This window comes from Daphnia pulex, chromosome 5, assembly GCF_021134715.1.
Source record: "Daphnia pulex isolate KAP4 chromosome 5, ASM2113471v1".
Classification (NCBI taxonomy): domain Eukaryota; kingdom Metazoa; phylum Arthropoda; class Branchiopoda; order Diplostraca; family Daphniidae; genus Daphnia; species Daphnia pulex.
Window position 1 is genome coordinate 3,497,603 of NC_060021.1, and position 138,855 is coordinate 3,636,457.

The following is a 138,855-nucleotide window of genomic DNA, read 5'->3' on the forward strand; positions in this document are numbered from 1 at the left end:
GCAAGAAAATAAGAAAACAAATAGTTGTACCAATATTCGAATTTGTTTGTGTTGTACCCACTTGATCAGGCTCGATAGAGTTAGCCATTGGCAGGTTTGGAATGGAGACGGCATCGATAGCAACTGCGTCTAGTTCCACAGAATCAATATCATCACAGGACGAATCTATTGTTAAGAAAAAAAAGTATAATTATACTGTAAAATAGTATGAATACTGACTGTTTTTATTTACCAGTAGTGGTACCCACTGGATCAGGCTCGATAGAGTTACCCATTGGCAGGTTTGGAATGGAGACGGCATCGATAGAAACTTCTTCTAGTTCCACAGAATCAAAATCATCACACGACGAATCTATTTTTAAGAAAAAATGGTACAATTATACTGTTCAATAGTATAAATATTGCTTGTTTTTACTTACCAGTAGGGGCACTTGTAGTTGACTGAATGTGAATTCCTGCATTATAAGCATCGACTCTAGCCACAAGTTGGCCACTGGAATTTGATCCATGCTCATCTACTCCTTTAGAACAAGTTCAGTTTTAAGATTAAACTTTTCTGCATCTGAGCGATTAAGAATTACCAGTTGTAAACATGTAGTTTGGGACAGGTGGGTTGGCACTGTTTTGAGATACTGAAGATCTTGCTGAAGTACCTGAAATGACTAAACTTAGTAAGAGGCCAATTATTTAACTGTTTATGACAACTACCATCACAAGTTGCTGAATGTTTTATCGTTTTTTCAATGGAAGCAATTGTTGGTATGTGTGGACTAGGACATAACAAAAAGCTGAATGAATACAGAGAAACATGGGCATACCAAAAACATGAAATATTAACTTAAATACCATGTCTTTTTATAATTGAATTTAAAGTTTGAAGTGCTTGTTCTTCAGCCACTGCAGCACCTAGTGAACAGCAGGTTGGAAATGAAAGTTATTGCGAAACAAAAAGCATTTGCTTACCAAGATGTAGACTGGGTTTCGCATTTGGAAGTAAACGCCAACCATTTTGGAAGGCACAGAAAACACTTTGAATTACTTTTCCTTTGATGATACACGAATCTTCAAAATGCTGATGACATATCTTGGATTTCACACTAAGGCCTGTCTTTGGGATGACCACTTGCCATTCATTTAAACAAAGTTTTGCAACAGAGAAAATATTGAAAATTTCGTTTTCTTTGCCATAATTCGAAGTGCATTTACTAATAAAGCACCTTTTATTAACCATTCTATTGCTTGTTTCGTTTACATTCCTAAAAAAATTAAAATAACTACGAGCTGCAAACGAACGACCGACAATAAACAAGGACAGACGTTGGTAAAACAGGCGAATGAATGGCGATTGAAAACTAACTAATTCTTGAGACCCAAGTAAACAACTGCAATGGCCGGATGTAAACACTGACCAGGAATTAATTTTAGTAAATAAGTAAATAAAGTAAAGGTTATTGTGAGATAATCATTATGCATTGTATTATCAAAACTCATATTTCCAGAAGATTTCCCTGGTAGCACACTCACATCCATCGTCTATCATATAGATGTCTTAATGTCTAAATCAATTTTATCTAGCTACAACCTAAATTGGATATCACATGGATACTCAATTTATTACGGCCTTATGCTATCTTCGTATAGATGTACTATAGATGTACGTTTCTCATAAGATCACGGACATCCATGTGTGACTAGAAATCAGACGCTTAACAGACAGACGTAAATGTCCAAATTATCTGTTCACAGGATAGATGAGGACGACAAGGACTTTAAGTTTCATCAAGTATTTTGAAGACGGCTGTAACCGTACCCATTTGGATGTCCTACAGCGCGACATTAGTATAGACATATGCAATCCTATTGACGTCGGGTTAAGATATCTCACTCGGCTGATAAGATGGGTGACGTACATCCTATAGATAGAGGCGTGCTACCAGGGTTCTTGTTAAAATAAAGTATTAGTATTTTTATTGTTTAAAATTTAGGTTTGCTGCATAAGGCCCGAGTGGAAAAATATCAGTCAGGTATTGAAAGTGCACATGCAACTCAGCATCCGATCCACGGCGTCTATTGTTATATTGTTACATGTAACACTAAATATTGCAATGTTTATCTTTGAAATAAAACATGTTCAAAATCTACAACTAAATACATTTAACATTTTTATTTGGATAGGTAAGACTTAAGGCATAAAATAATTTAATCAAAAAAGATAAATTATGACAAATGGTTATATCAGCATATCAATTTTGGTCTAGGATGCCAATATAATTTATATATTGGTCTATGTTTATCGAACAGGAAGAAATCGTACTAAAGTGTAGTCGAATCTCAACAAGCAATAAATCAATAAAAAAAAAGAAATGAAACAATGATCCCAGATATCAAAAGAATAAACGTGCTTGTCAGATTTTTTGTGCTAATTTGTCGAAGTTTTCTATGTGTACTTAAGTTTTTCTTCAATGAACATTCTGTCGACTTTGGATTGCATTTTGTTTCCCACTTTTCCAACAACCCATCAATTTCCTGAATCTTTAAGATGCTGATAATACAATAGAAATCCAAGTGTATTAGTTTGTTGTTGTTTAACTATTGCACATAGAGAAAGCTTTTGTTATACACCCGATTAATAGTTTCAACGTAGGGATTTTTCTTTGGCAGCAAGAAATAAAGATGGGTCAACCAAAGCGTATCTGAAGCTACAGTAAAATGGCATGAACCTGTAAGCTCTCGCTCCACAGAAATAGTTTTTTTATAATTAATTCTCCATTTTTAGCATGATAAAATAAAGGTTTTGTAATGTAGAGCAGAATTAAAATTTCTTCACCAACTTACATGAATGTAAACATGATTTCCAGAACGAACTTTGTTAACGCAAAGTTAAGTTTTATTGCAACGAAGACTTGGGTCTTTTCTTAATAAATCGTCAAGTTTTTTGAAAATACCGAAAATACTTTACTGAAAAAGATTTAGTTTTATGTACTTAAAATTAGGATTCAACTTCATGAAGAGACTTACCTGAAACAATAGATCTGCTCAAGGTTTCTATTGACTGTTATTTTGAGATCAGGAACATTGAGAATATTGGTTATTGAATTAATTATGTGCTTATCATTGGGCGACGTGATGAAAGAAATCAGAGATAAACTGTACCTACGCTTGAACAAGAACGAAGCAGGCCAAACACCATGCAGCCGCTGCTTAACGAATTGATAGTTGTTTATTCATGAAATATACACCTTATTACAATAAGTTGCTTGTAAATATTGCCTTGGTATTTCCAATTTGTTATGTGTCTGAATCATAAGATAATTGATTTACCTTGGGAAATAAGTACGCAGATAACGTAGCTGATTATTTGAAAATGGCGCTTGAAATTAATTTCAGATGTTTTTGATCCCGATCGTTTGTTCAGTGCGACAATACATTTACTTAAACCAAACAGACTTCTTATTGCAGTCGGAACAGACATACCTATGCAGATCCATACCTATAAAAAAATAGAACGGGCAATAGCCAAACTCATGTAGAGGAGAGCAGGGTTGGATGGGACAAAAAAATAACACCGAGTGTAACTTTCTACAGTACCTAACTAAAGTTTGGGAACGTGCGAGAGAACCTTATGTGAAAAAGCGTTTTTCTCGGCGTTCCCAAAAATCCAATTTTCGTCGGATTGCGACGAATTTTTTTTTGGCCGCCTTTTTCTCTTTTTATTTCGTAGGTAAAGGAACAGAAAAATATCAAGAAAAAGAGAAAAGGGCGGAATATACCGGAGGTACGGTAGGCACCGTCAACGTATCCCTTCCGTCAAATTAAACTTAAAACATAGAGAGCCATTTGCCTGTTCAAGAAACTTTCACGGATGACTGTATATTCGTATTGATAAATGTCAAAGTCATGGCTGCTAGTTTTTCAATGTTTTCACTTGTTGGCTGTAATATCAGGTAAACAATTGTTTTAAGTACACTTTTAATCAGACGATTATTCTTGTCTGCTTGTTAGCTCTTGTCTGTTTAGTAATCGATAGTTAATTGATAGTTAATCGATAGTTAATCGAACCTTTCCAATAGTTGTCCTAACCAACCCTGTTCTTGCTGTCCCACCCAACCCCGCTCAAGGTACCTAAACGTTTTCGTTTAATGCGAACGAACAAAGGGACCAACTTACATTTTGCAAACAGCAAAATGGAAGATGAAGAAATTTCCTTTAAAATTGTGCAATTACATTTCGATGAAACGATGTTATATAAACACCTTTTTTACCTTGAATAAAAAGGTGAAAGCTAAAACAAAAACGGTAAAACACATTTTAGCCTCTTCCCATAGAAGTAATGGTTGGAAATTAAAAAAAATGTGAGCATATGCATCACACACTTATTAATGCGGGGTTAAAAGGAATTTTTCCTGTCATTACAGGAACTTACGTAAAACCCTTCTGTCCCATCCAACCCCTGTCCCATCCAACCCCGCTCTCCCCTATCATTGAAATATGCGAACAAATTCTAAGTTAATACTTCAGTTCCCATTGGGTCAATCAAAGCGGCAATGCTCATAGAAGAATTGGGTACAGGTATTAGAATGCCGATAGGTCTGGACATCCACGGGGTTGAAAAATCAGCAACTTTGAATCGGTTTTGGGTTCCAATAATGGCACCGATAAGTATTGCAGCCTCCTGCAATATACGTGGCAAATTACATAATGCATTCGCAACAAAACATGCTGGTTCATGATGCATTTAAAATATGAGTGAACCCCTTGACGTAAAAAGCTCAGTCCCCCACGCTGTTTAGGCAAGTCTTCTACGAATAAAAGTCCGACTATAGGAATGTGTGAATATCTAGCGATCCCACCCGAATTGCATTTGATTCGAATCGATTCGAATTGATTCGAATCGATTCAACTTGAATTGCGTTTTTTGAGATTTTTCGAATATTCAGTTCAACTCGAATTGGAAAAATCAAAATTCATATTCATTTGAATTGTGATATTTTTGGGTAGATATTCATGAAAATTTACCTGAATATTCATTTCCCGATTCATGAATATTCATTGTGAATATTCACGAATATTTGGGTCAATTCGTGTCAAATTTGACAAAATTTTCGCAAAGTTGGAATATTTTTAGTTTCAATTTCGACCGCTAGATGTGCCACCTCTTCGTTTCGATAAACGAAGGTGATGGATATTGTTTGGGTACTTTCGAATGGACAAATATTCTATTATTATTGAATTATCACTAAATCCAGTCGATTTAAGTGATATTCTACTGCAATTATTTAAAACCGTTAAAATTATGGATATTTTAATGTAATATTTCTTGCCTAATAAAAGAAAAATTTTTTTTTATTTTTTCTTTATTTCATTCGAATCGATTCGAATTCCATTCGAATTGATTCGAATTGAGTTTTTGTCAATTCAAATCAATTCAAATTCAACTCGAATTGTATTTTGAAAAAAATTATTCAACTCAGATTGCGTGGAATACCTCGAATTGATTCGAGTGGGATCGCTATGAATATCTAAAGACAAGAGAAGCTTATTTCTTGTAGACTGCAATCGTACTGTTTTATTCTGCGCAAAGCTGTAGCGGCGGGAAAGCCACTGCAATGCTAAAGAAACAGGTTCTCCAGACTCTACTACATGACCAGTCCAATTTCTCTTTAAGTAAAAAATTCCCTCCAGTTTTTGTTTCCCGGAAAAAATGGTAAATATTAATTCAGTAAAACAACGTTAATCTTGATTACTTAAAAAATGAGTTACCGGACTTCCAATCAAGCGAAGATGTTTTTCTTAAAGGGGTGTTGTATGTGACAGTTGTTCAACGCAATCACATGACCGTCCGTCGACGGTTTCTTCTACAGGTTTGGTATTACAAAGAACCATAAGTAGGATGGACAACACCAGTTTCATTGCGCTTCCTACAATATGGCTGTTGTACTGTTCAGCAATAGTAAAAACCGCTTGTTAATTTAAAGCTTATTAATAGTCAATAAAGCTTTACAAATACGAAGATTAAAATGTATTGCAATATTCTGAAAAATCGCCTTGTCAACTAGCCACTTTTCTTTCACTTTTTCTCGTTTACTCCAGATCAAAAGAACACTCGTCGGCTTTGGACTAAAGCTATACGTATATATTATTTAAATTATCGAAGTATATTTATATATTTCCAACTGATAATTCCCTTGATAAGTTTTTAATATCCATAAGTTTTTGAGCTAATTCAAAAATTCAGTTATTCTCAGCAATGGCCATTAATCCAACTAGCCCTACGGTGAAAGCCAAAAATAACCCCAACAAGGTCGTCTACACAAAAATATATTTAAAGCACTTTAATTTATTTTTCTGTTTACGCCTTTACATATAGTCAATAGAGAATAAAATTCTCTATTTCACAAGTATTTTTAAATATTTTCATCATTATTCCAAAAGAAATTATTTGAAAAAGCTTTTCGAAAAATCTTACATTTGAAGAGTCAAAAAGTGTTTTTATTTTTTATCTTCAGAACGGCTTGTCATTTATTCTTGAAATTTCACATTTATTCTTGAAATCTCCAATATTAGTGCGCATGATAATGATGCACACATGGTAAAAAGTTCAAATTTTTAAATTAAATACAGAGCTAAATAACTAGAAAAGAGCGACCTGCCCCAGGCCTTTCAGCCCCACTCTCCCCTAACAAAAGTTTAATTTTAGTTTATGAAAATTCTCGTTTTTAACCCTAATAACGCTTTGATAATTATGAGAAAACTTCGGAATTTCGTGGCAAATTGCTCTCGTAATTAGGGTATGAGGAGTGGACTCGTGTTATTCTCATGGCTAAACAAAAAATCTGGTGGTGGTGTCATGAACTAGATGTTCTTTACTCCTTCTATAATCCTGCACGTTAGTTTTCCCCTTAAAAAAGTGTCTTTGTTAAGATTATGTTAATAACAAATATAATTTCATAAAAAATAAATAAAATTGTTTTCTGAAAAAAAAAGATTTTCGTTTTATAAACATATTTTTATAAAATTTTTAGTAAAGTCCACAGAAGATCAAATCAAGCAGAATGGAACGATTCAATTTCAAGGTCAGAAAACTTTTTTAAATTCCTTAACGACTAGAACTATCTCAATATACAGTCATCCGTGAAAGTTTCTTGAACAGGCAAATGGCTCTCTATGTTTTAAGTTTGATTTGACGGAAGGGATACTACGGTGCCTACCGTACCCCCAGTATTTTGCGCCTTTTTCTCTTTTTCTTTCGTAGGTAAAGGAAGAGAAGAATATAAAGAAAAAGAGAAAAGGGCGTAAAATATCGGGGGTACGGTAGGCACCGTAGTATCCCTTCCGTCAAATTAAACTTAAAACATAGAGAGCCATTTGCCTGTTCAAGAAACTTTCACGGATGACTGTATATTTTCTTAGTTAACAAATTTTAATGAGCATAACTGGAAATTTTTTTTAAATTATGTTTCCCCTATCGAAAGGGTGTCAACCAATTTTGGCACTTTTTCGCCCCGGTGATTTTGTGAATTTTGTCACTCTATGTAAAAAAAAAAATCCCTTGAATATTAAAAAAACTTTCGTAACTATTATTAAAACAACCTCAAATTTCCGTTTTTTTAAGGCTTATGAATTAATAACTTTATTATTAATATCAATCAATCAATGAATTGACTGTGACGAACTATAATGCATTAGTCATTTATTTTCAGAATTGAACTTTTATTTGTTATTTTTACATCCTAATAGGGTGTAGGAGAGTGGGTGCGTTTGCCATGCGAGGAGAACAGAGTTCAAATATGGGGGTATTTAAAATTTCAATTTAAAAACAATTGCTTAATCCACCCCTTCTGTCTATAGTTCAAGGATATTCTTTGTGTATGAGTTTAATGAGCCAAATAGCTCAGTTAAATATCGATAGATAAAGTCGTGGAAAACTTGAAGAGCAACATCGAGTTTTGAGCTCTTCTGCCTTTCCTCTTCTCTTTTCCCGTTACACCAGCGTGGGTCTGACACGTACACACCTTCATTTAGTAGGCGCGTGTAAGCAATCCCGCCTACGATCAAGTATAAATACTCGTGGATTTGATGTTAAAAAACAAAGTTGTTTCAGCTCTCCTTCAAGCTCAAGCTCCAGAATAGCTCACCTTTTGCACTTCTCTTTAATCTACTTTTTAATGTAGTATACTGCAAGAACATAAGGTTTAGCAATTGAGCCCCCTTCATGAGCATCAAACCGAGTACAAGTGCCTCTTTATGATAGACAAGCAATGTAGGATAAACAAAAATAAAATCCATGAAAATAGGTCCAAAATCTGGACACCGTAGCATTCAAGTATACAGGCTTGGTAAAAATTGCTGTGATAATCGACGAAATCATTATCGATCATCGCAGATATTATTCATTTTTAAATGATTAAGTTTCTTTAATTCCAAGAGTGTTTGCTAATTTTTCGCAAATTTAATTACTAATACAAATTTTGGCAACAAGTAAAAAAGTATGAGCTTTAGATACATGCCAAATTAGATGGCAAATATCTAAATAACATTCTTGATGTTGAATGAGCTTTAGATACATGCCAAATTAGATGGCATGTATCTAAATAACATACTAAAAATGTTTTGAATTTTATTAAAATCTACTATTTTCCCCCCTACTGTCCCTCTTGACCCGGTGTCCCGGCATACTCCAGTCTCCCCTACAACTATCGGTATCGCAAATAGTTTTTGAAAACTATCGCTAACAAGCTTGCAAAATATGATTGCATTGAAAACGCCTTTATCAGATATTCTCGGAATCTTAATTTTACATGGCGCCTAATGCTAACCCAAAATAGTCGCATACACTACTTGACGCGTTAAAAAATATCTAGATAAGAAAAAGAATAAAAATTGTTGTTTGTTATATTAAAAAGAAACCCACTCGATCGTAAAAATTTTGCTCGATTTACTCCGGGCCATATCCCGGATATGAGTGGTGGTGACAAACAGTAAAAACAGAAAAAAAAACAACAGTGAAAAAAAAACATGGCAACACGACAGCTTTCAATGCGGCGTTACCGAAATAGAAAATTATGTTGCCGCAACGGACAAAAGTGGTCTCGAAATTGACGAAATCACTGGAAAATACGAATAAAAGAATAAAATCACGAATAAAAGTGCCAAAACTGGTGGCAACCATTGCAGGTTACGAATAACAGCAGGTTACACAGATAAAGAAAAATTAGTTTTGCCAACTTGTCCCAGTCTTCCCTTGATAATGCCTCAGTGAAAGCAGAGAAGAAATTGGTAAGGAAACAGGGGACAATGGTATCAGCTATAATCTCAATCTCAACTAATCGAATGTGTGTTTCCGTATTTTGCTTGACAGTTTGTTTCGGATCTATGGCAACCGATTTTCAATTACCATATTTCCACTGCTAGAGTTTGAAGTTAGTCAATTATTCAATAGTTCGATCATATAAGTCTATTTTGCCCTTTATTGCAAATGGAAACTCCCACCAGGGAAACGTTGAAAGTTTGGCAAATGTCATCGTCGGATGGTCAAATCTTCCTAACCTTTGATTTGAATTTTGGGCGTAAACACGAATGGCTCAATGTTCATATCTGGGTCCCTGTCGATTGAATTGCATATTACTGAGTTGGAATATATCTAAATATATGCAGACGAGTCTTATGCTGTGTAGAATCTCGATTTGCGAATCAGCGTATTGGATTTCAGATGCAAATCAAATCATTGGTGGATTTTAAATTTGAAAATTTTAAATATATGATTTGGATTTTATTTGGATTACCTAAAATCAAATCCAAATCATCGCTTAAAAATAGGTAGCATTGAAGATGGCGCACTTCGATGAGTGATTATTGCCAATCATCACCGACATCTGCTTTATGGTTACATTTTTGGCCCCTTTAGTAGATTCGTAGCATCATAAGCCTCAAAAACCAGTAAGTAACAACTATTTCATGTAGCTTCTCGTCACCATTTTCCAGTGAAGTGATTAACTGATCAGACTTAAGATCAAGTCAGAACTCTCATTCTTAATCTGGAACCTTTTAAAGTCACAACAGATGTTTTTCAAAATCGTGATTCCTTTTTTGTGTACTTCGTAAACAATTGTTCGTTGAATCCAAGAAGCAACATTTCTTACTTCGTGCAAAATCATGACGAAAGAATCGAGCAAGTCCCGGAAGAAAAGATTGGGCTGTGTTATAAAAGACATTTGGTGCTAAATGAATTTGATTTTCACTTAAAGCGCCGCCGATTTTTAACGAAAATGGCCAATTTGATCTTAATTTTAGTCCATGTAAATACTGGAAACTTAACAAACACAGATTCCGCCTTCGCCCAATTAAAAGAGATATCATAGAAATTCCGTGTTCTTTGGATAATATTGAGCGTGCATTTAGCAAACAGTTTACATATTGCCAGCAAAAAGAAACAACGCAAAACAAAAATATTTTTATTTGCGTTTGTTTATTAAACGTATCGTTTAATGTTTTACGTATGGTCTCCTACTCTAATTAGGGATTAACAAACAACTTATAATGTTTGCATTTTAAAGGCATCTAGCTGCCGATTTTGAAAACCCTCTGGCTCCGGCTTTGTGTTGGAAAACTCCAATTAGCCAGGGACTTCTCATTAATGATCCCAGGTATCCCAAATCGTATTTTTTTAACATCTAGAACATGTAGATAAAATATGTAATAGCGTACGAGAAAGTGCGAAGAAGTTTCCAGAGTTGATGCAAGACGAAATCATGCTAGGCAAAGATGTGGCCGCTTACTGAATCATACAGAATTCGTCACGGAGGCAACAAACACCTTCAGTTAGCCGCTAAAGGAATTCCGTTCTACCAACGCCATCTCCTCGATGTCGCTTTTTTATTTTTTGTGATTGCAATAGTTTTTCTCATTTTTACTTACAAATTTACTTGCGTTTTATGCCACCCCTATTTCAGAACTAAATCAGACAAAATAAAAACAAACTAATCCAGGTCCAGGTCGGCATGGTTTAGTTGTTTTACAATAAGTTAAAAGTTAAAGCGACATGTTAATGCCGCATGACTTGGCTTTAACTGTCCTGCCTTGCCTTTTTTACAGTATAATGTACCATAACGAGATTTGAGACAGAAATATTTTATCCAGAGGCATCAACACCACTACAGCTACCGGAATCTCCAATATCTGTTGTGAGTAATTAGTATCACACAGCTGCTTTAAGTGCGGGTAGAAAGTAGTTTATGTATTACTTGATGGACACAAAAAAAAGAAGACTTTGCCCACCCCCTATGATGGGTAGTTTGGGTAGAAGGTGTCTTCTGCTTTCGTCGTTAGTGTCGTGTTTTTGTTCAATTTTTAAGCAGACGACACACCGACACACATACACAAAAAAGGCAAAACACCAAGAAGTACCTGCCACCACAGCGGAACCTCCTGGTTACCAAGTGTGGCTGGACGAAGAATGAGCAGCCTTGACAACATTCTCAACTCCATTTGGCAGTTATCAATAGGGGAGAGTTGTACTAGTTGTCGTTTTTTTTTGTTTTTGAGCCCCCACTTCTTTATTTCTAAATATTTTTTATCCCCGCTAGGCTTAAAAAAAAGGAAAAAATTAGCTATAAAAAAAGTACTTTTAGTTTCTGACAATTTGCTTTGTTTGAAACCAAAAGCGCTTTGAAAATGAAGGAGGGTGGGTCGAGTCGGGGGGGGCAACAAGCTCATGTACGCGGGGTAGGACTGCCCATGTTATTCTTACGGGCTAAAAGAACACCTGGTGATGGCGTCATCAACAAAATTTTCCGAAAAATGTTCCCTCCTATCTCTAACCCAGCAACACAAGTTGCCCCGAGAAAAGGTTTCTTAGTTATTATTGCGTTTTCAAGCTATAATTTTGTTAATAAAAATAAATAAAAATAGATTTCTGAAAGTAGACAGAATTTCCTTACAGAAACTTATTTTTCATAAATTTTAAGTTAACTAGGGAATTCCACAAAAGAAAAAACAAAACGAAATAGACGACACAATTTAAGGGCCAAAAAAATTATTTTAGTTGTTGTTTCCATACTACATGGACTATTTCCGTAATTTTTTTTTAAAGATGCGCATTATTAACAACTACAACTGGTAATTTTTTAAATGCAATCCCTCGGTGGCAAGAGGACAAAAAACGCTGGGTGCCAAGTTACCCACTACCTCAATTGCCCCGTTCCTCCCTATCAGCACCATCATCATCAACCATATCATCAAACCTTCCGTTCGGCATCACGCACGCAGGAGACGACTATAGCCATCGTGCCTCTGAAGTCTTTTTCGATATCTAAAACAACCAACTGATTGACGAAACATGATTGTTTTTTTTCTTCAACGTACAAGGAACAAATTCAACTGGTGTGCCGTCTTTTTAATAAGTGGCTGACCACAATATCGCAATCAATGTTAACATAATCTTATTTTCGCAATCAGGTATATTTGGGGCTACATCGTGAGCTCCCAGGGTTTCTTGTACAACCTGGATGTAACTAAAGCAATCCTACAGAAAAAAAATGAGTTACTGAAGCCGCTGTCACTCCTTCTGAAAAAATACGTCAAGGTGGAGTTGATGACAACGCTCGACACTTTCCTTAAATCTAGAAAAGCTCTGTTGCTGACAGTTCTACAAGTCAACGCATCTCGAATTGTTGGGCTTGGATTCCTTTTTTTTGTTTCGGGAGCTATGAAAAGAGCTTAACAGAGATGATACTGACAACTGATGTTGGTATTTGACAAGAGAGACTGATACTGATCTGCCACTTCAGTAATCAGCTCTGCGACTGACAATTAGTATGGGAATGATAGATAACAATAACGATGCCTAGAGGGCAAAGAAAAAGGGGTTATGTGGGAATATTCACACGTGAAATTTATACAGATTACTATCTGTGGAAGGGCTGTTGACCATTAGGCATGAATGTGCAACGAACAACATGACAGACATGCACAACCCACTTCTATAATGCATTTATAAAAAACTAAAAAAATCTTCTCCTCCAACCAAGATAAAAAAGTACCCTAAGGGAGGTGAATCATATAACCAAACTTAATATCAGCAACTTCTCCTTGTTGAAGATCGAAAGAGGGAGGGTGTTCTGTGAAAGACGTCGTCGAAGACAACATATCAACGCCGAACAGACGGCAGATTGGATATGCTGAGGTTTATTCTAATTTGATGATGAAAAAGATCATCTTGCCTTATTTCTAGTCAATCGTCATGTCCATGTTCACTTTCAGTATGTAGGGTAAGTAGTATGTAATATAAACAGAGGTCAAACCTCTATATTTAAATCAAGGAACATGGACATGACGATTGACTAGAAATAAAGTTCTTACATTTTGTTATAGTTTTCTCCCCTCCCTTTCTCCTATCGGTTCATGGCCTCATTCGAGGCCATTGCCCTCTCGGATCCTCCCGGAAGGGTCGTAAGAGGGCCATTCCATATAGATGCTATGAGCTCCATAGATGTTAAGAGTTTATGATATATATATATATTTAGATGTTAAGAGTAATTAGTATATCTCTAGATGCTAAGAGTAAAAGAAGGTCAACCAAAAAAACCAACACAAAGAAAGAGCTTTATCCCTTCTCAACCGTCACGTTGACCTTCCTATTTAGGTCACCTTGAAGGGTCGTTGAACTGAGTACCCTCCAGAACACAAATCTTTGCAAGGTCGCGGTCAGGTCCTATAAAACGGACATGTCCGTTTCTCTTTCAGTCCCTTTTTCAGCCCTGAGTAGTGAACACCTCTATATTCCGTGGTAAGATGAAAGTTACTAATAAGAATTCTTCTTTGCGACACGGTTGTTTTACTTACGGCTTAAGCCTTGACAATTACTATCCTAAGTTAGAAACTGTTGCTGCTTACAATGCAAAATCAGCATTTATTCAACGTACTGCAATCGACCTCGTCTCAGTCGTACGGCGAGCCCCATTCTCAGAAGTTATCTGCATTGCCTCACATATATACGAATACGAAGACAGGCTCAGAGATGGACTTGAACGACAGCCTCATATCCACATTCTCTGGTATTCAAGAGACTACAAAGTCGGAACAACAGGATTGCTCCAAAATTTCTTTAGTACTAGGAAGTTTTCAGGTAAGCAATATAAGCATTTTTTTGTTAAAATTTAATTAGCCTAAATGCTTGTGTTGTTTGCAGGTCACTGGACTTCCAGCGGATGTACCGACCCGTATGGGTGCTGGGAATATTTACATCAGGGAAGGGGACGTGGGATTCATCAAGAAAACTTGGTCCTATTGTCAAGACTCGAGCCCGATAACAGCAAATGTGAGAGTACGGACAAAAGATCATATTGTCCTCGATTTACACCTACCGCTGGCGCAGGAGTCTCTACTGATGCGAGAAATACAATCCCAAGTTCAACAACTTCTGAATCAGCAGTTGCAGGATCAGCAGGTGGTTCGGCAAAAATATCCGCAGGCAGAAGAATTGCAAACCTCTTCATTGAATCAGGCAAAGCCGACGTCTCAGGGCTTCGACAGTGGATTACAGCGAAACCGGAGCTACGTCAGGAATTCGAAGCGTTATTATATTCAAAGAAGTTCAAGGAAGTAGTGGAAGAAGCTATTGGTTTAGTAAGTGAAGATTTTAGATTGTCTAATTGGGAAACATTGTTAGAAAGTAATAAAGAACATTGTCATTATGACGATACATGCTACGATGTGGATACATCTGTAATATGGTTACATAAAATATTGGCGTATAATGGAATTGATAAAAGTAGAGTCTTTGAAGACGTAAAAGCAGTAATGGATAAATCTGTTATTAAAATTAATAGTTTGTGGTTCTATGGACCGTCTAATGCTGGAAAGAGTTTAGTCGCCAATAGCATTGTAGAGTCTGCAAGATTCTATTGTAATATTATGGATTTTGACGAACGAACTTCTTTTCCGTTAAATGACGCTCCTGGTAAACGGGTTATTCTTATTAATGAACCAGATATTGGTGATAGAAGAATTGAATTAGTAAAAAATATCATGGAAGGACAAGACATAGCAATTAACGTTAAAAATCAAAGGGGAGTCACTTTGCCAAGAACTCCTCTTATATTCTGCTCTAACAAAGCACTTTATCATTTTTGCATGCAAGAATCAACTGCAATCATGAATAGATGTTACATGTATACATTTTCGACATTTGATGAATTAATTGATTGCAAAAAGAAATTGCATCCATTACTTTGGCTTAAATTTTTTGATAACGCTACTCCTGATTTGTCTAAACAGTTATTGAATTCAGTAATATTTCACCGAAATTGAAAAAGCGAAATGTTTTCAATGAACGTTTTTCAATAAACGTTTTCAACCCTCGTCACCCAGAGAAAAGGGGAGATCCCCCCCCACTTTAAAACGGATCCCACGCCATTTTTGGTGGGCGGTCCTTTAAATGTGATGAATTTTGTTCTTTTTATCCCCTTTTTACCCTATTCGTCTTTTGCCTTTAGGCTCTAAGGGCAAAAGAGGGGGTATGGGCAGCACGAAAAAGGGTGAAAAGGGGGGAAAAAGAGCAATGTGTGCAACACTTTACTTGTGTGCTGTACTATATTATGGTTCTATTTATTTTTGACGTTTTGCGTTTGCTTTTAACGTTTGCCACCGTGTTACTTGTGGAAATACGTCATTCCATCACGCACCCAACTTATAGTTATAGTGTTAGCGATACATCAATTGTAAAATTGCTAAAGCGAGCAGAGCTCACAAGGAACAATTTAGATTGTTTGTAAAAATAAATGTGAAACACTAACTGTATGATCTTGTAATCGAGCACTTTTATAGTAAGCAAATGATTTGATAGCTGACAATGTCAAATGAAGGGGGAAGGTAAAAAAGAGGGGGGCGTATAGCGTCTATAACGCATGTCTAGTAGAACAACAAAAACAAACTGGTGGGCTAGTGCGTTGATCATTAAAGACCCTGCGTTTTGAGGTTACGCCTGACAGTAACGCCAATAGGTGGCTCTCTCCCAGTTGTGAGATCAAATGGTTCGGTAATTGATGAAGTAGGCGGAGGATGTAGATCGTGAGGTCCATCGCCGTTGGGAACCAGGGTTGTCTGAGCCAGTACGGAGTGATGAGGGTCACCTCTGCATCTTCCACTAACAGTTTTGATAAGCAAAATGGAATAAGATTGGACGGCGGGAAACAGTACCCGTCGAGCCCTTCCCAGTTGAGGTTGAATGCGTCCACTTTCCAAGCGCATGATTGGAGAAACCAGCTCACAAACTGAGTTGTTTGTTCCAATCGCAATAGATCTATGTGGATCTTCCAGATATATTGTGAAAACGATCCTGAAAATCCGCAGGGAAAGTTTTACATCTCCTGTAGATGGGGGGCCGGCTTCATTGTTGGTCAACGTGTTAAGTTTGCCAGAAATAAAAATAGCGTTCAGATAAATATTTTTCTTTTCACGCCAGCTAGCGATCTGTAGGGTGATGTTGCAAAGAATTTTAGATTTTCAACCTCCTAGCATGAGGCAAGAGGTTGAGAGGTGTCTACTGGGTTCTTCCCCGATGGCCGTGATTTGAGGACGTATGGTGGTGGAAGTTGCAAGAGTAGCCCAGTTTTGCATGGGGGGTATAGGGACTTTGATCGTGTTGTTGTCAATACGTAGAAAAAAGCGTTTACAATCATTTTTTTTATACTGTCAGAAATAGTTTTAGCAACATATTTCACTTGTAAATGCAACGATATGTTGGATAAAAATGAATATGTTTCGCTTTGTGGTTTTTTAGCAACAGCTGGTTTGCTAGAGTTTGTGGGAGGTATAAAAGGAGAAAAATTTTGAACGAGCAAAAACCATAGCAACCATAAGCAAAGGAACTTTTATTCTGTCATATGTACTCATTTAACGTTTGTTTTATTTTGTGAAAACCAACTACGACGAAATATTGGTAATCATTATCAAATAACTAGGTTTTAAATGTTAACACATTTTAAACAAGTTTTATTGCAAGAATTGTTTAATTACAACTGTAGATTAGTCAGTAAATACGAGAGTAATAAGGTAAAACTTAAAAAAGAAAAAAAAGACTAGAAATTACTTCTGCCTTTACCGAACCATTTGATCTCACAACTGGGAGAGAGCCACCTATTGGCGTTACTGTCAGGCGTAACCTCAAAACGCAGGGTCTTTAATGATCAACGCACTAGCCCACCAGTTTGTTTTTGTTGTTCTACTAGACATGCGTTATAGACGCTATACGCCCCCCTCTTTTTTGCCTTCCCCCTTCATTTGACGTTGTCAGCTATCAAATCATTTGCTTACTATAAAAGTGCTCGATTACAAGATCATACAGTTAGTGTTTCACATTTATTTTTACAAACAATCTAAATTGTTCCTCGTGAGCTCTGCTCGCTTTAGCAATTTTACAATTGATGTATCGCTAACACTATAACTATAAGTTGGGTGCGTGATGGAATGACGTATTTCCACAAGTAACACGGTGGCAAACGTTAAAAGCAAACGCAAAACGTCAAAAATAAATAGAACCATAATATAGTACAGCACACAAGTAAAGTGTAGCACACATTGCTCTTTTTCCCCCCTTTTCACCCTTTTTCGTGCTGCCTATACCCCCTCTTTTGCCCTTAGAGCCTAAAGGCAAAAGACGAATAGGGTGAAAAGGGGATAAAAAGAGCAAAATTCATCACATTTAAAGGACCGCCCACCAAAAATGGCGTGGGATCCGTTTTAAAGTGGGGGGGGATCTCCCCTTTTCTCTGGGTGACGAGGGTTGGATCTGCGCATGAGCAGATACCCGCAGGCTTGGTCACGTGGTCTGAAGTTCAGACCAAAAGAAACTCTTGCATTGGTCGACTAAGACCAAGTGACCAAGTCTGCCCATGCGCAGATCTGACCCTTGTAGAGAATAGGGGAGAAAAGAGTGCGAACCTGGTGGCAGGCGACGGCGGTTGTGTGGGCGTCGGTCTACGGCGTCTGCAATGGCCATTAACTCCTCCTCCCGCCCATTCCAACCGGGCCCTTCAATGATCCTTTCAAAAAAGAAAGAATCAATTTTTAAAATTTAATTAAGATTTAAATTTTTTAAAATTTACCAATTGAAATACCCACGGGTGGTGGGCAACGATTTGGTTGAATTGCCTTTCTTGCCCCAACACCAGTTTTGGAAAGATTATTTGGAGGTACTTCTAGAGCTTCGGATGGTGCAAACACTGCACTTCAACGACCTTAGTTTTTTTACTAGCTGTATTTTAGCTTCCTCAACCGCGTCTCGCTTCCTCTTCTTGGCTGTGCGAACCTCGTTTTGTGCCTCTTTATCCCGTCGAATATAGGTTGGCGACGGCGGTTGTGTCGGCGTCGGTCTACGGCGTCTGCAATGGCCATTAACTCCTCCTCCCGCCCATTCCAACCGGGCCCTTGAATGTTCCTTCCCCCCCCCCAAAAAAAACAATTATAAAATTTAATTAATAGTTAAATTTTTTTTACTTACCAATTGAAATACCCACGGGTGGTGGGCAACGATGTGGTTGAATTGCATTTTTTGCCCCACCACCAGTTTTGGAAAGATTATTTGGAGGTATTTCTGGAGCTCCCGATGGTGAAAACACTGCACCGCGAAATTTGTTACCCGAGGAAGGAAGTGGAGGACATTCTAAACCTGCCTTTCCTCGGGAGTGACACCGGTCATCGAGAGGGCAACCGTCATTTGGTCGGCAGTGACAACCATCTGAAAAAACGTTGAAAGTGCAAATTAAAATTAAGAAAATTCGCGGCACCACGACCGGGAACATCTTTTTGTACATACATACATAAACTTAACTATACACATTGCACACACTTTTGTCAAAAGGTTCGATGAAATGAGCACCACCCCAGACAGAGTCTGGGTGCTCATACCAATACAACGAAAAATAATTCATCGACCGGCTAGTGACTTGCTTTCACTGCAAAAGAGAAACATGTAAATGTTTATCATGTTGAAAAGGTTGTAAGTTTTACAAAAATCCAACAGCATTTGCCACTAAGCTCGTAAAACATCCCTCTGAAAACTATCAATAACTTTACGATAGTAAATAAGGTGAAAGTAAAGGCTTTCAGAGGAAAAGAAAAAGAAACAAATCCACTGTGACAATGCTAAAATCCTGTGAAGTTTCAAATTTGGTTATGTCAAGTCATTCTTCGTTCTTTAATGAACGGATTAGTTTTTGCATCCGAGACGGTTCGAGTGATAACAAAAAAACGATTAGCAAGCACACAGAACTTTCCTGACGCCACCAGAAAGTGTTGGAACACTCTTTACGGGAAAGTGTGTGTTATAGGGTGTAGAATATTCTTGGTCAACAACATTTTTGTTTGCTTTGGCTTTTAACAAATGTTCGTTAACATCAAAATCGCTCGATTTGCCACCATAATCCTTTTATCCCCTTAGCAACAGGCTTTCTCCTTAGTTCGCTCGAATCATTTCATAATTGAAAGTAAAATGAACTTCAATCTCATGCCCCAACAAACTTCACTGAATCTCTGATATCGGTATTAAAACCAAAAATTTAATTAGCCGAAATATCAGCCGTGAGATGTCTTCCTTCTTCTTGGCTGCACCATGTTGATTGAGATCATACAATTTCCACAAGTGTTTTCCAGCGAATTCAAGGCAGTGAAACAAATGGTAAAATGTTAATTCATACTGAAGTTGGCTCGTTAACTCAATTTCAATCCATTTCAAATATACGGAATATCCGTTATCCGGAAATATCCAGAAGCTTTCTAACAGTCATTTGTCTAGCGTCACTTCAGGTGTAGAACATGATTCCGCACAGTAAGGTTTCTTACCAATTGTTTGAAATTGGTGGTTTCGAAGGGATGTGCATACGCGAAGGCGCAAGAGCCATGCACTCGGATGATGTTCCAGTATTTAAGAGTAAACTTTATAGCCAAAGTTATCCAAGACGTAGACACTCGGAAAGCAACCGAATAAAACATTTTGAATTTTGGATCATATTTCGGTTATAAATCTGTTTTGATATAACAGCTTTTTACTCAGGGCTTCAAGTTTACTGTATAATTACTCTACGTTTTCTCTTTTTATAAAATCCGAAACGGAGGTAAGGTTTGTAAATGATTAGAATGAGAGAGACAACTTGGTGAGTTTGTTTTAAATGGAGTTTATTGGAGAACACCAAGAAAAAGCTACATTGGATTTCTTCTACTCTTGTTGTTTCTTCGGTTGCCTCTGTCCAAGTGTTTACTGGACATTCTTATATACCTGGTTATGTATCTTACAACGGCGAGGCGTTGGGATTCAAATTCTTTCCAAGGCTTTTGTAGCAACAACCATATCAATTTTTCCCTCCTTCATGCTCCGGTATGTGGTCACTTTGTCTGAATTCAAAGTAAAATTTTCGATATAACACGTAGATTTCAAGTTTAGTTCCAACAGGGTTGAAGCGAGCTGGTTACATTCCTTTGTGTAGGCACAGTTGACTGTCGTTTTCTCTCCAGCAACTATGCCAAGATTAAGAACAGTAGAAGACGAAAACGTCGAAAAAGAAGAGAGCTGAGACTAATATCCAACATTTTTTGTAACATATATAGATGCATAAGAGAAAGCAGATGAAGATGTAGAAAAGAAGAAAAAAAGAGAGAAAGAGAAAGCTGAAGCGGCCTTAAAAACACATCGTAGACTGCGTACCATCCTTGTAAGTCCTTTATACCTTATTGTCATTTCTAAATATCACATTCAATCTTAAATATTAGATGACTACAACGAAGAAAAGGACGGCGAGACCAACAGCGAAGACGACATAAACATAAAAAATGTTGGGTAGCGTAATTATTGGACGTAATTTTATTTTCTATGGCTCGTTTCCCCTTGACTCCTAAGCTTGTTGTTGGTAAACTAAAATTTGTTTACAAAATGTCCTCATTCATTGTGTATTTGCTTTTTTTAAAGTTTTTCGAACAATTTTTCATTTTATTTGTGGACAGAAATGAAACCAATTTTCAATTTAAAAATATTTGAAAAAACTCTTAGTAAAAGTAATGCTGGAAGTAGTTTTTCTCCGGCGCAAATGATACGATCTTCACAACTCCTACAAAGCCAGTGGCTGAAAAAAAATGTTGCAAAAACTGGAAAAGAAACGATAAGGAATATAATAATGAAGGTTTTTCCTGGCAGCCTCCTGGTTATATATCTGTGTAGCGTAAGATGAAACCGGAAGCAGCGGAGAATATGTAACGCGAAAAGAAAATGATCAAACAGGTACTCCATACTGATTGGAGGGAGCCAGTGGCAAAGCGACAATTGGAAATTGCAACCAGTGGGTTTTCATTCCTTTAAAATGCTTAAGCACAAGGTCACTGCGGCCTTCAATCAGTCATGGGGCATGGCAAGGCCATCGTGGTGCACAGATGTCTGTAATCAAGGAAGAAGGTAAGAACCACACACTGTCGCACCCTGCTATGCAATGTCTTATGCAACATGTCATTGTTATATTTTCTTGCTAGTATACTTTCCATTATTAACCTTTCCTTGACCTTTTTTCCGTTTTCACCTAAAAATGTCCGGTGAGCAATCGATTCCTCTTCGTATACGGTAATTAAATTCCTCTAGGTATTTTTGTATGTGTGTTTATTTCGCATACCTTCGTATCTTTATTTCCTTCTAGGAATAGCTGCAATTAAAGCATTGGAAAGAACACTACTAACAGGCGGAAACGAGCAAATAAACCACTTCCCTATCCCGGGTGAAGGAAATCACCCACCGCTTAGACCAGTCCTTGCCAACGGTCTCTCCGTCTCAATGGCGTTCGAAGCATGGTTTCTTCAATCTGTCCACGCTCTATCACAAAATGCGGCCCAAGACATCATCATGAACCACTCACGAAAACTTCATTTCAGATTTTGGGAAAAGTCAAAGCACCCCAGTACAAAAACCCTAATTTTTGTGTTTTGATTACTAACATAAACACACAGTTTATCATGGGAAAAAGTTTTTGAAACAACAGATTTCAGCGTACGATTTCCTGACATATCCATCACATGGCCACGCACCATGACCGTCCACCCCTACAGCCTTCCACGTAGACAAAGTTAGGTCAACATGCCCTAGATGCGGGTCAATTGGACACGTCCCGTCGTTATACGCGGAGGCTCGTCATTAAAAGGAAAGGGGAGGGGCACAGAGTAACCTCCCCCCTCTCACCTGGATTCCTTATTCTAATTTTCATAATGCGCCAAGTATGCCTAATTCACTATCTTGACTGCTTTTATGTTATTTTTTGTTTGGTCCCCACTTTCAGTTCGTCCTATACCTTATCTTAGTTCATCCTTTTCGTCTCGAAATCCCCTTTGTCAGTTTTTTTTTTCGTCTTTCAATCCCAAGTGCTGTCCTTTTAATTTTTTTGTGTTGATTAATCTCCAATGTTCTTTTTTATCATGTATTATAGAAGACACCTACTCCGTGAGTCACCTTCAAAGGAGACGGCTATTAGCTCCGACCCTCCAGCGATGGCACCAACACCATCACCATCTCCAGCCACCAATACCATCTCAGTTCCTTTTATCCCTTTGTCGACGCGAGCCAATAAAAGTTTTTAACCTCTAGACAAGAATTGATAGGGGATTCCTCGCCTGGATTTGTCCCGACAGGCATTAGAAGTTTCCAAGCCGATGTTTCCAGGATGTCCCGACGGTATATATAGGGTTATACCGGGCACGGTGAGTGATCTGGTAACTTCCGTTCTTGTATCTTTGCTTACTCAAAAGACAAGCCAGCCCTTGCCATCGGCCTCGAAGAGCCAGGCACTAACAACGGCGGCTTCAAATCAACCGGTAGGTAGTAAGAGAAAGGCATCTGCTTTGAAAGAGGTTCAGGCCCCAATCCTGAACGTACTGGTTTTGCTGAGTCCGATCTCGCCCAAGCCTACAAAAGGCAAGGAGCGAGTCAGGCCGAAAACCACGACAAAAACTGAAACGTCGGAGCTCATTCTCAAAAGGTTTGACGAGGAGAATCCTGGTGTCATGCTAGTGAAGATCCAAAAGACTAAAAAAAATCAACCCACATTTGAAAGAGTTTGTGGAAGTGGCGGGCAAATAGACGGCACGACGCAAAAACCTGAGATCCAAACCTGTAAACTTGGAGGGCCCGTTCGGGTTGACTCATCAGTTGTTCGATGATCCACAAGATCTATCGATTGGCGGAGAGGACGAGTTCCTCAAGAACCAACCCATTCCCAATCTTACCCGGGTTAGAAAAACTTCATTTTGCAATTGCGAAAGAATTTGTAATGTTGCAATGTAATATGTTAAGCTTTGTTAGAAAGGGTTTTTTGAGCATCTGTTGAAGTTTCAAAGAATCTGTTTAACAAGCAATCCACCACTCAACCGCACCAAATCCATGGACCCCACTTTTTTTTCCCATTCCGCTATAGGACCTAAAAATCTGAAATAATTCAGGCATATATAGTTTTCTACTCCGGATTCATCTGTTTTTGCAGACATTAAATATTCCCTGCCGTTTGGGAGATATTTAATGTTAAAGTTTAGGTTTTTTCAAATTTTAATAATTTTGGTGGGTCTTTGGTATCGCTTTTTGGGAAAATGCTAACCTTGAAAAAAAAACAAATTCTCCCAAAAGTTAGCTCGGCTATCCCTCAATACCAATCCAAAAGGAATTTACATTCCGGATTAGATTGGCCGAGTTATTCCCAATCTAGTAAAGTGTAATTTTGACCAGTTTCCCACCCAGCCTAGTCGCCATTTTTTATTACTCTCTCTCGCGTTCCTGGCGGATGACACCCGAAACATACGAGTTCTCTGCACCTCGGGCTTCATATTGCTGGCCACTAGACTATATGAAAGGGCCTAGAGTAAGTCCCCCATTCTAAAGTGAAGGCCAGGAAAGCGTAGCTTCGGCTGTCATCCACCAGGAACGCGAGAGAGAGTAATAAAAAATGGCGACTAGGCTGGGTGGGAAACTGGTCAAAATTACACTTTACTAGATTGGAAATAACTCGGCCAATCTAATCCGGAATGTAAATTCCTTTTGGATTGGTATTAAGGGATGGCCGAGCAAACTTTTGGTTCAATTAGTTTTTTTTTAAAGGTTAGCATTTACCCAAAAAGCGATGCCAAAGACCCCCTAAAATTGTTAAAATTTGAAAAAACTCAAACTTTAACATTGAATATCTCCCGAACGGCAGGGGATATTTGAATTCTGCAAACACAGGTGAATCCGGAGTAAAAAACTGGATATGCCTGAATTATTTCAGATTTTTAGGTCCTATAGCGGAATGGGAAAAAAAAGTGGGGTCCATGGATTTGGTGCGGTTGAGTGGTGGATTGCTTGTTAAAAAACATATACTCGTAGATCACAATTAAATTGTGAATTATTTACGTTTATGTCTTGCACTGGCATAACACTATGAGGGCTCGAGTTTAAGTGTTAATTCCAAGTAAAAAATCAATTAATGGATTTAATCCTTGAAATATGCGAATTGCAGCGGAAATAGAAGAAAAAAGAAAAGAAAAGTAAAAAATCCTTTACTCCAGCATTCCGGCATACCAACGCAATTTAGCGTCCAGATCCGATAGGTTGGTCGGAATAGGTTGGCATCAGATATAGGCGAAGTCAAGATTCCACCGTTGGTGGAAATTGTGCAGTCAGTGTGTTAGTTAGGAAAATTTTTATTTAGACTTGACTTGGCTGCAGATGTAAGTTTATCAAAGTTTGGTTTCTTAATTGTAATTGTGATTTGTTAATCGTTATCAGTAAAATCAACGATATTTTTATATCAATGCCACTGAGAAATTGGTTTGACCTAAATCCACACCAGACACCCTCAATTTTTCATAGATTTTCAATATTGGATCTTCCTAAAATATGTCGCATGGCCTGTCCCTACCCACGGCATGACTTTAGGATATGGGGGACAAATGGTAGTATTCTTGAACAAAGGATTTCCCGTTTCGCCACCCCTATATCGGAATATTGCTTTGCGCCAGTCTTCATAAATTTCTTGCGTGCAGTCTGTTACGTTACGGTGTTATCCTGAAATATTCCTGGTGTTGCCACATGACACGTACTGACTCTATTCCATTTGCAATTTCTGTGCGCCGTACAATACGAGTTTTTGTGCGGTGACCATCGCAACGATTTGATTTTTCTACTGAAAAAGAAATTTTATTACAAAATGTCGTTGTTTATTTAAATGCATTTCAAAAGATAAAAAAATAAATAAATAAATGTAAGGCACAAACACAAAGCACACATATATTGGAGGGAAAAGGGTACACATTGTTGCATCCTCCGTCCTGCCACTGATGATTCAAAATCTGGGAGAGGAATAAGAAAATAAAATAAAATAATAGTTTACTCTTTGGATGTCTTTGTGCAAACTGTACTCTAAAAAAACCGATAAAAACTCTAATTCTTTCGGCGTGATAAGAGTTTACCCTGTATATTAATTGCCGCGTCCAGCTCCTTGGTTTTTTTAACCGTTTTAATTAAAATTTTAAGAAATATCGTCGCCATACCGATGGCTTAGAAATTTATCACAGAGATAACCATAAGACCGAGCAATTTTTTTAAATCTGTAATTACACATAGCACAATTCTCTAGCAGTGCGTCCGTGACGTGGAGACACATTTCCCCATCGTCAAAAACGAATTCTAACCCATTGTTGGATTTTAAGACTCCATTCATTTATCCTTGTTCTACAGCAATATAAGTTATGAACTAGCTGAAGATTTATGAAATATAAAATAATAATGAAATTAACAACGAGATTAAAAATGAATTACTTGGCAAATGATGTGATGGCGTATTCTCGTGGTGGTCATCTGCTATAACAACAAATAGTTGTTAAAGATGACAACAGCCTCATTTAGACTTGATGACATCAGCATCAAGACTAGCCTGCCAACCATCCCAACCAGATCCATAAATCAGTCTTTCCTGTAAAAAGGTAAGAAAATGTATAATAAATCAGACAAAAGCAAGTACCTCGAAGAAATTTAAAAAATGTGAACGACAATACTGTTAATACGTTACTCATGGATGTTTCGGTGAGCAGGGGCTCAACCTTCGTTGAATCTTCCTGGGCAATCAGCATTCTTCCTCGAAAATAGAACCAGGGAACCAGATTCCGAGAAATGACCTAATTCTATCCGCGATGTTGGAGTAATCTTGGACATTGTTGGTCACATATAGCTTCTTGGATTTGATCCATCGCAAATACTAATTTAATTTTTTTTTATTTATCACAAGCCACTGTGGTTATACCAGTTACTAATGTGAAAATACGTTTATGTGACGTAAAGAGACACTGAGGAAAAACACGCGAGGACGAGTCACTGTTTATTTAATGGGTGCCAGTTGCGTGCTTAACATGTGTTTCCAAGGGGAAGGGTTAAGAAGTTTCCGCTTCATTCATTTATTAGTTTTATTAGTTATCATTTGTTTTTTAACGTTGCAAAGTATTCGCAGTAAAACCTCGTGTCACTTTTCGACTAGAGCGCACCGTGGTGGTGGTTAGCAAGATTTTACCATCAATTTTATTGATTCAGATTATGATTCTTTCGTTTTTGTGTGTTTTACTGAAGTCTGAGAGTTAATTAATTGGAAAGAAAATAAAAGGCTTTCTTAAATATATAATGTAGTTCTTTCATCAGTTGCCGAGGATCGTGACGTTTACTTCGTAAATCTGGAAGCTCTGAAGTGTCACCATGTCCTGGTTATCCCTCTAAGACCTTAAAATTATGATTACAGCGTGTCTCAACTGTTTAAGTTAAGGTACATGTTATTCAAGTTTTTCTTCGATGCCATGTAATACCATGCCTTTCATAGAAAGTTAATGGCATTCTGCTGCATTTATGAGGAACATTCATGAAGCATAAATAAAGCAGAACCCGCACCCCAGCTTTTCCCAGCTCAAATTTCCTTACAACTGAACGTCGCACCCCATACTCCTCCCTTATGTATTAATGGCAAAATAAAACTGACTACTAAATGTAAAAAAAAAAAAAAAAAAAAAAAAACGAAAACATATAAAGGAAGCAATTACAGTAATGTAAAATTAAATTTAAAATTTAGATTGATTTAGAAATGCCTCTGTCATGGTCGCATCGCCCAAGAAGAAGCTTTACCTTATGGGGAAAAGCCATGAAGATACGAAAAGACAAAAATCTACCACGTCAGTCTGAGTTTAAAGAACTTGCTTTCATGTACAATAATGAAGTCAACAGTCTGGAAGATCTGGATATCTTTTCTCTCTAGACATTAAATATCTCGGATGTGTATGCATTATGCAAACGTGCGTATGAATTTTCTCCTAACGTTGTATCAATTATCAAAGAAATGGATGTCAAATCGTTATTAGTTTGAACCACCTCTACACCTACAGGTTATTATTCAATCTATTTTTTAAATGTAACTAGGAAAAAAAGGCAATCCCCCAAAAAAGAATAAATTAATAATAGAGTAATATTGTTAGTCCTGCGTAGGTTTTTTTGTTAAAAAAAGTTTGGTTTGCTAATTAAACTAAACCACACAGACAATTGCCTTTGTCAAGTGTTATGTGTAACCTATCTTGTTTATTGTCTCATTTGTAATATAATTTACATATGAGATTTCAAAATAGAATTACCTGTCGGAGATAACATATTGTTTTCCAAATTAAAGCATTCCATATACACTTGCAGTGGATTGCAGGATTACAGCATTATTTTTTTACGTCACTGCTTCTCATCACTTACCTTGAATTTCTTCCTCTACTCAACCAGCAGATCCATGACAATCGCAATACGTTCGAGTGATCAAAGAGTACGTCTCTAATTTCAGCATCAACTGTCGATCAGGTTATTATTATGACTACCAATATTAACTTGATTTTCTCATACCTTTAACTACGTGTTATTGCGTCCAAACTTTTTTTTTTGTCTTGCTTGTCAGGTTAGTGAAAATTCAGGGGTCATCGTCTAATGAAATATTGATTATGATGAACATTCAAAACTAGAAAACTAACTCATCCTTAAAACACGGTATAAGAAGATCAAGAAGGAGAACAAGCTTTGCACCAATGTTAATCTTTAATTGGTTAAGCAACACCTGTTTGTGTTTGTTAATTGTTCAGTCGCCAATCCAATTTTCGAATCTCCATTCAAGGATAAGTTGACTACTGCATACTTTGATTATTCAAAATGCAGACCAACAAATTTTTACCTAGGTATGAAAACATGAATATGATTAAAGTTATTTCTACTAATTAAAAAATTTTATATTTCCTTTACAGCTCATCAAACTTCGGCGTAATTGAAAATATCATAAACTTTTCTTTTCTCTTGGTTCTTTGTCTCTTCTTAGTTTCTTCGTCGTTTCTTTAACGTTTGTTAAAAGCTAAAGCAAACACCAACGTTGTTGAAGAATCTTCTACACCCCATTACACATACTGTCCCGTAAAGAGTGTTCCGAAACTTTCTGGTGGTGTCAGGAGAGTTTTCGTGTGCTGCTCATCGTTTATTTATTATCACTCGAACAATTTCGGAAGCAAAACTAATCCCTTCATTAAAAAACGAAGGAATGACTTTGGGAAGACGGCGATGGGGCCATTCACAGATAATTTTGAAACTTTCAGTGGCTGCTAACACTGTTTTGGGGAAAAAAGATAACTACTTCATTGGGAAGTTTCTACCAGTCGTTACGAACCAACAATTCCTAGGTTGCTTGATAATCCCGATTGACATTGGTATTGAGCTCATTATTGGTAACCTAAAAAATGGCAGGCGTAGCATGCCTCTTTCGTGGTAACATTGCACGAAAAGACGGTATCACCCTAGGGCCATGAAATGCGTGAATATTAAATTGTAACACATTTGACTCATAATACCTTTTATTTCAGTTGGAAAAATATCGAAAAGAGAACTAGTACAGACAGTACAGACTTCAAACGAAACTTCCTGGGGCAAGAGAGTGACAGAGCATGGACTACTTAAGCTAGAGGACGGGACACTTCGACAAATCCTATGTCGGCTACCATTTTTTTTTTGTTACTTTAATGAATCAAGCTTCGAAAATGAGCTAGAGTCTATTAAAATATCCCTATGCGGTAAATATTTAATTTCGGTGATATTTTAATTAGAAATTGACGTAGGTGTTCGTTGGTTGTCGCCGCCTAGCGGTGATTGTTGGTTGGCCAATCTGTGATTCTCTGGTTTTGGTTTGGTTTGGTATGATTAGTTGCGTCTGCTATCTGTGATTCTCTGGTGATTCTATGGATTCTGTTTGTTTTCTTTCTAAAAACCATGGAAGAGTTTAGAATTCTTAGCGCTAGGTGGAGACAACCAACGAACACCTCTCCCGTCCTCTCAAAATTAAAACGCAAATATCTTTTAATTTAATATATTCACAAGAAATGTGCATTTGAGACTTATAATAGCTTTTTAAATCTCTATCGATTGACCCTTCTTTAAAAAATTTGATTAAAAATCCACCCGACAAGCTATAACACGGCGGGATAGGACGAGTGTCCCGTCCTCTAGCTTAAGTAGTCCATGGACAGAGGGGGAGAGGGGGAGTGAAGCTAAACAGCATCCTTTTTGGGCAGGATGGTTCAGCAACCATAGATTGCTGAACCGTTGCAATTTAGTCTCAACAGTGAAGAGCAATTGATTAAAAAAACAAAACCTCGTCAGTCTCACATTGAAGAACTTGCCTTCACGCCCAATAGTGAAGTTAACTGTAAAGAAAACTGGATATTTTTTCACTCAAGCCAGAAGAATTTTTGAATAATCAACCGTTATTCGTCTGTAAACGTATCTTAAGGAAGTATGGGGTTTTTCCGAAAAACTACGTCTTGAAGACCTTGTACAAAGTTACTATTGGTCGCGGATTGCTTGACTTCCGCGCCTTCAAATTCGCCATATACTTTTTTGAGCTATTTCGTTCTGCTGAGTCTTTAAAACAGTTAGTCATCAGTCAATTATTTGAGACGAACAACGTTTAATCTTATCTAATTTTAAAAGACAAACTTATCTCTAATCCTGGTAAATCAGAAAGTCATCATGGATTGAAGATCTGAATACAGTATTGGACGTTTCAACACTTATATCCCTGCCTGGAATTCGTCTGCAAGTACTTGTTGGAGATTCATAATCTCAAGCAGCATGATGCAGCCAGGAAGAAGGACGAAGAAATCCATCTGATCATTCATCTCCTTAAATTGTTGGTTCTGGTACCTAAAACAGGAAAACAAAGAAGCTGGTTGGGTCATGAGATAAGCATGCACCTTTATAATTATGAAGTACTGCGAACGGAAAACAAAGAATCCTGTCTTCTCAGAGATTGCAAGGAGAATGGAAAACCGTTTGATTTTTATATGATTAAGCTTTTGCTGAGGTTGGATTCCAACACCAACGAAGTTGATGCAAATTCTCTAAGCCCACTACATCTACTGGCCCAATATTAATGCGAAGACACATTTGATTGGCGTCAGATATCTTTTAAAGCCCGATCCGAACAGTTTTACGACATCACAAGAAAAAATCTTAGTACAAAAATCTTAGCTACAACGTCCGTCAGCAGTACTCCGTCAGTCAGGCTTCTATTCCAGAGATTCTTTCAAGAAATTCCCACATATTGCAGGCCACAACAAACACCTATCCATAAAATCTCCTCGTGATTCGTCTATGCAAGGGTCCCTGGATGCAAGTCTTTGTATGTAAAATGATTTTCTTTAATAAGTTATAACTGAAACGACTACAAATTTCTGCTACAATTTTGTGTATTTTGTAAATTAAATGTAAGATTATGAACTTGAAGTAGCTGAATTTGAACGTCGTTCTCCATTTTCTCCAAATTAAGGAACCCAAGACAACTGAAGGAACAAAGCAATGTAATCACTACATTGGATTGTGCTAAACAGTTGTCATACTAGCGACGTCAATCAATCAAATATAACCAAATTTTAAATTTCATAACTTAAGCATATTCACAGTGGATTGATTTCTTGTCTTTTCCTTTGTAGGACTTAACTTTCTTTTTATAATTTATTATAACTAACGTATGGCTTTTGAAGAAATTTAGAATTGTAAAGTTCATTTTGAACTAATAAGCTTGATTTCTTCAATCTTTTGAAGGTGTTTTTCACATAAAAATTTTTTATCTGTTTTTGTGGTAAAAATTTTCCGTTACAAACCAGTGAGAGGATACCACCAGAATCTGAGCTCAGAAGAGCACTAAGAGTGGATTTAAACACGAGCTGAACTTTAAGAAAAGCCACAATATATTTTGAGTGAATTCAATCATGATTAAAAAATTATGGTAATAAATATTTGTAATATTTCTTATAGGAATTAACATGGATTTGGATTCTTAAGCCGACAAAAGTCTTGTAACCAGAAAATTGAAAACCAAACTACTCAAGAAAACAAGACAAATGTGATTATTCGTGGCAAGAATAATTTTCACATTTGCAGTGAAAGCAAGTCACTAGCCGGTCGATGAATTATTTTTCGTTGTATTGGTATGAGCACCCAGACTCTGTCTGGGGTAGTGCTCATTTCATCGAACCTTTTGGCAAAAGTGTATGCAATGTGTATAGTTAAGTTTATGTATGTATGTACAAAAAGATGTTCCCGGTCGTGGTGCCGCGAATTTTCTTAATTTTAATATGCACTTTCAACGTTTTTTCAGATGGTTGTCACTGCCGACCAAATGGCGTCTGCCCTCTCGATGACCGATCTCACTCCCGAGGAAAGGTAGGTTCAGAATATCATCCACTCTCTTCCTCGGGTAACAAATTTTGCGGTGCAGTGTTTTCACCATCGGGAGCTCCAGAAGTACCTCCAAAAAATCTTTCCCGAACTGGTGGTGGGGCAAGAAAGGCAATTCAACCAAATCGTTGCCCACCACCCGTGGGTATTTAAATTGGTGAATTTTAAAAAATTTAAATCTTAATTAAATTTTAAAAATTGATTCTTTCTTTTTTGAAAGGATCATTGAAGGGCCCGGTTGGAATGGGCGGGAGGAGGAGTTAATGGCCATTGTAGACGCCGTAGACCGACGCCGACACAACCGCCGTCGCCAAACTTTATTCGATGTGATAAAGAGGCACAAAACGAGGTTCGCGCAGCCAAGAAGAGGAAGTGAGACGCGGTAGAGGAAGCCAAAATACAGCTAGTAAAAAAATTACGGTCGGTGCGGTGCAGTGTTTGCACCATCGAGAGGTCTAGAAGTACCTCCAAATAATTTTTCCAAAACTGGTGGTGGGGCAAGAAACGCAATTCAACCACGTCGTTGCCCACCACCCGTGGGTATTTCAATTGGTAAGTAAAAAGAAATTGAATATTAATTACATTTTAAAAATTGATTCTTTTTTTTAGGAAAAGATCATTGAAGGGACCGGTTGGAATGGGCCTGAGTAGGAGTTAATGGCCATTGCAGACGCCGTAGACTGACGCACACACAACCGCCGTCGCCAACCTATATTCGACGGGATAAAGAGGCACAAAACGAGGTTCGCACAGCCAAGAAGAGGAAGCGAGACGCGGTTGAGGAAGCTAAAATACAGCTAGTAAAAAAACTAAGGTCGTTGAAGTGCAGTGTTTGCACCATCCGAAGCTCTAGAAGTACCTCCAAATGATCTTTCCAAAACTGGTGTTGGGGCAAGAAAGGCAATTCAACCAAATCGTTGCCCACCACCCGTGGGTATTTCAATTGGTAAATTTAAAAAAATTTAAATCTTAATTAAATTTTAAAAATTGATTCTTTCTTTTTTGAAAGGATCATTGAAGGGCCCGGTTGGAATGGGCGGGAGGAGGAGTTAATGGCCATTGCAGACGCCGTAGACCGACGCCCACACAACCGCCGTCGCCTGCCACCAGGTTCGCACTCTTTTCTCCCCTATTCTCTACAAAGGTCAGATCTGCGCATGCGCAGACTTGGTCACGTGGTCTTAATCGACCAATGCAAGAGTTTCTTTTGGTCTGAACTTCAGACCACGTGACCAAGCCTGCGGGTATCTGCTCATGCGCAGATCCAACCCTCGTCACCCAGAAAAAAGGGGAGATCCCCCCCACTTTAAAACGGACCCCACGCCATTTTTGGTGGGCGGTCCTTTAAATGTGATGAATTTTGCTCTTTTCCCCCTTTTCACCCTTTTCGTCTTTTGCCTTTAGGCTCTAAGGGCAAAAGAGGGGGTATAGGCAGCACGAAAAAGGGTGAAAAGGGGGGGGGAAAGAGCAAAATTCATCACATTTTAAGGACCGCCCCCCAAATATGGGGTGGGGTCCGTTTAAAAGTAGGAGAGCTAATCTCAACTTTGAAGTGAGATTACGGGGGGGGGGGGGGGTGAATCATTATTTTAAAAATAAAAAATCAAATACCACGAGAATCAACGTGAAAAACTGATTCCAATGATATTTATTTAAAAGGAATCCCTTATTCATTCAAGAACCCTATTATAAATTGAAATAAACGGGCATCATGTGCCACTAGCGGTTGGTGACATAAGTTTAGAGGGCTAACCGTGGGAAATTTGAAACTTGGAAATGGCTCACCTTCCCTATATGACTCGGCGATGGTCATCATGAAGAGGGCGGGGCTTCTGCGGGGCATTACAAAGATAAAAGATTGATTTCTTTTCCGTTCCAACTTGTTTTTTTTTTTAATTTAAAGAGAGTTTGTAATTGATTATCAATTTCAAAAAATTAATCGATTTTCAGAAAAAAATTTCCGAAAAAGTATTCGTTTAATATCTCATAGAAATCCGTAGGTGGGGCTGCAATCTTTATGTGTACGTCCAAAGAACGCTCTTGTTATTGCATGAATTTTGAATTTAAAAAACAAAAACAAAAACAAAAACAAAAAAAACATTAGAATAGGGCCTATTAAATAAATTGTCTTCTTCAATTCAACAAACAGAATTTGCAATAGCCTGCAAATTCTACATACTTACATTTAAAAATTTTGTATATTATACAAAAAATGTTCTATATTATATACAAAAAATTTGAAATTTTATCAAAAAATTGTGTGTATTATATTAAAATTTTTGTATGTTATATCAGGGCCATTCCATGGTATTTCAATTTTTTTTTGTCGCGGTACCTCACCGATTTTGATGAAAAAGATACTGTGTGTTGTAAGTCATGGTTACATAACACTGAAATTTTCAATTTTTTGGATCAGTGGTTGAGCGTGATTTGTTGTTGTTGATTTCCCTATCTTTTAACACAGGCGCCATGCCGCCATCGCACCTTACACTTCTCCCAGAGGGGTGCGCGCGCATCGTTTACACCTCCCCTACGTATAGAGATAGGGAAAACGAACAATCCATATATAATAAAACAACAAGCTTTTTGGGGGAGGAGCCTGTGTCTGTGTCAACAATGTGTCAACACAGGCTCCTCCCCCAAAATGGAACATGCCCAAACAAATCACCACCAGATGCCGTCGCCGTGATGACGCAATCTTTGATGACGCAACAACCAGCATCACCACCAGATGTCAGCATCGCCGTTATGACGAAATCTTCAAGTAAGGTACTGGGCAGATTTCCGACGATAAAATCTATTACGGGCAGATGATTAAGCTACAGAAAAGCGAATTGCAAAAGAGTCCGACTTTACGCTAGACCAAAGTTCCCCGGATTTGAGCGGGGCTCAGGTTGCTCGTTTTAAATAATCCCTTGTCTATAAAACGAAAAGGGGGAGGAGTTTGTTTGTGAATATGTCTGTGTGTTTGTCAGTCCGGATGAGCACACGCTATGATTGGATGACGGGCGACTACCTGCGAAAGGGTCACCATCGCCCGGGGCTACGATTGACCTCGCTCGGCGGATTGACCAAAATGCCGCCTAAAAGCTCCAACAAAGGAGATTGCTCGCGGGCAAGGGATCCACGGGCAAGGGGAAACGGCACGGGCAAGGGAATTTGCATAACTGGCTTATTTACACTAGGCCATCTAACGACCGGCCCTGGACGGGCATAAAGTTACTAGTCCATATATAATAAAAGAACAAGCTTTTGGGGAAGGGGCTTATTCATGTCACGGATAATGTCACAATGCGCACGCGCTGTGATTGGTCAGTCGATTTTGGGGGAGGAGCTTATTCATGGGCAAATCACCACCAGATGTCTATAGCATCAACGTAATGACGCAATCTGTGATGACGCAACAACCAGATTTGCATCAGCACCAGATGTCGATAGCATCGCCGTGATGACGAAATCTTCAAGTAAGGTAGTCACTGGGCAGATTTCCCACGATAAAATCTATTATGGGCAGATGATTAAGCTACAGAAAAGCGAATAGCAAAAGAATCTGACTTTACGCTAGACAAAAGTTCCCCGGATTTGAACGGGGCTCAGGTTACTGGTTCATAACTAAAACACGAAGATTGGAAGGAGGGAAATTGTTATAGGATAAGTAAAAAGGAATACGGGCTATCGAATGGCGCAAGTCGCGACCAGCTTTGCCGTTCGAGAATGGAGATATTAGCCATTAAAGTTTTTTTCTTTAAATGAAGATTGCGTAGCCTTGCTAATGACTAATCAGACTCGGACAAAACCAAAAAATTGCATTTTTTTTTTCTTTTTTTTTTTTGGTTTTTGTCCGATCTCAATTGCTCAATCCGCCGCCGTTTTATTTACGTTTTAGTGAAAATTCCTCACTACGCTTCCGCAAAAAACCGGAAATTTGTAACAACAATTCACGCTCAACCACTGATCCAAAAAATTTGAAAATTTCACAGTGTTATGTAACCACAACACACAGTATTTTTTTCATCAAAATCGGTGAGGTACCGCGACAAAAAAAACTGAAATACCATGGAATGGCCCCTATTTGATAGGGTTTTCTTTCTATTTTAAGGTGGTATTTTTTTTAATAAAAAATGTGTTTCTAAGTATTTGATAATTTAGTTTATTTGATGTTGTTTGGGTCTGGGACTCTGGGTTAAATGGTACAGCCATCTGTTGCCAGGTAAACGACAAAAAAAGATCGAAAAAAGACATCTTTACTTTATTGATTGTATCTCCACTTTTACTCAATAGAATGAATAAAATGACAGTACATCTGAAAGAGATATGAATTTTCTTTTCACTAGTGCGTCTTTTAATTAATTTAATCCATCCGTTGCTGAGAAAAATGGTGTTCCGTTTTTCCCCTTGCTCTGTTCCGTTTAACCCTAAAAATTATTTTTTCTTCATTTTTTCCTCTTGACATTTAATCAAATAACATTTAGCTAGTTTTACGGGAAAAAATTACCCAATGCAAAGAAATGCATGGAAAACACTCATATATTTTTATTCTTATTTGTAATCTTTCTATTTAAAAAATTGGCAGCGTAAAAAAAAAGTGTCCCTCTTTACCCGGTCTACCAGACATTAAAGGAGTACAAAAGGTATACAAACACGAATTTGTACACCAGCTACAAAAATGTAGCCCAAATAATGACTAGAGTTTGGTGCTTGGTCTCACTAGAGAACGAAATCATATCAGCCTGAAACCTTGCAGCAGAATAACAGCATGAAACATTTCATGCCACGTCACTCCTTATCTTTCATCTAAAGTCAACAGAAGAAGCAACCTAAAGCAGGGCGGTGGGGCATATTACCTACAAATTTATTCAATATCACACATAGATCACTCTCCCTTCTTGATCAGTCAGCTCGTCTTTAAATATTTGTGCCCTCAACTCGAATTTAAGTTAATCTCACATTTATTGGTATGTTCCAGTTTAATCTAGATTGTAAGTGATGTGTTTATCTTTTTTTTTTAATTTCAGTTCAGCAATTTACCTGGTCACTTGATACAAAACATAATGAAATTCCAATCATTGAATACTCTGGTCTTGCTGCTATCCGCAATCGTCGTTGAAAATTGCATGGCAGCGAAAATCGTCGTGCTGTACCCCGTCGGTTCCAAAAGTCACTTTTATGCCGTGATGCCCGTCATCGAGGAACTTGGACAACGAGGGCATAACGTGACCGTCTTCTCGCCGTTTAAGGGCATCACAAAAAACGCCACGAACGTCCATGAAATCATTATGACTTCGGTAGCGAAAGAACTGGACACCATGGACATCGACTGGTTCGCCATGCAGAAAGAAGGGGCGACGCAAATTCTTACGATGATGCAAACCATGATCGCCCTTAGCACTCTCGGGTGTGAGGATTTGTTGTCGAATACGGAATTCCGACGGATTGTGGAAAAGCGCGACGTCGACTTGTTCATCGTCGACGCATTCGGAAACGAATTCACTTATCCCATCATCGACAAACTTGGCGTTCCGTTCGTGATCCATGGCTCCTCCTCCGCTTTTCCATCCACCCTGAATGCAATGGGAGCACCGGCAGACTACGCCTCCGTCCCTCTCATGCTGGCAGAATACGACGAACAGATGACTTTCACCCAGAGACTAATTAATACCTTCTCCGGGGAGTTTATGAAGTATTTTAGAAATTTTTACATTTTCACGAAACTGGACGCAATCGTTCAAAGAGAATTTCCTGGTGTTAAATCCATCGTCGAGCTCGAAGGAGATGCTAGTCTCTATATCACTAATACTCACCCAGTCACGAATTGGCCGCGTTCGTTACCCCCAACTATCTTATCAATTGGAGCCCTTCACGCCAGACCGACCAAACAACTGCCGCCAGTATTAAATTAAAGGCCAACGGTCTCGTTACATGAAGTATACAAAGTCTAAAATTCTTATCTATCGCTAGGCATTGAAAACGTTTGCTGATGAAGCAAAGGACGGTTTCATCGTGTTCACGCTAGGCTCGTTCGTTTCGGTTTCGACCATGCCCAAAGAAACGGTCGACACTTTCATCAGAGTTTTCTCCAAACTTCCGCAGCGAGTCGTCTGGAAGTGGGAGGCGGATATTCCGCAAGGTGTTCCATCCAATATTATGATGGTCGACTGGCTTCCGCAACAAGATCTCCTGGGTATTGCATGACAGTTTCTGGCAGACTGTTTTTGTGTTGTACACAGTTAGTCTAAAATGTTTTTGAACAATATTTGTATAGGACATCCTAATGCGCGATTATTCATCACTCACGGTGGAATGTTGGGAACACAGGAAACAATTTACCATGGCGTTCCTTTGCTCGGTTTGCCGTTCGGAAACGACCAGCGGGCGAATGTAGCGAAGGCCGTGAGAGGCGGATGGGGTCTGAAACTCGACTGGGACAAAATTGACGACAACAATTTGTATGAGGCTCTAACGTATCTCATTAATGATCCCAGGTATCATAAACTATATTTTTAAAACCATCTGGAGCATGTCCGTTAACTGGATTCCATTTTCGATACAGCGTCCGAAAAAGTGCGAAAAAGTTGTCGCAGTTGATGCAAGAAGAAATCATGCCCGGCAAGGATGTGGCCGCTTACTGGATCGAGTACGTAATTCGTCACGGAGGCACCAAACATCTTCAGTTGGCCTCCAAAGGGATGCCGTTCTACCAGCGCCATCTCCTCGATGTCGCACTTTTATCTTTCGTAATCGCGATCGTTTTTCTCTCTGTCTCTTACAAACTATCTTGCGCGCTATGTCGCTGCTGTTTTAAAGCCAAATCTGACAAAATAAAAACCAACTAATTGCTTATTTTAATCATAAATCGAGCGAAATCGAGTCGTTTATAAAGAATAGGGATCCAAGTAATTAAACTTCAAAGTGCTGAATCTTTGCTACACACATTGGTGTGACGGGGAAGTGGGACCGATTATTCGATTGGATGTTCGTTTTTACTTTAGCTAACCCCACGCAGGTTGCAGCTAGTATTCATCATCCCAATTAAGATTATGTGTTAGACCGTGTGGCCTAATGGATAAGGAGTCAGACTTCTACTAGGCCTACTTTGAAAGGAAAAAGAAAAAGAATCCGAAATTGTGTGTTCGAGTACGCATCAGTTATAAATTTAAATTCGCCGAACGTGACATTTAGAAGGTTACATTTATGCTCGGGATTGCGCAAATTGAGATGTATTTCTCCTTGCTGCTACCGCATAGATTATTCATAGTTTATATTACGTTTCATTTCTTCCAGTTTATTAATGTATTCATAACAGCTCCTGCAGATTAGTGGTTATCACACTTGTCTTTCACTCACAAGTACGACATTTCCATCCGTGATCGGTATATAGGCCTACAATTTTTCATTTTATTATTTTTAAAGGTTTTGCTTCGAATTCGAAATGCAGTAAAGAGACGTACTGCTGCTCCAAAGTAAATGGATAAGTTTAAGTTATCGCAGTGCGCAAACGATAGGAGACAATAACGCACGATAAGAATTTTGTGAAACGAATAATTTTGTGAACAATATTAGCAATGCATAGGGTGCTGATATGTTGATGATTTTAGGATCGAAATTACGGTTGAGCAGCAGTGAGATAAAAATTCCCAAATACTTTTTTGGTCCCACCCCAATTCGGATTAAGTTTTATTCTGTTAACATGGAGACGGACGAATTACTGGTCTAAATAAAATAGCAGGTTCGATCCTATAGACTCGGTAGGTGTCCACCAGGTAATTGAATCCGTCGTTGGGGTGTGTCCATGTCCACCGGTATGAACGCAAGGATCGATGACCGTCAACGAAACATGGGTGTGTTGCTACTTGAGCCAGACGTCTGGCGCATACGCCGATCCCTAGTAGACGCAACATTGGTCATAGATCGTCCCTGAACTCACCCTCCTAGACGCAAGATTACAGTAGCGCGCCACGCTACCGGCTGAATGGAAACAATATTTTTTTGTAAAGACTATTTTCATAGACTGCAGTTGTTCGTATACATCGTATATAAGGTGAGAGATAAGCTCCCTCAGTATTCGCCTGAAACAGTTCAGGATTAAGTTCACCGTGGAAGCTTTCTCACGAAGTATTGGCATGCAATATCATCATCTCTTCGTGCCCACCATACAACGTCATTCATAAGCAGCTTCATGTAAATCTTTAGTGAAGATGATCTATATCTTTTCTCCAAGTTTTTTTGTTTGTTTGTTTGTTTTACTATATGGACAACCTTTTATTCATTTTGGGAAATTGCAGGCGTGGTTTGAATAAAAATAAACACATGATTCCATTATATGGGAACTGGATTCTATAAGATTTTGATTAATACTTTTTCTTTAAAATATACCCAATACACAGGAACACCCGGGTTTGAACCGGACTACCTGATCTGCAGTCGGAAGGTCTACCACTGAGCTGTACCCGATGTATTAGATACGGATCAAACAATAACAAACAATAATAATGCATTCGAGAATGCAGCGCTATATAAGATTTTTTTTTTTCAATCCCCACTGTGGAATATAATGTCTACTTCAAATTCAAGTAAACAGCCCATCGTTTAACTATCTTCAGTGAAAATTTGATCGAAATCATCAATTAAACGTTAGGTAAAAGTTCAGGTCCGATCCTATAGACGCGCGAATTGCCTGCCGGATGTTGACATCCGTCATTAGCGTGTCACCATGTCATCCTACAGGTTTCCCAAAAGAACCTTTGTGAGGTATGAACGAATGGGTTGTAGAACGCCAACGAAACATCGAAGTGTTGCTGACAGAGAGCCGGACGTCGCGGAAGAGTTCCGAGTCCGAGCAGCGCAATATGGATCATAGATTGTCCCTGAAGTCAGCCTCCCTGACGCAGGATTACAGTAGCGCGCCACACTACCAGCTACATAATTTAAAATTTATTGCGAGAAAAATAGTTCTTTGTTCGAACAGCCAACGTTCGAATCATTTTTAAAGAATTTCAAATATTCTAATAGCTATATAGTTTGAATGGCAGATAATTTTCTTGTAATTTTATGATACATACAGTGGGTACCGAAAGTATCCGTACGGCTGAGAGAATCAGTAGGGAAAACGCGTTTTTCAAAACGCTCCCAAAAATAGAATTCTCGGTGGAATTCGATAAAAATTTTTTCAAAGGTTAATATTAGGGCGGGGTATCATGTGATTTTTTTTGGGAATTTTTCGACAACGCGATATGTGGTTTTTATCGCGTTGCGTAAGTATCCGTACGGCCGAGAGGCCTAGTAGGGAATGGGCTTACTTTGGAGGCCTGTCATTCGGTATCTACGTAATATTATAGGGTGGGAAAGTTCTTAAAAAAAAGAGCTGCATTAGCTCTATGTGTGGTTATAAGATCACATTTTTCAAATTTCATTTATAGTAATGAAATCGAAATTGAAAACACGAATTATAAGTTTTCCGTTTTCTTCTCCTCGATTCCCCATCACCAGTGTTGCCATATCTCAAAATCTCTTTCTTCCCTTGGACGGAAGAGGGAGAAAGAGAAAGCAGAGCAATAGATACCTGGTCGGTTCTCGGCCGTGTTGGCTTCCCTATCCCGGTTTCAGGGTAAACGTGGTCCGATTTGGAAAAATTGATGAGCGCCTCTAGTGAGTGTGTCAGGTACTACGTGAAGCCAGCCAATCAGGAAGGGTCTATGAAAAACTCATTGACCAATCACAGCTTACTTTTCTACAAGAAGTGAACAAAATAAAAAGGTAGAAGTATCCAACTGTCAAACCTCTAGGTCTTTTCTAAGTGTCCCAACATTCTTACATTTTACTGTTTGGTTGTGTAAATTGTTTATTGTTCCGTTGACATAATACACTACTTCTTGTTTTGAAAATGTACACTTTTCACATTATAATTTTCATTTGGTAGTTGATCCATCGAAATGCAAAAAATCGTTTGTTTAATTTGATCAAAATACCATGTCCAATTCTTTGGTACTATTGATGAAGTTACTAGTGACTGAAATGTCACAAAATTAGACTTGAAATTAGTAGAGCTTGCTTCCATAGAAGGTGATGTAACTGTCGAATCTTCAATGACAACAGCAACATTTTCGTTCATTACATCAGGAAGTGGATCAAAAATTGCTTCTTCAGCAGCCTGGTGAGTGTCCATTGATTCTTGAATAGTAGAGGTAGCTTCCATAGAAGGTGATGCAACTGTCGTATCTTCCATGACAACAGCAAGATTTTCCTTGATTGAATCTGGAAGTGGATCAAAAATTGCTTCTTCAGCAGCCTGGGGAATGTTGATTGATTCTTTAATAGTAGAGGTAATTTCCATGGAGGGTGCTATCAGATAAAATTTAAAGCAATTGCTCTTAAAAATAAAATGTAACGAGAACTATTATCAATACCTGTACTGTCAATTTTTTTTCTCTTAGACGTAGTAGGTATTTTGTCTACTTTTGGTCGTTTCCTTACTGATGCATTGCTAGCATTTGTTTCCACTACAATACATATTTAAGAATTGCATTATTTGATATTAAACAAAATAAACATATTTAAAAATACCATTGAGGTTATTTCTCCATTTGAAACCATCAACATTTTGCATTGCTTGTCGACTAGGTGTATCTAAAATGAAAAAGGTTCAGTTTCTGTGCTTTACAGATTATACAGGAAATGTAATATCAATACCATTTATCAGAAAATGTTTGGGAATTGCTCCAGCATTACGATTCCTACGTTTGAAAGGATGGAACACGTTCAAAATTTAAATCCCTGATTTGAAGTCACTTTCGTCAAAATGACGGGAGCAAATACGTGAGGTGCTCGTCAAATAACTACATGGAATTAGTTCTCGCCATTTAGATAATGAAGTTTTAGGAATTGCAAACAGGGTAACCTCGTTTTCTTTTTGATTTCCTTTGAAATATGTTGATTTACAACCAGGAACAGCACACCTGCAAACCATTTTTACAGAAATTATGGTTAGGCTTCATTCACGTATTCCCGATGATGGCCGCCGTATTCACATATTACACAAAAATGGCCGCCGAAAGTATTATTTGAAAGTCAACGTCTTATCACTAGATGGCGCTGTTTCATTTTTACCACTTCACAACTTCTGACAAGCTCCGCCCTAAAATGTCTGAAAATCGGGGATACGTTTACCCTAAAACCGGGATAGGGAAGCCAACACGGCCGAGAACCGACCAGGTATCTATTGCTCTGGAGAAAGGATAAATATTTTTTGATATGGCAACACTGGTGATGGGGAATCGAGGGGAAGAAAACGGAAAACTTATAATTCGTGTTTTCAATTTCGATTTCATTACTATAAATGAAATTTGAAAAATGTGATCTTATGACCACACATAGAGCTAATGCAGCTCTTTTTTTTAAGAACTTTCCCACCCTATAATATTACGTAGATACCGAATGACAGGCCTCCAAAGTAAGCCCATTCCCTACTAGGCCTCTCGGCCGTACGGATACTTACGCAACGCGATAAAAACCACATATCGCATTGTCGAAAAATTCCCAATAAAAATCACATGATACCCCGCCCTAATATTAACCTTTGAAAAAATTTTTATCGAATTCCACCGAGAATTCTATTTTTGGGAGCGTTTTGAAAAACGCGTTTTCCCTACTGATTCTCTCAGCCGTACGGATACTTTCGGTACCCACTGTAAAAAAACGTTTACTGTTAATTTTATTTTAAAAATTGGATTGAAGTGAAACATCGACCCGACATCGAACAGCACCGCTCACCTACAATGAAACTATAATCACTTATATGTTGGTGGGCAAAATAAAAAAAAGATAAAGCTAGATGTTATCAGCAGTTGATAAAGGCGGTATAGGGGCCTAAAGGTCTGAGGCGAGAAACACGAGAAACACCAGCCATTTTACCTGACAATGACTAATATACATGTTGCAAATGAGAAGCAAGAAACATCACCACTCGAAAGTAGGCCTAAATGAATATAGAATCCATTATATCCGAATGTGTTTTATTTGTTTTACTCGAATATTGCCAAACAGAATATTAGGTGTCCGTAAAATTTTTATGTTTACTTGATAGGATATGTTTTATTTTTTTTTTGCCCTTGACCAATGTAAACCAGCACCTGTAGTTTAGCGGTTATCATGGTTGCCTCACACGCAACAGGTCCTCTGTTCAATCCTAGGCAGGGAAAAATAAAGAATTAAATTTAGTCTACTTTACGGTCAGCACTATTGGTGGAAAAAATACCCGGAAATATCTAACGACAAGAAGTATATAGTCGAGGCCATTAGTATATTTATACGTACAGTATCCTTCAAAAAAATCCGAACGGCGATTTTTCTTTAAATAGCCACCTATCCATAATGCGGGAAACTGGGTTTGGTTAATAGGCTGAATTTTGGGGGTTAAGAACGAAGCGAAAGGTGGGAAGAAAGAAACCCTCCCCCTCCGAAATAAAAAGTGTGAAACAAAACCAGACAGGCTGGTTGGAATAGCCGCAGGCTCACTGTCATTTTTTCGACAAGTGACGAGAAAACCAGAAGCTACCAAATCTAGCATTAAAAAGCGGGAAAGTTCAAAGGAATCGCCTTAAGTCATTTGTTTAATAATCGGCAATGAGCTTAAGTCGGTTAAATAAACTTTTCGCGCCATGAAAATTCCAGACAGCCTGTCTGATTTCATTCGTATTTCTTTTTTGGGGGGGAGGGGGGGAGACATGGCCAATGGCTAATTACTCCTTTTTCTTTCTTCCCACCTTTCGCTTTTTTCCTTACCCCCCCCCCCCAAATTCGGCCTATAAACCAAACCCAGTTCCCCGCCATATGGATAGGTGGCTATTTGAAAAAAAAATCGCCGTTCGGATTTTTTTTGAAGGATACTGTACCTGTATGCATGATATGATTCCAATAAGGGAATATCGTGAGGAGTAATAAAAGAAGATGAATATTTATAGAAAATGTGAGAAAGTTTTTTATCTAACAAGCTCTTCAGCACGATGAAAGAGATGGTAGAATTGAAGAAAACACGAGAAAACATGCCGTTTCAATTTTTATTAGCCTATATAATACTGAATAGCCTTTCTCTTCAAACTAGAGTTACCATTGCTTTTTTTTTCGATTCGACCTTTATCCTTTTATTTAAAGACTAAGAAATTGATGAGACATTCACCGCCCCACTATATATAAGCTTCACTATTATAGTTAAATGCAAGGGAATTATAATTGAACAACATATCCCGATCCTTATATGGATGTACGGTTGTTTGATAGATTTATCAGCCGACCACTGATTTATTATGGTAAAATAAAAACTTGTCTACAATACCTTATATAAATAAGAGAACAAGATCCGTTGGTAAAATTTTGACGATTGGAGACAAGACAAGTAATAAATGATGGGGTGTGGTCGCTTGCATCAGCAAATGAAGTCAAAGTGAAACGCGCGTCCTATCCTACCGTTACTCAACTCATTGATTCAAGGCTATTTTTGGGCTGGAAGGATATAGGTGATGGCCATTCATTCCAAATCTCGATTGATATGATCGGGTGCGTACTGCGTAGCCTACGGGAATGTCGATCTGGTGCACACACTCTAGTCTCCACAACCGCAACAGAGTGATGAAAATAGTGAGTGGATTTATCATTTACCTATCGGACGAGCTTTCTGATTTACAGGGCAGATACTAGAACTATAAACAGGATTGGCAAAGAGAATGGCCAAGTAAAAAACGCGTACTCATACCTTCATACACTTGGCAGAAAAGAACGAATAAGTTGCGATGTACTCAATAACTGGGTCATTTCTAAAGCAGCTGATCTTTCCGTTCACCCGACTATATAAGCCCAGACGTTTGCAGTTTGAAAGTATCAGTTGTTTCACTCAACCGAATTCGACATGAAGCTGGTAAGGAACAACACAACAAAAGAAGATTCACTTTCGAAATGCTTTAATTAATTTAAAATTTAATGAGTGTTTCAATAAAGCATTTCAACGTAGTATTTAAAATAAATAATTTTTACAAATGTCAATTCATAAAATTCTTTTTGACTTTCAGTTTGTTATCGCCGCTGTTTTGGCCGTCGCTGCCGCTGCTCCTTCCAGCTACAAGCAGGAGTACAAGCCACCCACCTACTCCCCACCGGCCTACTCCAAACCAGCCTACTCTGCCCCAGCTTACCCCGCATCTGCCTACTCTGCCCCAGCGTACAAGGATAACAAATACGCCGACATCACCATCACCAGCCAATCTGATGAGCGCAACCTCGATGGCAGCAGCCAATGGAGGTACAAAAATAAACGAAAGAAAAAATGTATCGATTGAAATATGCTAAATTTCCTTTGATGACACTTACAGCTACGCCCAGTCCGACTACACCACCCGTGAGGAATCCCAGGTCCAGAAGAAGATGCAAGGCGTCGCATACGACTCGTACGGCAAAGCCACCTACGAGGATGTTATGGGAAACACCAACAAGGGATCTTCTTACTGGGTCTCCCCCGAAGGCGAGAAATTCACTTTGACCTGGGCCGCTGATGAGGAGGGATTCAGACCCCAGGGCGCCCACTTGCCCGTTGCCCCCGTCCACGTCTACGAGCTCCCAGTTGCTCCCGTCCACGAATACGAACTCCCAGTTGCCCCAGTCCACATTCCATTCAACGGAAAGGGCTACAAGATCTATTAAATTATTTGATACCTGATTGAAGTGAAGAGATAAGTTATTCTCATGTATTCTATGCAATGACATTATTCTTGTTGTTGACGTGAATATGTGTAAAATATAAACGACGAAGAACATCCCAAATTGTGTTTTACTGAATTTTACTGAGCAACATAAATTTTTGTTTTGGAAAGTCGGAATCGGAAAGACTCCGAGAGTTTTTCTCAACCAACATTATACCTGAAATAATAATAATTTTGAAATAATTAAGGTTGAACAGAAAATGGAATGAAAGTTGTTGGTCGTTTATGTTTGAAACATTTATAGAGTATGATCTGCGAATTTGCGATAATAAGGGATCGACCATTAGCGATTTAATTGCCAATATACTGTCATAGTACACTTTCGCATTGAAAGTCATATTACAACATTAATAGGCCCTATTCTCTTTCAGTGTAACAAAAAATAAGAGGGATAAACTGTTGTATAACACACGTATAACATTTTCAGGGCGTTTGCAAAATATTATTATCGAAAGTTTTGAGCTAAAACCAACATGAAAAACCGTTTTGCCTTTGGCTCTGTCGAAACATTTGTCTAGACGTAGTACATAGCTATGGCCTTATAGTGAAATGTAAACTTTTGAAATCCTTTTCAGCCATAGCTCATTTTTTACTAGCGAGTAGCATTTAAAATATTCATGCAATTCAAAAATGGCATGAAATTGAAAGTCCTTGCGCGTCAAATGCACGTAGATGGACATGCCAAATAGGAGAGGGGAGGGATGGTGGTGCAACAGATTTTCCCCTTGCATAGATAGATAACATGATGGGCCACTTCAATTCAATTAGAGAGGAGGAAAGAGAATGGTTCATTTGTACCACCTCGACCAAAATGCAGAGCAGCATAGTAATAATATTCTGAAGAATTTGTTCGTGACCCAATTGGCAAAGAAGGGATCGGCGCGTTTGAGTACACCCAAACGGAGCAGACGTACTGCTCGGCCCTTCACCCGCTCTCGTTTACTCGACTATATAAGCTCCAATATGGAAGATGAAAAGTATCAGTTGTTCCACAAATCAACCGAATTCAACATGAAGCTGGTAAGCGAACAACACAGCAAAGTGGCTGAATCAATTGGCCAGCAATCGTCGAAATCATTTGCGCCGGGCTCATCCGATTTAATTTACTAAGTGAGATGATATTTATTTTCTAGTTTGTTATCGCCGCTGTCTTGGCCGTCGCTGCCGCTGCTCCTTCCAGCTACAAGCCGGAATACAAAGCCCCAGCCTACGCTGCCCCAAGCTACTCTGCTCCCAGCTACTCTGCCCCAGCTTACGCTGCTCCAGCCTACGCCGCCCCAGCCTACAAGGATAACAAATACGCCGACATCGTCGTCACCAGCCAATCTGATGAGCGCAACCTCGATGGCAGCAGCCAATGGAGGTATAAAAATACTCTAGAATTAATCCTGACGCGATTTAGTTTTATTAATTATAATTTTTAATAAATCTGTGCAGCTACGCCCAGTCCGACTACACCACCCGTGAGGAATCCCAGGTCCAGAAGAAGATGCAAGGAGTCAAATACGATTCATACGGCAAAGCCACCTACGAGGACGTTATGGGCAACACCAACAAGGGATCTTCCTACTGGATCTCCCCCGAAGGCGAGAAATTCACTTTGACCTGGGCCGCCGATGAGGAGGGATTCAAGCCCAAGGGCGCCCATTTGCCCGTTGCCCCCGTCCACGTCTACGAGCTCCCCGTTGCTCCCGTCCATGAATACGAACTCCCAGTTGCCCCCGTCCACGAATACGAACTCCCCGTTGCCCCCGCTCTGCCCTACAAGCGCACCGGAGCCGGTTATTCCAGCAGCAGCTATTAATAAGTTAAATTAAATTATTTGAAGACCATTGGACGCCTGAATGATGCCATCGATCATATTTGATGTTTTCTTTGCGATAACGTTGAATATGATGGTGTAAATAAATCCAAATTATCTAAGATCAATCAAGCTAGTTTTCCTTTCACTTTTCATGAACTAAACAAAAAGGACGGACGAAAAGGTTTTCCCCAGTTTTCATCTATAGGTGACTTGAAGCTTTCCTATTTATAACAAAATTGGACAAAGCAAAACATGATTCAGCCTCTCTCATTTTTCAAATTAATTCCATTGGATATTTGATTTTTTCAAGTATATTAGCTTCGCGCTTGAGGCAAAATTTTGAAATGTCTTCGGCTACAATTTTATTTTTGATGATGGAATTTTTTTTAATGGAAATTAAGTGACATTGAATGAAGTACGTACTTCATAATGACATTCGGCCAAATGGTTTCGTTACCTCATTGAACTAACCTTTTTTGTGCTAATTTTTCATTAAACCGACGATTTGATTGTGACATGAAGAGTGGGAAACGTGAAACTCAAAAGATAATAAGTATATAAAATTTCTCGCCAGGGAATTTCGATTCTATCTCACTGATACGAAACGACAGTCGGCGACAAACGAATTTTTCGGAATTTTTATGATTTCGGAAACGGGGTGCGCGTGCGGTTGCGTGTTTTCAGGTAAGAACCGTGGGACCCATGATTAGTATTAATACTATATATATTACATACACCCTTCACGATTAGTGAAATCGCTGCATTTTTCAAAGAACGCTTGCGCTTAAGGGCGTTGTCTGACAAAAACTGGGGAGGGAATGCTTGCGGAAATAGGTGAGTTGGCTTTGCGTCTGCTGCTGAGAAAAATCTGACCACTGGACGAACATGAAAGTATGGGAACGCATCCGGAATGTTCACTCTCTCTTTCTGGCGCGAGTATATAAACCGGTTTTGTTCAGTCAACTAACCAGTCATTTTTCGGTTGTTGAAGTCATTCAAAAGACAACATGAACAAACTGGTAAACAAGAATCCGCTGGATATTGAATACGTCATCGCATTGGAATATTCCGCAATTTAACTTAATTTAATTTTTTATAGTTTATTATCGCCGCTGTTTTGGCCATCGGGGCTGCTGCTCCTTCCAGCTACGAGAAGGAATACAAAGCCCCCGAAATCACCATCACCAGCCAGTCTGATGTCCGAAATCTTGACGGCAGTAGCAACTGGAGGTAAAAACGAAAAAATAAAAATTTCCATTGCATTTTTTGTTGTAAATGAAATAAATAAATGGAATTCGTTTGGCTGGAACAGCTACGCTGGATCTGACGGCACCACTCGCGACGAGTCCCAGGTCCAGAAGAAGATGCAAGGAGTCACCTACGACTCTTACGGCAAAGAATCATACGGCGAAGTACTTGGCAACACCAACAAGGGATCATCTTACTGGATCTCCCCCGAAGGTCAGAAATTCACTTTGACTTGGGCCGCAGATGAGGCCGGATTCCAGCCCAAGGGCGACCACTTGCCCGTCGCTCCCGTTCACGTATACGAACTCCCCATCGCCCCGGTCCATGAATACGAACTCCCCGTTGCCCCTGCTCTCCCCTACAAACGCACTGGGCTCGGCTATTAAATCGGAATTAGCACGAATAAAAAAACACGGGAAATACTATACAATATTGTTCCTATTTCGGTTTGTAATTTATATTGGTGTACCAAATACGAATAAATTTACTGAAGTCCCTTTTTAACCCATTTGAGTCATTTATTATGTGATTATTTCGATTTCCCCCCCAACTGGCCAGTATGTTAAAATCCTTCGCTGACGCATAATACTTAATAAATATTTTTGAAAATTTTTTACTTTATACACTGGTAACCGTTCTGCTAAAAAATTAGCGCAACATTACGAAATGTTCAGAAGTAAGGGAATTCGGGTATGCCTTGTTCCACTACGCACTACGCAGCGATAGCAGAGTTGATTTCCGCATTGGCTTTGTACCCATATATGTATATTGCTGGATGTGGGTGTAAACTAACCAGTAATCAATCAAGCATTTATGAAAAAAAAGAAAAACTCAACAGGTTATTATTGCGTCCAGCAACTGATCAATACTGTGACCGTGAGACACGACAATTTTTTTTAATCACCTTGTTTCATACACGTCGTATATAATAGAAAGAATGGATACATTAAAATTGCAATGTTTATTTCATGTATATACAATTTAATCCTTACCGTTTTCCGTTGGATTGTTGGAATGTGATGGCGCGCAAAATGAATCGTAGAAAACAGGACGAAAATAGCGCTTTGCAAAATTAATAGGCTTGTTAATTTCATGTTACTTTAACCACAAGAAAATATCAGTCCGGCGCTGGTAAGGGACCTAATACAACGTGAATGACGTGAATGAATGACTGTTTTATGAGTGCGCCTTTCTTTATAGAGCTGTGCACCTATAGGCTACATACCAGAAAAGTTTCATTATTGTGTCCTTGGAAATACACGTTCCTTGGGCAAACCCAATCTATGGTTATTATGATACCCTAGCGCTTTACATCGGTAACATTCTGACGAAATATTGGAGCGACATGACCATGCTCTTCGGGTATGCCTTCATCCACTACACAGCGATAGCAGCAGAGTTGATTTCCGTATTGGCGTGTTATACCCAAATGGGAAATAAGTGTAGGACAAATCAATTAAAGTGTTTATGAAAAAAAAAAAGAAAAATCCAACTTGCGATTCGTAAGTAGTCTTGTAAGTAGTTATCGCAGTTGTAGTGCGAAGAACAGATTACCAGCACAAAAACATTCGATACAGTACATTTAGGGATTATCCTATGATTCTAAATTAGGTATGACCCGTGTTCATACAAGTGAAATCACCTATATTGTGTTCTTATTTACTAATGTGAGATACAGCAGCTGATTTGCATGCGAAAAAAAGAAAAATTTATTGCGTCCCAGCAGGTAGAATCTGTTGACCGTGAGACGTCGTATATGGTATAGTGCACAGTGTGGACAAGTTTAGAAAACTAAACTGCGGAACTGCGGGGCTCCCACCTCGATAATATAGAGTAGAGTATATATATGGGAGTCGAATGACGAATGCCAATCCCGTTTTATCGCTACCCCGCCGATAGATTTCTCTTTGCTGTCGCCGCCATTGGATATAGCTTTAACCACTCAAAGAGTGATGAATAAAGAAAAGGGTTTTTTTTAATAATACAAAATACAAGATTATTTTGTGAAAAGCATTGTGCAGTTTGATCCAAAAAAATTATTCTAAATCTTTTTTTTCTTCATTGGTGTCGAGACAATCACAAAATCCAATGTTATCTGATCCATCAATTAAGGTAAGCCTAGTTCCATTTTTCCTGACGATGGGCAGTGTTCTGTACTCTCAATAGGAAGACAGCACCACCCGTTGAAAAATATTTTATCCACAGACGTCCACAGACAGACAGAGTTATAGGCATACCTATCACTTTGTTCAAGGAAAGCGTAAGTGCGTTCTTTTCCTTTTATCTATTAAACAATCTGTGGTTTCATAAAATATTCATCCCAATTTTCGTCGTCACACTGCCCCCTCCCTCCAAATATTGCATAAATTGTTGCATAATAAACGTGCTGAATAGACGTGGATAACACATACGAATTACGATGCTGTGCAGCTTGAACAAATATAATTCTTCTGAAAATCTGTGTTTGAATTCGTCTAACACCATTCCCATCCTCAAATGCGAAATCTAAGGCGAAGGTGTTTGCGCAACAGAAATCGTTCTATGTGCGCTGTTATACGAGCACAATGCTGCTTACCTACTAAATAAATGAAAGGTCTATACAGTGCATAGAATATGCCTACACAGTATACTGATGTATATCATGTATTAAATGATCGTCAAAAAATTTCACCAGAAGGCCAGAAGGAGAAGTTGATGTGGATATGGATATGGATGTGGATATGGAGTTAAAGTAATTCCAACGGACATTCAAATTCAAAACAACAATAATTTCGTTTTTACCCAAAATACCCACGCACACAATTGCCGTCTCTGCTACTCAGCAAACCTTTACGACATGGCTTTTGAACAACTAAGGACTTTGGAATAAATCTATTAATACCAGTCCATCCAAACTGCCCGCTGTTGGATGTGGATTCATTATAAAATGAGCAAAATACATCAAAGTTTCTATCTTTATGTTGCTTCACCTCCACTACTGACATTTCATCAGGACATTTTTGTCCTATTTCCCAGCAACCTGCTTCTGTTGAAGGATCCGAGGTGAAATTGGCTTTGATATTTCCGTAGACGTGTCGACCATCATCTGGACATTCATTTGGAATCGATTCGCAAAGGGGAATGTCCTTCAGCACGAACCATTCTCCAACGTTGCAAGGACCCTGTTGGACAAATGCAAGGATTGACCGATACTGTGGCAGTCTAATATACGTCTATGTCTAAGTACCCGAGTATATTGTGAATAGCATTGACTAGTTTGATGCGAAAAAATTTGCTTTAAATTATTGTCTCCTGTGCGGTAGCAATCACAAAACCCTCTGTTATCTGGTCCGTCGACTAATTGTGCATGACCCATATTTCCACATAGTTCATCACTGTAAACACGAAGGCACTGTCCGTTGAAAAATGTTTCATCCGGAGACTCGCAGGGGCGTTCCCTTGAATTGCATCATTATTAATTTTAGCATTCGTTGAATAATAAATATGAAAGAATAAATTCACACGTATATACCGGGCAGTGAAAAGTATTCGAGCCATGTTCTTTTTCAGGTCTAACTGAGTGACGTCATCTAAAAGATCCAAAGCATCCGTTAAAACACTGCTGCCGCCCAGACGTTGCCACACGTCTTTTACTTGAGTTAGAAGGGTTTGGTTTACTAGTTGGTTCGACTCAACAGAATTTGTAAAATGAACTGTCAGATATTTGAACACTTGCACCAAATCCATAAGTTGTTTGAGGCGTAGCCTCCAGTCATATGAGCAAAATACATCCAAGTTTCCGTAGTCGTCTTGCTGCACCTGCACTACTGACACTTCATCAGGACATGTTCTTCCTATTTCCCAGCAACCTGCTTCTGAAGAAGAATCCGAAGTGAAATTAACTTTCATATTTCCGTAGACGTGTCGACCATCATCCGGGCATTCATTTGGAATCGATTCGCAGCGGGGAATCTCCTTCAGCACAAACCATTCGCCAGACTTGCAAGGACCCTGGATTGACCAATACAGTAATTAAAGAGGAATTAGTCTATATTGTAGCTATCAAGTGATAGGCTATTAATTAAGTAAAATTAGACCCGAATATTTTGTGAATAGCATCGGCCAGTTTGATCGGAAAAGATAATGTTTAAACCGTTCTCTCCTTTTATGTCTAAGCAGTCACAAAATCCATTATTATCTGGTCCGTCCACTAGTGACATATTTTCTGATGGGCAGTGTTCACTACTGTCAATAGGAAGACATTGTCCGTTGAAAAACGTTTCATCCGGAGACTCGCAGAGGCGTTCCCTTTAAATTGCATAAAAATTTGTTTGCATTCGGTAATTGGATAACTAAAAAAAATCCCACGTACTTGGCAACGAAAAGTATTCGAGCCATGCCCTTCCTTAATGCTTTCCAAATAATGTCGGAACCGTCGGAATCGAACGATATAATCGCACTTCTGCCAACCAGACTTTTCCATACGGCTTTTACTCGAATTAGAATGGTTTGGTTTAGTTGGGTCGCCTCAAGAGAATGTGCTGCGAAATGATCTCCCAGATATTTAAATTCTTGTAGTAATCCCCCCAAGGGAATTTCACTTAGGTCTTGTGTCGTCGTGCAAATGAAATTGCCAATATTAGAAACAGGATACTCTTTAGTTTCAACTGAAACCTGATGCTTTATCCTTTAATGGAAAGAGTAGGAACATTAAAGTGCGAAGCTTATTTTTCATGTTTACAATTTTATCCTTACCGTTTTCGGTTTGAATGTGATGGCGCGCAAAATGAATCGTAGAGAAACAGAACAAAAATAGCGCTTTGCAAAATAAATCGACTTGGTAATTTCATTTTACTTAACCGCAAGAAAATATCAGTCCGGCACTCTCCAAGGGAACTGCAACGTGAATGACGTGAATGAGTGCGCATTATCTTTATAGCGCTGGGCTGGCCAATAGGTGGCTACCAACACGGGAATAGGAAAGTTTTTTAAAATTGCGTCCTTGGGAGTACACGTTTTTTGGGAAAACCCATTCTATTATTACGGTATATATGCTACACTGGTAAAGGTATTCTAAGCAAAAATGAGTGCGGCATTACCATCCTCTGAAAGGAATTCGGGTAATAATGCTTTGAATGCCTTCTTCCATCCTGTTTGCCTTCACTCGATATAGCCGAGTTGATTTACGCATTGGCTTAGATGCACAGAGTCAAGTACGACTCTACAGCAAAGAATCGTGTGGCGAAGTCCTTGGCAACAACAACAAGGGATATCATCTAATCATCTTACTGGATCTCCCCCGAAGGGCAGAAATTCACTTTAACTTGAGCTGCAGGCTGCAGATGAGGCCGGATTCCAGCCCAAGGGCGATGACGCAACCACTTGCCCGTCGCCCTCGTCCACGAATATACGCGATCTTCCCGTTACCCTTGCTCTCTCCCTACAAACGTACTGGGCTCGACTATTAGGCCTAAATCAAAATCACGAAAAGTCACGTCAAATATCTTTCAATTTTGTTATTCCTATAACCAGTACTTAGCTATGCCAGTTTGCAATTTATTGGCTTAACCAACAGATACATTGTCCGACATTTTCTGAAGTCCCTTAGTTGATCATGATATATACTTGATACTGTATATATATAACCTACGTATCTCTGTAGGCCCCTACCTATTTCCAGTGAGCTGGCCGGTGTCGGCCATCACAGCTTCTGCCAATAGGAGTTTAGGACGCAGTTCACTTTCACTGCTGCTGTTACGAAGTCATGTTTTGTCTCGTATTACCCCTTTCTATCTATATTTCCTACTTCTATCGATATTTCCTTTCCCGGCCTGTTCGGCGATACTTATATTATCGACCCGTTCGACACAGTCAGATGGCAGCATATTGTATCGATCTTTTTTGTTTGACGTTAACTTGGTTGTAAAATGTTATGGTGTTATAAGGCTCCATTTTATTGAAGGGAAAGGAAATTGCATTTTAATTATATATATGTATATATATACAGTATCTGCAACATAACAACACACAAAATGCTGCGTGCGTGCTAATTTTCAAATTTTCGTCCTTGTGCTGATCTTCAAATCCTTATAGCCTTATAGGCCTATTAGCTGATGCACACATGTGAATGAAGGATATTACACTGATGCATGCAACTTGAAAAATAATTTGTCACAATTTTTTTATTTGAATTCGTTCTGATTACCCAATTGTGCTGGAATATCTTTGGCGAGGTTTCCGCTCGATATTATAATTTTATATCGAGCTATATGAAAACTAGGAAACCACATACAAAACAACATATCATGCCAAATGATAGGTGATATCAATGAGCTCTATGTCTACATTGCATTGCACATGCATGATAAGCATGGCAGTGAATTACGGATGAGGCTACAAATGTTTAAGGATAAAGCTCCATGAGCCGTTTAGAACACTGCAAATTAGTTTTTATCCAAAAAACCCAACGAGGCAATCTCCGTTTCTGCTACGCCGCGTACCCTTACGGCATGGACTATATACAAATAAGGACACAGGAGCGCCAAAAGAAGGCTCAGGAGCAGGATAATCAGCGTAAAATGAGCAAAATACATCCAAGTTTCCGTAGTCGTCTTGCTGCACCTGCACTACTGACACTTCATTAGGACATGTTCTTCCTATTTCCCAGCAACCTGCTTCAACTGAAGGATCCGAATCTCGATAGACTCTAATTTTTCCGTAGACGTGTCGACCATCATCCGGACATTCATTTGGAATCGATTCGCACCGGGGAATGTCATTCAGCATGAACCATTCACCAACGTTGCAAGGACCCTGGATTTGCCAATAGTAAAAAGAGGAAATAGTCTACTATAGCTATCAAGTGATATTAATTAAGTAAAATTAGCTAATAATCTGTTTTAAAAAATATATATATTACCCGAGTATTTTGTGAATAGCATCGGCCAGTTTGATCGGAAAAGATAATGTTTAAACCGTTCTCTCCTTTTATGTCTAAGCAGTCACAAAATCCATTATTATCTGGTCCGTCGACTAGCGTCATATTTTCTGATGGGCAGTGTTCACTACTGTCAATAGGAAGACATTGTCCGTTGAAAAACGTTTCATCTGGAGACTCGCAGAAGCGTTCTCTAGAATTGCAGATACAAAAATGTTTAATATGGTCTATTTATGTTTTCATTCGCTAATATTTCATAGAAAATTCACACATACCCGGCAATGAAAAGTATTCGAGCCATTTCCTTTCTCAACTCGAGGTTAGTGAAGTAATCTGCAAATTCACTCAGATTACTGTCAACTATACGTTGCCACACGGCTTTTACTTCAAATAAAATGGTTTGATTTGGTTTAGTACTATCCACGGAATTTGTAAAATAATCTCCCAGATTTTTGAATTCTTGCACCACATCCTTGATTTGTTTATCGCGTAGCTCAAAGTCTCTTATAAGCTGTTCCATGTCGTATAAACTCTCTTCATTCGTGAGAATCGAATCGCCATTCCTGGTATAAGGATTCTCTACACCAGTTTCAACTGAAATCTGATGTTTTATCCTTCAATATAGAAACATTAATAAGCGTGATGTTTTTCCTGTTTACAATTTAATCCTTACCGTTTTCCGCTTGTTTGTGATGGTGCGCAAAATGAATCGTTGAAAAACAGAAGAAAAACAGCGTTTTGGAAAATAAAGAGACTTATTGGCAATTTCATTTTACTTTAATCAAGAAAATATCAGGCAGGCAGTTACCAAGGGAACTGCAACGTGAATGACGTTATGTGAACGAATCTTCTGCCTTATTTATAATGGTGGCTACCAACACGGAAATAATAGTACTATAGTTTTGCGTCCTTGGAATACACACGTACACCAATTTCTAGAAGTATGGGTTCTACACTCTACACAGGTAGCCGTTCTGACCAAATATAGACGTGACACTTCAATGTTCTCAAGGTAATTCACCAATTCGGGTATGCCTTCTTCGCACTATACAGCGATAAAATCAAATAAAATCGAATAAAATGTTTTCCGCATTGGCCTTTTGTACCCATACTTGGAAGTGCTGCGTAATGAACAAAATCAATCCAAGTGCATATGAAAGAAAAGTCAAATTCAACTTTCGATTCGTAAGTAGTTGGTCTGTAGACCAAAAATTTTCATGAATTATTAACTAAACTGCGATGCCTATCTCAACACTGATGGCTTCCACTTATGAACGTGCAAAGTGGAGTTTTAGAAAGTAAAAAAAATAAACTTTCTGCTCGTGAATAGCGTTGGAAAACGTTGGCTGGAAGCTCTGGCTGGAAAAAACTCCCAACAAACTTCAATGCTCAAATTCAGATGAGACTCTGCTGTGATACAAAATTGTGCATGCTAACCCGTGGGTTTAAAAAAATATATATGAATGGCGTGTTGTTTACTGACGGTGAGATTCAAATGGCTTACTTCAAACGGAGATATTAATAGTGTCCATGGTAGGGCCTATAAGCTATACAAATGCTGTGACTGATGTGAGACATGGCGGTTAATCGTTTATTTGCATTTATTACGCCCAGTTCGATCATCAATGACAAGCAAATTATATTTCATGAAATGCTAGACATAGCCACTTTTTCTTTAAAAAAAATTCAAACGCGCGACTTTTCTTTTTTCCGCTCTGTAACCAGATTTAAGGGTGGCTCGAAAATATAAACAAAAATCTTCTATAATAACCAATAACAATGTTCTCTAGAATTCTTCTAATTTCACTATGTTTTAAAAAATACAGTAACGGTACACAGTGTAGACAAGAATATGGAAAAGCACATAGAAATAATGAAAAGTAAAAATAATTATGATTATCCACATTATAACGATCTCAAAGCACCATCATCGGCAGATCCTGCTATCGGTGGTGCTGCTACTGAAACATCAAAGCACTGCTGAAGGCGGATTCATCTGACACTCCTTAATCTTTATTGTGCAAATGCGGGGCTCTAAACCAGGCTATGGGAGCCGATCCTGTCTTATCGCTATACCACCAACGGATCTTTTTAGGTTGTCGCCGTCGTCGCTTGGCTGCTGCTAGGGATAGTGGTCGAAAGTGGAATACCCAGAGCAAAATAATAACAATCGTCGGTTAATATTATTTGAACAGTAGTTATAGCACCGTTATATACCTGAGGAATAATGACGCCAAACATTTTCAGCGAAGTTGGCACATTGAGATCCTTGAGAACCATCCTCTTGGCTTCGGATACAACGCTAGGTGATTGGCGGCTGAAAGTTTGGTTCAATACTTTCTTGAAATGATTAAAAAAATCAAAATGATTATTAATGAATCCAAAGTTGATATTGCTGTTGCTGATGTTGAATCCTGGTAATAGATTGTTGTTGGGTCCTATTAGGCCGTTGCCGGTATTGCATAGGTCAGTTGAGCACGATTGCGAGGAAACAGAAATGCCAACTTGATTTCCTCCGGAACTGACTGCACTCAACATAGCGGATTGGCGGCAACCTCTCAAAATCGTTACATTTCTCCCTATATAATAGCACAGAAAATATAAAGACACGGCTAAAATTATCTCGTCATATTCAATCATGTAGTCGCTAAAGTAGCTAACCCTACAACTATAATTTTCGATTCATTGCTATAAATACGATTCAGTATTCAGTTGATACTAGAATGAATAAGCCAAAAATCCACAACATGAATGTTACAACGCAGTGGTTTAGTCATACCACCACTTTACAAACAGACAGACGGTCGATTAACGTCATATCCGTTTTCTGTTTTGAGACACTCATCACATATGGCGACTGTCTGACGCAGCTGGTAAAACCGTCAACTCTATTCAAAAACTATATGTGGACGTGAAGTTTTTAAAAAGATAAATATGCATGGAATTCAACGTTGAATGGAACACGTAAAGGTTAAAGAGTGAAAAGTGTCTTTGATGGGTTTGGTTGAGAGATATTTACCAGTAGAATCAGTACGTTCGGTGCGTTTAACGATGCAAAATTTGTTGATAGCACACGTGATTCGATTGGCTTCGGTCGGATTTCTGCCACACGCTTCATTCTCCCGGCTCTGGCACGAATAACACTGAAGACCTTTATCAATGGAAAATAAGAATACCGGTAATAGTAGTAGAGTTTATGGGAAAAAGATTAAGTATGAATAGCCGTCGCGCAATAAAATTTGAAACCGTACTAGAAGCTAGGCTAATCATCACCAATAAAACTGCCACGATGAATGATTTGGACGTATTATTCATTCCAATCTGCTGTTGTTGTTCTCACAATGAAATCCTGTATTCTAATATTACACGTTTTTTTTATAGGTTAGAAGCTTGCTCAAACTACGATTGGATGATAATGAAATTGGTTGTTAAGTTTTCTTCAATGTTGCGTAGGTAGGCTTTATAGAAGGGGACGCGACGGTGCCTCATTACTAACTGAGTGGCTACAACGATATGCACACCACAATATTTCTAAATATAAAATTTCATTTGCCAGAGGGAGGAGCTTAAAGTAAGAAAAAAAAGAGTAATATTTTTTGTGAGCCGTTGTGAGAACAGCGCAAGACCAACATTTGTCAAAAAGTGGATTCCAAAAGGAATGCATGAGTACATACAGCTATGGGCGTATCATGATTGCGATGCAGTAGGCTGTAAATGTATAAGTATTTGAATATTAAACACGGTAACAGTAAAAACCCTTAGAATCCCAGATAAAATTTACGCGCGTAATGAGTGGGGCTAAAAGTAAAATCCCCAACTTAAAATCAGTGAGAGAAAAGGGAATATTTAAGCAGTCGGTTCCCACTTGCAATCGAACCAGTCTCCATTTCAGATTTTAGAGGCCACTTCAATGTTCCCATTTGGATACCGGATACGTATAATATGACGGAACTGAAATGAAAAAAATTATCAATAGTGGAAATAGTTGGAAAAAGCTATGGAATTGATAGTATAGTACCAGCAAATAACTACCAGGGCTAGTCATGTTCACAACAGAGCAAGAAATCTGAAGGCTGGAATAAACATTAATGTAGAAACTCTGCCCACTAAGGTGGGTACGCCTAGTCTATGGTTCCAGTTATCTTACAATGAAAAGTAATTCAATTGTGATGTTATTGATGACGTTTTACACCCACCAAATAAGAAATAAGTCAAAAGAGATTGTTGATAAGATTGACTCACTTTGGAAAGAACTGCTGATTTGAGTCAGGTTAACGACTGAGCAAGACATTTGAATTCGTTGATCGTAATAAGGTGCCATGATTAAGAAATTACACCACCTTGCGGGTCCCGTATCTCTCGATATGGGTTGGATGGTACCAATCATCACTGTCGCCTGAAGTTGTTGACAGACTGAATAATAAAATTTAAAAAAAAATCTATCAATTATCAACTGACAACTAAAGTGAACAATTTTATGTAAATTTTAAAATCACGTCTGTTGTCTGTGCTGTTTCTCTCTCGGTGTAGTTGTCCAGTTGCAACTAATGGAATCTGTATTGCTCTAGTAGAGAGTTTATGTACATATTCTATTGTTTCTCGACGTATACACCCTGTTTACTACCAGTTGGTAATACGCGTAGTCAATGGTTCCATATTTTGATCTGACAATTTGAAAAGGTTATAGGAAATTTACATTTTCGTGATCTAATCCATGAAATAATTCCAATTTGAAAATGGGATGAATTTAGCTGACTTACACTGAAATAACTGTTGGGTTCAGTGTTATTGACGACAGGGCAGGATTTTTCGGGATATTTGAATCTGCTGATCACCAGGGGCGCTAATGTAACAACTTCTTGCTTCTTGGGGGTACCGTATCTCCTGTTTTGGGTTGAATGGTTCCATTGGGTACAGTTGACTATGTGTCAGACACACTGAACGGGAGAAAATAATATATTAACACAAGTGAATTGGTTTTTTAGAATTTGTTAGGTTACATTTAAACTCCGCAGTAATCTCCTCTGGTATGGTGATCTAGTGGCAATTCAAAATGTCTCCGACGCCGAGGAAAGAACTCAGGAAAATGTTGGTAGTAGAATAATAGATGCGGTCGACTACAGGTTTAATATATTTTCCGTCTAGTGTCCCTGACATCTATAGACCCAAGAATACAACGCATTGTAAATTACTACTGTGGCAACATAAACTGCATCGGTGTTAAAGCATCAACTAATAATTATTTTGATTATAATCTACTCACGCTAAACGAACTGAAATCGCCAGTAATAAGGTTGACAACGGAACAAGATATATGTATCTGCTTGTTCTCAGGTGCGTTGATGGAGAAGAAACACCTTCTTGGGGCCCCGTACTGTCTCCTGCTATGGGTTGAATGGTTCCATTGGCTGATGTCGCCTGTTCGTCGATGCAAACTATCAAAAGAAGTCTAAATATTTGATTTCAATCATCTTGATTCCTGATTCCTCATTTTTGTTCACGTTTGGGTTCGGTCGTCTTTCTGGATGTGGTCGTCCATTTGCAACTAATCCAGTCTGCACTGCTCAATGAGGAGTATATGCCAATTTTATTGTATGCCAAAGTGTACACCCTTTTCACTACCGGTACGGGTGAGTAATCGGCGTCGACGGTTCCGTAGATCTAAGAGGAAGATAACGTTAAATTAAACTGGAATTCCTCGACGAAGAAATTAAAAGAATAATAATAAAAATACACATACAGATATTACTTAGTTATAGGTGATAAAACCGAATTTTGAATAACTTTATCAAGGCTAATAAAAATTTTAAATGTCAGTGCTAGGGTGCTAGGTAATAGGTCTTCCGTGAATGAGATGATTATTTAATCGACTCACGCTGAACGAACTAGTAGCGCTAGTCAGGTTGACGTTAGAGCATGATATTTGAAACTTTTGATCAGAAAGGGCAAGGTTCTCGACGGCTCAATATCTCCTGCAATCGGTTTAATGGTCCCATTAGCTGTTGTTGCCTCTGACTGAAGACAGACTGAAAGGAAAAGACATTTCCCGCTCTGTTAAATACACGATAGAAAAATTATCGGGAAATTTTGCGATTATCTGATCACGTTTGTTATCTGTCGTATTATTTTCCCGCGGTGTCGTCCATTGGCAATCAAACTAATCTCCGTGGCTGATTTCAGACAGTGAAGCAGAAATGTAAATTTGACTGTATGCTGTCGAAGTATACACTCTGCCCACAACAGGTGGGTTCGCGTATTCCATGCCTACAAGAGAAAACCGATAAAAATTATTGAGATTTTGGCCTTGCATAAAATCTTATATTGGCAAAGAAACTCACGCTCAAAGAACTACCAGCGCTAGTTTTAAAGGGTGCTGACGTTAGAGCACGATATCTGAATCTTTTCATAAGAAAGTGCGCTTATGCTGAAGAAACACCTTCTTAACGGCCCATCATCACCAGTTAAGGGTTGATTTGTCCCGTTGACTGTTGTTGGCACTGCGTTACGGCACACTGAAAATGGTGAATACACAGCCGAGTTGTCAGTTATTATAATGATGCTCTGCTATGCTACGTTTCTAAATGACTACTTACTCTTATTGTTCGCCGTAATCACCTTCCGTCCTTCGGCACCATCGTCCACTTGCAACTAAACCGGTCGGCGTTGACGACCGCAGCGGTCAGGATGATTTGATTGCCGATGGAATAATACATGCGGTCCGACACGGTACTGGATTGGGGGTATCCTACGGGGGCTGGATACACGTATCCATCAGCAACTCTGTCCATCTATCAAGAGATAGTCTGTTTTTAATGATATTAAAAGCGACTACGCTTCAGGTAATACTCACAGTCAAATAACTGTAAGGGTATTGTGTTGTTGTTAACAGCCAGCTATAGTAGTTTTACTAAAATAAACTTACGTTCAAACTGCTGCTAGCAGCGGTGTTGAAGTTCAAGGACGAGCAAGATATTTGAATCTGTTGATCGGAAGGAGCAACGATGTCGAAATTAAAGTAGCTATTTGTCAAGTTTTGATCCGGCTGAATCGTCCCAGAGGCTACAGTTGAATTTATGTCGCGATAAGCAAAGGATTCGGCAAACGTTGTCGGTTTTAACGTACCGTAGTAGTCGTAACATTTTTTTTACGGCTGTAGTCGCAACGGTTGACTGAGCTGTTGTCTTCAATGTAGTAGACGTAATGGTTGGCTTTAAAATCGTCGTAGACGTAACGGTTTCCTTTAAAAGGTCGTAGACGTAGTAGTTGGTTTTAAAGTCGTAGACAATTGTTGATTTTAAAGTTGTTGTCTTCAAGGTCGTAGACGTAATGGTTGATTTAATGGTCGTGATTGTAATGGGCTTAAGAGTCGTCGTTGTAATTTTTACGGAGGGCGTGGTAGTTTTGGATGTTGTCTACTTGATCGTAATCGGGTTTAGCGTTGACTGCCTTTTCGCTGGCCTAGGCCTCCTGTTAGCACGAAAACTTGTCCAGTATTAATAATTGCGTTGGGGTGTTTACCTATTATAAAATTTACGCCATTCGAACAAGAACCAACAGAAAAGTATTATAATACAAAGCATCTCCTAACCAAAAATAATAAAAGTTTTTTTTAAGAATCAGAATGGCTCACTGATAATTTTTTTTCTTAGTAAAAAATTTAACAAAAATAACGGAAATTTTTTTAGCCTAAAATAAAAACAAACAAACATATAATTTGTCTACTTCAAAGTGTGGGAATACGAATGGCGTGAGAACGCGCTGATAAACACCTAATATAGGCACGATAAATAGTGACAACACGCACAAAACGTAAGCTAAACTAGGAATTCGAGTAATAACGCATTTACACGGAAACAGAATATCTAGAACACAGCTGCGCTTGTTTACTGGAGCGAATATTCAAATTGGAATTATCGCGCAGGTGAGAAAAAAAATGTGCCATTATCCAGTTTTCCACGTACAATTTTTTTTCAGTATGAATATGAGCCCTTTTAACAATAAGAAGAGTAACGTTACGTTTCTGATGTTGGGCAATTAAATTAAATTATATAGGATAACTAAAACTCAACAACTAGCACAAAGAATCATAATAAAGTAAAGTACGTTTTAGCAATGAAAGTGGTATGCCAAGTTTCAGCAAAGTTAAAGACGTTGAACTTATTTCGTTATTTCGCTTATCGTTAAAACGTTGGCAGTTAAAGAATTTTGGCCGAGCGAACTGAATAATATAAATAGAAACGATAGGGATTCACTGAGCCCTAATAATACTTTTAACTTTGAAAAGGGGATGATTTTCATTTTTTAAAAAATTAATAAAATGCGTTACTCATTCAGATTCTGTGTACTTGTTTTATTAAGCAAAGAAACTGACTTTCAGAAAAGCAAACGAAAAGGTGGAATTCAAATTCAAAATCAACGCGGGATGCATTCAGCAAGAGATTGGAGATTCTCAATTTTCAATCAGTGAAAAAGGAGGGTTGATGAATGGAATCATAGATGAGATGTAGCATAAAAATCTTAGATCCATATTTAATTTAGCTATAGGACACTGCTCATTCGCCTGAGAACCTTCAACATTCTGCATTATTCTCACAACTTAAAAAAAAAAACGGGAAACAACTTCTTGACACATAAACAATCATGGCTTGGTTGGTTGAGAATACCTTTTGACGAACATTAAGGCCACATGTGTCGGGTTGCCTCCAAACAAAGATCAGGGTGTGTGCGCATCATTTTCTCGTAGTCTATGGAGAGGCAGACGGTTTTGCCATTTTTGGCCACCACATCTAGAGCCGCATTCTTGACTTCCTCCACCGAATGAACGTGGCTCCAAATCAGCATACCAACGACGTTGCTCACTTGAATGTCAGAGAGAAGCATTCGAACACATTCCTCCTTCAAATCATCGATGGCGTACTTGGCTGCCATCTCAAACAGATCCTTGGCTGTGGTTTCAGTCACGCAGGAAAAGAGGAAACGGACGCACTCCTTCTGTAAATCTTCGAGGCTGTACTTGTGGGCGGCTGCATACAGTGGATTGGCAATGTCTTCAGTCATTAGGGTCGAAGTCCGGCCCGAGTACAAGTAGTGAAGCAGTTGGTAGAAAACGTCTCGTTTAATGTCGGTAATGACCACTTGCCCAGTCTTGGACTCTTGCATGTCATGGTTGAACATGGCGGCGAATACTGGACTTCTAGCGGCCAAGATGGAAACATGGCCACCGATATTCTGGGCAAATGGAAAACAGAACTGGACGTCGCAGTGTTTCTGCTCAAGGAACAAGTACTTTGACATGTGGGTGATGGCATTCATTTCACTGATACCAAAAGTATTGAACTGAATGAAGAACTTGAAGGTAAAAACTCTTGAGGTTGGTGTGAAAAACTTTTGAGTTGATTGCCATTGTCTTACATTTGAATCTTTGAAAGGTGCAGCTTTTTTCAAAACAATTTTAGTGCTTGCTGGCCGAAATTGACCTCCATCACAGGTGACCCAAACAGCATGAGGTTCACGGTAGTAATCTGGAATGATCTCTTTCTCACCACATGAATTAGATATTTCTTCATTCGTTGTTGCTAATGTTTCTTCAATCTCCTTCAAACACAGTGTGATATACTTCCCAGTCATTGAATATTGAGACCATCTGTAGTAGTCTACACTGCAATAGGACCAAAACATTTTAAAATCTGTTATGCAGTTTGTAAAACTATTGAGTTTGAAGTCCTTTGTTGCTTCTCCATCCCATTTGGCAATATCGGTTGTCCAACTGACGCAGTGCACACCGTTACTTATTTCTTCAATGTTTATCTGATTCGACATATTTCTGGGCTTCTGGCAAATAAATCAGAAACTCACAACTTCAACTTCAATTGGGAATTTTGAATTTTTGTCTGTCTTAAACAAAATGAGGTGATAACGTTTTGAACCGTTCGGAGTTTCTTACTAACTTCGGCCTTCGGAGCGTCCTAACCTAAAATGCTGAAATGCATAACTCCTAAAAAGCAAAATAACCATGCGGAGTGGACCAAAAAGTAACCGAGTTCGCCCTCGAGGCCTCGAGGCTCGAGTAAAGCCGCAAGCCCGCAAAGGCACTCAGGGCAGGTCAGAGCTGATCTGTTTGTGATGTAGTATTATTCTCGACAATTTTTTTTAATTTCGACAACTTTTAACTGCAGTATCAGATTTCACTTAGATCCCTTTGACAGATAAAAAAAAATAGACTCTATGTAGCATGTACCTGCATGTAGAGTGTTAGTGCATGGTTAGTGTACTGTACAGTCCAGTCCAGTACGTACACTCTGCGATATTGTAATCGGCAACGGTGTTTGTTTTATTTTCGACAACAACTTCAAACTTACAACGGACCGACGTCTAGGTTTTTTAAAAATGTCGCTTTTGCTTTCACTTCCGAATGAACTATTAGTCAATTATATATTTGCTTATAATGATATCGGAATATCGGATTTGTTTCACCTAATGCATTCTTGCAGTCGACTCAACCTTGTTGTTCGAAAATCGAATAAACTGTGGAAAGAAAAATACGGAACAAGGTATTGCCATGTATAAGTTTTCTGTGTATAATGATATTACGATGTAAACTGTGATTCTAAATATAACTTTCACTTCTTCTATAGATGGGGAGAATTAGAGAGCCTTTCTGGAAATCAATCTGTGGAGCAAGTACTTTGGTTAGACATTGTAGGGTTGCGACTCAGGGTAAATAAAGATGTGAAAGAGACTATAGGAATGCTGTCGTCAGTATGTTACCCAAATGTTGAAATTTTTCAAAGAGGAACACCTCAATGTATCATGGACAAATTTCTGAAAGGTGACAATCTCTATTCTGAATTTGTTCAAAAAGCACTTGAAGACCTGGCATTTTCAAAAATGCATGATGCCTGGTTGGTATTTTTTTATTGATATGTGTATATATTCTATCTTTATTAGGAAAAAATATTTCTACTATAAATGTTTCTTTTTTTAAGGTCTGAAAATATGACTATAACATACTATGCTCATCATGCACTGATGAAGGTAAGATCCAGCTTTCTGGAAAGGAAGTGGTTTGAGTACCTGGAAAAGCCTCATGAAAACAAATCTCTTCTGGAAGGTGCAATTCTCATCTGTCAGTGGTTCAATGTTGACAAAGAAATTCTGCCCACCATACAAGACATTGAAGCCTACTTGAAAAACATTGTTGAAAAAGTTTCAAGCAGAGTAGCTGACTCAAGAGTTACTGCTAATCCAATAATTAAACGCGAAGACATTCTTTTAAATATCAGTCAAGTGTTGCTTAATGATATCTGTATATTGGATGCGCCTTGGTTCGACGAAGAAATCTCATTTGAAAATTGGAGCTGTTATCTCTCCATAATTAATGTATACACATTTCATTTTTTATGTTCTTTCTTGTCAGTCTAACTTCGTAAATTGGGTTTTAGGTAACTGAAAGTGAGAACACCTGCGAAACGATGTTCTGCATAATTTATCGAGAAGTGGCTTTGAGGTTTGGTATTCTGTGTGAGCCTGTTTATTGTTTTGAAAATGTCGACATGGACCATCGGCTGATTCTTAGGTGCCGAGAGTACCCAGAGTAAATAACTAAATACTACATTTTTTGTTTTTTTTTTTGTTATATAATGTTATTATGTTTTTCTTTATCTATTTCAAGGCAAGAAGATGGATACGCCTACATCGACGTCTGCAGTGGTGGATCCTTGAAACGCCTCAATCATTTGCGTCGTCTTGGTCCTCTGCGAAATCGAAATAATGAACTCCGTTACTATTCCCTTGAGACGGATCAACCAGCTCCAGTAAACTTGATTTTCCATCGAATGTTGCAACCAGTTATTTCTTGTGGAGAAGCCGAATTGACGATGAATAACCCATCCAGCACAATATCTTTCCTCACTAGACTTTACAGATTAAATTGCATTCTATTCCCTGAATCACATGACTTAGTAACGAAATACGCAGATCATTGCTGTGATCATATAATTCAATTGGACCATGTCTCCGGTCTCCTCCGGGTATAGATTTCAAAATGAAGTAATATCCTATCAGTCCATGTAATATCATCTTCTTGTTTGTTCTTCAATTTTAGTCAAAAGGGCTTAACGATCATTTTCTGATAGTCGGCGGGCCCCGTGAACTAGAACGCCATAATGCCAGAATCGCTGCTGTGAGCTCATAATTTAATATTTCTGGATCAAACTAATCGTTATTGTGGTATTTTCTTTTTTTCTTGTATATTTTTTCAGAGAAAAGTTGTTCGCTGTCGTCTACCCTCCATTAAATACGCAGTCGGCCTTGTCATGAAGATGAAGAACCGCCATACAGAACCGGGAGAGGAAGAGCGCATGGACATTGGCGTCATCACTTCGTGGGATGCCAAAGGGGATGCTAAGAAATTATTTAACCGAAACTTAAACTTCCTTGAAAACCTGGATCAGCCGTATTACTATGTTTTAACCAATAGTTATGATGAACCTGAATACCTGGCCGAAGGTAATTCGCACAACTTACTGAGCACTCACGTTTAACCAGATACATTTTTAATCTAATGTTATTATGTATATTACAGATGTATTGGAACTTTATCCAGATCCTAGTTACGGACTGTTTATCCACGAAGATCTTGGCTTCCACTTTGAAAGATTCGATGGTCGCCGCTTCGTGCCGAACGAAGAGAAGAGACGCAACCATCCCGAAGACGATGCAGTTGCCTTATCTTTAACTAACGTTTTATTAGTGGTGATCGATTGAATAGTTTTCTTTCATCTTAAAAGTGACCGGAAGTTGATCTTGCAGACTTGACACTTGAGTGTAGTCGCATCTTGATTCTAACAACAAATCGCCCAATAAACGTGGAGTTTTCAGTGTTACGCTTATTTTTTATTTTTTTTTTTCTATTTCATGTGGATATAAATTACTCAATTCCGCTTAATTCATCAATGTTCACCCCCAAGCTACCGTTGATATAACGTTAAGTCGGAGCGACAAACAGTCATAGTAGAGAGAAACTTCATTGCAGATTTGCAGAGCACAAGGAAACAATTAAGTTCCTAAAAGTTCATTAGGAATTTTGGTTAATATCCACAGAGCAAAATCGGTGATGGAAATAAATAGATGTACGGAAGTGGAATCATAAACGTCAATGAATCTTCCGTAACTCGTAAGAGATGTCGTGGCTCTAAATGGTATGTTACTCCTGTGGAAGCGATCATCACTAAACATGGGAACGGTACAGTAATATTTCAATCACAAACATAAATATTTACAATTATTTCATATTTATTTTTGAAGTATGATTGTAAAATGTGGCGAATATTAAAAACAATAATTATTTTGAGCTAGTTATTTAATTAAATTGAAATTTTAGTGTAAATAGTGGTAACTGGATGCTTGCGCATGAGGTTGTTCGCCCCCTAGGTCTATATAAAGGGTGCGTACGTATAATTGTTATCAACAAGTTTTCAGCAACGATTACAAACTTAGAAAATGAATATTCTGACAAATATCAAAACGTTTTTCTTCGGGCTTCTGTCCTTGGCTATTCCCGTCTTGCCTGCTGCATTTGATTTCATTTGGGATACATTTACAAACTACTTTCTTGATAATTTCGTTGTGTCACCATCAATCGTCGCTGAATCCGAGTTCATTCCTGCCGGAGACGCCACAATAACGGCGATGGAAACGGAACTAACTGTTTCCCAGCAAAAAATTCAACAATTGCTGAAACGCCACGACGAGTTAGAATCCCAAAACAAAAGGCTCTTGGAGGAATTGGAAACTCTGGCACAAAAGGTCTCTGAGCAAGCCGATCGAACTCTATTTATTCTTCTCGAGCAATGCAAAAAGAAATTGGTTGATTTGATGAGTGATTGCGATCAGAAAGTAGCTAAACTTCAAGACGAAAACAAAAATTTGAAATCCTTCATTCATTCACTCGAGAAAGAAAACGAGAAACTGAATAGTTCGTCGGAAGATGCTCCACTTATGGCCAAACCAGAATCCGTTGAAACGGAATTCGTCAATGAAGAGACATCCGCCCTTCCGGAGTTACCGAGCTGCATTCCGGACTCAAACTGCTATGTAGAAAATGAACAGAAATCAGTAGACGAAGGTGACGTTTATCAGGAACTGTTTACTGAAGGAGAAATGACAAATGAACTCCTCCCGCCGATGCCTCAAATTGCGGATGAGACTCGCGGATTTCCAAGCAATTTGCCGCATGTCGACCCGATCTGTCAGCCAAAGTGGGATAGTGATGAATATTTAGACGAAGATGAGCCGGCTGTCCAGCAAGAAAAGAACGAGGCAGTAGCGGACGAGTCTTCTTCGCTTTCCGGATTTCGTGAAGTTAACCCATCAACGGATGAGACCCAGCACACCGAGTCAAATGGCATAGTTGAAGCTCTTTCCGTTCCGAACACATTTGAGGACTCCCATGTCTGTTTCGCTACTTGTTCGCCCATATCAGAACCTGTTGGGTTGATGCCAGAAGCAACCGCAGAGTCGTCGCCCTTGAAATCAATCGCTGCTGAAACTCCACAGATACCGGAGAGATCCAGTGGAAACCGGAAAATAAACAAACGGAATAAAAATAAAAGACGGTACTCAAAAGAAATGAGAGCGGATGGAATCCTTGAAAAGGCTGTCGCTCGTATTGATAAAATGGAACAAGTGGTGGTGGGGACATTTGGCGCTTGCAAATCGATGGTGTCTGCATGTCTCGCCGATTGGCTGCCGACATCCTTTTGCTACGAAGAACCCGGAAATTATTCAAGAACCGGCGAAGACCAAACTTGTTGCCAGAAATCTAAAGAAGAGACTTTGATGTCTGAAGCAGCCAATGTCTCTGATTCTCAGAAACCGTTGGGTGTGGCTGACGAGAAGCACAAAGAGAAAAATCGGCGTAAAAAAAAACAACTCTAACAACGAGGAGGCAGGCGATTCGACAAACTTTTAATGGCGATCATTTTCTATGTTTCTCATTGATTTATTTCTTCTGTCAATTGATTTGAAATACAAATAATTCAGTCAAGTATTCGCATGATCTAATTTAATTATATCGTTATTTCACACAAATGTTATCAAATTTTCTGTTGGGTCCTTAGCCAAGTTATTCATTAAGTTTAGCGGGCATACGGTATATTTTATTGAGTACTGCTGACTATAGTTTTGTTGCAATGTAGTACTATGAGAAGAAGGAATAAGAATTTCTTTCGCCAGTTTTCTTAACATTAACACTAACCTTACTTTGAGAATACGTCATCCCTGCGAAGTTTTAAAATGAAGGAAAAATAAAAATAAACTTGGAACGGTTAGTAACTCAGTGACAGCAGGAAGGTCATTCGACAGTTTCACGACACGCCCTGAGTCAGGGTGTGGTAGGAATAAAGTATCGCTAAGCAAATGTTGTTCTCGGCTACCTTGGGTGATCACAAGGGTGGGGATGTTAGATGGACGAGTATAAAAGAGTCAAGTCACAGTCCATCAACAGCATCCTCCTCGAGCTCTTCAATCTTTACGAGAACGACAATGAAATCGACGGTAATAACTATTTCCAATTTCATCTTATTAATAATATTAACCTAAATTTTTTAAATAAACATTTTGGTTTTCCCGTAAGCAGATCGCCTGTCTGTTGGTGTTGGCCGTGGCCGCCCAAGCTCAATTCTTCGGATACGGTGGATATGGTGGATACTACGGAAATTACGGTGCCTATCCGTTCGCTGGCGTGCGCGCCACCACGGCCTACACTGGAATCCCCGCAACTGCCGCCGTCCCCGCCGCCTTACCCGTCGCTTATGGCTACCCTTCTATCTCTGCCACCCAGTACCACGCTCAGGACGAGCTCGGTCAGGCCAGCTTTGGCTATGCTCACCCCGGACAGGCCGCAAGCAACCTCCGTGACGGTTTCGGCAACCAGATCGGCAGCTACGCTTACGTCAACCCAGAAGGTAAAGAAGTCCGTGTCTCCTACACCGCCGACTCCCGAGGCTTCCGCGTCCAATCCAACGATTTGCCCGTCGCTCCCGTCGACAATTCGGTAGCTCCCGTCCAGGTTGAAGACACACCCGAAGTGGCCGCTGCCAAAGCCGATCACGCCGCCGCTATCGTCGCTGCCAAGTCCGGAGTCGCCCCCGTCGCTCCCGTTGCTCCCGTTGTCGCCCTTCCGGCACCAGTCCAGGACACTCCCGAGGTGACCGCTGCCAAGGCGGAATTCGCCGTTAAATTCGCCGCCGCCAAGGACGCCGCTACCCCGGCCGTTCGTGCTAAACGTCAAGTTTGGAACTACGGAGCTGCTCCATTCGCTTACCCCGGCTATGCCGTCTCCCCTTACGCCTATTCGGTTGCCGCTCCCGCCGTCGTCGCCGCCCCTGCCATGCCCGTCCGTGAGGCCACTTTAACCAAGACCATCCTCACTCCCGGTCACGCAGTCTCTTACCGCGTTGACTAAATTTTTTAAGTGAATATGATTTTCATTCTTCTCCCTTTCTGGACTTCTGCGGAATAAATCTTTATCGGAAAACTGAAATTGGATTTCTTTATTATCGCTTGTTCTTATACTTCACCTGTAAACGAAGTTTTCAAGTCTATGGCAATGGCTATGGCTCATGGCAGCAAACTCCAAAGAGTTTGCTGATGTGTCAAATATTTTACTTGCTGATTTGTCAAATACTTACTAAGTATACTGGAAATTTGAATTGGGCGCTTTAAATTTATACTGTTTTGAACTGTACGCATATGTTGCGGTTTGCCAAGGATTTCCTCTTTGTTATTTGGGGTCCCATAATCTGAACTTCTCTTCGGCAAGGTTAATTTTATTTGGTACTTAAAAAGCTATCGAACACTGCTATACTGTACGTACTACAACTGTTGACGTGCGGTGCGCGGTTGAGCACAAAACTAATATAGCGCCGCCACAAGTTGCCCCCCAACGCTGTTCGTGCCCATATTTTTGCTCTAAGCGAATACTCAGGCGAAAATTAACCTTATGGCATCCGATCGTAACCAAATGTGAAGAAAATGATAATAAATTATGAACTATATTATTCTTTTTTCATGATCACTTTATGAACAAAGAATTGCGCAAGCGACATTTTGCTTCAGCCTTGCCCGAATACCTGACAGCTGTGATAACCATACACCGTCCTACGTTATAAAGAGCCCAACCATATCGCATCAAAAGCCAAACCACTCTTTAGCGCTGCGACATTCACATTCGTTGATGAATCGACATGAAGAATTGTCTTGTTTTGTTGTTAGCCTGGGCCGTCTGTGTTGTTGCCGCCCGTTCGGCTCATCACACTGCAGTGCACATTTCCGCTAGTGGACGACGATCCTATTATCAGGAACCCTTCGATGTCAGGGCAGTCCATTCTGAACATCACTGTGATCACGCACTTATTCATCAGCCCAGCAGTTATTCCTCGACGCAGTTGGCTCTTGCTCACCGATTCCAAGATCCTCCTAACGCTGTCGCCGTCTATTTGCCCAGCCAATACGCCTGGATGGAGTCGAAACCATTGGCTCTGCCTCAACGGTTCCACGATCCTCCTCCTGTGGTCGCCGTTTATTTGCCCTCGCAATATCCCGCGTTTGCATAAGTGTCTGTTGACTCTGTCCAAATGCCTTAAGAAAGCTGCTAAGATTATGTTTTGGACGATTTTGGATTATGTGTCGATCCTCTAATGATGTGTAGAATAATTAAATTTTTGAACCAAACCTGTTACCTTTATTTGTTAAAAAAAGAGTTACGCTTGAAAAACATTGTTGTTATACTCGGTATTGGTATTGACCTAGATTTGAAGGAGAATCACCGTCCCTCATATTACCGACCCTTCTACATTCCTGAAGGTTGACACAATGAATTTGGAGCAGAGCCACTCAGGTCTAGAGGAAGGTTTTGCAGATAGACGCGTGAATTTGCGTTCAGTCATGCACTAATATATAAGAATGTAAATGTGAAAAATCTTAACCGTATAATTAAATTAGACGCGAATGAATTTTCTCCCATTTATAGTGTGACGCGCCTTTTGTAATTAAAAAAAACGTTTTTTTTTACTGGTCGCGTCTCCATTTTTTTCACCTAGAAACTTGGAAATTTGTGTTTGTGCATTGAAAAATATTTATTTGCATTCCGGTAAAATTTTCGTAAAGAAATTCCCACCTCTTAACGTGTTGGAGTCGATCGAAAATCCTCCCCTTCCCCTTCGTGAAATCCTGCGCCCGTGAGAAAATAATTGAAGTAAAAATAAATCATTTAAATATAATTATACAGTGAAAACCCTGTTAAAGGTAAACGAGTCGTGTAGATTTCATATATTTTATTCGTTTCTCTCGGTCGACTTTCACCTGAATTCCATTTTTTGTAGGGAGTGTATACTTTTTCCTCTTGTATTTTAATAGCTATTTAGAAATAAAGGGAAAGTATTTGCTAGCTTTAACTTGACTTTGCCGTGTTCACTTTAAGAGTAGAAACAATTTTCCCGAGTTCCAAAACCGGAAAGTTTAAACGTCATAGCTTGTGGCTCAATCTGCATTTGAATGGTGGTACTCAGTTTCACAATTTGATTCAATTTGTGACAAAATCCGAAGTTTTATAACACTGGTTCAAATTGTGTTGAGATTTTGTCAAATGCAGAGTTTTCATTTCCAAAATTATTAAAATTTTTTCTGGGCAGTAGATTAGATACCAATAGGAATTCATTTCTGACAACTGTTATTCATATTTTTGATCTACCATTTTACCAACTTATCAAAGACTACGCTATTTTCTATTTTGTCAAACATTTATTATGCAGAGTCGAGCTTCAATTGGCATCACTGCTTCCCAATTTCTTGCGAATATCAGTGTCGCAACTAAAGTGTCGCAATTAAATGTAATTGAAAATTGAAATTGTTGGTCTTTCATTTTTAAAAGGCCGTTGCTTTTTCGTCATTTTCACACCGAGCGAATAGATGGCGCGTCTGTCCATTTCATGCGGGTGTGGCCGGATAAATTCAAATTTTATGTGTAATTTTTAAATTGTTTTCGAAAAATTCCAAACCGTAAAATATGAATCCGAGGCGAATGAATTATCTCCTATTTCTAGTCCACCCTCTATATTGTAAATGTGGCAATCAAATTTGGTTTTCGTCTCATCACGTCCACATTGTTACAGATAGAAAATAGAAAATTGGTGTGTGCATTGAAAATGTTTAGTTGCATCCACAGTTCAATTTTCTTAAAGAAATTCCGATCCCTTAACGAATTGGAGTCGATCAAATTTCTTCCCCCTTTGTAAAATCCTGTGTCCGTGAGAAAGAAATAATTAAAATTTTATAAAATCAAATAAAAATAGTGGAAAACTTTTATTAAAGATAGACGAGATGTGTAGTTGCATCGTTTTCGTTTTGATTACAAGCGACATTTTTTTATTAAAAAATATGCAATTTTTATATCTGGCAATCAAATAGAGTTTTCACGTCCCTTGCCCTTATTTTTAGAGATAGAAAAGCCCATTTTTTTGAACGATTACTAAACAAATTATTTGAAAATTTCAATCTGTAAAGGAATTAGAGGCGAATGAATTTTCTCACATTTCTTGTCCACCTGTATTTTGTAACTTTTGAATTTTCAATCCCTCCCCCCCCCCATCTAAAATTCCCTTCCCACAATGTTCGTGTCGATATGAAACAAAAATGTTTGGGTCGAAAATTTTTCGTGTCGCCGATGAAGTTGAACCTCAAAGTGACGCCACAATTTCCTCCCCCAACATAAAACCCGTGAAATGGGTGTGGTGGGAACTGTCGTCATGCAAAGACGATGAACCAGTGTACCAAATCTCCACCCAGACTTGATCGCCTTTTTTCAAGTTCAGCGTCGACTGGAGGGTCACCGGATTATATTGATCAACGGGGTCGTTATTCTGTGAAACAAAACTCGCCCCGATTGGATTACTGTTCAAAGAAAGAAAAGAATTTAACGAAGCCGAAGATAAAAGACGCGCCGTTCCCGCGAAAGAGAAAAAATAAATTCCCGGTCGCGGTGCCGTGAAGATCCCAGACGTCAAATCCATGGCATTTCCCTCGTTCACCATCGCCAAATCGAACGGGATCGGAGTTGATTCGTTGTAAAATGTATAATTTCTCTGGACGTAGAAATGGACGGGCGCAGATTTGACGTCGGCGTATCCAATCCATTTCTGTTTGTCTGTAAACAAAAAAAGATTTAGATGAACAATAACAAATGAAATTAAAACATGTCGTACCATTTTGATTAGCAAAAAAGTTGCAGTAAATCATTTCCATCTTCTTCGCTCCTTTTACGGAAAAGAATCCGCTCAGTTTATGTCCCGTTCGTTGTAGATCCGCACACGAGGTTGGCATTTTACCAATGTCGACTAATTCACTCGTTCGGGCTGTTAAATTCAAATTCTTTCAATTAGTCAATAAATTTAAATTTTTTTATTACAATGTAGGCCTACCTTTAAATTTGGTGGCCAAATCCGCAACGGCGGACTTTGTTCTGTTCAATTCCGTTCTCGTTGAGGCCAAACTTGTTTTTGTAGTTTTCAAATCAGTTGAGGTTGCTGAACCATTTTATTCGATTAAAATTAAAACAATTTCAAATAATAAAACATAATTATTTTACCTCTTAGATCTTTTTTTAAATTTTCGGCGGTAACTTTTAATTCTTGACCAAATCGATCCGAATTCGCTACACAATCTAAGAAAACAGAATTAATTAAACAAGACTATTTTCAACAAAATTCGATTCGTCGTGAAATTTACTTTTGAGTTCAGATGACAAATTTCCGGTCGTGATTTTCGTTTTCGCCAATTCTTTTTCGGTCGCTAAATTTAATTTATTGAAAAGGTTTTTGCATTCGTATATTTATCGGATTTTTTAGTACAACAAAAAAATACCATTTAATTTTGCAGATAAATCATCGACGGTTTTGATGAAATCTGCACTTGTTTTCACCGAATCCTGCTTAGCCTCTGTGTGTAACAAGCAGCATAATTACGTGCGTGAAACCATTTTAAAAATTTAAATTTAATTTCCAGTAAAATAATGAAATACCATTTAACTTTATAAAGAGATCATTGACATCGGTCTTCGTTTTCTCCAAGTCGATTTCGGTTTCCCCCAACTCCTTTTTAGTCCCTGTTTAATCACAACATTTTATAAATTTAATTTTTCGTAAATTCTTAAATAATTTAAAATACCTTCTAATTTATTAGTAAAATCAATTCGCGTTTTAGTTAAATCGCTCTTCGCATTTCTCAGTTCGATATTCATCTTCACCAAGTTGTTCACAGTTGTACTTAACAGCTCAGTAGTGGCTAAAATTCAATTAAAATAATTCAAATTAAATTTAGTAAATTTATTTTGCAAAATTTATTTTAAATAACCTTTGAGTTCCTCCTTCAAATTGTTCCATTCGTCAGTGACGGTCAATTCTGTGTGTTCTAAAAATTTTATCGGTGCCGACAGTTCAGCGGTCGTGTAACGAACACGAACGCTGCGATCTTGAAACGATTGAGAATCACGAAATTTGCCCAAATTGATTCGGCTCAGTTGCATCGGTTTGGGCACGAATTTCTCTCCGTCCCATTGGACGTAGTCTCTACTTTCTTGTAATAATTTTGCGATTTCTTCTTTCATAATTTCGACTCGCCGGGAGCTATCGGAATCTTGTGCCATTTTCCCTGAAATGACTGAACTGATTCTGTCCGCGTTAGCCCAACTGTTTGAGTCGAAATTGTGTTGGATTATTTCTTTATTCTCTAACTCTCTGTCGTGTTCATCAGAGTTGGTTTTTGCCCTGTCAGTCTTCTCGTTTTCTCGTTCGGCATTGTGCGTGTTACTATTTTCCGGTCCGACTTTAACGCCAAAATGAATGCCCCACCCACCGCCATCGACTTCCGTGTCGACTTTGTTTATATTCGACTTGTCATCGCGAGTTTGATTGCGGCTGGTTTGCCCTTGGTCCGTTGCTTCTGATCTTCTCCTTTCATTTTCATTTGCATCTTTCGATTGATTTTCGCGACGAATTTGTTCCTCACGTCTTCTTTCCTCGTCTTTATTACTTGAAGTTAATTTTTCGGTTATTTCAGACAGCCTCTCCGCTTTCTGAAACATGTCCGCCAATTTCTTTTGAGTTTCCGTGTCCAGTTTGTTGAGGATTTCGTTCAAAGTTTTTGTCGTCTTGTCCGGCCGGTAATTATCTTCATTCCAAAAAACAGAGTCCCACATTTTGTCACTTTGCTCTTTGATGGTAGTCCTGGATGTGACCAGCAAATCCTTTAAAATATTTGAAATTTGAAACTCCGTATCAGGCGACCCGACCTCAGAGTCGTCAAATGTGTCCATTCGGATGTTGGTGGCCGTTTCCGTCAACATTTTCTTCTCGTCGTTGGCCGTCAGAAAAATTTCTTTTTTGTCTCCAAATTTCTGTAAAAGAGTCGAGACCATTTGACCGGAAGTGACGCTGTCGATGCGGATGGTCGTCTGTTTGGTTTGCGACGTCTGCGATGACAAACTGTAAAGAAGTTTGAAATGGTCAAATTGTTCGGGGTCGGATCGCATTTCACTGGCCAGTTCGTCGCAGATTTTCTGTTCAAAACACGACAGAGAAAGTCTCAGAGTTTTACTCTTGTCATAATTCGTCCACACTGGCGATAGCGAATAATCTGTTGCGGGTGTGTTGCTAGTAAGAATGACCTTCTCCAAGGGAATGACTCTCACTTGATTTGATTTGATTTGATGACCGACGATTTCGTTCAAATATTTCACAACTTCATTTTCGACTTTGTCGTTCCACATTTCCACACGAAATCTCATCTCTTGTTGTTTCGTCACTCTGTTCAATCTACTAACGGCACTTTTGTGGTCCAGTAGCGCAATGGGGGAGTAGAAATATTTTTTCTTACTGTCGGTCGTCGTTGCCTTGTGATTATTGGCGTGTTCGTAAATTTCAACGAGAAAGTTGCCGTACTTCATGGAACTTAACGTATCAGGTGAGATTTGCAGTTTCGCCCAAGAAGAAGAAGCACCGGGGTTGTCTGATTGGCACTTACAGCAAACGGCAGCCAAAAATATGACGAGGATGCACCTCATGGATGTAATTGCCATTTCTGTTAGTTTTATCGACACTTATTTGACGTTTAAACTGAACGGGGACTCGGGAATTACTGCGTATTCATACAGAACGATTTTGCAGACTCATTCGACTGGGTTTGTGTTTGACAGCAGTGCGTGTCCAAGGTTCACGATAAAAACTTGTTTATTTATTTTTCGTGGGCGCGATAAAAGTCCAGGATCGAGTGGAAGAAAATACAGAAATGTAATTTAATATTCCTGACGAAATTCACAGTTTTATTTTTGTGTTTTATTTTTAACTAAAACGAAACATATTTTTGTGTGTGGAATTCAAGCGTTTCACCTTTCATTTTTATGTGATTTCAAGCTGCGATATCATTCGCAATATCATTAGGACAGATATCATTCGGCAAACTCATTCGAATGGGTTTTTCCAAGGGTTTTTAAGTTTCGGCCAATTTTAGTTCAGCCTCGAGATTTGAAAGATAAAATAGAAGTGTCATTTGATATTCCCGCCGAGGTTTTATAATCTTGCGTATTAAACAAGTTCACGATTCTTTAAAACACGATATACCAATCAAATCAAATAAAACAAGCTGGCAGATTAGATCAATTTCGAATGCCACTAATTTTGTAAAATAAGTTTTTTCTTCAGAATTTGCCACACCAACTGATTTCTACCCAAAACCTAGGCGCACCCAAAGTCATAGATAAATGATCTTATATTACATAAAATTATTTGTTATACTCGTGAGCCTATCCCGCATACCCAAATTGTGGGATCAACTATTTTTAAAATCAACTTTTTATCAGACATTTTGAAGACATATTTCAACGTTTGTTTGTTTTGCACCTCATTTCTAAATTTGGAGGGCATTTTTTTTAAATCTTTTTAATGGGATCGCCGACCAAACAAAACATCTCATAAATATCTTATGGTGAATATCTAGAACATAAAAAAAAAAAATAGATAAAAAATATATTTGATCTCCCTGTTCCCGCTCGCTCAGCTTGACGGACATTTGCAAATCTTGAGTTTCGACCTCCCTTCCATAGGTGTCGTATTGACAGAGTAACTCCCCCCTACTCACCCTCCTTCTGGCTACGACAAATAGCTTTAGGCCTAATATACTAAAGTAATTAAACTGATGATTTGATTATAGCTTGTAGAACTGTTAGGATGTTTTTTTTTTTTCATTATAAAGAAATGGTCGTTCACATTTCAGTCGTTGCTTGCGGTAACTTCCCTCTTGACACGTAGCCCGATACGACGGGACAGGCGGAATAATCACAGGTGATGATAAAGAGCTAACTGAATTACGATCGCAGTAAATCTCGAAGTCGCCCATGTCTTGCCTCAGATGTAATCTCTCGTCAGGATCGCAGGGCCCTTTTGTTCCGATTTCCCAACACTTTTTGGCAATGTGAACGCCGGCATCCGGACTCCAGTACACGTGTCGACCGTCAGCTGGGCATCCGCCGGAATTTTCTTCGCACTGCGGGATGTTGTTGCGCAGCACAAACCATTGCCCGTTTGGACAGGGACCCTAATTTTGGGGAGAAAACGTCCCAAACATTTTTCCTTATTTGTTTTAATTAGCTGGACGAAATACCTGCGTATTTTGCGTATAGCATTTCTTCTTTTGGACGGAGTAAATGACCCGGAGGTCCGACTTTTCTTTGGCCGATTCCAACGGCAAACAGTCGCAAAATCCTTGATTTTTTGGTCCGTCGTTCAGCTCCTTGTTTTCCGGACAGTGTTCGGTGGGACCGACGGAAATGCATGGACCTTTGAAGAATATTTCATCGGGAGACTCGCAGGGTCGTTCGCTTTGAAATTCAGTTAATTACAACATTGCGCAAATTCATTAATTAGCGAAATTAAAAATATACTTGGACAGAAAAAGTAGCCGAGCCGTGTAGATTCTCAAATCTTCTTCTTCCTGCTTCGATTGAGGAACCCGGAAGTCGAAAAATGCACTGGACTTGTTGAATATGCGCAGCCAGGCTTCTTTGAAATAAATTAAAAGTTTCGGCGACAATTCCGTTTCGCTCGATTCCAGCTCATCGTCCAGCGATTTGAGACGATTGATCAAATCATCTTTCGTTTCGCTTCTCTTTGGCGGATGCAGCAGGGTCAGGTTGCTCACAGGCCGGATCGATTCCAGCTTAGTGTCCTCCGACGACGAAGGATCGGTTTCATTCGTCTCTGATCCAGCATTAAGTTTGATCTTGTTTTCCTCTTCCGGCGGAGGTAAAAAATGAGCCTCATGACAAAGGCTGCTTGAAACTTTGTCACTTGAAAATTTGATTCCACCCACCCACCCGAAATAAAATATTACATCATTCATAACTGTCAGATTGGATTACAATTTTCTTACTTTGCGAGAAGAAGTAGGTCGGCCAGGTGTACGAGTCGGGTCCTTCGCTGATGGCGGGCTGATGGGGTCGGCATCTTTGGACGTGTCTTCGATGCGGGACCAAAGGTCGACAATGTCGGACAGGAGACTCTCGGCCAACTCCACCGATTTCTTGTAATTGGCTCCGAGATGTTTCAGGATCTTTTTGAGTTTCTCGTTCGATTTGCTCATTTCTTTGTCGAGCAGCTCTTTGTGTTTCTCCAATTTTTTCTCGACGTTGATGAACAAGACGAGTGGCTCTCCGTCAGGATCGACCCTCCTAGCTAAAGGCTTCTCTATACTTGCTTCCGCAATCTGGCTGTTGTTTCACCTACAACAAAAGGAATATTAATTCTAAAGCGAATGTGCAATAATGATTCATTTCCAAGTCTCACCTCTTTGTCAGGATTAGGTAGACAAAGAAGATCGGAGAACAGCAGAACCAGACAGAAACTTTGAAATAAAAGTTTGATCCGCGTCATTTTCCTCAAGCCCCGTGTACTTTTGAATAAATCAGGGCCAGGATCATTTTACCGACGCCTTTCAAAATCCTGCGGTATATCAGATGAGAGCACACGCGAACATCCCCAACGCCCTTGTCACTATTGAACTCTGCAACAAGTTAGTTCCTTTAATATACTTTCCCGAGTCGAGCTTGAGAGCATGTGGAAAAATCAGCTTCATAGCAAGTATGAATATAATGGTAACATGGTCCGTTATAGCCGCGAGGCCATTAGAGTTCCACTAGAATTTTTATGGACAAACAAAAGTCTTGAGATTAACCCCGCGCGCCGAGATGAACCAAGAATTTATATACTCGACCAAGTTATTGTTCACGCCAACGCTTTGGTTTAAAGGGGTGTTAACGAAGGGGCTTGTAAAATAATTTCTGGGCTGAGGGGGGAACTAGAAATTCTTTATCTTTATTTGACCTAGACGATATACTTGCGCGCGAGCCTATATCATCCAAATGAGGCTCTTGATGCTTCAAAACATTTTCACGGGTGTAATTACTTCTAAATCGTGTCAAACTGTTTAGATTTCGTTCGAGAGAGACCTAAATTGTTGTTGATGTTCGCCCTTATAACAATAAAGGCCTGCCTGTTACGAAGTAGAACTAAGTTCACTATGACGAGTCACCTTCGGCTCGAATCCTCACAAATTTTACCTGCCTTTAACATTATACATCCGCCTTTTTTTTTGTTTTCAAAAGAGTTTGGATAAATCCGCCGAGCGATAACAGGGTTAGCATTGAAGCACCAGTGGACGGTGGCATCTTATCTTCCATTAAACATAGGGCGGATGGCTTGAAATAATTAATTCACCGAGATAATGACATGCCCTGTTAGCTTAGATTCTTCAGTCCCCCAACTACTTGTTAAGAAAACAACAACATCAAATTCACCTGTGCAATAAGGTAAAAAAGCCATATACTCCATTTCAATAATTGATTCGGAAGATTAGAGATGGAGAGAATGGATGGCTGACTCCGGGAGTAATGTACATGTCACCGTTGCCATTGACAACCGATTCAGACTTCTCCCACCCGGGGCGATGAAGTAAGGATGTAGTTTTTAATACATGAGCGTCTTTGCTCTTTGGCTCTTAATATTTAATGTTGTAATGGAATTGGTGCGTATTACATGTCTCACAAAATTATAATCACTTATTATCGTCTCACTAAAATGATAAGATATTCACAGCAGAGGTTATATATACCTTTCTGCTTCAAAGTAACGCGGGAAAAAGATTCGAATAATTGGCTAACCAAATAAGATATTAATCCGGTTCTTTCGAGAAACGGATTGATTCAACTTGTCAGAGTAAATCCTATATCAAGGTTGTCACATGCTGATGGGGAATCTAGGCCTTAAAAAATAGGGGGTTAATGACGTCATTGATACAAATAGTAGTCCTACACCGAGGGGGCACTTATAATTGTCATGCGCAATGGGCGGAAAATATTAATCTCAGACAGAAAAGATGTGGGCGCAATATAGTTGAGACTTTCCGCTCTTCTCAGTCGGTTACATGTATACATTCCGCAAAATGGGCGGACATGTTGGTGATGCCACGAACGTTACACCTCCGTGGACGTGGAGGAACAACACACTCGAATTCCAAATAATGGATCAGAACTTTATATTACGAGCCCAGGAGATTTTTCGGTCATCGATCGTCGCCGTCGGACTATTTCTGAACGTTCTCGTGTTCTCCGTAGTGAGTCTGTCACGAAAGTTGCGTTCTTACCCCCTCCACATTTTCTGGGCCGCCATTTCCATCTTCGATGTCTTTTCCATCCGATTCCATGTCTTTTCCTAGTCGAGTACGCCCTGGAATTGGCCGTCGTCCTCGATCACGACGGCCAGGCCTGTCGGATTTTACTTTTAATTTACCCGGTCGACTACTCCCTGCTGTTGTCGTGTCTCCTGCTGGCCGCCATCGACCGATACGTGTCGATTGTGCGCTACGAGTGGTTACAAGGCGAACGTCACTAATCGCTGGGTCGATCACCATCGTGTCCGTCGTGTCGTTTTCCATCATCACCAGTCCGTTTTGGACCGGCTATCAATCAATTGACAAGTGCACCGTCAATTTGACTCGCGGGAATCGGGTTTTTGTGTGGAACTTGTTGCTGGGACTCATTTGTGTCGTTCTCCACTTGAACATTTTCATTAGGACGAGAGCTCTCGTCCAGCAGTATGTGCCCAGCTCTCGGCAGACGCCCATAACGGTCAGATTTGTACGATCGACCATCGGCCCTTCCAACGCCAGTTGTGGTATAACTTTTTAAACATTTATTTATTCCTGCACTTGATCCCGTTCCCAGTAACCGGCTTTATTCGATCCCTGGTGGATGAAGTCTGTAAGGATCAAATTTTTATAAATTCCGCGGGAGTGAGACAAGCCAAAATAATAATTTGATTTGTTTATATTAAACAGAACTAGGGGTAATGAACAAGAATAATTTCCCCACGTCAACGGAAAGAGTATTTATCACGATTCCCGAAAATCTAACCGCCGACAAACGGGATTCTTTGCTACCCCAGTCGCCCGTCCACCGTCACCAGCCGGCCAGCGCTGAACGATTAAAGTCGAAACGTTTTAAAATCCATCGACTGGAAATTCAGGCGGCCTTGATCATGTCGGCCAACATCTTGCCGTTTTCACTGTGCACTTTCCCCCGTTTCCTGTTACGCCATCGCCCTGTACTGGTGCCTCCGGCTGGACGGTGACTTCGACACCATTTTCCTCACGTGGACGTACATGTGGGACTTGTTCATGCTGCACAGCATCTACAATCATGTTTATGAGCACCAGTCCCGAATTCTGGAAGGCCCTCCTCCGCATCACGAGGAAATGGACTAAATTGTTTCACGTTGGTTTTCACGACTAGAATTAGGATTTAATTATCGAGTGGTTTGGAATGTTTACTTGTTTACCCGAAATTCTTTCGCAAACATTTCTTGTTGCATAAATTTGCTCCGTTTCAGTCTTATCAGCTCATCCACATCGCATGTTCTGTTTGTAATATCGAAGTGGCCGAAAGGGCTTGCGCATTTGGTCGAGTCTTTCGCGGCATTTGCATACATACTCTCCTACCTGTTGCGCCATTTTTCATATAAGATGTAAAGGTTAGCTTCCCTAAAATGATAACAACATTTGTGTTAATAAAGTTTTCTATTGACGTCGATTCCTTTTTACTAGTATACGTTTTATACTGCTTATTCTCCAAGCAATAAAAAATGGCTAGACAGCTAGTCAATTCTAGGCAATCAATAGGTTTTGAGCCGCGGTACTGCGTCCATACTTTTTGCCGTATGTAATTCTAAAAATAACTCTAATAAAGGCCGAATAGCGCTGACCTATTGCCGCGAAAACGTATATTCCGCGCATGCGAAACGGAATATACCTGCCTGCTGCCTTAATGTCCGAAACAGTTTTCAAGATATTAGACTGGTAGATTGATTGCTTAGTCGTTGATAACACACCAAGATGGAAGAATCAGTGGTCAATACTACTGACGTAGTAGTACTATCCTGGTGGGATACTTTCGACTACCCCGTCATGGAGCAGCGCATCTCCCAGGCCCAGTATTTCTACCGGACGTCGGTCATTTTCATCGGATTGTTGGCCAATTACATTGTCGTGTTGGTGACGACTTTTTCGCCGCATTTACGCAATCCCCGACACATTTTTTGGGCCGCCATTTCGGTAATGGAATTCTTGTTTTTACTCAACACCGCCCTCGAGCTGATCACCGTCCAAAGTCGGGATTACTCCATCTGCCGGTTGTTGATCATTTTCTATCTCGCCGATGACTCGGCCCTGATGCTCTGCCATTTTCTGGCCACCGTCGAACGCTACTTGTCCATCGCCCGCTACAAATGGTACAAGGCGATCGTCACCAATCGGGCCGTCGTCCTGTTGATCACTGTGGCTCTGGCCCTGTCGTTCTTCGTCATCACGAGTCCATTCTGGACGGGCTACAAGTCGATTTACACTTGCACGCTTGCACCGTCAATTTGACTCACGTGCTTTCGGTCAATGTCTGGAATTTGTTGCTCTCTTCTACAATTCAAAATCTTCCACACGACCAAGACGCTCGTTCGAAATTACGTCCCGAAATACCATCGTTTGCTATCCGTCAGCGTCAAATTCGTTCAGTCCATTCCGCCGGCTGATAGTGGAAATTCCGCTAAATCTGGAATCGATTCGGTTTTACCTTTTGTTTTGGTATTCCGATTGAATGAACAATTCTTAGGAGAGAGAACGGAGTCGAGAGTTTCCATCACATTCCACGAACCGCCTGATCCTGATGGAACTTTAAACGGAGGTGATCGAATGGATCAGCTGCCGTCAGTCGCGGATCTGGAAGACGCCAGATGTTTTTCGTGGAAGCCAAAAGGATCCCGAATCGGCCGGATAAAAATTTAAGCCGCCCACAGTTTGTTCATCAACATTGTAACGTTTTGGCTGTGTACCCTGCCGATTAGCTGTTCCGTTTTGGTTACCTACTGGTGCGTCTGGGTGAAAGGCGATTGTGATGTGATGTGATGACCAAACGTGGACCTACGTGTGGAACGCGTACATTCTTCACAGCATTTACAATCCCATCATGCACATGATCACCTGCTCCGATGAATTCCACCGAGCGCTTTTCGAAATGAAAGAAATGAGTCGCCATTGTTCTTTTCTCTCTTTCCCCCTTATTTTATTTTCTCTTGTGTGTGACTACCCTTTCCCTGGTTTTCTTGTACTGGCAATGTAGGGGGATGGTAGGAAATTAGGTAGGTATATTTCGTTCAGTCGACGACCATGCGAGTAGGTGAGCAGAGCTCAAAGAATAAGATAGCATGTCTGAGTTTCTTTTCAATGCGACAAAACTTAGAACCAGTTCGTGGGAGGCTGAACGGTATCTGTAAATAAGTGACGAACTGATGATGCTGCATTAACGTACCGTTGCGCATGCGAAGTGAAATTTCTGTTGAAGCAGCGTAGAGCACAATATGCTGTGAGTCTGGATTCCTCGTCATTCCGTTGTGTTCCCTACGCCAGAATGGACGGAAATAAATCGGCGCTCGCCAATAACATTACGTTGGGTAAATATTGTTACGCTCAAATCAGGATATGGCCTAATTTACACTTGGAGTGAGGTCACTATAAGCGAAATCAATCACTCTGCCGACTCCCTTTTACACAAGAGCCGGTACAGAATGATAAACTGTCACTGTTGGTGCCTATCTAACCTTATTACACCAACAGCGTCCACTAACTACACCAAATAAGAACACACAGCAACAACGGACGAGACAAGGCGCTAGGTTAACACTCCAAACTAGACTGACCGTCACCAAGAGGGGGAACAAGGTTAAAGAGAAGAAGGCCAAGAAGCAAGGTTAAACAAGGTGACAAACTACATTAGGCCACCTAGGGTTAAGTAAGTAAACCATTAACCCCACAATCAATAGAGGGCTGAAACGATCGTGACAATATGATTATCTAGTCATGGAACAGGACTTTCTGCAGCCCAAACTTTATTTCGAACGTCGGTCATCTGTGTTGGGATCTCCTGTTGAATTGTGTTGTCCTCTCTGTGGTGACTTTTTCGCGTCAGCTTCACTATCCCTGCCACATTTTTTGGGCTGCCATTTCCATCTTCGAATGCCTTTTCTTAGTCGATATGGCTCTCGAGTTGGTGACAGTGCTCAGACGCGATTTTTACTTGGCCTGTCGGTTCGTAGTTCTTTTTTATCCGGTCGATTATTCGATCCTGTTGATCTGCATGTCACTGGCCGTATTGGATCGCTACTTGTCCATCGTTCGCTACGATTGGTATCAGGCGAACGTCACTAATCGAGGTGCCATCGTTTCCATCACAATTGCAGTTGGTATAACATTTGTTATTTTCACTAGTCCATTTTGGACGGGCTTCCAGTCAATTTACATCTGTGCTGCCTTTTGGGCTTCTCATGGAATTTGTTTTTGGGAATCGTTTGCCTCGTTCTCCACTTCAAGATCTTCAGTGAAACTAAAACTCTCATTCGGCGTTATGTACCCAAATACCGTCGTAAGCCGGTAACGATCAAGTTTGAGAATAAATCCTTCATCCGACGGCCCAGCAACATCAGCTCTGGTAACTTTTTTATTCTTTGTTTAATTTTAAAATTTTATTTATCGAACCAAACTAATACATGAGAATTTTCTGTAATGCAGATGTTAAATTGGAGTCGAACTCAACAGCGGAACAAGTTTTATTCACCATTGCCGAAAATGCTTCAGGTGTTAGAGGGGAAAAGCTGTCACATCTTTCTCAAGATTCTGAAATAATTCTGCCGGTCGTCGTCCATCATCGAATGGACACTGATGAACGGGTCCTCATCTGCCTTCACAGTCCATCAACAATCAGTACGGCACTGAATGGTTTCCCTGGAAGCCTGGGCGCTTGAAAATCAGCCGACTCGAAGTTCAAGCCGCTCTTAACTTGTCTGTCAACATTCTGTCGTTTTGGTTGTGTACCTTTCCTGTGTCTTGTTATGCCATTGTCACTTACCGGTATATCCAGCTGGAGGTTAACCTTGACAACATTTTGGTAACATGGAATTATTTTTGGGACACGTTCCTGCTTCACAGTGTTTATAATCCAATCATGTACATGGCGACCTGTTCGGAATTTTGGCGGGCGTTTCGTCACATCGCCAAGAAGTTGTCAAACAAATTTCGTTTTGGTTAACGCAAGACGCAATCATATTTTTAATTTATTCTGCACTCGTTGCTGTTCACGGTGATTGTCACCACAAGTGGCTTGCGCAGCTGGTGAACTTGCTGAATTGCATATTCCTCACAATCCTGACCTATCGTCGTCTCCTGACTACGTACGTAGGGGAGACTGGAGTATGCCGGGACACCGGGTCAAGAGGGACAGTAGGGGGGAAAATAGAAGATTTTAATAAAATTCAAAACATTTTTAGTATGAGCTTTAGATACATGCCAAATTAGATGGCATGTGGCAAATTAGATGGCAAATTAGATGGCACTAAAAATGTTTTGAATTTTATTAAAATCTTCTATTTTCCCCCCTACTGTCCCTCTTGACCCGGTGTCCCGGCATACTCCAATCTCCCCTACGCTGTATTGCTTTTAGGTGGGTCGGTGTATAATGTATATCGTGTGCGTGTGGCGGGTAAATCGTGTACTATACCCGTGTATTTCGTCTGCTCCGCCCTGTAAGGGGAGGGGCTTAAGACCGTGTATTCTACACGGTCCAGGTATATCGTGTGTATTTCTTATTTTGTTTTGTTTTCCTCAGTTCTCTTTTCTTGCTATTTATAACGATAGGGTTTTTTTTCACGGGGTTTAGGTTTTTTTTGGGGGGAATTTGACATGTGAATTCCTTCAGCTGTCCGAGAAGTGTGTGGAATTCAAATGTAAAATTTTATTTTTTTAAATGTTTATTCATGCAGTGTGATCTGTTGTCGTTTCTTGTTAATTATTTCTTTGTCTTTTTTTTTTCTTTTTTGAATGGTGTGTATTATGAGAAGTCGAATTTGGTAAAAAGTTTTTCATAGGTTATTACATTGGTTACTTTTTTATGGTTTCAGGCTGTTGTAGATGCGAAATGGACGTAGGATGCGATGGGTTAAGGCAAGGTATCGGAAAGAAGTATTCGCTGGCTAAGTGATATGTTCTTATTTTTGTGTGTGATACATAGTGCTTTTTGGATTGCGTTGGTCTTTTCTTCTTTTGCTTGTGTTTACGCTTGTTGTTTCGTTTGTGCCGCTTGGAGTCGTTGTATGGTTTAAAGATTAATGGCGCGTAGGCGGTTCATTTTTCGCTTTATGTCGTTTCTGGCGTTGTATTTTGTTGTATTTTTCTCGATGTTCTCCATGAGGAACAACCCTTCGATGGTTTTTACTCTTGAAAGGGTGACGTACAGCCATCCGCTGACTCCTGATTTGTCTTTTGGGGCTATACCAGAGAGTATGATGGAGTCTGTGGTGAGTCCTTGTGTTTTGTGTCCAGTCAAAACTAAGGATAGGACGCACGGTAGTTGATGCATTTTAATTTTTGTCCGGTAGGCTACGTTGAAATTGCACTCGACGGCCTTTGTGGAAGGTATGATTGGAAACCAGCCTTTTGGTATGGTTGTAAATGGCGATACGTTGTTCCATGCTGAATTTTTATGTTTGAATAAGAGGCATTCCACATCTGAAGCGTAGACGGTTGGTACCCGTTTCCCTGATTTCAGTTCGTGTAGGGCGATGGTGCATCCCGTTTTCAGGACAATGTCTTGAAGGAAGGCTAGCGTTCCGTTCACTACTCCTTTTGAAACGTCGTCGTTGTTGGTGACGATGTATGGTGCGTCTAAGATGCAGTAGGGGAGACCGGACCCATATTGGACACTGTTCCAAGTTGGACAGTGACCTTAAAAATAGTAAAATAAGTTTTAAAAATCTAATTTTTAATTTTATGTTAGTTTTAATGCATTCTTCATGTGTATAAATTTTCATGCATTTATATATATTATTTTGTGTGTTATGATACAAAATAAAAAACACACTCAAAATTTACAAATTTTTTCTCCGCTTTTACTATTTTTACTCAAAAACAAACAATTTTTTGACTAAGTTTTTCATACTATTGCATAGGCAATTCAATTGCCTATAATACTGTAAAAAAAATTTAATTTTGTATCTAACGGTTAAGCCGTAATATTGATTTTAACGGAGGGTAGTAGTTTGGGGTTACTTTGGACAAAAACGGGGGGTGATATTGGACCTGTTAAGGGTGCCGATAAATTTTTGCCGATCGTTGCCTTGGGCAAGCTCCACCCCTCTGCTATACAAAGCCTGAAATTCCTTTCCCTATAAGAAAACTTTATCATTTTTCCACTTATAGTTTCCAAACTTTCTACATGATATTATCATGTAATTCCCTATATTTTTTTATTTTTTTCAAAATTTTTGCTTGATTCAGTCCCCTTGTAAAGACCGCGTCTAACCTGGTACAGGCGCCTGTCCAATATAACCCTAGTTTGGAAAAAAACACCGAAAAATTGAAATCGTTGTAACTTTTCTAATTTTAAAGCTACAACTACGAAAAAATTCGAGGGGGTGAGGGAAACAATTCTGCGTGTTTTTGGAAAAAAATTCTCCATTTCGCCCAAGGGGATGGGAGATATGGGGTAAAAATTGGAACTGTCCAATATGGGTCCGGTCTCCCCTACAAGTTTCCGGCTCGGCCTAGTTTTTTTGAACCCAGATTGCGGATGGCTTCTATTTGTTGTTCTGTCATTGGGTTTGATTTTTTTGTTTGTTTGATTACGGCTTTGACGAGTAGGATGCCGTGGGTCCGCCAGTCATTTGGGTTGTTGCAATTTGGTAGTTTAGAATCAGACGTTGCTCGCAGTATCGCAGAGCTTTTTCTCGCATGTCGTTGAACGGTACTGCAGTGATGGTGAATTTTGGTGGGTTTTCTATCGGATGGCTGTCGTCGAACATGTATCGAGTCGAAACGAAATCAATATCTTCTTGACGGGGTTGGTGGATTCTGAAATGTTCAAGGGTTGAGGCCCATTTCGGGTCTTGTTGTCTGTGGTTTTTGGTGAGTTCTATGACGTCGGTGAGGCATGTTTTCCAAGTGTGCTGGCCGTTCGATGCTCGGATTGTATTGACACCTGCTGTAACATTGAGGTTGGAGTAAATGGTGCCGCTGCCTACAGGTGGTAGTTGGTAGAAGTCGCCCCAAAAGATGAGATAAACACCACCGTAGAGTTTGTCGGGTTGGCCTTTTAATTGCCTTAGTCGAGTGTCGATGAGATCCAGCATGTGTGGTGTCACCATGCTAAATTCATCGATGAACAAGACTCCCACTTCTGACCAGGCGTCGATTTGTTGTTGAGTGGGTTTTGGGGGCTCTCTTCGAATGCCAATCCCCAATGCGGAGTGGAGGGTGCATCCTCCAATGAGCATAACAGCCACGCCAGAGGAATCGCTGATGACGGTGGATGCTACGGAATGCCAGCGCCGAGCGAAATCTTTGAAGCATTGGATTACGCGTGATTTTTCTGTTCCTCCCGACCCGGCCAAGAACATCACGAGTTGGCGGTTGATGGGCAAAACTGCATCTAAATAGTTGTTGATTTTGTGAATTTTGGCTACCAGTCTCTGGTTGTGTTCTAATTGGGAAAGCTGGTTGGTGGTGTGGACGTGTTGTAACAGCGCAGCTCCCATGAGAAGGAAAGCGTCGTGTTGTTCTGCGTTCAACGACCAATGTTGTGATTGTTCTTGGAGGCTGGGGAAGTTGGCTTCCAGCAATTCTGGTTCGCTTCCGTCTGAAAGTCCTGGCTCGTCGATCTGATGGTCAAGTGCTTTAGCTAAGTCCTCCAGTAGTTGTATTCGCGTTCCTGGAAAAGAGAAGGAGAAAATCAAAGTCTGTTTGAATTTTAAGTTTATTGTATCAGTTTTTACCTAAGGGTCTATCCAATTGGGTGGCATTTTCTGCATCTTCCATTGTTGGGTTGCTTTCTGACATGGGGAATCCCAGACTCGTTCGCCCAGGTAACGTGAACTTGTTTCCGGATTTCGAGGGTAGTTGGCGAATGGCTTGTAAGGCGTCATCGCGATTGATGGTTGACGTCCATTGTCTCGTTGGGATATCCATAGGGTTTTCAGGCAAGGAAGCCAGTTTTGCAATGAAGGGATCCTTGGTGAGTTCTTCCAGTGGTTGATCTGCTGTCGTTTCTAATTCCTGGTCGATGTCGATGATATCTATTATTTCTTCTTCATTGGTGTCGATGGTTTCGTTTTCTTCCTCGGCTATTTGCTTGAGATTCGTTTCAGTGAAATCCAAAGTTTGGGATTCTGAGCTGGGGCGGCAGAAGCTTTCGTAGAAATTTTGGATGCTGTCGATGGTGGTTTTGGTGTCTTGGTTGCTGTACAGTATTTTTTTTTGTCGTTGGTAGGCGTTCCACCAAGTTTCGCCTTCGTTGACCATGTCCGTTTTCTCTCAAAAAGGTACGAACATGATTAATACTCCTTTGGCGTATTCTCCTCGTCTCTGCTCTCGTTCTTCGGTCGTCAGGTTGCTGTTATCCTCGAGATCGTCCTGATCGGGGAGCCTTTTGACGAGATATTTCGTCCAGTGTACGTTCGTGCGAGCGCGGTGACCTTGTGTCGCATGCTGGGGATGACTGCCTGAGAATCGGTGTATTTCATGGGTGGGTCCGGGTTCAAGTTCGTCGTCGTTGTCGTTGTCTGAGTCTCTTCGTTTTTGTGGAGCTAATTTGCAGGATACTTGCGTTTTGATGAAGGTCCAGTAATTCATGTCTTCGATGTCTTGGTTTCGGTTGGATCGGAAAAACGTAGTCGTGAATAGTGGCTTTCACTTCTCCGAATCGATTGAATGTAGCGTTGATATTTTGTTTTTCAAGGTAGCCTATGGCTTGCGTGAGAGGAAGTGGCGCTGTTTGGTGAGACATGGCGAAAATGTTGTTTCCCAACAACGCGAAGGCGGCGAGAGGATCTCCGATGGTGTCTCCGTTGGTGGAAGCTCTTATAGCCGAGAGTAGTTTTCCCAAACCAATGGAATAATCGGATCGGCGAGGACCCTACTAGCACAGAGATATCCATAGGATATCCTATGGATGTCAGAGCCGATCCAGTTGGATGTCCCAGTTGGACGTCCTATGGATGTTTAAAGGATATACTAATGTCCTCTCCTGCGGACGTCCAACTTGGGATATCCATGGACGTCCAAAAAACGGACGTCTTTGGTATCAGTTAAAAATTTAGGAAATTAAAAGATCTAACTTCATCGGGGATCGAACCCGGGACTCTTAGATGACATGCCAGTGTTATGCATCCATGCTATACTTGTTCTTATCAATAGGAAACAAAGGGAATATTCAAGCTTCCCTACTAGTACACAATGTCCACAGGACGTTCTATGGATATCCTGTGAACGAAAACCGTCCGTCTGTTTAGCGTCAGCTACGGATATCCTATGGATGGAATGTTTGGATCAAGAAAACACGGCCCATACTGGGATGTCCTATGGATGTCCATCGGTACCAATCTGGGATGTGAAATTAATCGTTCGTTTCAGATCCTTATTCTGATATCCATACGATGTCCAATACTCATCACGAATGTACGGCTGACTTCACATCCGAGATTGGTACCAGATGGACATTCATAGGACATCCCAGTATGACCATCCGCGACCAACCGTTATCTGCATCAAAATATACCATCCATAGGATATCCGTAGCTAACGCTAAACGGACAAACGGAAAATGGACCGTCGGATATCCAATGGACGTCCTATGGACAATGTGTGCTAGTAGGGGAGTGGGGAGTTGTGGTTCTTCCATATTATCTTCCTCCATCTCGCGTTCTCGCTGGTAACGTTCGTTCTCGTTGTCGGCTTGCTGTTGCTGTTTGCGCACTTTGTTTTCGTGTTTTTCAATGGCCAGCATAGCTTCAGCCAGAGCTTTCTCGCAGTCCGTTGAGTGTTTCGTCGTGTAGGCACCGTAGTACATGCTGACCTGTTGGTCGCGCACGTATTTGGTGCAGTTGTTACAGTTGATCACCGACATGATGGTCGAATTAGAGTCGGTGATAAATGTAAACGGGGCTCTCTTCTTTACGTCAATGTGAAGTTCTTTTATTTGGGACTTTGGATGGGGTGTCTCTTCATTGAGTGGGTTGGTGGCGTGAATTCCGGGCGGCGGTTGAGTAAACACTGCTGTGACATCCGTGCAGATGCACGGTTCCAATGGAATTCCGTAACGGCACTTTGTTCTTCCGTTTTTAAAACAGCTTTTCCTGTGCCTCCAGTCGTGAAGGTTGACGCTTAATTGGATGCTCGCGAAGTCGAGCATCCAATGATCCTTTTGGTTTTTAGTGTAGCTCGCTTCTTTTTTTCTGAGAGTTTACCAGATTAAACTGTCGACATCTTCAGCGGATGGTTGGGGTTGGTTTAGTCTCTTGTAGCCTTGTTGTAGTGCGGCTTGAACTTGGTGACCGACTGTCACTTTATTGTTGCACGATTTGCAATAGAGTATTTTTCTTTCGAATTCTTTTCCTGGAGTTCTGGCGATCTCGAGGTCGGCATTAGAAGTGATAGTTAAGGTATCCGTGTGACAAAATGGGCATTTCATCACGAATTCACCTTGGATGAAGATGTCAATATTTTGAGCAAGTTTGTCGGTGAGTGCTTTGACGTTAGCGTATGCTCGGTTGAGACGATTGGGTTGGGTTGTGTTGAATTCTTGCATTTTTTTTAGATATAGTTTTATTACTGTTCCTTATCTATCCTCTATTGCTGAGCCCAATGTTGAGGTTACTTTTGAATGGTCCTTTTTTGTGATTTCCCTTTTTCATTTATATAATATTGGAAGTAAAGATTTCGCTTACGGTATTGAGTGTCTGCGTGTTGCTCGGAGAGTTGTTGAGTGGAGTTGTAAATAAAGAAGGGGTGCGTTGATCATCCTGTTCTGTCCCGTTTGCTTGTGTCTAGAAGAATTGGAAAAGTTTTTACATACTTGTTGAAGTGGTGGTTTCATTAATGATTCACTTACATCATCTATGCCGATGGTCTGCATGTCGGTCTCGTGTTGGTCTTCGTCGCGTTTCAATGCCATGGTCAGTTGGTTTTCGATCGCCGAATGTCCGTAAATCCAAATAAGCATGTGTGTATGTAGAGTTAGACGGGATTGCTCTTCTACCACCCTTACCCAGGCTTTGGGTACACCGGAAAGTCCTCCTCTTCTGAAAGGCCGTTTATTCTTCAAACTCCAACCAATGATGTCCTCGATGACAATTTCGAGAATTTTTGGAAGTTGAGAGAGGCTGCCACAGGATGCTTTGAAAGTAAGGCGAAACGTTTGGTGCCTTGTGGTATGGCTTTTGCGCTAGGGGCGGATTCTTTGGGGCCCAAGGCGTACCACATAACTTTGAAGAATTTTGCGTCGTCAGGGCTGATTGTTAGCCAAATGGTAGCTTTACCGTTGTTGGCGTGAGCTGCATAAACGTCTTGACGGTTTTGCTGTGAGGCCGCTTGAGAGTGTTGCATGGTCTCATTGGCAATTTTTTGGTCTGTAAAAAATGAGGAAGCAAGACCACTAGAACTGGCTGGCGGGCGTGGTGCTCTCTTCCCTAAAAGTTGCCGTTTGATTTTTTCGCTTTGGTAATCTGCTAATTTTTTCAAATCTTCTAGCGGTATTCGGGCATACGCTTCGGCGCGAGGAATCACGTTGCCTTCGGCGTTGATTTCTCGTGAAGGTAAATTGGCGCGAATTAACGCCATGTTGTAAGAGGAGTTGCGGGCGATCATGTCGTACACCGGCAATACGAAAACTGGTTTTTGAAATTGCCGCGTGCTGAGATTAGTATAGTAGGCGATGAGGGTTTTATTGGAGATGGGGATTTTTCTCTTCTCGTTAAATCCCGCTCGACCAAATGGGAACAGATCCGGGTAGCGGGTTTCCAGGTAATTTGGATCGCTGTCGGAGACGAACTGCTGTGCCGGACGGACGACGAAAGTGTTGGTTGACGGCTGAAAGGAGGCTTTAGCAGTAGTAGGCAAATGATTCGCGAGATTTCTATTTTGATTTTCGTCGTCTTTTTCGCGTACTGTTATCGTACAGGAAATCATGAGGGATTCCCTTTCTTCTTCGGCTGATCGTAGTAAGGAATCACCTCCACTCACGGAAGTTTTGGTGTGGGAAAGATTTTTGTTTCCTATGTCGTTGTCCGGTAGCTTCCGCAATTCTTCTTGGTCGACAAGATATACATCGGGTGATGTGTCTTTGTCTGGAAGTGTTGAAAAGGTCTCTTCGTCGAAAGGGTATCTTTTCATGACTTCGTTGTCGACGCTACACCAGAATTGGTACAGTTGGCGTATTTTTGTGGGTTCAATGATGTATGCTGATCTCGTGGAGGCAATTTTTCCTTTGTTCAGGGCCGATGCGTCACTAGTAAAGGGGGATACCACTATTACTCGAACCACGCTGTCGCTGGGTTGTATTGGCACTTTTTGGATCACAAGCGCTGTAGGGAGTGGGGTGGAATAGACATGGCCTTTGAGACTACTGCCTCCTGGCCCCGTGGTACCTTGGAATGTGGTCACTCTTCCGTAAGATTGCACCGGCCTCATTAAACTCAGGGAACCAAATGACATGTTTTGAAGTTCTACTGGAAGTTGTCCCACCGATTTTCCATTGGCGATGGCGAATTTTAGCAACTTGCCCGCTTAGGAATTGCGTGATTGATCGCAGATGTACAGATGGGGGGTGCATCTGCATTGCTCTTCGTGGTTACAAGTGGAGGTGTGAAGCAAAACACCGTTGGGTGCTAGCAGTACGATTTGAAACACATGTCTGAATTCCGAAGATTTCGGAAGAAGTTGTGATATGTCGTATTGTTTTACAAGTTCTGGGTACAACGGTTTGGCGGAGTTGCTGGTTCCGTTTGGGGGTTTCAGTATTCCAAACATTTATTGTGGAACCTTTTTGAAAGGGAACAATTTGCATTTGGAAACTTGCTTGAATTGGTTGCATACTGAGCAAGAAACAATCTCTTCGTGGAATCGATTAAAAATCGAATTGGTTATTTCTGTGAGTTCGTCATTGGAAAGAGGTTCTGGCATGCCTGCCTTATCAAGTTGTAGCAGTTCTTCAGATTGGAAACATGGATCTTGTTTTGAACTGTAAGTTGTTCCCGTTCTGATTCCCATTTTTTCTGTTTTGTCCCAGATGCTATTTCTTTTGGTTATTTCCTTTTGATCACTTCTCTCATTTCTGTCTCTATCTTATTTTATCTTGCTTGGCTTTTGGATGTCATTTTCATGTCCAGTTCTTTTTCGTTGGTCGGTTCTTTGACTTCGGGCTCGTTCTCTTCTTTCACTTGTGTTTGTAATGTTATTTTGTGTTGTTATTTCTTTATGATGAATTCTTCCTATCCTTTCTCGTTGTAGACTTTTCTCAGTGTTGACGTGTTGGTTTTCTTTGAGTATCTGTTGTTCAAATTCAGTTGGTTGGAGAGCTGGTTGAGACATTTCGTCTGACGAGATGCCTTCACTGGAAAAAGAATGATGTATGTCAACTTTGTTTGAATAGATTGCGCTACTAAAATAAAAATAGTTTTATGAAGTATTCTTTTTTTTTTGTGAATTCAGTATTCAAATATTTATGTATAAATTGTATATGGCAATGAACATTACCTTGTTTGTTGGATTTGATGTGCGTCATCCTTGTTCATTTGAATCGAAGGTGTTTTGCTGTCGGAAATCTGGAGTTCGGACTGTAAATTTGAAAAATAAAGCATATATAGGGTAGTTTGACATTGTGAAGTCTGATTTGAAAATTTTCATTTCCAATGTTGGCGAAAAAAAAAATATAAATGTGTAATGAGACTAAGGAATAGGAGTTACCATGTCAATGTCAAGAATTGATTTTTCATCTGGAGTTGTTTGGATGACTTGGTGTTTTGTTGTCTTGAAATATTTTTTTTCAGCCTTTTAAACGATTTTGATACACTTTTCCCGGTAGATGTTTTGGAGGGTGATTCTCCCTCAGATGAACTGGTGGTCGTGTTCCATTCGTTTGCAATTACCGTCACATTTTTGGAATTGTATGAGGGCTGAAGCTGAGATTGTAAGCTGTCATTGTCTGTGAAAGTGCTTTCCTCCATATTACGTTTGTTTTCTTTTTTTGTTTTCTTTTTCCTAGATTCGAAATAGGGAAAATGAGTTTTTTTTATGTTTTGGGGTTTCTTTTTTCTTTTTATCGTCATCTGAATCAATTTGGGAGGAATCTGATGAAAACTGAAACAGTGTCATGAAATCATCGAATGTTTTCTTTTTTAATTTCTTAGATGTGTTTCTTGTGTTTTTGCTATTTGCTGATGAGAATAATTTTTGATTGGTATTTTCAGAGTTGCTTCCAAGTTTTTGTGGGTAACTACTATTAGAATCTTTCTGTTTGGTTGTATTGCTATCGTCATCACTGCTACTTTTGTCACTATGCTGCAAGACGAATGTTTTTTGTTTAATGTGGCTGTAACGTTTTACTTTTTGTAGTTTTTAAAGTAGAGCGTTTTAACGGAGTACTTGAAGTGGGAATGTCTTCACCCATCTTGGATTTCGAAGTCTTACTGGGATTCGCTGTAAAACCGGAAATTTTTTAAAGACTTGAACTGCAAATTTTTTCACAGGATTGGTGGTGTTAGATTTTTCTTTCTCTCTTTTTCTGATTGTGAAGTTGGTGGATTGAGACTCCTTTGGACTATTGCTGCTGCTTGAATTGTCATTTTGGGCTTTTTCCAATGTTGGTGTGTTTTTTTTTCTGTCTCTCGCTTTGCCGTTTTCTCTTTCCTTTTTTGCGAAAGGCGGAATTTTTTCTTAGGTGGCATTATGAAAAGAAGACGTCAGGTTTCGTCTGGGGTGGTTTTGAGAGGTGAATGAATAGTTGTTTCAAAAGTGTTGAGTAAACAGAAAGATGGGGATGCAGCAATCAAATGTCTGGTTGTTTTTTTCAGCAGGGTAATGCAGGAGGTTGATGTTAAACGAATGTGACTGCTGGGAACCTGTAGAATAAGAGATAGTATATGTTAATAGTTAACCTTATTTCCTCTTCAATATTATCATCATTTGACATTTCATAGAACTGTTTTGATGAAGTCTATAATTAATTGTAACTGAATTTTTCTTGATGAAAATTCCTAATCAAACGGTTAATCGAAAACAATGTCAAATTTCCCCCCAAAAAACCTATAATCTCTGTGGAAAAGATAACAAATCGGGAAACTCGCGCCTGAAGCAAGGGTTCGGCATCTATAGGGGAGAGTGGTGCAACTGGCTCATTTTTTTTCTCTCAGCTGTCATTCCCTTATTTTTCCACGGATTTTGATTCACTAAGTCTTAAAAAAAAAGAATAATTCCTGCTTTAAATGGTTATTTTTCCAATTAATTCTCGTCGTTGTCGTCGTCGCTGACGGTTGACGCTGATGGTTATGATGTCGTAAGTTTGAAACAAAGAATCTTTCCCGTCTTGTATTGTTACGGTTAAATAACAAAGAGCAAGCGTCCGATTTCTCTCACAGACGTTCTCAGACAAACCACATGTGCCGAAGCCACGCAATGTCCAAAATCAAAAATTTTTTTGACGCGCGCACCTTTTTTGAACTTTTCAACCCAGAGTCGTTGGATCGAGTGACTAGCTTCTCAGCTGTCGCACCAATCGGTGCAGCAGGCGTTTGAATTCCCGTCCTCATCGTGCTTCGGATATTATATATATAAATATATGCAAGCGCGATCTAAAGGAATCGAAACTAAAATTATATGAAGTGGTGGGCGGAAAGGAGCTTTGCCACGGAGGCATTAAACTACAACCAACGCCAAACCCAGAGATAAGGAGATGGGACACATAGTAGGGAATGCCGCCATGACACTTTTCGGCGCGCCATCTAGCGGCTAATGCCCTCCCTTCATCATTAGCAGCCGAATTCCCAGTAATTATGGCCCCGGTTGATTTGAAGTTTCAACTTTCAAGGGAAACCCAGTGGAGGACTCGTAGGATATAGCGAAATTTGCCTGTATAGTACGTTACCAATCCCCTCTAGCATGAAAAAATTATGGCATGTCACCATAACAAATATTTGCGAGTGTTTGCTGGGCTAATTCTTAGATGTTGATATTAATAAAACAATTAAAGGACTGACGAAAGATGATCATGGCTCTTCCCTAGCAAGACAAGTTTTCTGCTATCGAAAAAAGGGGGTCGAGCGGGGGAGGGGGGTGGCGCATACCCATGGGAGAGGGGTGAGTGAAGGGGGGTATACCTGGGCGGCCTGGGCCATACTATATTAGCCCATGTTTCCCCATCTGCTCCCATGTCACCGGTGCCCTAATGGTCAGCATTCCGGGCTGATATGTCGAAGGACCGAGGATCGAATCTCGGCCAAGTCGAAAAGAGAATTTCAAAAAAATTGAAATTTTGAAATTTTAAAATGGGAATAGCATCAGTCACTGCTATATCATGCGGTCACATGTTGCATTACACAAAGCTATGTTTGTGGGGAGCTACCATACGGCTCATGCTTTCCCTCATCTCAATGTCAATGGTAGCCTTATGGTCAGCGACCCGTGCTGCCATGCCAAAGGTCCGAGGTTTAAAACTCGGTCGAACTAATTCGCTTTTTGATAAATTAAATTTAAAAAGCTTCCGGAGTTGATGGAAGTGGAAGATCGGAGTAACATGTCGAAGTACCGAGGATCGAATCACGACCAAGTCGAAAAATAAATTTTAAAAAAATTTTAATTTTAAAATTTTAAAAAGACAATAGCACCTGTCACTGCTATATCGTGCTGTCACATGTGCAAATGCAACATGTGATCGATAGCAGAAAACTTGTCTTGCTAGGGAAGAGCCCTTTATTACAAGTACTGTGAATAAGAAATTTATTTGGACCGTTCCCTTTTATACATTTATGCAGTCCATGACTTTATTACAAGTACTGTGAATATGAAATTTATTTGGACCGTTCCCTTCTATTGGGTTATTTCAAACATATTCTTGATGTAAAATGGTTAAAGTTGGACCGTTCCCAATTACACTATCAAGGTCTATTTCATCAAGAATATAAAGATGTGTTGAAATATTATTAGGGAACGGTCCAACTAAAATCCTACTCCACAGCCTGACTTCATGTAAAGAGACTGGAATAAGAAATTTAATTGGACCATTCCCTTTTTTTGAGTCACTTGAAATCTTATTCTTGATGAAAAAGGGAGTTAGAACATTGTCATTGAGTTCACCAAAGTTACTTAACACATAGGCTAATCTTCTTGATTATTATTATCTTACAACAATATCTATATTTCATTAAAAGAAGATGAACTCTCACTAATATTTGATGCGATGCCATGTCATGTTAGACGAGGGGCAATATACGAGCATCATACCCTCATGAGTGTCGTCCTGCTCTAGCTTCCTTTCCCAAAATTCAAACAAGCCGCCAAGCCTACAGTGCCTTCGAGGGGGAATTGCTGGGAATTCGTCTGCTAATGATGAAGGGCGGGCATTAGCCGCTAGATGGTGTCGCGGAAACTGTCATGGCCGCTTTAACACGGCATTGTCCCATCTCCTTATCTCTGGCCAAACCGGACAACTACCAATTCTTCGTCTTCGGTCCATTCCACAAAGCTCCCCGTAGATACCAAAGTTTTTGTGTCGAAACTACAAAAGAAATTTCGCACTTTCTCTTCGCCTCTTTCGGCTTCCCTTCGATATCTATCCAACAACCGGTTTCGATTTTATTTCTTTCCTCAGTCTATTCGCCGGATAGTCGACGATCGGCCATTCTTTGGTATCGGCCAGGCGGACTAACAAGAAGTAAGACTCGTTTGAAAATTTGGACCGGGCGACAATCGCGCTTGTCGTAATGTCGCAAATTAAAAAAAAAAAATTCAATTTGATAAACCAAACTATTCGACACTTCGAAAACTTTTGGGACTCTGAAAATTTCTCCGAGTTTAGGAATCGAGACCTCTTCTATACTAAGGAAAACCACTAATGTTCTGCCACATAATGTGTCCGTTTTCCGGCTCATTTTTAGCGATTGGACGGGGACATTGCCCCATCCAACGGCCAGCCGACTTTCAGGAACCATCGATTTCAAAGTTGGGATTTAGAAAATTTTCGACGAGTGGGAATTTTTTACGGTCACAAGTCATCACGACACGCCCAAGCATCCCACTTGAGAGCCGCCACTCCTCCACGGAGTGACGGCTTTTTTACGAATCGACGGGTCTCGCTCACTCCTCTCTCGCACCAACCGGCAGCTGGGCAAAAGAGTCGTTGTAAAACACCGTCGTCGGAAATCGAGAAATTTTCATTTCCATTTCCATTTTTTTCATCCGCTTCAATTCATCCTAGTCCCGCCTACAGCGTCACTACCCCGTCGTCGGGACTTATATTATATATAATATTTTTCAATTTTTCGGACTAAGAAAAATTTGAGGACGAGGAAATTTTTTCCAACTTTTTTTTTCGACCACCTCTTCTCTATATAGGAAATTAGTGGGTGTTCCGGGCAGTAACTGTACGAAAAAGTTCATTTCCGAGAGAGTCTCCGGCTTTTCACCAGAGCTCAGGCGGGGCCGACCCTCATACCCGCCAAACGTCCACTAGGCACGCGCCACCCCCGCTCGATCCCCCTTTCTGGCCGGCTTGGGCAGCGCGTCAGCTCCGTAAAACTCAAAACTTTGAACGCGTTTTACGGGCACTTCCGCTCATTTACACACCCTAAACCCTTTGTTAAAAAAGGTCAGCGTAACGAGATTGTAATAACTTACGCTGCGTGATGGCGTAAATTACTAACATAAGAATTAAAATATAAGAGAAAGATACTACTAAGACTTGTATTTACCGCATTATTACACTGATAAGAGAATGCTGGACAATCGATGATACGTCTGGTCAATACAGTTGAGGGAAGTGGAATTAAGGTGAAAGGAAGAGTCTGGTCAGTGAGAGAATTTCGGATAGGGTAGAATCGAGTAGTGCAGAGGAAGAACAGTTTAGACGGAACTGGCGGAACTGAACTGCCGGACTGACTGTAACGACTCCGAACGTCACTGCTTCTTTTTACTTGCTAGTTCTATTTATTACATTTTGAAATGTTGAAGAATGAGGCGCATTTTTAGTAGCGTCAGCTTTTGGCCTTGGCTTTTTCATGAACAAAGGGGGATTTTTAGAAAGGCATAAGGTTTAAATTGTTCTGGAAGTTATGGGTCTAGTTTGTGTCGGTTACTCTTGGCCTTGACTCTTTTCAATAGCGAGGGTGACTTTAGAAAGTCAAGTGTACCTTTTTACATGCTATGAGCCTGGCGGAATCCTTACAAGATCTACAACCCTGTGTCAATCTTCTTTCGATATTAGAAAACCTGTCTTGCTAGGGAAGAGCCAATCGCGGTGTTTCCCCCTCACCGACAATTTTTGAAGGTCATTTTATCTATTTTATAATCCATTTCTTTCCGAGAAGAAGCGTCGTAGCACGTTGAAACATGGTAGATAATTGAGACAGTCATGCTGTTAAGTGTTATCTCTTTAGTAGATTGCAGCGTCGATCCTAAGTTAAACAAGATAACAAATTGTTAAATTTTTGAAATTATGATTATATCTATATAATGACACACTTGCCAGTTCATGGTCTTCTTGGTGAGACCTTGAAGAATTTCACCTTCGGGTAATCGAACAGGATTTTTTTGTAACGTCACTAGCAGCGAGTGGATCGTTACAATACGAGTCCGTCTTGAACGACAAATATAGTCACTGAGGTAACGGCCATCTTTGATTCTGCAGATCGCATTGCCTTCATCATTGGTCTTGTTTTTGGCCCCTGGACCTTGTTGTTTCGCTCCTCTTAAACACGAAAGATGGAATCATACCCTTGCAGATGAGCATTCGATCATTCCTCTTTGGGGTTTGCCTCAGCAAATACAGTAATGAGCAAGGCCTTGATAATTAGACTTTTTTCTAAAGACAAAACACAAAAAATTAGTTCACGATTATGGTAAAGTGAATAATGATATTTACTTGAATGTTTCGATATCGATTCTCGGATACTTTTGAATCCAGTTAATTCGTTGTTTTCACTCTCTTTGAAAGCTCCTTCGATTAGTCGAGGATTTTATTTGTTCTCTGCTTTAAGGGTGATTACGTCAGTCACGTTGATTGGGTTGGAGGGATCTTCTTTGGGTCGACGGCGTTGACCTTCCCGGATGTAACAGTCGGCGTTGTTAAGAAAGCCAGTTCGTTAATGGAATCTTTGGAACAACTTTTGTCGCACGTGCTGTTCCGTAGAACCCAGAGGGGTGAATTCAGCAAAACGACCTCTCATCTGTGAGACAAATAAAACATACGGTTCAAATTCAAATTTTCTAAAAAGTGAACCAAGGAATGAAATCACCTGTTTGATTAGTAGGTCATATCCTAATTTCACGCGAAAATTTTTAGAAGTTGAATGTTGAATTCCACTTATTTGGTAGTAAAACTTAAAATTCCTGAGTTATGCTGTAGTAGGGTAGAGCATAGAACAGAAAATAAGCTCACCCGTTATTCCAAAAGGATACAAGATTAATGAAAAAGAATATCTGTTCAAATGAAAACATTATTGGATAATAAAACCAAAAGTAAAATTTGAAAATAGTAATATTTACCTGCACCACTGTAATAGCTTGCACAGCAGAGAGTAAATTCAAGATGTAGTAAAGGTAGCGAAAAACTTCAGTAACAGTTCAAGCAATTAGTAAAGGTAGCGAAGAACTTCAGTAACAGTCCAAGCGATGAGTAAAGGTAGCGAAGAACTTCAGTACCAGTCCAAGCAATCAATAACAGGGGGAATCCAAACTTATCTCTTGTCTCAGTAACATAGTAAAGGATTGGCCAAAGGAGAAAAAACTCTGGAAAAAACTTGAGAAAAAGTAATTCCAACATTGCTGGGGATGATGCCTGTAGCCTGTAGCACTGTGTAGTGCGTACAATCTGGATACAAAATAAGCATTAAACAATCAGTTGGAGAAAATAGATAATTGAATTCCATGTACCACAATAGAATTTACAATCAAAAGATAGCCTACATTCTTCAAACTAGATTTGACTACATTTCTTTAAACTTGGTTGATTAGCAGCCAGCCATCAATTGTTGTTTTGTTTTGGTTGTATTCCAATTCCAAGGCCGCGTTAGAGTTCGTCGGCCTTGAATTATAGATTGGTCTCAGAACTACCTGTCGGGAGAAATAATAACTAAAAAATTTGCTTCTTTTTTCATATTTTTTTCACGCTGATGTCTTTGATATAACAAAGCGCGTACCTTGACGTTGCACCGTGAAATCATCTCCTCTAAAAGACAGTCGCAATTTGCATACCGTCAGTCCCATCCCCACAAAACGTATAAAACATATTTGATGACCCTTTCTGAAAAAACGCTTCCCTATCTCTCCGAGAGGAACAGCGCCACCTCCCAGAGAAAAATTGAGTATAAAACCCTTAAAACAGTCATCGAGCCGTAGAAAAAAGAGAGAGACTTCGTCGCATCGCACAGTCGGAGTGGGAGGTGGGTGGGGTGGGGTGGGAAATAAATCTGATCCCTTGCTTCGCGCGCGAGTTTCCCGATAGGGTTTTTTTTCACGGGGTTTAGGCGTTTAGGTTTTTTCGGGGGGAATTTTTTGACATTGTCTTCGATTAATCGTTTGATTGATTGGGAATTTAATCTAAGTTTTGTTTTTTTGGGTTTAAGTTCCATGTGTGTGGCTATAATATGATTTTACAGGGACAACGCTGTGTACAAACAACGATACCCCTGAAAGTTACACATTTATTTTAAAGATGAGTAACCTGAGCCCCGGTCAAATCCGGGGAACTTTGGTCTAGCGTAAAGTTTGACTGTTTTGCTATTAGCTTTTCTGTAGTCACGAACATTTTGGGGGAGGAGCTTATCCACGTCACAATGCGAACACGCTGTGATTAGTCAGTCGAGTCGCTGCCCAAACATGCCAAAACATCACCACCAGATGTCTATAGCGTCGCCGTGATGACACAATCTTTGATGTCCCGACCATGACGCAACAACCAGCATCACCACCAGATGTCTATAGCATCGCCGTGATGACAAAATCTTCAAGTAAGGTAGGGAATCTACTGACTGGGCAGATTTCCCACGATAAAATCTATTATAGGCAGATCGTGCTATTAAGCTTCAGAAAAGCGAATAGCAAAAGCGTCCGTTTTACGCTAGACCAAAGTTCCCCGGATTTGACCGGGGCTCAGGTTACTCGTCTATTTCAATAAAAAGTAAACATATTTTGCGAAACATTTCCGTACGTTTCGTGTTGAAGAATGCAACATTCTTTTGTACGTTTGAATAGCGATTTGTATCGAAGCGTTGGCGTGTCGAATCTCGTTCGTCTGTGAACGAGATAGAATTCTAGTATCTCTACGGGAAATTATAAAAAGTGATCTAATCGATAAAAGCACTGGCTAAGTTCAATTAGCGGTAGGTACCAAAATAGAGATGGGTAAGATTAAATGCGATTAAGTGAGCAAAACGTAACGTTTTTGATTTTCATTGTTCACAATAGACAAAGTTTGAAATTTGGCACACTTCTTTAATTACAAAATTATATTAAGTAGATGTAATTTATACAAACATTTTATTTTAAGAGAGCATATAAAATTACAGAAATATCATAATCGATGATAATAAACACAAAATTTACTAATAAGCGAGATGCAAATGTCCGATGACTCAATGACCGATCGTTGAGTAGTGTCAGAGAAACAGTATTATTTCAGAGAAAAATAAATTTGAACATTTGAATTCACTTTTGGAAGTTGCGATTTCTTGCCGTAATTACCGACACCCGTTCAGGATTTGTTTCGCTGGAAACTCCCAAAATAACAACAGGATCGACTGCCTCTAGCAGGATAGCGTGATCTGCTCCCTCCTCTACTTCGGAATTGTGCTGATCCGCATGCGAACTGGAAACGAGCATTGTTCTTCCGTGGTTCCCCGTCAAAAGTCGCAAACCGGATTCAGAGTTCATAAAAATTCTTACTCAGCTCGTCCCGGTTTAGACTCGTTCTCGGTTAACAGATGCGACAAATTCATCTCCTGAGTCAATGCGATCCCTTGGACCTGTCCATCGCCCTGGGTCAGGAAAAGATCGCTCAAGTCCCTCAAGTCCAGCAACGTAGTCGAGTCCAATGTTGGCAACTAAAAGAAAAGGATTTTTTTTTAACTTTCAAATTCAACCATTACGAACTAGAGCTAGTGATATGAATTACTTGGACATTGCCGGCTTCGTCTAAGTGGAATTTCACAGTCAAATTTCCCAGGGATCCACTTTGATCGCCCAAAGAATTGTGTTGATTCGACAGGTCACCAGATATCGGCGATGACTTTCGCCAGATGAGCTTCAGAATCTATATCTCCGTTCGACACTCGCTACAAAGGAAAAAAAATGCGCTTAGCAACAACGAAGAATGGTGAAGAATAAAGAAAACTGCGAAATAATTTGGGTGGATTTGACCTGTTTGTTCGACTTAGCTTTTAATTTCCTCTTGTTGGCGGCAGAAGACACTGTACGGATCGCACCGGGTTTACCGATTGTCTGGGAAGCTTTGCGGTGACTCTTGAGGTGAGATTGTCGGTGACCGCTTGTCCGGAAGAACAATTACACTCCGGACACTTGAAGGGTTTGTCCCCTAGAAAAGAAAAGGCCGTGAATCTAAACTATCCGCGGTATCTCATTCAGCTAAGTTACAAACTCACCCACTCGAACTATCAGCAGGCTCAACATTATTCATTATTTCCTATACCCCGTAACTTGGTCACTACGCAGCGTCCCCAGCCTCACTACTCTGATTAAAGACTTAAAAACATTGAACTACTCAAACAGCCTATTCACTGTCAGCCCAAACTACGCAAACCAGCTCTAACCACCTCCACCTTGGGCAGTACCCCCCTAAAAATCGCTCTGGTTTCCCATGAAAAAAGCTGAAGCATCCGCCAACCCCCAAAGAGCCCGTGCCACTTTAAACAGCTTGACAGCACATATCAGTCCAACCACCATCATAGGATACACCGACGGATCTGTTAATAACGACGCCACTTCCTGTGCTCTCGCTTCCCTCCCTTCAAATTGAACAGGCATGGCACCTCTCGCAAGGCGTCCGCTGAACTAAATGGGGTCCAAAAGGCCCTAGAAGTATGCTATCATCTAGATTCCACCCCAAACGAACTCTACATCTTCTGTGATTCAAAAGTGGCCCTCCAAGCAATCGACGCTACCAGTAATCTAACTCAAACCCCGATCCTCCTTGACATCTGGAAAAGAGCATTCGGCACTCAGACATACCTCACTTGGATCCCAAGCCATATCGGGATCACTGGAAACCAGGTGGCTGACAAACTGGCCAGTAATATGGACGAAATACCCCTCTTCAATTCCATCGAGAATATTCTCGCTCCCAATGAGGTCATTTCCCTGTATAAAAAGAAATGGTCAATATCAACTCTCAATAATCTAAAACTCTGTGGCAAACCAAGCGTAACCTCCAAAACAAGCCTTGGCGTCGTGGACTGGTTTCACCACCAGAACAGACTTATCAACACCACTTTACACCGTCTCAGATCAGGACACAATAGGCTAAATGCCTTCATCAACAAGTTGGATATACACACTGACCCATTTTGTCGACATGGCTGTCCTGAACTTGAGAACTCTGACCATATCCTAACCTCCTGCATAAAACACGAATCAGAATACACCCCAATTAAAGAATACTTCAAATCGATCAACCCCACCTGGAGCAGCAACAACCTACTCGGCTTTAATTCATCCCTGAGCAAACACACACAGATGGAAATAAGAAACATGCTAGTCCAATTCATCTTCTCAACAAAAATCCATCATATTACATGACCTCCACCTGTAAATAATAGCAAATCAATTCCACTGCCCAAATCTTCGTCAATCATATTTAATCTCATCTTACTTCACGAAAACAGCCCAAAAACCACAGACAGCTCGCCAAAATCGTAACACTCATCAAAAGCCAAACACAACAAAAGCCTTGGATCAATCCTGGTGGTGATAATGGACGTCAGTCCAATGCTAGCGACCCCCGCGACACCGCGCGGCTGCGTCCGCAGCAACACCTATTATTAAAGGTCGCGCCTATTGTACTTCACACGTGAAGTACTCCAACTGTCAAAGTAGCTATTGCACCTCACGCAGCGTTGCCAGATTGTACTAATTTCTCCAAAATGTTTTGTCGTCTGGTGGACGATAGTGTATATAGTCGCCTTCGAATAACGAAGTAATAAAGAACTTGGAGTGCAAGTAGCTTTATAAGTGAAACTCAACATTGTGTAGTTGACCACAGAAGGTAAAATATGTATTTGGAAATGCAATCACAATAGTGAAACTCAGGGTTTTCAGTTTTGAATAAAAATACTAAAATTTGTTCGTACAAGGATCACAATGGAATTGACCCTCTGTATCTTCGGGGTAACGGTGACACATTCGTTGATACCATTCTCCGCATGTATCACATTGAACCATGTCCCACTCTTTTGATGGAGTACGGTGCTCAGTTCTTCGACAGTAGCAGTTGACATCGATATGATGAGTCATTTCTACCATAACCTACCAGTCAAACTTTGTTTGAGATTTATCAAATCTTTACTGATAAGATGGGAATCGTATTTTTTCAACAGCAATCCTCTTAATCTGGTGGGCTGCGCACCGACAACCAAAGCTTGTTTGGCGAATTCAAGACTTTCTTCAACCATGTGCCTGATAAAGCAAAAAATTTAATATATCCCTAACAAGCACTTATTGAAATTACAATTGTATAAACGTACCGTTTCCTAGCATAAGTTTTAACGTGCTCGGCTGAAATCGGGTGGTTCTTGTGTTCCAGCACTGATTTTCTGATTACAAACTTTCCTTCCTCTTTATCATAGACCAAATTAATCCGGACCTGACAATTACATGCCATGGTATTCTGATTTGGTCGTTTATCCAAGGTCGGACGCAATCTACTGCCGGAATTGTTGGGTGGGCAGACGTACTCGACTCTGTAAAACTCAACTTCTGGGTCAAGTTTTGTGTGTACCTGTAGCATGAGATTTATTATTTTGAAACATTTTCAAAAAGATCAATAAAGTGAGTTCCCTTGTTTTCCGGTTATTGTATGATTTGACTGTTTGGCAATTGCCGCGGCGCAAATAGACGTGATCCTGTAACCCGATTTCTTTGATGCACTTCAAAATCTCATTGTGACTATCGAAACTCTTCCCTTTGACCATCAACTTAGAGAGATACATTCTCGTAAGAGAGACTGAACTGTAATAAAACTTTCTGCATTCTGTTTTACTTTTCTTTAAAAAACACGCACCCCTCAAAAGTGGCTTGTTAGCGGAGGTTACGTCATCTTCAATAAGGATCCAAGTAATTCTCAGGAGAGACGTCCCTTGCTCCGGACTCCGGAATATGGTGAAAAAGACTCATCATTGAAGTAGCGGCCGACTTGAAAAGGGCGATCAACAAGGACAAATTAAAAGAAAACTCAATACAAAGAATACAACGTAACATGTCCCCTATGATATATTTCTTGTATTCAATCATGTTTGACAGTCAAATATAAGATACGAGCCAGGATATGATTACTAGGTCTAATGTCAATGATTGAAATTTGCCAAGTATTGAGATGTAAGTGAATGGTGTAGTGAGTTTTTTCCAAGGTAGTGGGACTACTGGTTACCGGGCGCTGCAACAATAAGAAACGTAACAGTATGTCGGTAAAGACGAGAGAAGATTTTATTTTTTTCCGTGTTTCAAAAAATTTCATCGTGAAAAGTCGAACCAGTCTTGTGTATTTCACGAAGGCGGAGGATCGCGCCAAAACCGACCTGAAACCAAGCGTGATTTATTTTAATTTTAAAAGGCATGTAGCTTCAGTCTTAATGTAATGGTAGCAAAGCTACTAATAAAAAACGGTACAATTATAGAAACTGCTTAATGTTGTTAATGAAAATCTGTTAACATTCATTAACATGAAGCTTATTTTCATTTTACTGAAGCAAAGCATAGTGAAAACTTGACCTTGTCGTTGTCGAGCGTTGCATAAAACACTGGATCGAATCGTTCTTCGAAAAGGTGATGGGTCAATTACCTGGAATGTAAACTTCGACTTGTTCATGTTCAATTATTCACTTTCGCGTTCACTTATGCAAACCTCCCGTTGTCGCGCCTATTGCCGTTATCACTCAATGCGTGAAAAAAAAGAATCAAGACTGTTTAAGCCATAATAACATCTTTTTCAAAGAAAGAACCTAATATGAATCTCCAAGAGAAAATCTAACTGTTCCCAAGGTCTTAAGGTTGCCATGTCAATATTGTATAGGAAAATAAAATAGGAAATGTTTCGTATATTTCAATTCAAATTATATTTATACCTAGTTAAGAAACTTGTAACCCAGTCGAACCAGTTGGGCAACCCGCAACAGCATAGACGATTGAGACGAAGAATATTTTGGGAAATAAAAGTTAAATTGGCAACGCTTCCGTGAAGTGCAATAGCAAGTCTCGACATTGGAGTACAGTATCGTCCAAAAAAATCCGAACACCATGGTCTCTTTCTTTATTTAAAAAAAATATTTCTGCATTTTTTTCTTAATTCTAATAAATGAACTTTGTAAAACAATTAATTCTACACATAATATGAAGTCTTGAAAGTTAAAAACAAAGAATCTACATTAAACTGGGCTTTTGAAAAAGAGGTGCGTTCGGATTTTTTTGGACGATACTGTACTTCACACGTGAAGTACAATAGATTTTACCTTTTGAATTCCAATCCAAGGCCGCGTTGAAGTTCGACGGCCTTGAATTAATGATTGGCGTCAGAACCACCTGTCGTGAGAAAAATTAACTAAAAAAAGGCAATTATTTTTTACATTTAAATCACACAGACCCCTTTATCTCAATCGAACCGGGATCACGACGTTGCCATGTAATAACATCCCCTCTACAAGACGGGCGAAATTTGCATAACGTCACGAAAACCCCCACAAATCGTATAAAACATTAATGGACCCCCCCAGACGAAAATCGTTCCCCTATCTCTGCGAGAGGAACAGCGCCACCTCCAAGAGAGAAATTGAGTGAAAAACCCCGGAAACAGCCATCGAGCCGTAGGAAAAAACGTCGTCCCCCCATCCTGAGTGAGAGGTGGGTGGGAGGTGGGTGAGGTGGGGTGGGGAACTGTCATTTGACGATAGAATCCCTATCGTGAAAATGAAGGTTGTAGTATACATAGTCGTTTGGCGATAGAATCCCGGAATCCCGGGAAACTGTTTTATAAACTATCTTTATTTCTTTTTTTATAATCTAATAAATGTATTGTAGGGAGCCAGTTTCAATGTTGTTTTATTTTTAAATCAGGTAGGCTATAATTACTTTTTACAATTCTGAAAATAAAACGAAATCCATGCAGCAACCACACTAAGACAAAGTGTGACATAATATATATCCTGATGTTGCAGGTTTGTAAGATTTAGACTAGTTAGACATATAATAATAAGTTATTCTAATGATTGTTCTTTCAGGTTAATTAGCCCAAATATTGTTCCCAACAACCTCCAAAGCCACATTACATAGATGTGAATGTTATCGTGCTGTTAGATATTTTGATGTGGTAAGACATCAAGTCTTCGTTTGATACTAATAATTCATATACTTACTTTTCATGTGTTTGTACTTTGTTGTTACAGGTGCCTTTTTTTCATCACCCTATTTATGATGTAGCAAGATTTTGTTAGTATATTCGTGCTGGTGAATAATGTTGGTTTGTAAGATATAGTATGCCAGTGTTGATGGAATTGTGCTTTATTTGATAGCTGTTATGACTATATCATATTCTGTTTTCCTACATCAAATAAATGCATGGTCCATTTTTATACCGAAAGTGTTGTTAATAATGTAGGCCTACTCACGTTTGTTTTCCTTTTCTCACTTCATTATTGCCTCAGTTTCTATTTATCTCTAGTTTATACATAATATATATCGTATGTATAAGATTTATAATATATATCCTGTATAGATCTAATTGCAATTCAAAAGTACGCGACATAGCCAAAAGTCGTGCGCAGCTTACGCCAATACGCACCACTGTTGCCTATAGCCGAACTAAAAATTGTTTTATGCTTGACAACTCGTCTATTCCATGACCATGAGTGCGATCCGCTTCTTAACGGTAAAGCATTGGAAGTAGACGAGTAGTCAAGCATAAAACAATTTTTAGTTTGGCTCACAATATTATCTATTTTATATATGATATAACAATATATTTTATATATACAATATATTTTATATATACAATGTATTTTATGTATACAATATTTTTATATAAAATTAAATGAAAACCACACAGTCAGTCACATTAGAACATAATGTCGTTTATATATTATGTTTTCTTTATAGATTATATATCATTGTCTTATATCTTTAGATACCATTATACTTATATTTCAAAGTCAAACGTATATTCGAACGTCCTTAATTTTTTAATTTCCAACATTACAACATAATGTAATTTGCATACGAGACAGTATGAAATATGTAGGCTTCAGAATCAGTTCTCAGTTCTTTTCAATCAGATCTCTTCCACACGAATTACCAGATTTCCTGATGTCGTCTGCTGGTGTATATCGTGTGGAATCGGCTCTAAACCCCCCCCCCCCTACGGGAAGGAGCAGACGAAATACACGGTGTTGCACACGATTTACCCTCCACACGGCACACGGCACACGCACACGATATACACCGACCCCTTTTAGGTGGAAACATTATCTTAATTTTTTCCATGTCCGTAGATCATATTACTCCTTTTTCTCTGTTTACATAAGTTTCATCTTCTTCGAGATGTTTTCCTATTTTTCTGTCTCCCTTGCACAAAGTAACTATGGTAATAACGGATTAAATACGTCATACGACGTACACTCTAACTCGACTGTAAGGAAAAGCTGAACTGACCTATCTTGTTTAAAGATATTGAGTATTAGACGAAACCATGGTCGATTTGTCTACTCTGTGGGAGAAAAAAAAACATAATGTCTACCATCGATTATTCTCTAAGACGGAATAGACGGAGGCTGCAACATAAATAATCCTGTTATTTCCGCCGATGTATACGTAAGTCCGTTGCTTCAGTAATATCCTAAAATTCTGATTTTCAAACGCGTCTGAGTTCAGCCTGCCATATCTAATGTTCTAAATCAATGTAAACCTCAATCTAAATGATTAGGAAGGATGACAGACTTTTTAATTTCCTTCTATACAAATTGTTTAGTGTTCGCCATACCTGCAAGGACTGTTAAGCTCACCTCGCCTGCACACTTTTAGTACTGATTTGTTCTTTAGATTACTCTTTGCTGTTGTGTCTTTCGCAATGGTCATGTAACGTCTGTTCTTGGGGGATTTCCTATTATTACTTTCTTCTCTGAGAATTTTTCCTGTTTTCTCCCTTGTATGGAGTCGAATATGCTCTTGAGTTACGGATTACATTTTTGTTTTCTCACCTTACCCTAAAGGAATTTTTTATATCTGTTATATCCCCCGATGCCACTCTGTTTTTATGGGAACCTATTTTTTTAATGTTTTAATGGGCGTACTCTGTAGGAGCGCTGCCCAGTGTATTACCGATTCATATTTTACATTTTTACAAGTATACAAATGGGTTATTTTCATTGGGTTGATGAGTTAAATGGAACAATATTAAATGGAAGCTGGGCCTATCGGGTGGTGCGGGGAACTAACACTGGTTCATGCTAACCTCACTGGAGATCTCGTGAGTCCTTTGGTTGTGCCTTTTTAGCTTGTTTGTACCTTCAAGGCCGACTGACGGCCTCTGGCATAGCCACACACACACGAGTCCCAGCGAGCTGCGATCCCCAGTGTCCCGACGTAGATTAACTGGTTTGTAGAGGAGAGATGGGTGGGACGCTAGGGCCTCTGATAACCTGTAAAAAAGAGAGACGAGACAAAAGAGCGAGGGGTGGCCGACTCTTTTTCCCGTGTTGCACTCGTCGGGAAAAATGGGAAAAATTAGAGAAAAAAAGGCCGAAAATTGGTCAGAAACCGAAAAAAAACAGAAAATTCTAGTGGAAAATGCTCTTTATTTCCTCTGAAAAACCGGGAAAAATTTTTCACATTTTTCCCAAATTGCACTTGTAAAAAGAGTCGGCTACCCCTCGGAGAAGAGAGTCAGGAGAGTATCGGCTCTCTCAACTACTTGTCTGGCAAGTGCTTGAAGAGTTACGCTCTCCCCCCCCCAAAAAAAAAAAAAAGATGCAAGGCAATAAAATCGGCAAGGCAAGCTAGTCTTCTCTTGCAAAACAAGTGATTAAAACTCTAGAAGTCTCACCGATTGCCACTCAGCGGAGTGTATTTGAGACGCCCGGTGTGTCGCACGAACTGCCTCATGACGTTCCACAGCTCTGGTTGCTGTGGAATCATTGAGACTGGGGGTGGCCAAACACCGGTTAGAGATAGGGATGCTGTTTTAAAATTATTTCTCTGTGAGATAAAAAGTGGGCAAAAATATAGGAAATGCGAAATTGTTTCGGACAAATGTCCGCATGCGCAGGATGCATCCCTCGTAAAACCAAATCGATGCTGGTGACTGTTAAGCATATTGTGTCCACTGACTATCTGAGCTGAAGCTCGGTCCATCAGCAGAGAAATTAGAGACACGGCAGATCGAGTATTTGCAAAGAAGTAGCGAGTACACTCTCCATTGGTAGAGCCAGCCCATTCCTCCTCCCACATCTTTGTAACATGCTCATAGATTGTTTTTTTTTTGATTTATAGCGAGGGGAAGAGAATGAAATAGATAAGGGGGTCACTGCAACTTCCGTCCGACGAGACCAGAACGACGAAAGTGACGGACCTGGAGACGTTTTGTTAATCCCATAAAAGACTGTGGTCATTTTCTGTACAGGCACAAGGAGTGACACATTTTCTGAGTCGAGTCCAGCATGTTTTTTTATTGGGGTTAATGAAGGATAGGGAGGATTTTGAAGACACAAAAGTTTCTACTGCTGAGAAGGTGGTTTGATTTTTTGCATATGTCAGCGCCTTGTTTAGTACAAAACTGTTGGCTTGACCAAGAGTGGTAGCAGCCTTTAATGAATCATGAAGGATATCAATTACACCCGAGGAGTCGGCGACTACAAGGCAGAAGCCCGATGACTCTGCGTAGCACGACTCATGGGGATAGAGACTGGCAGTCCCTGGATCCGGAGAGGCCAGGGGAACATCGTCATTTGGTAAGATAAAATAAAGCTTAAAATCAAACGCCCAGGAGGAATGAGTGCACGAAAAAGGAGAAGACAGTTTTTCAATAGTATCCATCGAGGACACTACTAGTAATTTTTTTAATGATTTGTTTTTTGAAGAGGGAGAAAAATGGGGTTCTTTGTTGGAGAGAAGACGGAGGGCGGCAGTACCAAGAATTCTGCAGTCTATTGGCAATAGGTTGGAAAGTAGGAGCAGCGATTCAGTGGATACAGTCTCGAAAGTCTTAATAATAATGAGGGCTGCCGTTCGCTGGACGGATCTTAGTGATTTCAGATTTATTTCCGACTAAGTGCTGATGACCAGACTGCGCAGCCGTATGTTAGAATGGGCTCTACAGTAGAGGAGTATAAGAATCGTAAACGGTTTGGGTCGCAACCCCAGGCCTGTCGAATACAATTATGAACAGCAAAGAGCGCACGCTTCGCCGATAGATATTTACTTTTTATGAGGCTAGTCCACCTCAAGTGTGGGTCAATAATGAAGCCAAAGAAGGAGGCTTCTTGGGATGGAAAGATGCAGGTTCCGGCAATGATAAGTTGCAGAGTTGGTAGGTTGAGACGCACGCTTGAGCATATTAGGAAAACGGTTTTGATAGCATTTAGTTTTAGTTTGGCTCCATGCAGCCATAGACTGATTTTGTCGCACGCTATTTGTAGATTACGAGTAGCTAACGTAGCATCTTTATGTGAGGCGACGACTGTGAGGTCGTCCGCATACTCAATCAGTTTGATTGGAAAAGGGAAATGTATACGTAGGAGATCATCACAGAGCAGAATCCATAAGAAAGGAGAGAGAACACCGCCTTGAGGGCAGCCGAGATTGGTGGTTTTTATAGCTTGGGCATCGGAAACTGTTAGAATTGCCTTTCTGTTTGCAAGAAAACTGAGAACAGTTCTGATGAGATAAGGAGGGCAAGATCTTTTTATAAGAGCAGATACAGAATTGCCGGGTTCCAGGCAGAATCAAAAGCACTTTTTATATCGATGAACGCGCACGCAGAGACTCTTTTCTAGACAAGCCCTGCTTCAATGTGGGCAACTAGTTCATGTCCAGTTGTCTCGGTAGACTTTGCCTCTCTATACCCATGCTGGCTAGGACTTAACCAGTCATGAGATCGAGAGAGCCAAAGAAGGCGGTTCAGTACAATCTTTTCAAGAATTTTTGAGAAAGTACAGACAAGACTGATCGGTCTGAAACTGTTGATATCATTATAAGATTGTTTGTTTGGTTTGCCGATTATAGTAACCTTTGAGGTCTTCCATAGTTCAGGGAAAAAACATAGGATGAGGCAAGCATTATACATTGCAATCAGTTGCGATTTTATACGAGGGAGACAGTGCTTTAACATGGCTACAGAAATCCCATCATGCCCGGCTGCAGACACGGTATTTAGGGAAGAAAAAGCGTGATCGAACTCCCATAGATATATTTTCAGTAGGGGAGGACGCGATATACACGTCAATTTCTTTCTCTATATTTACATGTGTGCTGTCGAACTCAGGTGGGACAGGAAAGAAATGATCAGGGAATGCATTTGCGATTTTAATAGGATCAGTAGTAGGAGAACCATTGATATTACTAGTAGGAGAACCATTGATAAGAATAGAAGCTGGTAGGGGGAATAGACTTTGTTTTGCCCGTAAATTGCGCAAGCGCTGCAAAAGTGTCAGTGGAGGATGAAGTAAGCTTGAATTCTGACCTGGATTTTTCTTTTTCCCGCCTGAGCTCTCTTTGGTACGTAGCCTTGGCCAGACGAAAACGCGAACCGTGTTCCGCATCTCCTACTCTGGTCCAAGCTTTGTATGCCACGCGAGCTCTAGTGCGGAGAGCGCACAACTCATTGGACCACCAAGGCATATTTCGAGCTGCGGGTTTTTTTTTTACACTGGGGATCTTTGCTGATTTAGCACATGTCGCAATCGAAGAAGCAATTTGATCAGCATATAGCTCAATGGCAGAGTGTGTGACAAGGGAGTCAGCACTCGTCCACCGCTCGATTTCGCTATTTAGTTTAGTGTCAAAAAGTTTATGATCAACGACATCAAAATGCGCTACCAGTTTTTTTTTTGCTTTCGCACAGTTATGGGGAGCAGGCGGGGAGATAGAGATTTCAAAATATATATATGGGTGGTTGGAGAGAGAAGGCACTTCTAAAAACATCCAGCGTCCAACATTTATCTGATCGCCCACTACCGTGTTGTCGACAAAAGAGGTTCCCTTAGGAACAAAATTGAGTTCAGCTTTGGGTATATTGGCAATGTTGAGCTTTCGACTTTGAATAATCGTTTCAAAATTCTGACCCCTAAGGTCAGTGTTGGAGCTGTTCCACGGGACATTACGAGCATTAGCGTCCAAGCAAAAGATAGATGTGGGGGAAGACAATAGATCAAAAATGAGTTTAAAGAGTTTTCAGGGTTGTGCGCGGATGGTCTAAGATAGACCGATGCAAAAAGAAATACACCCAAATGGGTCTTTAACTCGATGCAAGAGACGTGGTTGTCAGGATGTTTTGTTGACATTTTGTAAGCTTTAGCCAGCGAGTCCCGGATCAAATTGCCGATCCATATGCATGATCGTGAGACAAGTTGTGGTGTACGGAGTAGCCAGGAGGAATATTGGCAACAACAGGATGAGTGGCTGAGTACGCGTACGGTTCTTGTATCATAACAATGTCAATGTCAAAATCGAGGACTACATGGGCCAGAGACAGAGATGCAAGTTTAGAATGATGGAGATTAATCTGCAAGCATTTTAGGTGATATTGAGGGGTTTTTCTATTTTCTTTTGTTTGAGAGTAGCTTGACATTAGCGATCAAGGAAAGTTCTGTAGCGAGCAACCGCCTTCATCTGTTCTATGGCTCTATTCACAGTCTCTATGGCCAGACTGGTGCTCTCCGGAGCAACTTACACATTTCCAGGCATCTTGGTTCTCGGGGCAGTCTTTAGTACAATGTCGCCCAGCACATTTGCCACAAGCATAAAATTTTGCTGTGCAATTGTGCTGGGTGTGACCATATCTTTGGCATTTGAAGCAACGCCTCACTTCCCGATTGAGATCGACCTCTACGATGCGGTGGGAAGTGTCAAAAACAAAGGCTCTTCCCTTTTGTAGCGCATCGTCTCTGACAAGTTTAGACCGAAAAATATTTTTACGTGGCCGATATTGGAATTTAGTTTGGTGAAAATAGCTTTTAGAGATTGGATTTTTTTTAAAAGATGGGTTACGATATTCAAGTTCGGCTTGGAGATCATCAAGGTTGGAGACATCGACAAAGAGGGCCACAGCTGGGTAAAAAATATCCAGTTGGGTAACGGATTTGAAAAGACGAGAGCTTTCAGATTGCATTTTAAGTACAGAGGTCGCCTTGCTCACATCCGCGGGTTCGGGAAAAGTGATGTAGATGTTGTTATCTCTTTCCCTTACACGTTGAGGAATAAGACTTTACGTCTAAAAGTCTCTCAATGGCGGCTACATTGAGAGGTTCAGTTGGCTTTTCTCCATAAGCGAAGCTTGCAACCAGACCCGAGCTGGCTCCCTCCTTTACCGTCCATGCATAAGACGGTTTAGGGTCATTTTGGCGGCTCAAGATAGTGTCAACATGTTTAGCAAATTTAACGTGCATATCATTAATTTCTGTTTTCTTAGCTTCAACATCACATTCTAATTGACAGATAAGGGAATGCTGCAGTTTGACAGTAGCTTCTAGGTCCCTTAGGTAGGAGATACATGTTTTCAGTTTACAAGCAAGTTCGTCATTACCTAGGGAGTCTAAATTGTCCAAAGGTTGATCAGCAAGGAAGTTGGTGATGTGCTCCAACTTCCCTTTCTTTGGCGACGTAGATTGTTCTATGTTGGATGGTGTATCTGGAGTTCTTGAGTCCTGATTTCTCTTAGTCCCGTTTGTTGCTGGTGGAGGAAAGGGCAGGGTGGCTGGCCTTTGGGCTTGCTTTGGCTTGCGTTGGGCTTGCTTACTTGGAACAGCATTTTTTATTTTCTGAAAATGTTGCTTGCGAAAGCAGGCTTGCCTTGCCTGGCTAAAACCTTGGCTGGCCAAAAGACACAACAGAAGACCAAACTAACAACCAAACCCTTGTAACGCCAACCGATCCTATCACCACCCCTCAAAACCAACAAGAGGATCTACCCAGAAGATCTGCGCGTGTCCTCAAATACAACCCCAGATACCAAGAATTCCGAAAATCGATAGGACTGACCGCCCTGATCGAGGATTTCAAAAGCAGACACTCAGCTGCTCTATTCACCAAGTCATTCGAACCTCAATCCTACATGGACACCCTAAACTCTAAAGACGCTGACAAGTGGATGCTGGCCTTTAAAGAGGAATATGATTCTCTGATTGAAAATAAGACATGGTGAATCGTACTTCCCGCTCCAGGCTGCTCCCCAATCATCTGCAAATCGATAGGCAAGTTGAAACCTGCTTACGACACTGTTCCTGAACGCTACAAAGGGCGTCTAGTAGCTATCGGCACTAAAAAATGATTTGGAATTTGACGAGGTCTTTTCCCCAGTGCCACATCAAAAAGCCGTAAAAGCCGCATTCTGCGAGATAGCATCCCGGGACCTAGAAGTAATCCAATTCGATATCAAAACCGCGTTCCTGTACGCTATTCTTGACAAACCCATCTTCATGAGGCAGCCCGAAGTATTCATCACAAAAGGGAAAGAAAATCATGTCTTTCTACTCATTAAGTCACTTTACGGGCTGAAACAAGCACCCAGATTGTGGTACAACAAACTCGACAGCGTTCTCTGCAAATTCGGTCTGAAAAACTGTGCAGCTGACAGATGCATCTACATCCATCGCACCACTGATGAATTCACCATAGTCATCGCCCCATGTCGATGACAGCTTTGCCGCAAGTAACAGCAACACCGTACTACAAGAAATCGGAACCAATCTAGGCAACAACTTCAAGATCAACTCAGATCCCCAGACTCGCTACATTGGTCTAAACATCCTACGAGATCGCGCCACTAAAAGAAATTTTCCTGTCCCAATCTCATATGATCGAGAAAATATCCCAACGGTTCGGTATGTCTAATCTTTTTTCAAAAACTTTTCCAGCAGATCCGACTCACTACAAATCACCAACCGAAGAGCGAGGGAGAGAAGAATGCTTCCCCTTACCCTTATAAAGAAGCCGTCGGCGCTCTTCTGTATCTCGCACTGATTAGCCACCCAGACATTTCGTCGCTGTTGGGCAAGTGTCTAGATACTGTCAAAACCCAAACCAACACCACTGGAAGGCAGTAACCCAAATATTCGCCTATTTCAACGGGACTATGGACTACGGCATTTGGCTAGGCGGAAACAGGAATGGACTAACCGGCTACACGGATGCTGACTTCGCCGGTGACAGAAACGACTACCGTTCCACCTCCGGAGAGATCTTCTTCTTCAACAGAGGGCCTGTATCCTGGTTCAGCAAAAAACAGCACTGTCAACAACGGAATCCGAATACATCGCCACATGTGAAGCCACCAAGACTATTGTTTGGATCAGCTGCCTCCTAGAAGACTTCAATTGTGTGGAACAACAGAATATACCCCTTTACTGCGATAACCAAGGCGCAGTGCGACTAGCCTACAATGTGAATTCCACCAACGAACCAAGCCCGTCCTAGTAAAATACCACTACATCAGACAGAAAATCTCAGAAGGGAAAATTAATCTAATGTATGTACCGTCCGACGATCAACTTGCTGACATTGGGCGTATCAAGTAGGTTATCCGAGCGATCGCGATTCCCATAAGGCTCCATGTAAATTATAGTCCCTAAGTTTTTCCGTTGGGAGGCGTGTGCCGAATCCAAGAAATTGGTGTTCAGACGACGCGGTAGCGTCTAGGTCTCAATAAATAAATAGCTATGAAGCTGTCTATGGTGTAGTTTTGCTGTGGATTACACTTTACGCTAAACATATTCTTGGTAAGTAATTTTTTATATAATTGCTTGGCAATTCAACCAATCAAATGCTCTTTTACATATTGAAGATTTGTGTTGAACTTGGACATGCAAATTGGACGACAAATTCCATTGTCGTTCACTTGCTCGTCTTTCGATTGAGTGAAACTGAATAGAATGACTCAAAAACATGGAAATGTTTGTTATACTGACACAGCCACACAAAGTGAGGTTATGTTTTACTTACTTTTACAAGACTGAGTAAGTATGCGTGCTTCAAATAGAGGAATATGCTGAAGGTAACTTTACCAACCTCAAAGTAAAGCGAGCAAGTAAAACATAGTCGACATTACAAAAATATTTTCTTTTCTAGGTGCTTGGTGGTTTGAAAAACAGTACTGAGGCTAGGCTGCAGTTGAACCCCGTTATACAACTGCTTAGGATTGTTGGAATGTGTTCATCATCAGAGAAGGGTCACTTTGCTGAACATTTCAAATAACTCAGTCGCAGCAACGGCATTCAAGCTTGCCAACCTCTCCTGTTGTTGCCTTCCCCTCTGCTTGCTCTCAGCAAACATCAGGGTGAAAGGGTAATGTGAGTTTTCATTTAACAATTGAATAACCCAAATTATGAACTGACGATCACGGGATATTCTGTGTTATTCTAGAACCACCACTGTCATAACCACCGTTACTACGGACAAAAGAAGAACCGGCAGTCTCCATCGGCAGCAATGATGCCGCTTTTCTTGCTGGCATCTAAAATATCCTCACGTAAGCTTCGATACATTGTTTCTTTTGAACTATTCCAAACAATGTATGTTAACATTTAGACCACACGTCCGTTCAGTAAGTATATTACGTTGGCTTCAGGAAATCATTTGAACTGTCTAACAAGTGGAAAGCAGTGACCTATTTATTATAAATCACGGTACACAATTTTGTTTTTCAGAATTATAAATTCATTTCCGAGCAGCTAGGGCTTCGATGGCCATAGCTATTTTAGTCATTGCTTCGTTTTTCCCGAGTTGGGATTTTGCGATTCTTTCTAGGGCCGCGGCTCGCTTTCGTTCAATTTCTACCATATCAGTTTTGAGGGAATTGGCAGCATTTTCCGTCCTCTTTGACTTTCCCTATTATAATAGAAGTAATTGCAATGTGAGTTTGAACATTATAAAGGCTAGTGTTTACCCTTTTTTTCACGGAGTCAACAACATCAGTGACATGTTCTAATGTCACGATAGGATTGTTTTCCAGCAGCTTTTCCAGACTCTCCGTGTATGGCCAGCGAAGCCGTTCTTTAGGATCTGTGCCAGGCACACATAACTGCAGGTAGACTCGCTTCATGTTTCTCCATTTCACACTGCAATCCATAGCGGATCGACTGTAGTGTCCCTCATTTTTCATAAGCCGTTCCACCTAGCAGATAATAAAATTCATTAGTTACAAATATTATCCAGTAAAGGCAGGTTGTTACATTTTCCCATAGTTTTTTTTATTTATTTTTGAAATGGAATTGAAATCTTCAAGCATTTCTTCCATGATGCAGAGTAGGCACTCGATCTCTTTCGTAGTCCACGTGCGGTTGTCGTCGCCCAAATTATTATTCTATGCAGTCTTCGCCGTCTTCGCCTCTTTTTTATTTTTGGGTGCAGCCACTTTATCTTCGAATCCATTTCCAGATTCACTTGACGTGACGTGTTTGGCCTTTTTTACACTGCTGCTCTTCTTCTTAACAGGCGGGACCAGTTGATCTTTTTGTTTACGTTTCAACCGTTTTTTGGGTGGTTGTTTCGGAAAAACACTAATCGTGCCTCCCGAAACAAATACTCTAGAAGCCGCTCCGGTTCTGGAACAGGACGGAACGTCCGATGAATCGCTATCGATTACAATCGTTTTGGGCGGCATCACTTCGTCTTCTTCATCCGATTCTATCGGGGCTGGCTCATTCTCGTCCCATTCACGCTGGGTCCGCTCTTGCTCTTCCCATTCACGGTCAGCCAATTCTCTCTCGACCCTCTCGCTCTCCAATTTCTCTCTCTCCAACCTTTCTCTCTCCAATCTCTCTGTCTCAACCTTCTTTCTCCCGCCTTCTTTTTCGGCACCTTCTCTGTCGGCCTGTTCCTTCTCTTCACCGTGTTCTGTCTCTGTCCTCTCCGTTGCCTCGTGTCCGCTTAAAGGAGTTGGTTCTCCGCGAATCGCTTGTTTGCGCATGAATTCCTCTTTTGTGATGCAAAAATGCTCCCATGCACGCACTGTTACCTGCGCCTTATAGTCCGAATCTGTAAGCGAGAGACGTACTATGTCAGAGTTTGCGCAACAATTAAAAGACAAATTTTACCTTACCAGTTTCAAATTTCAATTTCAATTGTTCCGTCACTTGTTTGACAATACTTCCCCAACATTGGAACTTAAATTCTAGCAATGCATATCAAGGTTTTACGGTAAAGCTGTTGGAAGACGACATGGCTAATGTAACCTACTCCGGTAAACTTTGCTGTTCAACTGACCTTTTACTGGCTTGCTTTCAACTGACCATGAACAGCGTACCTATTTCTTTTTCTAAAATCTAAAGTTTTCCTATCCATTTCCTTTTTTTAGGTACGAAACCCAGACCTTTTTCTGCTTCCTAACCCATCCTCTTATTTTCGGTTTTCTGAATTTTTTTTTGTTCCCGGCCAATAGTACTTTCGTATTTCATTAGTCATTACCATACCTTCATTTTATGTTAGGTATCACTAAATACTCCTGATCGCCTTCTGTCTTCGAGTCATCTCTTTTATTTTGCGCCATGCTTACGCTAACATTGGCAAGGATCCGGTTGTTATGGCCCTATCGCAGTGACAACGGGACCTTGTTTATAGGTACAGTATCGTCCAAAAAAATCCGAACGCACCCCTTTTTCAAAAGCCCAGTTTAATGTAGATTCTTTGTTTTTAACTTTCAAGACTTCATATTATGTGAAGAATTAATTGTTTTACAAAGTTCATTTATTAGAATTAAGAAAAAAATGCAGAAATATTTTTTTTAAATAAAGAAAGAGACCATGGTGTTCGGATTTTTTTGGACGATACTGTACATCATGGACTGTGGTATCGTCAAGCCAACTTACTTTTGTTTTTTCATTGTTTCACATTTTTTGTTGATATTTTTAACTTTTTTGCGAAAGTTCTGCCACTAAAATCGCTTGCGGAAGGCATTGGAATAATTCATGTATTTGCGTAACATTTAGAATTCATGCATTAATCCCATCCGTCCTTTCTCCGGTGACTTCTAAGGCTCGATGGACGCATGAATGGTAAGTATTATCAACAACGTTATTCAAGTTTATCTATACGACCATATTCATTTATTTCTTTTCACACAGAGTTTTTTTGTATTTGAGGCTGCTGCTGGGCTTAAAAGGGAAAGTGGAGAGAAGAGAAACGTCAAAATAAATGTGTGCCATAACAGGGCATAAAACCTCTACACGGCACAGATGAAATGTGACTCCACAAACCGGGTAAAACTAGAAAAAAAAAACACGAGAGTTTGTATCGCAGATCCAAAGATTATTCGACTTTTCCCCCTTTTTTCCGCCATGGCTGATTGCCACTTTCCACGGACTCACCGTAGGTCACTCCTTATAGATTGCTGGAATTTCCTTATTCACTATGGTGAAAAGTGGCTTAAAATTGGTCTCTCGTAATACATTAGCTTTCATTACAGTATAAAAACGAAGCGGGAAACCCAAAAAAAACGCGACAGTTGTATTTAGCGCAGCTATGACGACGAAAAATTTGGAAATGGTGGAGAAGTGTTCGTTGACGTGTCAGGTATATATGCTGTCAGTCAACTTCTTGTCAAACAAAGTATTAATTTCATTATTTTGAACAAGTGTTGGTGCTAACATGTTTTGCGGCTGCCATTGCCAAGCCGAATTTGGCGCCTGCTAATTCCATTGCTAGTTTCCTTAATTGGAATGAGCAACGAGTCACATTGCGGAGGCCAGCATCAATCACCCATCAATATCGAATCGAATAAGGGCTTCCTAGCCAACTACCCCGAATTCATTTTCCACCAATATGACCGTGTTTTTCCCGAAATATTAAAGAACGACGGATACACTGTTAATGGATAAACAAGAACACACCCAACAGTTGAACTAAAGATTGAAGAGCAAGGCGAGGAATTGCCTTTCATCAACGGTGGAGGCCTGGGCGACCGCTACAACTTTGTACTGTACAACTCCACTTCCGCTGGGGCGAAAGTGTACGTGGCAGTGAGCACATAATTAATGGCAAGCAGTAAGCAATTTAATTCTTAATTATATTTTCAATTGAATTCAAACTAATTTTTGTGATTTGATGTTTCCTTTTAAGATATCCCGCAGAAATGCACATCGTTCACTACAACTCAAAATATGGAAACTTTAATGATGCTCTAACACAAGCAGATGGATTAGCTGTCTTGGGGGGTTTGATTGAGGTTTGTATTGTATTACTAATAAAACACTTATCTTTTGTTGTCTGCCTTTTTCTTGGAAAAATGTTGTGCCTAAAATGCACCTACAAATTAACGAGTACAAAAGAAAGGGAGGGAGAGTTAACCCAATTGTTCTTGTCGCTCGGCTTTTATAGTCCATGATTAATATTTGCTTTGATACTTATACCGGAAAATGTTATACGTTGTACTCCAACATTTTTTAAAAATACTTAGATAATAATTGCTCATCCTGATTGTTTTTTCTTTTTGTTATGGTAGCTGCAACCATGGGACAACATGGCATTCCGACATCTCGAACAATTTGATAACATCGTCAATCCCAGTACCACCAACACCGATGCTTTGCAGTTTTCTGTCCCGCTGTCGGAGCTTCTACCTGATAACACTAGCAGTTTCTTCAGATACAACGGACAGTTGACTACTGGAAATTGCAACGAAGATGTCACCTGGACGATTTTCGACACGCCAATCGCTATTTCTGAACGACAGGTAAGATTTCCTTGTTCTTCTGTCTATGAATAGAACAGGAAAGCGACGAAGCTTTACATCATTATTGATATGAATTTCAATATTTAGTTGGCAAAGTTCAGGCTGCTACTTATTGATGACAATGGCAATCATTTGAGACAAACAGTTCGTCCAACTCAACTGCTGCACGAACGAGTTGTAATGTACCCACTGCCCAGATACTGCCCACTACTGCCCAGATATGATTTACGGTGATATGAGATATGAGCCACGGTTACCCATAGTTTAGAAAGCCGCGCCAACAAATCATTGTCGGAGGTGTAAGGGGGTAGGGGGTAAAACTTGAGAAAATCGAGCAAATAAGGTAGCTCAACCTCTACCATAGGCTAACACCATCCGCCAATACACAGTAAAAAGGCGTATTTTTGAGCTACACGTATAGAAACTTTCAGCCGCGACTGTATGACGACGAAGGAAGCTTCTTTGCTGCGCAAGGTAAACGCGTCTGTTTACATTTTTTGTTTTTTAAAACTGACAGTTCCTTTCCAGGGAGCAAATTTTATGTTTTGGGCAGTTCACACTTTTAGACCTATTATCGTAAATTTGTCGATTGGCAAACCCAACATGGCGCAACTAAATCCCATTGCTAATTTCCTAAATTGGGAAGAGCACGAATCACATTGCGGAGGCAAGAACCAGTCGCCCATCAACATCGAATCGAAGGATGCCATCATCGCCAATTATCCTGAATTCATTTTCCACAATTACGAACTTGTTTTCCCCGAAGGATTGGAGAATAACGGTTACACTGGTAAGGAATATTAATATTATTTACACCCTTGCATTGCATTATAGTTTTTTTGTATCTCTTCATTTGGAATTGTATACAATAGTTGAATTAAAAATCTAAGAGCAGGGAATGGGCGCGGAATTGCCCTTCATTACGGGCGGAGGCCCCACCGACCGTTACAACTTTGTACAGCTCCACTTCCACTGGGGCCGAAGTTTTTCTGGCAGTGAACACAGAATTGATGGAGAACAGTGCAAAGTTGATCAAATAGCATACGGTATTTATGATTCAATTCATTTCATAATGTTATTTACTCCTATTTTAGATATCCGGCCGAACTGCACATGGTCCATTACAATTCGAAATACGGAACTTTTAGCGAGCTCTGTCTCACGAGGATGGATTGGCTGTATTTGGGATTATGATTGAGGTTTAAATATAGTTTATTTCGATAAGAACTTGTCGTAAAGTCACATTGTTATTTATATTTGTTTTACTTTCTTAGCTGCAACCGAGAGACAACATTGCATTCCGACATCTGGAACAATTTGATAACATCATCGATCCCAGTATCGCCAAAAGCGATGCATTGCGATTGCGATATTCTGTCCCATTGTCGGATCTTCTTCCTGGTAATACCGACAGTTTCTTCCGATACAACGGATCGTTGACTACTGGAGACTGTAACGAAGACGTCATCTGGACGATTTTTGATACTCCGATTGCTATTTCTGAACGACAAGTAGAAATATTTTACGTTTCACATCAAGTTTTATATAGATGATGGTAGAAACTGACGGAAGAGAAATTGTATCTAATTTTTTTTTTTTTATTATTATTTGGTTGGCAAAGTTCAGATGGCTACGTGATGAACACGGAAACGAATTGATAGAAAATGTCCGGTCAACTCATCTTCTGCACGATCGAGTTGTTATGTACCGTCCACAGTCAAATCCTTCAAGTCCATTACTTTCATTACCAGATCTTATCTCAGCGATAGAATTTCCACTTGAGTAAACAACAATGTTGTTCTTTTGCGGCTGCCACCGCCCTCCTCCGGACCCATCCAACTCCGCGTCTCAGTCCCCTGTTCATGGACCGTTACCATCCGTAATATTTCACCTTTTTTGCATATTTTACACGACTGTAAATATAATTATAACATTAGTTTTCTCAACGGGCATTTACATGTACGTCACTGTAAGTTTTTCACTGTTGTCTGCAGATTTCGACGCTAATGACTGAAGCCAAGCAAAATGAAATGTTGATAAATGATTTTTATACTCCATCTATTCTATTCTTCACCCCGCCTATTCCACTGATTAATTTTCTGTTTACTTCTTACTAACACCTCAACCGACCAATCAAAATTGTAGAACAACAAATTTACTCAGCAATACAATATACACTGATTCACAACATAGACGCAATTCTATTTCTTTTGATTTGTCCAACTAATGGTTCACGTTCAACAAGGACGTTGTCGTCCTTCCTCGTTGATGTCGACAGCAAAATCTTCATCATCAAGACCGTCAACTTCTATTGTGAAGTTATGTAGGCAACAAGCTGCGATGATGAAGCTTGGAATCAAATCCAATCGCCTCATGTAAAGAAACTTTAACCGTCGAAATTTTCCTTTCAGGCGAGCAAATGCTCGCTCAATTGAAGATCTATCGCAGTTCAGAGTACAGTTGAAAAGTTTCTGTTCCTATGGGGAATTATAACAATGATTAAAGTTTCGTACAACATAGTTGAAGTTATCAATGAATTAATTCATCTTGTCTATCTCCATAGAACTCCATGATAAACACATAACGATTTACCTCGTTTGCACCTGCTCTTCGATATGATTTTAGCAAACGTTCAGACAAAGGATAGGCAAGATCTCCAATTAAGTGATAATCGGTGCCTGCCAGTCTTTCCTGAAGTGTTTGCCCTAGCTCGCTGTTTGCAAAGACACGGGCATCATGCATCGACCCTGGCCACCCTGTGCTCACGGATGTGAACTTGAGGCTGGTGGTACAGGTTGCTTGAAGGGTAACGGCGCAAAATTTTTTGTGGCATGTATATGCTGCAAAGTGTTTCATGGGTTGCACTATTTTAATTAATGTGCCGTCGACCACACCTAAAGTGTAAGCATAGTAAAAAATATTGATTATAGATTTTGCATTTCTTTTGGGGGATTAAGCAGGCTCCCGGGAATAATTGTAATAGAAAGAATGTAAACAAGCATATTTTGGATATTCATTTATGTCATCTGAAAACATACATATGGTGTATGGAAGTTGAAAATTATCGCTAATGGCATTGTACTCATCACGATTTGGCCAACAAATAAAGTCGGTAGCATTATCCATGATTACTTTGCAGGTGGCAAGAAAAATGAAATGGGCGTCACCTGTTTGAGGGTTTAATGCTTACTCAGTAAAAATACTAAACGAAAATGCTGAGCAAATTTTTGTCACCTGGCAGCATTCCGAATCGATCTCCGACTGTTCTGAATGATTCTTGGTTGCCAATGGTCCAAAGAAATGATAAAAGTTCACATTATGGGAAACAGTTGAAAATGGCAAGTAGTGTGTAAATCTATGCAGCAATCTCTGTACAAAATAAATTAATGATACTTAAGAGCAATGATTAACGTACGACTTTCCCCATACCACATAAGCATCTCGACTCATTCTAAAGTGCCGCTTGAAAGCATCGTTTGAGTATCTCCAAACGGTCACTTGGACATAATTGGTGATACCAACGAAAGGCGTAGGGCCCAGTCTTATTCGCTGATTTATCACTAAATTGCGGTCCGCAATTGGATACGCATATTCGTCTATCAAATCTAACTCAATGTGATCGTCGTTGATGACTTCTAGTTCACCCACAAGCATAGCTGTGACGTCAGCCATTGCAAGCGTAGACCGTTTATTATTAGTGATGACCCTACCAAAACTGCTTTCACCGTAAACATTCCGCTTTGTTCGATATACAATTCCCCCGCAAGATGTCCCCACATCATAACGACTACACTTGTAATCTGCTTGAAAGCCGTCAAGTGAAAAATCAGTCGAATCCAAGGAATCGCGATTGCTCGGATAACTTACTTGATACGCCCCTTAGCTACCTGATACGACCAGAGACTCTTCTGATTCACACAGCTTCGACTACGACGTTTGACATACGTTGCTATAGAGACGCGCACAGACGTCACGCCCCGGGACGTATACGAGCATGAAAGCCCCCTAGTGGTGTGTGTTTTAATTACCGTGCCAAACAACACAGCTGAATGTGTTTCGAATCCCAAGAAGACTCTACCCATTCTGTTGAACTGTCTAGACCAGCTAACAGCTAGCAAGCCAATACAGAAGCAGAAGCAGTTGTTTGAGTAATACCAATAAAGCTTCAACAATCAATTTGGGGTTGAAAGGTTACATTAAGATGCCTGCACACATTTGTCAGTTTGACCACAAACTTCAGGCTACTACAATAATTCTAAGGAAACAGAAAACATGTTAGAATTGCTGAATTACAAAAACTTGCATTTTTATTCAAGTGAAGAAGGAGACTTACTTGCTTAATGAAACCTGAATACACAAACCAAGTGCAATATGTGTGGATCAGGGATGATCACCTCCTCTCAAAAGTCGGTAAACCAAAAATCAACATCCTTGTCCTTCATGAAGTGATTCATTGCCATGCCCAGCAAAAACAATAGATGAATCACGAGTTTCCCACCTCTAAGAGTTTTACGAACTGAAATCTGGCATCAAATAGAAGTGTAGAGAGCATATACAGGTGAAGAAAAAAAACTTAACCTATTAGGAGTATCACTATACATACCTGTAGTAAAAACGAACCACATCCGACGCTAATATCCAAAGATATGGAAAATTTGGTCCAGCTTTCCAGTATGACTGATTCTGTTACTGCTCGAAATTAAAGCTTTCCAACAAACTACTCTGAAAGCAGATCCCAGACAAGAAAGCCAAGAAAATATGTGTGAAACTGGGATGTTGCACTAAATCCTTCACTGAGGTGATGAAGAATTACAATGCGACCACCTTGTCTAGCATGACTGAGTTTGCCATCCTAATCATCTAAAAAGCTAGACGCCATCTCAACAGTCTCTAAGGTAACATAAAATGGGTGTTTCCGTTTTCGTCTATCCAATAAATTGAATTCCCCAAACACCAAAAAAATAAAGAAACTTTATCTGGGAATTGATGCTGATGAAAAAAAAATAAAAATAAATACCAATAATGATTGACATCACATGGAAGAAGCTGATAAATTTATTGACTGATTAAGAACATACACGTCATGCCGTTCGTAACATACACTTGAAAGTCTTTTAACTCCTCCTTTACAATGAGTTTTGTTCCTTGTGTCCACAAATTTCTGTCTTTACAGTGTTTTACAAAAATAATGATACTTCATGTTGATTTCCTCTTCCTTGACGTAGAAATCGCTATCATAAAAAATGGATTACGACGGTAATTTGCTTTTCTCGACTTCTCTTCCAACTCCTTCTTCATCTCCTTTTGCTTTTTACTGTTTCTTTTATTTTCAATCTTTTTTTTCTTCAATAAAGCCGTTCTTTTTTCTTGGTTTTTTTTCTTTGCAGTTTTAACGACGCCTAACTACTCAATCCTCGTCTCGCCTCCAATCTTGCTTGCCTTGATAGATGCCATCGGTTGAGTTCCCGTTTTAATTTCACCTCCAGCAATCTGTCAATTACAAAAAGTAGACAACAATGTGAAATGTTTAAATTGATGCACTCATCAACAATGAATAAGATGAAAAAATTTAATGATTAATTTAAAAATTAATGAATTTTGTTCCTTGTGTCCACAAATTTCTGTCTTAACAGTTTTTTACAAAAATAATGATACTTCATGTTGATTTCCTCTTCCTTGACGTAGAAATCGCTATCATAAAAAATGGATTACGACGGTAATTCGCTTTTCTCGACTTCTCTTCCAACTCCTTCTTCATCTCCTTTTGCTTTTTCCTGTTTCTTTTATTTTCAATCTTTTTTTTTCTTCAATAAAGCCGTTCTTTTTTCTTGTTTTTTTTTCTTTGCAGTTTTAACGACGCCTGACTCCTCAATACTCGTCTCGCCTCCAATCTTGCTTGCCTCGATAGATGCCATCGGTTAAGTTCCCGTTTTAATTTCAATTCCAGCAATCTGTCAATTACAAAAAGTAGACAACATTGTTAAATCTTTAAATTGATGCTCTCATCAACAATGAATAAGATGAACAAATTTAAGGATTAATTTAAAAATTAATGAATTTTGTTCCTTGTGTCCACAAATTTCTGTCTTAACAGTTTTTTACAAAAATAATGATACTTAATGTTGATTTCCTCTTCCTTGACGTAGAAATCGCTATCATAAAAAATGGATTACGACGGTAATTCGCTTTTCTCGACTTCTCTTCTAACTTCTTCTTCATCTCCTTTTGCTTTTTCCTGTTTCTTTTATTTTCAATCTTTTTTTTTCTTCAATAAAGCCGTTCTTTTTTCTTGGTTTTTTTTCTTTGCAGTTTTAACGACGCCTAACTTCTCAATCCTCGTCTCGCCTCCAATCTTGCTTGCCTCGATAGATGCCATCGGTTAAGTTCCCGTTTTAATTTCAATTCCAGCAATCTGTCAATTACAAAAAGTAGACAACATTGTTAAATCTTTAAATTGATGCTCTCATCAACAATGAATAAGATGAACAAATTTAAGGATTAATTTAAAAATTAATGAATTTTGTTCCTTGTGTCCACAAATTTCTGTCTTAACAGTTTTTTACAAAAATAATGATACTTAATGTTGATTTCCTCTTCCTTGACGTAGAAATCGCTATCATAAAAAATGGATTACGACGGTAATTCGCTTTTCTCGACTTCTCTTCCAACTCCTTCTTCATCTCCTTTTGCTTTTTCCTGTTTCTTTTATTTTCAATCTTTTTTTTTCTTCAATAAAGCCGTTCTTTTTTCTTGGTTTTTTTTTCTTTGCAGTTTTAACGACGCCTGACTCCTCAATCCTCGTCTCGCCTCCAATCTTGCTTGCCTCGATAGATGCCATCGGTTGAGCAAGATCACTGCACTGGACCCTTCGTTCCGAGCAGGTTACATAAGAGCTTCCTGCAGACCACAATTAGTTTTAATGAATTCCATTGAAAATACAGAGTTTTTTAACAGTTAATACAATACTGCTGTAACTCAATCCTCAGAGAGAATTAAAGCATTCACACATTGGCACTAGCACTAGCACTAGATGTACGGGAGTGATGAGTCGACCGAGTTTTAGGACTACCCTTTCGACGCTCCGGTTGATGATTCATCTCAAATTCTTCAAATCCATGAAATGCCTCCATAAAATCTTCCGTTTCATCAGTCTTCGCAACACCAATTGCCATCGCTGCAGGATGCGATAGGGGTGGTTGAGGAAGAATCCACAGAGGTGATTGCCACTCCTCTAAAAAGTTGAGAGACTTCCGTATAGGAACGGGATTTGCAGCCTCAGTAGGAAATGAGCGGCGACAGACGTCCGGTTCCTGCTACAACAGCTGACGACAACGAAACTTGTCCACGTTGATGGCTTGTCTGTTTCTTCGAAACAGGCGACCACAGTCAGTAAGGACCTTATAAGAATTTGGTTCAGGGCAAACTGACTGAACGATGCCAGGAATCCACTTGTGGGACACTCGAACACGAACCGGAATCCCCACAGATAAGGGCGCGAGACATTTTTTCCGACCAGACGAATTGAAGAACTGAGTTGCTTGGTGACTTTGTAATTTGTCTTTCACAAATGAGTTACTAATGTGTTTGGTTTGCAACTGTTGTGACGTGAATAGTAGTCCACCACGAATATTTCTTCTTTGAAATATCACAGCTGGAGTAGGCAAACCATTCCCAAGGGGAGTTGAACGTAAAACTTGTAAGGTATCTAACAAGGTTTTTCCGTCACTTTGCGATTTGATGAAGGACTCTTTCACAGTCTGAACCGTACGCTCCACCAGGCCATTCGACCGCGGATATTCAGGACTGGACGTTGTTTGACGAATGTTGAATCGAAGACAAAATTGACGAAACTCTGCCGAGTCAAATTGTTTTCCATTGCCTGATACAAGTTGTTCAGGAATCCCAAAATCAATAAAGAATCTCGTTAGTTCCGCAATAACTGACGCACTAGTGATGTTCTTTAGAACCACTGCGCAAGGCAACTTGCGGAAATAATCCACTGCCAGGAGATAATGAACTCCGGCTATTTCATACAAAACAGCTGCTACCTTTTGAAACGGATAATCTGGAATCGGGACCGGAAAGGACGGCTGCGCTGGATTTTGATGCCTGTGTGGTTGACAAACATCACAACCTTCTACCATATTGGTGATATGATCAACATAACTGGGCCAATAAACAGTTAATTTGGCTCTTTCAATTCACTTAGAGATACCAAGGTGTCCGGCATGAATTTGACGAACGACATTTGACTGCAACGACACAGGAACGACAATTTGCTCCCCTTTTAGAAGAAGACCGACGCACTCACTAAAGTCACTTCGATGTTGCCAGAACAGTTTAGTTGCCGGGCTACAAGTCTTGCGATATTCGGGCCAGCCATTACGAACTTACGTCAACACTGCTTGTAATGTCGGATCCTGTAAGGTTGCTGCAATGAACTTCTCGTGCGATTTTGGCACTAAAACTTTTGACAAAACCAACATGTTAACATTTCGTCACTGAACTGTGAACTATCGTCTACAAACTGTCGCACTTCCGGAGCTCTGCTGAGGGCATCTGCAATGTGCAATTCTTTTCCAGGTTTGTATACAAGGTTGAATTCATACGTATGCAATAACAATCGCATCCGCTGTATTCTCGGACTGCACAGCATGATTGCTTTATTCACTATACCCAACAGAGGCTTGTGATCTGTCTCCACTATCACTGTTTGTCCATAGACATATTGATGAAACCGCTGCAACCCAAATAAAACTGTCAATACTTCTTTCTCAATTTGGGCGTATCGCTGTTGAGTATCCGTTAGAGTTCGTAATTCAAATTCAAGAGGCTGTCCGTTTTGCAATAAAACGGCTCCTACCCCCAAGGGAGATGCGTCCACTGATAGCAAAACTGGAAGTGATTGATCAAATAAGCGTAGGACTGGAAGATTAGCTATGCTGTTTTTCACTTTGTCAAATACTTGATCGGTATTTGCATCCCGCTGCCACTCAACACCAGACTTTAATAATGAACGTAGAGGAGACGCCAATTCAGATAAACTGTTACAAAACTTGGCCAAATAATTGACCATGCCAAGAAAACGTTGAAGATCTTGCTTACACTCTGGACGTTGAAATGAGGTAATTGCCGATATGTTCTCAGGATCTGGTTTAAGCGTTTGATTGCCGATTACATGTCCGATGTACTAAAGTTCCGGTTGAAGAAACTTGCACTTGTTTTTTCCGCTTGAGGTTCATTTTCACACATCGCTGAAACACGGCTTCCAATCTAGAATTATGTTCTTCCACTGTTTCACCCCACACAAAAAAGTCGTCGAGATAGATTTCAACACCGGGTAGATCGCCAAATGATTCAACCATCATTTGCTGATACGCCTCAGGACAGGAAGACAAGCCAAAAGGAAGTCGAAGAAACTTGTACCTTCCAAACGGCGTAGCCATTGTGGTCAGAGAGGTAGAATCTTCAGCTAAAGGCACCTGTAGGAATCCCGATGTTGCGTCCAAAGTTGAGAAATATTTAGCCTTCCCAATTCTCGAAAAAATTTCTTGTGCCAAGGGAATTTGATAGTGCTGACGCTTGATAGCCATGTTGAGGTCCGCTGGATCAAGACAGATCCGAATGTCACCATTTGATTTTCTGGCCACCACCATTGTGCTCACCCAATCTGTAGGATGACTCACTTTTGCAATCAAACCCATTTGCTCCATTTCGTTTAACTTGTTGAGAACTGGATCACTAAGTTTGAATGGAATTCGACGCGCTGGACGACAGCAGATTCTTCTTCGAACACTGACACATACTTGCTAACTAGATTAGCCACTGAGGTTTCTGTCAAAGGGCTGGCCATTGTCCCCATGTTTAGCGAATCAACTAGTTTGACCACGTTGAGAGCTTTACACGACGGCAATCCCAAAACTGGAATATCAACATTTTCAGCCACAACACAACTGAGATCGACACGAATGTTGTTAAATAAAACACAAAGTTGTTGTTGTCCCACTACTCTCACTGGCTGACGATTGTAAGCTGTGACTCTAGGACCAGGTTGCAAGTTTGGAGTTTTTACAACTTTGTCAAGCATTTGTTTCAGCAACACGTTACATTGAGCCCCTGTGTCCACCTTGAACTTCACTGGGGAGTCGTCCATATGTATAATCACATACCATGAATCATCTCTTGCAATGCCAATTGACGAAATAATGGATTCTTCCGTATTTACCCCAGAATCCGTTTGCAGTGATGAAAAAAAATTTCTGATTTGTGTGCGGCTGATTGTTCTTGGTGCGTGTGTCAAAACGTTTATACGATCCTTGTTGAGACTGCTGCTGTGCTGACTGCTCACAGACTTTGGCAAAATTATTAGAGGCTCCACATTTCACACACGTCTTTCCATATGCAGGGCACTTTCCACGAGGGTGTTGTCCACCACAAAAACGACAAGATGTTATGAAGCCACTTTCCTTGCCATTGTTCCACTTCGATTAACTCGACGAACCTTTGGAAGCACTCAACAGGTTTATTAACATTTGTCTTTGA

General features: G+C 39.9%; 16 protein-coding genes and 4 long non-coding RNA genes across 29 annotated transcripts; 8 read left to right on the top strand and 12 right to left on the bottom strand.

The window, feature by feature from the left end:
* The first annotated feature begins 30,501 nt into the window (after positions 1–30,501).
* On the top strand, positions 30,502–33,141 carry LOC124193677. 2 transcript variants are annotated; one of them, XR_006874394.1, is made up of 7 exons: positions 30,502–30,716; positions 31,352–31,616; positions 31,695–31,759; positions 31,815–31,931; positions 31,995–32,326; positions 32,384–32,720; positions 32,784–33,141. It is a non-coding gene; the product is annotated as an uncharacterized LOC124193677 (long non-coding RNA). The 2 variants fall into 2 exon arrangements; XR_006874395.1 differs by having other exon boundaries at positions 31,352–31,612.
* A 3,461-nt stretch (positions 33,142–36,602) lies between these two features.
* On the top strand, positions 36,603–38,627 carry LOC124193678 (UDP-glycosyltransferase UGT5-like). 4 transcript variants are annotated; one of them, XM_046587598.1, is made up of 5 exons: positions 36,603–36,729; positions 36,790–37,662; positions 37,733–37,955; positions 38,037–38,256; positions 38,325–38,627. In XM_046587598.1, the coding sequence occupies exons 2-5, from the start codon at positions 36,826–36,828 to the stop codon at positions 38,605–38,607; spliced, it is 1,563 nt and encodes a 520-aa protein (XP_046443554.1). In that variant the 5' UTR covers positions 36,603–36,729; positions 36,790–36,825; the 3' UTR covers positions 38,608–38,627. The 4 variants fall into 4 exon arrangements, with proteins under 4 accessions (XP_046443554.1, XP_046443555.1, XP_046443556.1 ...); XM_046587599.1 differs by having other exon boundaries at positions 36,629–36,729; positions 36,795–37,662; XM_046587600.1 differs by having other exon boundaries at positions 36,631–36,710.
* A 2,967-nt stretch (positions 38,628–41,594) lies between these two features.
* LOC124193301 lies at positions 41,595–42,824 on the bottom strand. 2 transcript variants are annotated; one of them, XM_046587057.1, is made up of 5 exons: positions 42,669–42,824; positions 42,461–42,606; positions 42,335–42,397; positions 42,178–42,270; positions 41,595–42,112 (listed from the first exon to the last, which is right to left on the bottom strand). In XM_046587057.1, the coding sequence occupies exons 3-5, from the start codon at positions 42,375–42,377 to the stop codon at positions 41,637–41,639; spliced, it is 612 nt and encodes a 203-aa protein (XP_046443013.1). In that variant the 5' UTR covers positions 42,378–42,397; positions 42,461–42,606; positions 42,669–42,824; the 3' UTR covers positions 41,595–41,636. The 2 variants fall into 2 exon arrangements, with proteins under 2 accessions (XP_046443013.1, XP_046443012.1); XM_046587056.1 differs by having other exon boundaries at positions 42,461–42,819.
* A 2,696-nt stretch (positions 42,825–45,520) lies between these two features.
* Positions 45,521–46,579, top strand: LOC124193471 (endocuticle structural glycoprotein SgAbd-2-like). The gene is made up of 3 exons (XM_046587303.1): positions 45,521–45,680; positions 45,832–46,061; positions 46,132–46,579. Exons 1-3 carry the CDS (start codon positions 45,672–45,674, stop codon positions 46,457–46,459), a joined length of 567 nt encoding a protein of 188 aa, XP_046443259.1. The 5' UTR covers positions 45,521–45,671; the 3' UTR covers positions 46,460–46,579.
* Positions 46,580–47,402: 823 nt separating this feature from the next.
* Positions 47,403–48,447, top strand: LOC124193470 (larval cuticle protein 2-like). Its single transcript, XM_046587302.1, has 3 exons — positions 47,403–47,538; positions 47,652–47,881; positions 47,956–48,447. Exons 1-3 carry the CDS (start codon positions 47,482–47,484, stop codon positions 48,320–48,322), a joined length of 654 nt encoding a protein of 217 aa, XP_046443258.1. The 5' UTR covers positions 47,403–47,481; the 3' UTR covers positions 48,323–48,447.
* An 806-nt stretch (positions 48,448–49,253) lies between these two features.
* LOC124193472 (larval cuticle protein 65Ab1-like) lies at positions 49,254–50,074 on the top strand. The gene is made up of 3 exons (XM_046587305.1): positions 49,254–49,341; positions 49,422–49,552; positions 49,635–50,074. The coding sequence occupies exons 1-3, from the start codon at positions 49,330–49,332 to the stop codon at positions 49,954–49,956; spliced, it is 465 nt and encodes a 154-aa protein (XP_046443261.1). The 5' UTR covers positions 49,254–49,329; the 3' UTR covers positions 49,957–50,074.
* Positions 50,075–52,197: 2,123 nt separating this feature from the next.
* Positions 52,198–54,482, bottom strand: LOC124193713. Its single transcript, XM_046587684.1, has 6 exons — positions 54,305–54,482; positions 53,922–54,236; positions 53,647–53,857; positions 53,082–53,560; positions 52,797–53,007; positions 52,198–52,731 (listed from the first exon to the last, which is right to left on the bottom strand). Exons 1-6 carry the CDS (start codon positions 54,475–54,477, stop codon positions 52,348–52,350), a joined length of 1,773 nt encoding a protein of 590 aa, XP_046443640.1. The 5' UTR covers positions 54,478–54,482; the 3' UTR covers positions 52,198–52,347.
* Positions 54,483–55,705: 1,223 nt separating this feature from the next.
* On the bottom strand, positions 55,706–57,816 carry LOC124193402. Its single transcript, XM_046587189.1, has 4 exons — positions 57,160–57,816; positions 56,762–57,100; positions 56,469–56,679; positions 55,706–56,362 (listed from the first exon to the last, which is right to left on the bottom strand). The coding sequence occupies exons 1-4, from the start codon at positions 57,255–57,257 to the stop codon at positions 56,000–56,002; spliced, it is 1,011 nt and encodes a 336-aa protein (XP_046443145.1). The 5' UTR covers positions 57,258–57,816; the 3' UTR covers positions 55,706–55,999.
* A 235-nt stretch (positions 57,817–58,051) lies between these two features.
* Positions 58,052–60,003, bottom strand: LOC124193779. Of its 2 annotated transcripts, none has more exons than XM_046587737.1 (4): positions 59,738–60,003; positions 59,506–59,637; positions 58,704–59,065; positions 58,052–58,608 (listed from the first exon to the last, which is right to left on the bottom strand). In XM_046587737.1, exons 1-4 carry the CDS (start codon positions 59,799–59,801, stop codon positions 58,531–58,533), a joined length of 636 nt encoding a protein of 211 aa, XP_046443693.1. In that variant the 5' UTR covers positions 59,802–60,003; the 3' UTR covers positions 58,052–58,530. The 2 variants fall into 2 exon arrangements, with proteins under 2 accessions (XP_046443693.1, XP_046443694.1); XM_046587738.1 differs by having other exon boundaries at positions 58,052–58,605; positions 59,738–60,002.
* Positions 60,004–60,510: 507 nt separating this feature from the next.
* On the bottom strand, positions 60,511–63,734 carry LOC124193780. The gene is made up of 11 exons (XR_006874482.1): positions 63,409–63,734; positions 63,080–63,274; positions 62,825–62,998; positions 62,592–62,750; positions 62,362–62,512; positions 61,750–62,147; positions 61,487–61,643; positions 61,247–61,423; positions 60,983–61,150; positions 60,729–60,899; positions 60,511–60,628 (listed from the first exon to the last, which is right to left on the bottom strand). It is a non-coding gene; the product is annotated as an uncharacterized LOC124193780 (long non-coding RNA).
* A 1,087-nt stretch (positions 63,735–64,821) lies between these two features.
* On the bottom strand, positions 64,822–66,599 carry LOC124193620. Its single transcript, XM_046587534.1, has 2 exons — positions 65,898–66,599; positions 64,822–65,834 (listed from the first exon to the last, which is right to left on the bottom strand). Exons 1-2 carry the CDS (start codon positions 66,303–66,305, stop codon positions 65,163–65,165), a joined length of 1,080 nt encoding a protein of 359 aa, XP_046443490.1. The 5' UTR covers positions 66,306–66,599; the 3' UTR covers positions 64,822–65,162.
* Positions 66,600–66,748: 149 nt separating this feature from the next.
* On the top strand, positions 66,749–69,370 carry LOC124193619. 2 transcript variants are annotated; one of them, XM_046587532.1, is made up of 8 exons: positions 66,754–67,036; positions 67,121–67,387; positions 67,472–67,865; positions 67,928–68,079; positions 68,158–68,515; positions 68,590–68,667; positions 68,747–68,993; positions 69,070–69,370. In XM_046587532.1, exons 1-8 carry the CDS (start codon positions 66,873–66,875, stop codon positions 69,249–69,251), a joined length of 1,842 nt encoding a protein of 613 aa, XP_046443488.1. In that variant the 5' UTR covers positions 66,754–66,872; the 3' UTR covers positions 69,252–69,370. The 2 variants fall into 2 exon arrangements, with proteins under 2 accessions (XP_046443489.1, XP_046443488.1); XM_046587533.1 differs by lacking the exon at positions 68,590–68,667 and having other exon boundaries at positions 66,749–67,036; positions 68,158–68,299.
* A 2,549-nt stretch (positions 69,371–71,919) lies between these two features.
* LOC124193697 lies at positions 71,920–73,029 on the top strand. Its single transcript, XM_046587625.1, has 2 exons — positions 71,920–72,041; positions 72,124–73,029. Exons 1-2 carry the CDS (start codon positions 72,030–72,032, stop codon positions 72,949–72,951), a joined length of 840 nt encoding a protein of 279 aa, XP_046443581.1. The 5' UTR covers positions 71,920–72,029; the 3' UTR covers positions 72,952–73,029.
* A 2,804-nt stretch (positions 73,030–75,833) lies between these two features.
* On the bottom strand, positions 75,834–79,707 carry LOC124193652 (myosin heavy chain, muscle-like). 3 transcript variants are annotated; one of them, XM_046587573.1, is made up of 9 exons: positions 77,895–79,703; positions 77,709–77,825; positions 77,563–77,646; positions 77,406–77,480; positions 77,271–77,333; positions 77,131–77,205; positions 76,964–77,068; positions 76,748–76,897; positions 75,834–76,689 (listed from the first exon to the last, which is right to left on the bottom strand). In XM_046587573.1, the coding sequence occupies exons 1-9, from the start codon at positions 79,615–79,617 to the stop codon at positions 76,223–76,225; spliced, it is 2,859 nt and encodes a 952-aa protein (XP_046443529.1). In that variant the 5' UTR covers positions 79,618–79,703; the 3' UTR covers positions 75,834–76,222. The 3 variants fall into 3 exon arrangements, with proteins under 3 accessions (XP_046443529.1, XP_046443530.1, XP_046443531.1); XM_046587574.1 differs by lacking the exon at positions 77,406–77,480 and having other exon boundaries at positions 76,134–76,689; positions 77,895–79,707; XM_046587575.1 differs by lacking the exons at positions 77,131–77,205; positions 77,271–77,333; positions 77,406–77,480; positions 77,563–77,646 and having other exon boundaries at positions 76,134–76,689; positions 77,895–79,689.
* Positions 79,708–91,804: 12,097 nt separating this feature from the next.
* On the bottom strand, positions 91,805–93,479 carry LOC124193953. Its single transcript, XM_046587925.1, has 2 exons — positions 92,954–93,479; positions 91,805–92,889 (listed from the first exon to the last, which is right to left on the bottom strand). Exons 1-2 carry the CDS (start codon positions 93,477–93,479, stop codon positions 91,805–91,807), a joined length of 1,611 nt encoding a protein of 536 aa, XP_046443881.1.
* A 10,416-nt stretch (positions 93,480–103,895) lies between these two features.
* LOC124193429 lies at positions 103,896–106,218 on the bottom strand. Its single transcript, XR_006874258.1, has 6 exons — positions 106,095–106,218; positions 105,708–106,032; positions 105,458–105,641; positions 105,085–105,388; positions 104,685–105,024; positions 103,896–104,617 (listed from the first exon to the last, which is right to left on the bottom strand). It is a non-coding gene; the product is annotated as an uncharacterized LOC124193429 (long non-coding RNA).
* A 1,320-nt stretch (positions 106,219–107,538) lies between these two features.
* Positions 107,539–110,159, bottom strand: LOC124193404. Its single transcript, XR_006874231.1, has 5 exons — positions 110,047–110,159; positions 109,856–109,980; positions 108,579–109,792; positions 108,334–108,493; positions 107,539–108,262 (listed from the first exon to the last, which is right to left on the bottom strand). It is a non-coding gene; the product is annotated as an uncharacterized LOC124193404 (long non-coding RNA).
* A 14,142-nt stretch (positions 110,160–124,301) lies between these two features.
* Positions 124,302–125,553, bottom strand: LOC124193954 (apical junction molecule-like). Its single transcript, XM_046587926.1, has 3 exons — positions 125,170–125,553; positions 124,531–124,758; positions 124,302–124,472 (listed from the first exon to the last, which is right to left on the bottom strand). Exons 1-3 carry the CDS (start codon positions 125,551–125,553, stop codon positions 124,302–124,304), a joined length of 783 nt encoding a protein of 260 aa, XP_046443882.1.
* A 3,206-nt stretch (positions 125,554–128,759) lies between these two features.
* On the top strand, positions 128,760–130,456 carry LOC124193955 (putative carbonic anhydrase 3). Its single transcript, XM_046587927.1, has 4 exons — positions 128,760–129,103; positions 129,186–129,333; positions 129,408–129,504; positions 129,588–130,456. Exons 2-4 carry the CDS (start codon positions 129,212–129,214, stop codon positions 129,864–129,866), a joined length of 498 nt encoding a protein of 165 aa, XP_046443883.1. The 5' UTR covers positions 128,760–129,103; positions 129,186–129,211; the 3' UTR covers positions 129,867–130,456.
* A 94-nt stretch (positions 130,457–130,550) lies between these two features.
* On the bottom strand, positions 130,551–131,439 carry LOC124193957 (putative nuclease HARBI1). Its single transcript, XM_046587928.1, has 3 exons — positions 131,352–131,439; positions 130,906–131,207; positions 130,551–130,790 (listed from the first exon to the last, which is right to left on the bottom strand). The coding sequence occupies exons 1-3, from the start codon at positions 131,437–131,439 to the stop codon at positions 130,551–130,553; spliced, it is 630 nt and encodes a 209-aa protein (XP_046443884.1).
* Positions 131,440–138,855: the final 7,416 nt, after the last annotated feature.

Coding starts and splice junctions, on each gene's coding strand:
- LOC124193678 (XM_046587598.1), top strand. CDS start 36,826: ATGAAATTCCAATCATTGAATACTCTGGTCTTGCTGCTATCCGCAATC. Junction 37,956..38,036: donor TCCGCAACAAGATCTCCTGG/GTATTGCATGAC, acceptor ATATTTGTATAG/GACATCCTAATGCGCGATTA. Junction 38,257..38,324: donor TATCTCATTAATGATCCCAG/GTATCATAAACT, acceptor TTTTCGATACAG/CGTCCGAAAAAGTGCGAAAA.
- LOC124193301 (XM_046587057.1), bottom strand. CDS start 42,377: ATGCAAAATGTTGATGGTTTCAAATGGAGAAATAACCTCAATG. Junction 42,271..42,334: donor ATGGAGAAATAACCTCAATG/GTATTTTTAAAT, acceptor TATGTATTGTAG/TGGAAACAAATGCTAGCAAT. Junction 42,113..42,177: donor AAAAAAAATTGACAGTACAG/GTATTGATAATA, acceptor TTTATCTGATAG/CACCCTCCATGGAAATTACC.
- LOC124193471 (XM_046587303.1), top strand. Junction 46,062..46,131: donor GATGGCAGCAGCCAATGGAG/GTACAAAAATAA, acceptor TGACACTTACAG/CTACGCCCAGTCCGACTACA.
- LOC124193470 (XM_046587302.1), top strand. CDS start 47,482: ATGGAAGATGAAAAGTATCAGTTGTTCCACAAATCAACCGAATTCAAC. Junction 47,539..47,651: donor CCGAATTCAACATGAAGCTG/GTAAGCGAACAA, acceptor TTTATTTTCTAG/TTTGTTATCGCCGCTGTCTT. Junction 47,882..47,955: donor GATGGCAGCAGCCAATGGAG/GTATAAAAATAC, acceptor AAATCTGTGCAG/CTACGCCCAGTCCGACTACA.
- LOC124193472 (XM_046587305.1), top strand. Junction 49,553..49,634: donor GACGGCAGTAGCAACTGGAG/GTAAAAACGAAA, acceptor TGGCTGGAACAG/CTACGCTGGATCTGACGGCA.
- LOC124193713 (XM_046587684.1), bottom strand. CDS start 54,477: ATGCGCACTCATTCACGTCATTCACGTTGCAGTTCCCTTGGAGAGTGC. Junction 54,237..54,304: donor TCACATTCAAACCGAAAACG/GTAAGGATAAAA, acceptor TTTCCATTAAAG/GATAAAGCATCAGGTTTCAG. Junction 52,732..52,796: donor GCTATTCACAATATACTCGG/GTACTTAGACAT, acceptor TTTGTCCAACAG/GGTCCTTGCAACGTTGGAGA.
- LOC124193402 (XM_046587189.1), bottom strand. CDS start 57,257: ATGAAATTGCCAATAAGTCTCTTTATTTTCCAAAACGCTGTTTTTCTT. Junction 56,680..56,761: donor CGAATACTTTTCATTGCCGG/GTATGTGTGAAT, acceptor CTGCAATTCTAG/AGAACGCTTCTGCGAGTCTC. Junction 56,363..56,468: donor GCTATTCACAAAATACTCGG/GTAATATATATA, acceptor TGGCAAATCCAG/GGTCCTTGCAACGTTGGTGA.
- LOC124193779 (XM_046587737.1), bottom strand. CDS start 59,801: ATGAATAATACGTCCAAATCATTCATCGTGGCAGTTTTATTGGTGATG. Junction 59,638..59,737: donor GATGATTAGCCTAGCTTCTA/GTACGGTTTCAA, acceptor CCATTGATAAAG/GTCTTCAGTGTTATTCGTGC. Junction 58,609..58,703: donor TTGGCGTCATTATTCCTCAG/GTATATAACGGT, acceptor CACTATCCCTAG/CAGCAGCCAAGCGACGACGG.
- LOC124193620 (XM_046587534.1), bottom strand. CDS start 66,305: ATGTCGAATCAGATAAACATTGAAGAAATAAGTAACGGTGTGCACTGC. Junction 65,835..65,897: donor CACCTTTCAAAGATTCAAAT/GTAAGACAATGG, acceptor TTTACCTTCAAG/TTCTTCATTCAGTTCAATAC.
- LOC124193619 (XM_046587532.1), top strand. CDS start 66,873: ATGTCGCTTTTGCTTTCACTTCCGAATGAACTATTAGTCAATTATATA. Junction 67,866..67,927: donor GTTATCTCTCCATAATTAAT/GTATACACATTT, acceptor ATTGGGTTTTAG/GTAACTGAAAGTGAGAACAC. Junction 68,994..69,069: donor ACCTGAATACCTGGCCGAAG/GTAATTCGCACA, acceptor TGTATATTACAG/ATGTATTGGAACTTTATCCA.
- LOC124193652 (XM_046587573.1), bottom strand. CDS start 79,617: ATGGCAATTACATCCATGAGGTGCATCCTCGTCATATTTTTGGCTGCC. Junction 77,206..77,270: donor TTTGTCATCTGAACTCAAAA/GTAAATTTCACG, acceptor CTGTTTTCTTAG/ATTGTGTAGCGAATTCGGAT. Junction 77,069..77,130: donor TTTAAAAAAAGATCTAAGAG/GTAAAATAATTA, acceptor AAAATGGTTCAG/CAACCTCAACTGATTTGAAA.
- LOC124193953 (XM_046587925.1), bottom strand. CDS start 93,479: ATGGTCAACGAAGGCGAAACTTGGTGGAACGCCTACCAACGACAAAAA. Junction 92,890..92,953: donor CCAATTGGATAGACCCTTAG/GTAAAAACTGAT, acceptor TCTCTTTTCCAG/GAACGCGAATACAACTACTG.
- LOC124193954 (XM_046587926.1), bottom strand. CDS start 125,553: ATGCGCAAACAAGCGATTCGCGGAGAACCAACTCCTTTAAGCGGACAC. Junction 124,759..125,169: donor GAACCGGAGCGGCTTCTAGA/GTATTTGTTTCG, acceptor ATTATCTGCTAG/GTGGAACGGCTTATGAAAAA. Junction 124,473..124,530: donor TTGACTCCGTGAAAAAAAGG/GTAAACACTAGC, acceptor CTATTATAATAG/GGAAAGTCAAAGAGGACGGA.
- LOC124193955 (XM_046587927.1), top strand. CDS start 129,212: ATGGGCGCGGAATTGCCCTTCATTACGGGCGGAGGCCCCACCGACCGT. Junction 129,334..129,407: donor CACAGAATTGATGGAGAACA/GTGCAAAGTTGA, acceptor CTCCTATTTTAG/ATATCCGGCCGAACTGCACA. Junction 129,505..129,587: donor ATTGGCTGTATTTGGGATTA/TGATTGAGGTTT, acceptor TTACTTTCTTAG/CTGCAACCGAGAGACAACAT.
- LOC124193957 (XM_046587928.1), bottom strand. CDS start 131,439: ATGGATAATGCTACCGACTTTATTTGTTGGCCAAATCGTGATGAGTAC. Junction 131,208..131,351: donor TCAACTTCCATACACCATAT/GTATGTTTTCAG, acceptor CTTACACTTTAG/GTGTGGTCGACGGCACATTA. Junction 130,791..130,905: donor GAAGAGCAGGTGCAAACGAG/GTAAATCGTTAT, acceptor AATTCCCCATAG/GAACAGAAACTTTTCAACTG.